At 34.4% G+C, this 144,179-nt stretch overlaps 5 protein-coding genes and 2 pseudogenes across 9 annotated transcripts; 2 read left to right on the forward strand and 5 right to left on the reverse strand.

Moving 5' to 3' along the window:
- The first annotated feature begins 2,909 nt into the window (after nt 1-2,909).
- Nucleotides 2,910-3,500, forward strand: LOC146888200 (uncharacterized; annotated as a pseudogene).
- Nucleotides 3,501-27,086: 23,586 nt separating this feature from the next.
- On the forward strand, nt 27,087-31,548 carry LOC114173078 (uncharacterized). 2 transcript variants are annotated; one of them, XM_028057298.2, is made up of 7 exons: nt 27,087-27,376; nt 28,340-28,448; nt 29,863-29,993; nt 30,075-30,149; nt 30,444-30,590; nt 31,059-31,174; nt 31,328-31,548. In XM_028057298.2, the coding sequence occupies exons 1-6, from the start codon at nt 27,164-27,166 to the stop codon at nt 31,161-31,163; spliced, it is 780 nt and encodes a 259-aa protein (XP_027913099.1). In that variant the 5' UTR covers nt 27,087-27,163; the 3' UTR covers nt 31,164-31,174; nt 31,328-31,548. The 2 variants fall into 2 exon arrangements, with proteins under 2 accessions (XP_027913099.1, XP_027913098.1); XM_028057297.2 differs by lacking the exon at nt 31,328-31,548 and having other exon boundaries at nt 31,059-31,294.
- A 749-nt stretch (nt 31,549-32,297) lies between these two features.
- Nucleotides 32,298-33,887, reverse strand: LOC114169082 (isoliquiritigenin 2'-O-methyltransferase-like). The gene is made up of 4 exons (XM_028054106.2): nt 33,403-33,887; nt 33,009-33,325; nt 32,838-32,902; nt 32,298-32,735 (listed from the first exon to the last, which is right to left on the reverse strand). The coding sequence occupies exons 1-4, from the start codon at nt 33,831-33,833 to the stop codon at nt 32,436-32,438; spliced, it is 1,113 nt and encodes a 370-aa protein (XP_027909907.1). The 5' UTR covers nt 33,834-33,887; the 3' UTR covers nt 32,298-32,435.
- Nucleotides 33,888-39,100: 5,213 nt separating this feature from the next.
- On the reverse strand, nt 39,101-79,113 carry LOC114171836 (Zinc finger, C3HC4 type (RING finger) family protein). 4 transcript variants are annotated; one of them, XM_028056652.2, is made up of 13 exons: nt 78,557-79,113; nt 76,704-77,427; nt 68,775-74,758; nt 56,799-58,300; nt 55,367-55,630; nt 54,267-54,487; nt 46,432-46,703; nt 42,826-45,895; nt 42,615-42,744; nt 41,864-42,387; nt 40,859-41,767; nt 40,343-40,516; nt 39,101-39,476 (listed from the first exon to the last, which is right to left on the reverse strand). In XM_028056652.2, the coding sequence occupies exons 1-13, from the start codon at nt 78,892-78,894 to the stop codon at nt 39,279-39,281; spliced, it is 14,310 nt and encodes a 4,769-aa protein (XP_027912453.2). In that variant the 5' UTR covers nt 78,895-79,113; the 3' UTR covers nt 39,101-39,278. The 4 variants fall into 4 exon arrangements, with proteins under 4 accessions (XP_027912453.2, XP_027912452.2, XP_085525853.1 ...); XM_028056651.2 differs by having other exon boundaries at nt 40,343-40,522; nt 78,557-79,111; XM_085669727.1 differs by lacking the exon at nt 76,704-77,427 and having other exon boundaries at nt 40,343-40,522; nt 78,557-78,685.
- On the reverse strand, nt 46,731-51,953 carry LOC114171872 (ribonuclease TUDOR 1 pseudogene; annotated as a pseudogene).
- A 27,758-nt stretch (nt 79,114-106,871) lies between the features above and the next one.
- LOC114173621 (endoglucanase 13-like) lies at nt 106,872-110,180 on the reverse strand. The gene is made up of 6 exons (XM_028058110.2): nt 109,956-110,180; nt 108,577-108,990; nt 108,008-108,094; nt 107,709-107,861; nt 107,337-107,618; nt 106,872-107,263 (listed from the first exon to the last, which is right to left on the reverse strand). Exons 1-6 carry the CDS (start codon nt 110,178-110,180, stop codon nt 106,949-106,951), a joined length of 1,476 nt encoding a protein of 491 aa, XP_027913911.2. The 3' UTR covers nt 106,872-106,948.
- Nucleotides 110,181-131,084: 20,904 nt separating this feature from the next.
- Nucleotides 131,085-133,664, reverse strand: LOC114173225 (geraniol 8-hydroxylase-like). The gene is made up of 3 exons (XM_028057494.2): nt 133,064-133,664; nt 132,553-132,913; nt 131,085-131,766 (listed from the first exon to the last, which is right to left on the reverse strand). Exons 1-3 carry the CDS (start codon nt 133,597-133,599, stop codon nt 131,155-131,157), a joined length of 1,509 nt encoding a protein of 502 aa, XP_027913295.1. The 5' UTR covers nt 133,600-133,664; the 3' UTR covers nt 131,085-131,154.
- Nucleotides 133,665-144,179: the final 10,515 nt, after the last annotated feature.

Consider the following 144,179-nt stretch of genomic DNA (forward strand, 5'->3'; position numbering starts at 1 on the left):
CACCCCAAAGGAATCTCATCCTTTAATTTCATACCACATGGCCACAACCATGTTATTCGTTTTCTACATTGTCTAGTGACGACTTCAAGATGACTTGTTGCCATACCTATCGACCACAACCGATAGAGCACGTGTGGAAAACCATTGCTACAGATCATACACCGTAACACTAGGTGGAGTTCCCAAATATGAACATAGTTCGCAACGTCCCAATACTACCAAACTCGTCAGCTAACCATTGAGGAGAACAATCTATCTAGACCCATCCGTACTGACCACAACCACCACACTCACACCGACAACACTCGCCAACCCGAGCTCAACTCAAGAGTTCCTTGTGTTCATCCGCCATCCTGAGCTCAACTCGAGGGATGTCATTTCGAGCTCAACTCGAGAAATGCCACGTGCTTAACCCCTATCCCGAGATCAAGTCAAGGGATACGGTCTGAGCTCAACTCAAGGAACACCAGCAACACACCTTTGAAGCATCACTAAAATCCTGTAGATCACGCATCCAAACAACAACAACCTCAATACTGCTGCAGTAAAAATCGCCTGACGGGGGACACGTACCGCAGGCTCAGCCGCTTCCAGACCGCCTGGCGGGGGTCGCGTACCGCCAAGCGCCAAGCGCCTCAGAAAACTCAACGCTGCAAATGTCGCTTGGCGAGACTTCCCTCACCGTCAGGCGCGCGTAAACTAGGAGCCCACTGACCTTACAGACTTCGTCTAGCGGAACGCTCTCTGCCGCCAGGCGCCACGCGTACAGGTTGCTCTCTGAATTCAAGCTATCGCCTAACGGTTCGCATCCCCACCGCCAAGCGCCATATCAGAATCTACAAACCTACGAACTTTGGTTTATGTTCTGGCTTTCCTTTTCTCACACTCTCTCACATATTCATTCAACCAGTGTTATTGTCTTGTCTCGTTCACATCAAGAGTGTATACAATGCTCTAGCATTACTAGAATTCCCAATCCAATAGTTTCTAAATTCCAATTTGTTTAATAGTCATCAAGGTTAATACCTCACCTCAACTTCATCATGTGTCTTCCCTCAATTATACAACTCTCATTTGTCTTAGAACTAGACCACTTGCCAATATCAACCCAGTAACTCATGGTCAAGATTGCCTCAAATTATTAATCTCTTCTAAGGTTTAACAACTTCACTTGGATTAATCCTACCTATATTTATATGAGCTCTTACATACCATGTCATTAACACATTTGCCATGAATTCTCTATATTATCCAACTGGTCCCCTAATTTCCCCATTTACACTTCCCTGAACTATCACTCCAAATTCCCTACACCTGATGCATTATAAAATGCCTCACCTTTTAAAATAATGAAATTAAGTCTCCCTTTTCCAATGTACAAGTTATCACCAAAGCCTAATCTAAATATCATCTCCGACCTTAAGGTTTAAGCACATAACTTTCCAGGATCACAGAATCATCACCACAACCACATTCACGTCAAAATTGCTTCCTTTGTGATGGCGCCTGGCGGCAGGCCTCGAGCCGCCAGGCAGTGCTCTCAGTTTCTAGTTTTCCGAAATCGCTCCACCCTGCGAAACCTCCCAAACCCCTCTAGTTGGTCTTATGCCTGCCCAATTCTTCCAGTCCTCACGTGAATTCCTCTTCATTTGGACTAACGTACAACCCCCACTCAATTGTTACCAATTTTCACTAGAATTCACCACCAATTGGACTCACAACATTCAAACCCTAAACTTTTCAACCCTAAATCACATATGCACTGTTCCATCAAATCTAGTCCTCAATCACCCTAAACTCAATGAAATTTAATATCCAATCATCACCTAACAATTGAAACTAGCTCCCCATCCGATCAGAATCACTCCAAACACCACAGAACATCAAAATTGAGCCAAACAGGCTCGCGTCGCCTGGCGAAAATTCATCACCGCCAGGCAATTCATTAGAGAAATCCAGAAATAGGTTACAGGCTTGCGTCGCCTGGCGGTACAGGGCTTCACTGTCAGGCGATTCCTCTAGGGAACCCAGAAAACACACAAAATGGTAAGAGCCGCCTGACAGCTATTAATAGCCCGCCAAGCGGTTTCTGGGGAATTTCCAGAAAACCCCAAAATTCAAGTAGAAACACCAAGAATTCATGCATTTCATAATTTATATCATGCAATTCAAGCTTAACATAAAGTAGAATGTGTAAAACTCCCCTAACCTGGTTTCCTTTGCTTAAAACTTTGACACTTGGAAAATTCTCCCTTGATCACCAATGACCCTCCTTGGTTCTTCTAAATTTAGCCCCAAAGCTTCACTCAATCCTCACCACTCTCAAATTTTCGTGCTCTCTTCAGCAAGCACAATGGCAGCCCACCAAAACCTTCTCTCTTACCTCTAAATGGCCTTTTAATTGGGTCTTAATGTGAGAAAATAACATTAATCTATGTTAATTACCATTCATTAGTTGTCTCATGATGGTTTTCCAGCCCTTGGCTGCTAGGGTTTCATCTACCCTTTCATATTTAAGCCAAAACTAAGTTTAGCAAAAATAAAGTTTAATTTGGGTTCTCCAAGGCTTGAACCCATAACTATGCCAATGCCAAATCAATGTTAAACCATTCAACCAATTCATATTTCATGCTGACTAATATAATTCAATAATTATATTATCCCTCAACATGATCAACATATATTTAAAATAATAACAAATAAATAACACACAATTGGCATACATAGAACTTGAACCCAAGTCCTTTCACACAATCAAGTACTTTCAACCAATTAAGCTAGTACTTTTTCACGTCATACAAGTTAGAATTTATTGTCATAAAGGTTTCCACTACCCGCATTAATTAATTAATTAATTAATTAAATTTTCACGGGTCTTACACTAAACAAGGCAATAAATTTGTCATACAAAATATGTTAATCAGCTCAAGTCCCTGTGGATGGAATTGGATCATTATCGTGTGATAAAAGCAAAGTGTTTAGAGGATTCAGTTCTACCCAATGAGTATATTGAGCAAAACCATGTATATGATTTCCTAGTTGGCCTAAATCCTGAATATGATCAAGTTCAGATTCAAATTCTAGGCAAAGAAAGAGTTCCAAGTTTGAATGAAGTCATAGCCATTATCTGAAGTGAGGAAAGTAGAAGAAATCTGATTTTGGAAATTCCTAGTGTTGAGAGTACCACAATGAAGGTAGAATAGGGAGCAACAATGGCGGTTAACAAAAAGAAGAACAATTTTCCAGCTGAGAAAAAGAAACAAGAAGTGTGGTGTACTTATTGTAAGAAACCACGTCACACAAAGGAGAAGTGTTGGAAACTACATGGGAAACCACCAAACAAAGAATGGGGTAGCCAAAAATTTCATAACCAAAAGAAGAAAGGCCAAGGACAAGTAAACTCTGAGGTGCTTGGCACCAAGGACATATTTCAAAACATATAAATTCTCCTTGTCCAAGTAAACTCTGTAACCGGGCAGAATGAAGAGATGGGGCAACTAAATCATGAAGAGATAGAAAGAGTAAGATCCTTTATAAGTAAGATGGACAAGTCTACAGGTATGTGTACCTTGATACATTCTGGTAAGATTCCATATTCTCTTGTCTTTAATGTTTCCGATAGAAACTTTTCACACCCTTGAATATTAGATTTAGGAGCCACAGATCATATGACACCTCTACCTCTATATTTTTCCACCTACTCACCTTGTCCTAGCAATAAAAAGATTTCTACAGCTGATGGAATGCTTATAACTGCAGTTGGACAAGGAGAGATCCACATAAACCCATCCCTCACATTAAAAAAATGTCCTTCATGTTCCTAAATTATTCACTAACCTCATTTCTATTCAAAAACTTACAAAGGATCTCTCTTGTATTGCTATATTTGACACCAATATGTGTATTTTACAGGACAGGAACTCGAGGAATATGATTGGATGTGCTAAAGAATGGAATGGTCTCTATTACATCAAAAACCCCAATTTGTCTACCAAAAGTCACTCTCTTGTTATAGAATTTGCCTTGACCAATAAAGAAAAAATTCATCTTCACCATTGTCGGATGGGGCATCCTTCATTTCAAATTGTAAAAACCATCTTCCTTCTTTACTTAAAAACATAAATATAGGGAGTATGTGTTGTGAAGTTTGCGAGTTAGCCAAACATAGACGTCTCCCTTTTCCTATTAATAATAAACTGAGTGATCAACCTTTTTCTCTTGTTCATACTGATGTCTGGGGTCCTACAAATATTCTAACTTTTTCAGGTGCTAAATGGTTTTTAACTTTTATTGATGATTGTACTAGAGTTACTTGGATTTTTTTTATTAAAACACAAATCTGAAGTCAGTTCCATGTGTATAAATTTTGTCTCAATGATCAAAACTCAATTTGGTTTCAACATTAAGAAAATCAGATCTGATAATGCCAAGGACTATTTTAACATAACTCTAAATTGTTTTTGTCAAAAAGAAGGTATTATTCATGAGTCTTCGTGCGTTCACACACCTCAACAAAACGGGGTGACTGAGAGAAAAAAAGGACATCCTCTAAATCATACTAGAGCCTTTCTTTTTCAAAATCATGTCTCAAAATTTTTTTGGGGGGAAGCTATTCTCACTGCCACATACCTAATCAATCGTTTACCCTCAAAACTTCTAAACTTACAAAGTCCCATGAAGTCATGTCCTCATTCTATCCCCACATAGAGTCCTCAAACAAACTTCAACCTAGAATATTTAGGTGTATAGCATTTGTCCATGTTCACAATAATGAAAGGGGAAAACTTGATCCTAAAGCTGTCAAGTGTGTTTTTGTAGGTTACTCAAACACACAAAAGGGATATAGATGTTACCACCCTATATCTAGAAAATTTTATATGTCTAGAGACGTCACCTTTCATGAACAAGAAACTTATTTTAAGGAATCTCATCTTCTGGGGGAGAGTATAACAAAGGAAGATGAACCATTAAGGGAAGATGAGCTTCTAATATTCTCAAGACCTTAAATTAATCCTGGTGTGGTGAACGTAGACATACTTGAAAATAGTCCAACCTAACCTGAAATTGAAATACAACCAGAGACCAAAACTACTATCACCAAAACTCAACTTGAGATTGAACCTCAACAAATTGAAAGCCAATCTGAAATTGAGATTACTGATGGTAGAAAAATTGGAAAAAATCTGGTGTATTCAAGGAGAAAAACGAGGGTCATTCCAACTTTTAGTCATGTTCAAGAATCCAATCTCGTACCACTACATGAGATAACATTTACTAGTCTTGTAAATTTGTTTAATGAATGTGATGCTGGAATTTTAGAAACCTCAGAAATATAGAAACAATACCTTAGCCTACCCAATGAGCTTGACCTACCTATTGCGCTTAGAAAGGAAACCAGAACATGCACTAAAAAACTTGTTTGTCCTTTATCAAATTTTCTATCCTTCACACAGTTCTCTCCTATAATGTCCTAGCCGGAAATTACTTATTTAAAAATAAAATAAACTAAATATAATAAAAACAACCTCATTTATTCTCATCACCTTTCCCAAAGTGCGGGAAAATTTTGATATATTTAATACCGCGCAATAAACCAAATAAAACCATAATGTTCAAGTATTACAATCGTAAAATAGTTATGGAGTCAATACAATAGTCCATAAGCTTTCAAATAAATAAAATCCAGTGAAATTCCCATAGCGATTTTCCCTCACTTTGTCTCTAACCATCCATGATGAGGCTCTTCCGTCGCGGTGTTCGCTGGAAAAGCTCTCCCAATCGGTGTTCCACCGATTGAATCTCGCAAAGAGCGAGGGAAACACAGCAGAATGAAGATGATGCTCGGTTAGATCCGGTTTCTCACGGGTTTTGGGCAACCCGAGTAGATAACGACCTAACCTAGGGTTTATGGTGAGTTGATGAACGGCAGGAGTGATCTCTACCGAATATTCTCATTCATCAAAGCTAAGGCATTACAAACAAAGGCTTGCCCCTTTTATAGATGAGAGGCAACCGGAGCAACAACAAATCAGAAACGCCGTCTAACAGACCTAACGGCAAGGGAAACGGAAGTGAAAGAGAAAAGGATCTAACGGCAACGAGACCGTGTACAAGAATCATAATGGGAAATGGGTGAGGGGAAAGGAACATGTGATGCGGGCCAGGGACGTGTGATGCACACTTGTTTGGGTTGGCAGTTTTGGATGATGAAGATGCAACACAAGGAACCCGAGCAGCGTGAAAGAGAAAGAAACCTAGCGGCGTTGATGAGAGAAAGGGACGCGTGAAGAGGAACCCTAGAGATAATTGGGCTGCACGCATGAAATGATTCTCGGCCCAATGAAGACAAAAGGTTATTGCAATAGGTTGGTGCGGGAAGCACACGTGACAATTTGGCTGCGTTGGCTGAAAGATTATTTTCACGTGCAGGCCCAACTAGTGAAGAAAATGGTTCCCGCCAGCGTGGCTGTGTGCAGCATGACATTGGGCTAGGTTGCTGGTTGTAGACCCAAAACGAAACCCCAATCTTTCATGTGAATGAATGTGGGCTGCAGACCCAATACCAATTAGTACCTTGGAATTATAGGTTGCAATTTACAAAACAAGCCCAATTAGAATATCATTTATTTAATTAAAATAAAATAAAATTAAAAGAAATTAAAAGGAGTGGGCTTAGGCGTTGGCCCAATGCTATAAGCCTTATTGGGGTCACATCATCCCCTCCCCCTTGAAGAGGATTTGTCCTCAGATCTAGAGGGTTATTAAAGGCCCACAACAAACAAAATTATAGTACCACCCGGATCAAAGACAAATATGCAATAGTCATCAAATAAAAGTGAATTAAAATCATAATGACCATGCAATAAAATTGAGTGGAGACTATGTGAAAATGAGTTTATAAATTTTAAAAAAAGTTGGTATTAGGCCCACTTCACAAAAAGAATGTTTTACACTTTGACTAAGATGATTTTTGAAAAGAATTTTAAAGTCAAAGTGTGTTTTTACACAAGATGTTGAGGAGGGTGAAATAAGGAAATGAAATTGGGAACAAAATGTTTGAGTCGAAAACAAAACAAAAGATTTACTGACAAAGTGAATAAAAGTTAAAGATGTAAGAACTTCCTTTGACAATTGAAACTGAATGGAAGGAATTAGTGAAAAATTTAACACCAAATCCTTAACAATTAGTTCCCTTTTTGCATTTGAAATGATCTTTAACTCTACCACTTGTGATTGTATTTCAAGATTACTCTCTTGTTTTATTTTCTCTATTTCCTGTAATTCTTTTCTCTCATTCTCTTCTTTTGTTTTTCTTAGACTCTCCTCTTTAGCTTTTCTTCTTCCTCTTTTATTTTCTTCTCTTTTATCTCTTTTTCCTCTTGTTCTCTTTGAGCACAAAGCTTCTCAAATTCTTCTTTTTCTCTCTTTTTTTCAAACTCTCGAAGCTTTTGATGTTTAGCTTGCTCTCTCTTGTATTTTTCTCTCTTTCTTTGAGCACTCATGAGCAAGTCTAAATTGTGCTTAAAATCTTTTTCTAGTCTAGAAAACTTAGCAATGTTTTGGATGAATGCATCGCCAATGTCAATGAAGTCTTCTATCCTAGCTTGTTGTGCTTTAGTGATCCTAAATGAAGGAGGAATGAAATGTTACCACATGCATGTTTTTAATTCATAAAATGTAGTGATGCATGATGATCTCCCCTTTTTCACTCGATATTGTCTCTCTTGCCACCAATCAAATGCACGTCCTACAAATCTAGATGTAACATGCCTAAGAATGTCTATATAAGTATATTTACTAAACATTGGTTGCACCAATTTCTTAGTATCCCACATCCAATCTTTAAATGATATTGGTCTTATATCTTCCCCAAAGAATGGAATATCACTATGAATGGTATGATGCAACTCATGACTACGATGCCTATCTAAATGCACATTATTATGCCTATCTACATGCATACGGCTAGAAGAAGAAAAACTCATTTTGAAACAATTGTAGCAAAACAATTTTTCACAAAGTTGATGAATTTCTAAAGAGAAAGTAGTGGAAAAGAGTTCTAGAGATACTCCTAGGAAAGGGAGGTGAGTCACATAGACAAGCTTAGGAACCAAGCCTTTCCTAGCCAGAGATCTCTAAAATGCTTTCACAAAATTTCTCAATAAAAATACAAATGAAACAAATTGTATGAAAAAAAAACAAATTGACAAAGTGTGTGAAGAGAGTGAAAACTTAAAGACCAAATGAAGGTCAACTAAGTGTTAAACAGATGGCACCTAGATATCACGAGACCTAAAACAGAAATACAAGCATACAAAGCACGCAAAACAGAACCTGGACATTGAAACACAGAGCATAAAAGCTGAAAACATAAAGCCGTAAAACACAAACTAGACGAAAAAAATTCCTAAGTGAAAATTCAAGTGGCCTTTGGAACCCCTTGAACATCACACTACACGCTTAAAAACTATTACAAACTTGCTAAGGATGGGATTGCTCTAAAGCATTTTCCCACCTAAGCCAAATGAAAGGAAAACAACAAACTGAAAAAGAAATAATACATAAATGCCGTGATATGAAAACAGCAAAACACAAAATAAAAGAAAGCTATGCTAATCTATGTCTCTCTCTCGGCCAGCCTCCAAATAAGTCTCCCTCAAGTGTTTCTTCCACTTTGATGCTCTCACGTCCCAGCTGACGCCACAATTCTCTCGGTAATGTACTCTCACAATAGATTCACTTACCCTCCTCCCCCAAGAAGAGGCTTCACCTACAAAGGCCGCCAAAATAGTGAGTATGCAGGATCCAACACAGAATCAAGAGCAAATCAAGTTGCGTGAGAGGAAAAAATTCAGAAAAAACAATAAAAGCTCAAATGAAAGAATGAGACAACATCAATTGAAAGATTTAATAGACAAACTCAAGGATAGCCAATAAAGACAAGCAAGAAAACAAGCTAACCAATAAAGAAGGCACATAAAAGGAACCTAAGGAATGCATCTAGAACAAGATAAACAAAAGGAAAATCAAACAAAGACTCAAAACAAGTTGAATCAAGAGCATATGCAAGTTGAAAATTAAGAGGACAGTAGCAAATCTGTGACTGTAGTGCACTCTATTTTACTCAAATTAGTGGATCAAACATTCACTTTGCATACCATAAGTACTTTTCATGGATTTCTCAGTATATTTCTTTTTTTACTGGACTGCTTTCTTTTCTTTTTTTCTTTTTTTTTAACTCACAAAGAGCATCAACAACAGCTCACAACAGTTTCAATAGGCTACTTCCAATTCAGTACTCAAACGCATATGGCAGAATTCAAGTGATTCAACTCGAAAACAATGATAAAAAGCACATTAAACAATAATGACTTAACAAGAAACTCTCGGCCAGTGCAAACAATTAGCAATATGCAGCAGTCTTGAATTAACTAAACCAACAATATTGCAGCAAAGTAAGCTGACAGGCCAAAGATAGCAACAAATATTAATTTTGACAACGAAAAGCACAACTCAAAATGCTGCAGGTTCGGGTATAGCATATTGATTCATCAAACCAGACTTCAACATAGATCACAAAGTTTGTAGCATTTTAAGTCATTTAGCAATATCAAAATCTGGACATGTGTGAACAAAGAAACTAGCTGCAGGCAATCAAAGCAAGAGCACGAGAATTATGGAGGCAAGCAATGAATCAGGCCACAACAGAGGTACTTAATTGGACTAGACAAAACACTGAAACAGTTTGAATGTCAAAAATTTGAGAAAAATAGAGAGCTGCCAAACAAAAGCAAGTGAGCAAGCTACAGTGAACAATGTTGATTAAAGGAATACAAATTTAGCCAAAAACAACTGCAGTGAACAATGGCTGGAAATGATACATCAAAAACAGAATGTGCTGGATTCATTGTTGCACAACATGATATAACCAATGTAGTACACAACAGCAGTATGCAACTCAATAAGCTCCAACTAGCACAAAAATCTGCTAGTTATGAATAATAAACAGATGCAGGAATCAAAATTGGCCAACAGGAAAATAGCACCATGAATCAGGTTTCAATGCAGAAACAACAAAGGAAGGCACAACTATTTCAGTGAACTAGCAATAAAAGAACTGAACAAAATACAAATGCAGATACTAAACTCAACATATGACAAATGAAATAATGACTGAAACAAAGACAAAGCAGTGACAATACGCAAATTAGGCACACAACTATGGAATCATTAACATAGAAAACGAACTAACAAAACCTAAGACAAATACACGAGATTATAAAATTGAAAGCTAGGTAATCAAAACTGAAATTAAAACCTAAGACATGCATTTGAACGGCAGATTAGAGAGCTTATGACAGTGCATTAATCAGTATTGATCCAAGACAATCAGAACAAGGATTTTGAATCAATTTCAGCACGAAAAATATTAGCACAGATTAACAACAGAGACGCAAAACTCAATCAAGCCAGAACAAGACGAAATTGAACAAAAGAATTGAAGAAATAATAGTAGAGAGAAGATGAAGAACACTTATCTCAGCGCGGTCCAATCACGAGTGGTCTGAATACCACTTGATGAGGCTCTTCCGTCGCGGTGTTCGCCGAAAAAGCTCTCCCAATCGGCGTTCCACCGATTGAATCTTGCAGAGAGCGAGGGAAACGCAGTGGAATGAAGATGATGCTCGGTTAGATCTGGTTTCTCACTGGTTTGGGGCAACCCGAGTAGATAACGACCTAACCTAGGGTTTATGGTGAGTTAATGAACGGCGGGAGTGATCTCTACCGAATATTCTCATTCATCAAAGCTAAGGCATTACAAATAAAGGCTTGCCCCTTTTATAGATGAGAGGCAACCGGAGCAACAACAAATCAGAAACGCCGTCTAACAGACCTAACGGCAAGGGAAACAGAAGTGAAAGTGAAAAGGATTTAACGGCAACGAGACTGTGTACAAGAATCCTAATGGGAAATGGGTGAGGGGAAAGGAACATGTGATGCGGGCCAGGGACGTGTGATGCACACTTGTTTGGGTTGGCAGTTTTGGATGATGAAGGTGCAACACAAGGAACCCGAGCAGCGTGAAAGAGAAAGAAACCTAGCGGCATTGGTGAGAGAAAGGGACGCGTAAAGAGGAACCCTAGAGATAATTGGGCTGCACGCATGAAATGATTCTCGACCCAATGAAGACAAAAGGTTATTGCATTAAGTTGGTGCGGGAAGCACATGTGACAATTTAACTGCGTTGGCTGAAAGATTATTTTCACGTGCAGGCCCAACTAATGAAGAAAATGGTTCCCGCCAGCGTGGCTCTGTGCAGCATGACATTGGGCTAGGTTGCTGGTTGTAGACCCAAAACGAAACCCCAATCTTTCATGTGAATGAATGTGGGCCGCAGACCCAATACCAATTAGTACCTTGGAATTATAGGCTGCAATTTACAAAACAAGCCCAATTAGAACATCATTTATTTAATTAAAATAAAATAAAATTAAAAGAAATTAAAAGGAATGGGCCTAGGCGTTGGCTCAATGCTATAAGCCTTATTGGGGTCACATCAATCCACATGCTCACCTGCATCAATATCTGCTCCCATGTAAGAAGTTACATGATCATCGCAAATCACACACAGATAGGGTGAGCTCATTTAAATAAACCAACAAAATTTGACAATAAATACAACATCTCAAGATTATAACCCGTGTTAGCATTTCCCCTTTCTCCTTGGTTCCTCAACTTTCAACCTTTAATTTAGACGTCTATTATTTCCATACCCTTTGGGTGAGATCAATGATCGATCTTTGCTGCACGAGTGTCTACTCGCCCCTTCGACTACAAGCCACCACCTGATAGTCCACACGTGGGAATAACTTTGCCACGGCCTCTCACCGTGACACCAAGTGAAGTTCCCCAAAACGAACGTAAGTTTTGTAGATACACTTGTAACGGGGGCCCCAGCCAAAGCATCGCATCATGAACATAACCTAAAGTTGTGTAGAAATCCTCCTCGCGCACTAACTCTGCACCAAAACCGCTTGGCGCGCCTCTCGCGTCGCTAGGCAAAATCTGATTCCAGACCGCCTAGCGGGCATCTCACACTGCCAGGTGCCAAGCGCCTTACAGAAGTAATGTTGCACCATCACTGCCTGACAGACCCCAACCTTGCTGCCAGGCACCACACACCATCCAGGGCTTCTGCTGCACCTCTTTTGCCTGGCAGAACCAACACTACCGCTAGGCGCCTTGCGCGTACAAGGACCACTGCCACTGTTTTAGGTAGATATCGCCTGACAACTCGCCCTCGTCCCCAGGTGCCACACCAGTAGCGCAATTGCTACTGGTTTTTGGCATTTAGAACGGTCCCAATGGACCTCAATCACACAACACACAAAATTATAACACCAATATAGTTTTCCAGTCATAGTTCTATAACTAGATTACAATACACACATTTAGTCATGACGCCAAATCAATTATTCTCATGCCCACATACTCTCTTTCATTTACTACTTTAAACATGCCATATGCACTCAACAGACTCCAAGTCTTATAATTATACAGTCTAATACTTATATAACTCATGCCACCACAATTTAGACAATATTGCACATGTACTTTAATAATAAGACCACCACTACATGGACCATGTCTAGGAAAAATGCACCACCCATACCATATCATATAAATCAATCTCACTTTTATTACCCAATTAACATGCATTCTGAATTATAACTTATCACACGCAGCCAAACAGTTAAGAACAACCACTACTCTATATCACACTTCACAACTTTTACTTATTTTAACCTCCTTTAGTCCCTATTATGCCACATTCATCTACTTGCTCAATTTTAATCATACACTTATGAATTTACCAGTCAAACACCCAATAACGCACATCACCAATGAAACTCAAGGTATCCTGCTGCACTGAGGTGTCGCCTGGCGGCAGTCCAGGCTCCGTCAGGCGGTGCTTAACAATCTGGGTTCTGACATATCACTCCTGCACCCTTCGTGACCCCTCAAACACCCCCAACCATAGTTCTTACCTATACACGAATAATTTAACATGCACATAACATACAGGTTCATGCTTGGTTCATATAATCATCTTTTCTATAGAATCAACGCATCAATCATTGACAGAACTAGTGTTTATTCATCACCACCCCAACAAGAACCCTAATTCCCCATATTCATTTAGAAATCCATGCAATTCCCACCAAATAATAACTGCAATTCATAATGCATCATGTCAGTTATATACATACAATATAAATCTCATATAAGCATCCCAACACCACTATCAAACCAAACAAAAACCAAAAATTTGACAACGTCGCATACGTCGCCTGGCGGGTCACCCTCAACTGCCAGGCGGTTAACAAAGAAACCCAGTAAATTGGGTTGCAACCACATGCGTCGCCTAGCGGCAACTCATGCGCTGCTTCGCAGTTTCTGGTAAAATCCCAGAAACGTGAAAAAGTCCGAGAATAGCAAAGTTCATGCATTTCAATCATTCATATAATACATATCCATACGAGAAAGATTAAAACACCGAATAGGAACTCCCCTAACCTGGATTTTTCTCGTGCAATTGCTCTTCCAAAGCCCCTTTTTTTTATTCCAATTTGATTCCAAGCCCTTGTCTCCACCCAATCACACTCACCCACTCTCTTTAGGTTCAATTTTATGCTCAGAAACTCTCTCCTAAATAGTCCACACGAAATCCTCCTTCCCACACTCTCTTTCCACTCACTTGGCCAATTACTCAAATCCTTAATGATGGGTTATGGTTCAAAAACGCAATTAGCATTAAAATTGGCTTTAATTGACTTTCAAGGCGGAGTTGTTTTTATAGCCCACCTTGGTGGCCTCCTAGGTTTTCTAAGCCTCTTCACCTCCTTGCCAAAATAGGTTTTAACAAAAAGAAAGTTATTTTGTCCAAGTTAAGGCTTGAACCCACTACCTCACAATTGAAATTCAAATGCACAACCAACTCAACTAAATCACATTTCATGATAATATTTATACATCTAAAATTATCTACTTACTTATCACGCCCCAAACACATCATCAAAGAAAATAATAAAATTAAATAACACACAAATGGCATACATAGGACATGAACCCAAATCCTCTCACACAATTAAGTACTCTCAACCACTTGAGCTAGTACTTTTCCACGTCATGACAGTTAGCACTAATTGTCATAAAGGATTCCACCACCCGCATTTATTAAATAATTATTTATTTAATTATTTAAATTCATCGGGTCTTACATCTCCTACCCATAAAACTTTCCTTACAAATCTGAATAACATGTCCACACCACCTTTTGTATCTGAAGCATTATCTAATAGAAAAGGGAAACAAGCCATGAATGTTGAAATGGAAGCACTGAACAAAAAAAAGACCTAGAAGCTTGCTATCTTACCTAGAGGGAAAAAGGCAATAGGGTGCAAATGGGTATTTAGTGTGAAGTATAAAGCAGATGAAACAGTTGAAAGATACAAGGCAAGGTTAGTAGCTAAAGGATTTACACAAACATATGGAGTGGATTACCTTGAAACTTTTGCTCTGATTGAAAAAATGAATACGGTTAGAGTCATATTATCATTAGCAGTGAATAATGGTTGGGACTTACAACAATTTGATGTAAAGAATGCATTCCTACACGGAGATCTTGAAGAGGAAATGGCAATCTCTAGAACTGTATGCAAGCTAGAAAAGACCTTATATGGATTAAAGCAATCTCCTAGAGCATGGTTCGGTAGATTCTCTAATGTGATGACAAGTTTGGGTTATAAACAAAGCCAGGGAGACCATACTCTTTTTTTCAAACATTCAGTTTCAGGGGAAGTAACTATTTTGATAGTTTATGTAGATAATATTATTGTAACCGAAGATGACAAGAGAGAGCAGTAGAAGCTGAGTGAATGTCTTGCAATAGAATTTGAAATAAAGATACTAGGAAAACTCAAGTATTTTTTGGGAATTGAAGTAGTCTACTCTAAGAAAGGAATCTTCATTTCTCAACAAAAATATGTTACGGATTTGCTTAAGGAAACTAGCAGAACGACGTGTAAACTAGCAAGCACTCCAATTGATCCGAATATGAAATTAGGAAGTATGGAGGAGGATGTGGCTGTGGATAAAGGGATGTACCAGAGACTTGTAGGCAGGCTCATCTACTTATCCCATACCAATAGAGATGGCAAATAAACCCGCCCCCATTTTGACGGGGAATTCCTGCATTGACTAGGTATGGGTATGGGTATGGGAAATCTCCGAGTTTTTCAATTGGGTATGGGGATGTACATATCCCCGCCATAATACTCGTTCCCGTTTAAATTATTAAAATATTCACAATTAATTAAGTAACCATATATATATATATATATATATATATATATATATATATATATATATATATATATATATATCACACACACGTTCTATTTTTTATTTCATCTAATTATTTAGTTTGTCATGAAACTCATTCACATCTCCACTATATTTTTTATCTTATCATAACCTTTATGTATTATGTTAAAATGATGTATGTCAATTAAAATTTCTTTATGTCTCGCATTTGAATATTTCCATTATTTTTTAATATTTTTATTTATTTTTATTTTCCTTTCACATGAGAATGTTTAATACTCTTAATTTAAGTGTTTAATAGCACAAACCTTTCATTTAATAGGTGATATAAAACAAATTCTTTACTTATTATTATTAATTTTTGTTTCATTTGAAGAACTCTTTTATTTCACTAAAACAATTTTTGTTATTTCTCAACCATTGAGTATATATGTGATATTTGAAAATTTTTCATAAATCTCAAAGGTATTTTCATCTTATCATACCCTCAATTATACATTTGTTTTCCTTTGTGCGATTTCTTTCAATAGTCTCTCAAATTGTTTTTAAACATTTGTTTATTTTTTATTTTTTTATTTTTTTATATTTTCATCATGTAAAATATTATTTCGATATATTTTATTTAATTAATTTTTATTTTCTAACTCATTATCAATCATACAGTTATTTTTTCACTATAGTTGTATAAATAACTTTTATTTACTATAATATAAATATTCAATGTAATTGTCATGAATATTTTTTTATCACCATCCAACATACATTGGAGTTCAAAAGATACAAGATCTATGTTAAAATTTTATTATTATGTTTATTATTTGTTCTTTGCATCATTTTGATCAAGTGATGTATTATAACTTTTATTAGAGTATAAAAAAGAGATTCATTAGAATTTAAAAAATTGAACTAAACAAACATTTAAAATATATTTTAATTTGAATATTTGTTTTACTTTTATATTTTTTTTAAAAATATTTTTAAATTTTATCAACTAGGTTTCATTAATGTTTGTAAATTTAATAAATGTTTTGACTCTCATGAAATTTTATTTGGTATTATAATCTAAAATGTAAACAATTATAATTTATTGCAAAGTACTTTGATATCGAAGAAACAACTACCTTCCTAATATTGAATATTTGATAATATTATGTTTTCTTTACTGTAATTTTTTATTATTTTATAAAATTAATTAAAATTAATATTAAAGTAGTAAGAAAACGGGTACGGATATGGGTACGAGATTATACCCGTTACCCGGTGGGGATGGAGATGAGACAAAAGTTTGATACCCGTTAGATTTATGTATGGGGATGGGGATGAATTTTTTCTATGGGGATGAGTATGGGATAGCGAAGTAAGAAGTAGAATGTCGTGGCAAGATCAAGTGCCGAAGTAGAATTTAGAGCCATGGCTCAAGGAATATGTGAACTTCTATGGCTAAAGATTATACTAGATGATCTGAAGATAAGATGGGAGAAACCTATGAAATTATACTATGACAATAAATCTGCCATTAGTATAGCTCATAATCCAGTACAACATGATAGGACTAAACATGTTAAAGTGGATAAGCACTTTATTAAGGAAAATTTGGAAATTGGGTTGATTTGTTCTCCTTTTGTGTTTATACAAAATCAACTTGCAGATATTCTTACTAAAGGCCTACACAATATTACATTTGAAAGAATTGTATCCAAGTTGGGAATGGAAAATATTTATTCACCAGCTTGAGGGGGAGTGTCAAGGAGCAAGTTGTTACGGTAGCCAACATTAATTGTAGATTTTTTATTTATTGTGTCTTAATTAGTTGAGATTTTGTTTTAATGTTAGGAAAATTGTAATAAGAATAAAATCTCGTAGTTATAGGGATTTTTTCTTTATAAGAATATGGTCCGTTACATATGTATATGTTTAAATAGGTCAACTGACCTAATAATCATTAATAAGGAATAAAAAATTATTCCCTTCTGTTTTCAATAATTACCATAACATTTGAACTTCAAAAAATTACCACGACATCATTTGTGGTTGGTCATGCATGTTAACCTATAACCTGCATAATAGTGTGAAAAAACTATAACTCGTTTTCCAGATAATGAATCTATATTTATTTTGGTACTTACTTATTGGTAGAGCTGTCAAAACAAGATACTCGATCCGATCCATCACGGTTTGGCCACTTAGTGAGCCAATCCAACTCGGCTCACTTATTAACGAGCCAAAAAATTTTGAACTTGGCCCGACCCACCACAGGTTGGTGGGTTAAGCGGGTTGGCTCATTGGCTCATTTAATAAAAAAATATCATTTTCTCTTCCGTCCCAAAAAACTAAATTTTAATTGTGATTAAAATTTAAATTAATTTCCATATAATCCAAAGTAATGTTTATCCCCAAATACAAACTAAAATCACAAAAATATTATGTTTGCATTTGTCAACCCAATATGTTGGCTAAAAAAATAGCCCAACACAGCCCAACCCAACCCAAATATAAAAACATTGTGTGACCATTTCTCTGTGAATGGGTTAGTGAGCCCACTTGGCTCACCACGGGTTCAACCCAGGTAAGTCGGGTTAAAAATTAACCCGTACTAAAATTTGTAAAAAAATTTCAACCCAACCCAAATATAAAAAAATTGTGTGACCATTTATCTATAGGTGGGTTAGTGAGCCAACCAGGCTCACCACGGGTTCAACTAGGGATGTCAATGGGGCGGGTAGGGTACATGTAGTAACTCCCCCGTACCATGCCCGTTGGATAAATATTCGTCTCGTACCCATACTCATATCCGTCAGGTATCCGTTATGCGGGTACCTGTCTATTTTTTTCATATCCGCGGGTATCCACAGGTAGAGATGGCAAATAAACCCGTCCCCGTGGGTATTGTCCGAACCCGTCCCCGTTTTGACGGGGAATCCCCGCATTGACTGGGTATGGGTATGGGTATGGGGAATCTCCGATTTTTTCAATTGGGTATGAGGATGAATATATACCCGCCATAATACCCGTCCCCGCCATATCTCCATCCTCATTTAAATCATTAAAATATTCATAATTAATTAAGTAACCCTATATATATATTCTTTATATTTTTTTATTTCTTCTAAATATTTGGTTTGTCATGAAACTCATTCGCATCTCCAATATATTTTTTATCTTATCATAACTTTTATGTAATTATGTTAAAATGATGTATGTCAATTAAAAAAAATGTATGTCTAACATTTGAATATTTCTATTATTTTTTAATATTTTTATTTATTGTATATTTTCCTTTCACATGAGAATGTTTAATACTTTTAATTTAAGTGTTTAATAGCATAAACATTTCATTTACTAAGTAATATAAAAAAAAAATCTTTACTTATTATTATTAATTTTTGTTTCATTTGAAGAACTATTTTATTTCGATAAAACAATTTTTGTTATTTCTCAACCATTGAGTATATATGTTGATATTTGAAAAGTTTTCTTAGATCCCTAAGATATTTTTCGTCTTATCATACCCCTTAATTATACATTTGTTTTTCTTTGTGCAATTCCTTCTAATAGTCTTCAAATTGTTTATAAGACACACATTTGTTAATTTTTTAATATTTTTATTTTTGTTTATTTTCATCATGTAGAATACTATTTCGATAAATTTTATCTAATTATTTTTTATTTTCTAACTCATTACAATCATACTTTAATTTTTTCACTATAATTGTATAAATAATTTTTATTTACTACAATATAAAAATTTAATGTAATTGCCATGAATATTTTTTTATCACCATCCAACATATATTGGAGTTTAAAAGATACAAGATCTATGATAAACTTTTATTATGTTTATTATTTGTTCTTTACATCATTTTTGTGTCAACCATTGAGTATATATGTTGATATTTGAAAAGATTTATTAGATCTGTAGGATATTTATCATCTTATCATACCCTTAATAATATATTTGTTTTCCTTTGTGTGATTCCTTCCAATAGTCTCCAAATTATTTATAAGACACATATTGTTAATTTTTTAATATTTTTATTTTTTGTTTATTTTCATCATGTAGAATATATCTAATTATTTTTTATTTTCTAACTCATTACAATGATACTTTAATTTTTTCACTATAATCGTATAAATAATTTTTATTTACTATAATATAAAAATTTAATGTAATTGCCATGAATATTTTTTTACCACCATCCAACATATATTGTGGTCCAAAAGATACAAGATCTATGTTAAAATTTTATTATTATGTTTATTATTTGTTCTTTGCGTCATTTTGATCAAGTGATGTATTATAACTTTTATTAGTGTATAAAAAATAGATTTATTATAATTTAAAAAATTGAAGTAAACAAACATTTAAAATATATTTTAGGTTTAATTACTCGGATGGTACCCACTTTGGTAGGAGGGTGTCAATTTGGTACCCGCCGGAAAAAAAAGTGTCAATTGCATCCCCACTTTTGAAAAAGTGCATCAAGGTCCCTTTCAGAAAAAAATAATTAATGCCGTTAACGGCAGACACGTGTCACTCTCACGTTTTTTTAATTTTTTTTTAAATTTTTCTTTTAATTTTTTTAATTTTTTTTGCAAATTTTTTGTGTTGCCACGTGTCAAGTCCCTGTTTTGACATATGGCAATGTCAGTGTCACGTGACAGGATAATGCCACGTGTGACAACTGTCATTGTACTGATTTCAATTTAGTACCCATATATACCTGATTGTTTCAATTTAGTCCCCATTTTTTGTGCCTTTGGTTCAATTTTATCCCATTTTTTTTTAATAATTGAAGAAGATTTTTTAAGTCATTTTTTTTATAAGATTAAAAGTAATTAAGTATAAATATTTTTACAACATTAAGTACTCTGATATTTATATTAAAATTTAGTTGTACAAAAAATGTTATATTAATAGAACAATATAATCATCTACTTTTTTTTTTCAAAGTAAAACAATATTGTTTATATCAAATTCAAGACCAAATCTATTATTTGTATAAATGTTATTTTAATTAAACCTATATTTTAATTTAAATATTTTTTCCTTTTATATTTTTTTTAAAAATAGTTTTTTCCTTTTATATTTTTTCAAAAATATTTTTAAAATTTATCAACTAGGTTTCATTAATGTTTGCAAATTTAATAAATGTTTTGGTTCTCATTAAATTTTATTTGGTATTCTAATATAAAATGTAAACAATTATGATTTATTTCAAAGTATTTGATATCGAAGAAACAACCATACTCCTAATATTGAATATTTGATAATATTATGTTTCTATTATCATAATTTTTTATTATTTTATAAAAATTAATTAAAATTAATATTAAAGTAATAAAAAAATGGGTATGGGTATGGGTACGAGATTATACCCGTTACCCAGTGGGGATGGGGATGGGACAAAAGTTTGATACCCGTTGGGTTTGGGTATGGGGATGAGGATGAATTTTCTTTACGGGGATGGGTATGGGATAGTAAAACTCGTCCCCGCCCCGCCCCGTTGCCATCCCTATCCACAAGTACCCGCAGGTATTTACAAAATTATTTAAAAAATAAATATTTAATAATAAATTCAAATAAAATACATCACTGTCATAATTTTTAAATAAAGTTCAAACAAACTCGAGCCCATACAAGTTTAAATAATTATAAAAATAAATATAAAATGACATTCAACACAATGGAAATTCTTTAATTAGTGTTTTGATCAACACTTTCTCCGATTGATTTCTAAAAAAAATCAAATAATAAACCTCAACTGCCACGTGCCAAGTATTCTTATTTCGATTCCATCATTTGACAATAAGCATACCATAAACGTAACTGTCTTTGATGTATATACCTAATTTCAAAGAAGGGAAAGAGAAGAATGTCAAAGGGTGTACTTGGAAGAAGACAACGTACCGATACTTGAAGCTGAAAGAATGAAGACAAAAGAAGATAAAATGTGCAGCTTAGAAAATATTAGATCAAAATGTTTTTACTAATATATATATATATATATATATATATATATATATATATATATATATATATATAAGGGTATTTTTGTGAATTAAAGTTTAGCGGGTACAGGTATCCACGGGTACGGATACTATGATATCCATACCCGTCCCATTAACATATGGGTATAAAAAATACTCGTACTCGTGGGTAGCGGGTATCCATTTTTAATATCCGTTTCTTACCCATTGCGGGTTTTATCCGCGGATACCCACGGGTACGGATATTTTTGACATCCCTAGGTTCAACCCAGGTAAGCAGGGTTAAACATTAACCTGTACTGGAATTTGTAAAAAAAATTCAACTCAAACCGTCTCAAATTCATGGTAGGCCAAGTTGGCCCACGATTTCTGACCCACTTTAACAACTCTAGTTATTGGCACATATTTGTTTTTCTTAATAAAATAAATTAAACCATGTCAACGGTCTAACCCGATATATTTTTTATTACCATGCACATTTGAACTTCAGAAAATTACCACGTCATCATTTGTGGTTGTTCATGCATGTTAACTTATAACCTACACATAACTGTGCAAAAACTAGAAAAAATATTATTATTATTATTATTATTATTAACTATAATATAGAAAATCACTACCTAAATTATTAGTGAAATTATTAATATTGCTATTATTGTTAATATTATTATTACATATTGCTTTTATAAGTTATATATTATTATTATTATTAAATTTATTAATATTGTTAATAATAATAACATTATTAGTATTATTAATAATATTAATATATAATATATTAATATTATTATAAATATGGGGGAAAGTAGAGATGACAAATAAACTCGTCTCGTGGGTATTGTTCAAACCTGTTCCCGTTTTGACAGGGAATCTTCACATTGATTGGATATGGGTATAAGTATGAGAAATCACTGAGTTTTCAATTGGGTATGAGGATGGGTATTGGGATGTATATATCTGCCCCATTCCCGCCTTCGTACCCGCCAGAATACTTGTCCTCGCCATATCTTCGTCCCCATTTAAATTATGAAAATATTCATAATTAATTAAGTAACCTTATATATATATATATATATATATATATATATATATATATATATATATATATATATATATATATATATTACTACACACTTTCTATTTTTTATTTCTTTTAATTGTTTGGTTTGTCATTAAATTCATTCACATCTCCAATATATATATTTTTAAGACTTTTAATTTAACTGTTTAATAGCATAAACATTTCCTTTACTAAGTAACATAGCAAATTTATCTTCTTTACTCTATTATTATTAATTTTAGTTTCACTTGAAGAACCTTTTTGTTTCGTTAAAACAATTTTCATTATTTTTTCAACCATTGACTATTTTGATATTTTTGATCAAGTGATGCAATATATTTTTTTAGTGTATAAAAAAGAGATTCATTAGAATTTAAAAAATTGAAGTAAAGAGACATTTAAAATATATTTTAATTTGAATATTTGTTTTGCAAATTTAATAAATGTTTTGGTTTTCATCAAAATTATATTTTATATTCTAATTTGAAATATATGCAATTATAATTTTTTTCTAAATATTTTATATCGAAGAAGCAATTGTCCTCTTAATATTGAATATTTGATATATTATGTTGTCTTTACCGTAACTTTTTATTATTTTATAAAAATTAATTAATTAATATTGAAATAGTAAGAAAACGAGTATGTGTATGGATATGAGAATATACCCATTATCCGATGGGAATGAGAATGAGATAAAATTTTGATATCCGTTGATTTTGATACCCCATCCCCGCCCCGTTCGTTGTCATCACTAGAGAAAAGAAAAAATTAAAAAAATTATTATTTCATATTTTTTTTATTAATATGATAATACAATTCATTATTTTTTTATTATAACTATAATTATAATAATAATAATAATTATTATATATATTATTATTAATATAATTATAATTATTACTCTAAATATTATTTTTACTAATATTATTACTCATATTATTAACATTACTGATAATATATTATGTTTATAATAATAATAATTATTATATTATTATAGTGGTATTACTATTGTTAGTATTATAAGTATAGTATTTACATATATATTTTACTTTTATTTACTACAAGATTATATTTTAATTATTTGTATTTTAATTTGTTTTGTTGTTGATTTATCTTTACATTTGAGTAATTAGTTAAATTCAAAAAAGTAGTTACTAAAATTAGTAAAACAATAAACTTAAAAAGTAATTTTTTATTATTAATAATCATTTATTAATAATCATTTAAATTTAAAAAAATTATTATTATTATTAAAATTAATCTATGACTATCTATAAAAATATATAAAGGGGATTCCCCTTTTTGTGTCCACATTTCAAAATACCAATTTTACCCTTTAAATATAATAATTTACTAAATTTTTTAAAATTGACTGTTATTTTTATAAGCTTTTTATAAAATCGGTTATCTCTATATTATCACATACTGATATAATATTATGCATATTTAAAAAATACATACACACAGGCACCATCGCGCCTGTGTTTACGCTAGTATATATAAAGGGGATTCCCTCTTTTGTGTTGTGTCCACATTTCATAATTCCAACTTTACCCTTTATAAAGGGGATTCCCTCTTTTGTGTCCACATTTCATAATTCCAACTTTACCCTTTATTATTTAATTATTTATTAAATTTTTATAAAGGAGATCCCCTCTTTTGTGTCCACATTTCATAATTCCAACTTTACCCTTTACAATTTAATTATTTATTAAATTTTTAAAAATTAACGGTTACTTTTACAAGTTTTTATAAAACTATTTACTTATCTCCTTCTTTTTTCTCTTACTATTCATCAATAGTTATTTTTCTCATATTTTCTCCATACATTTCACTTTAATTTTTATAAATATACTTTTATTTTGTTTATTAACTTAATAACATTACAATATCATCAATTATCAATTATTAATATAATTCAAAAAATGCGTACACACAGGCGCGATAATATCTGTGCTTACGCTAGTATTAATATAACAATAATAAGTATTATTATTTTCCGCATTTTATTTTAAATAATATTAATATTATTATTAATAATATAATTTATTATTGTACAAATTATTAGAAGTATTAGTTGTAATATTATTATTATTATTATTAATAACATTATTATTATTTATTATTATTAGTAATAGTACTATTATCCTTATCATAAATAATTTTAGTGTTATTAATATTATTTCAATTTTGACACGGAATTATATTTTAATTACTGACATTTTTACTATTTGAATTATAGTAATTAGATACACATTTTAAATTTATATACTACGAGATTATATTTTAATTACTCGTATTTTTATTTTCTTTGTTGTTGATACATATGAATAATTAGCTGAAATAAGAAAAGTAATTACTGACTGGATTATATTTTAATTACTTGCATTTTTATTTTCTTTGTTGTTGTTTTATCTTTACATCTAAGTAATTAGTTGAAATAGAAAACGTAGCTACCGACTTTAATAAAATAATAAAACTAAAATGTAAATTTTTTATTATGAATAATCATTTAAATTTAAAAAATAATAATTAGTATTAGTATTAGTATTAATATAATCATATTTATTATTATTATTATTTTATTTAAAATAATATTAGTATTATTATTATTATTATTATTATTATATTAATATCAATCTTAGTGTTATTATTATTTGAATTGTAGTATTTAGATATACATTTTATCTTTATCTACCCTAAGATTATATTATAATTACTTGCATTTTTATTTGCTTTGTTGTTGATTTATCTTTACTTGAATTCAAGAAGTAGTTACTAAAATTAGTAAAATAATAAAATTAAATTTTTTATTATTATGAATAATCATTATAATTTAAAAAATAATAATTAAGAGAGGTAATTGTAAAAATAAAATAGGACACCATGTATCTCTTTTACATATGTGATTGTTGTATTAATCTTATTATTATTATTATTATTATTATTATTATTATTATTATATTATTACAATTAGACACATATTTTATTTTTATTTGTTATGTTCTAATTACTTGCACTTTTAATTTTTGTTGTTGTTGATTTATTATTACATTTGAGTAATCACATAAAAAAATATTTACTAAAATTATTAAAATAGTATAACTAAAAAAATAATTTTTTATTATGAATAATATTTAAATTAAAAAATAATAATAATTAAGCAGATAAAATTATAAAAACAAAATAAGACACCAAAAATATATATCTATTCATATATGCAGTTATTCTATTATTATTATTATTATTATATTTAGACACACATTTTTTTTTATTTACTCTGAAATCCTATTTCAATTAATTGGATTTGTTTATTTTATTGTTGATGTATCTCTATATATAAAATGTGTTACTCACTACTATAAATTTATGAAGTACCTTTAAATTTGTTTCTTTTTTAAACATAAATCTCTTAGAAAAAATTGTTGTAATTTACTTATTATAAGATTTTTTCTTGTTGATTTAAATTTCTAGAAAATTTCATATTTGTTACAAATGTTTTTACGAATTTAGATCAGTAAAAACGTGTTAAATATATCTTAAAATTTGACATGAAACTACTAAATTTTCTACTAATTTTCATTTTATTTTTTAGCAAGATTTTCATGTGAATATTACTGAAAAATTATTTATTATTTAATTTTATTTCACAACAAATTTGTATTCTTTTACATAATTTTCTATAAATTTATATTTGTTAAAAATTTACAATAATTATAATATCAACAATATTTTAATACACTACTGACAAAATAAATATTTTAAACATGTAAAGGATTTTTAAAATATTTATAATTTTAAATATTTATTTAATCGAAACTAATAATCTTTATTTTTATTTTATTTAAATATTTCTATTACAATGGCCATAAATTAAAAATATTATTAATCATATTATTACTAAATTTATAAAAATATAATATCATATTTTTATGAGTTAATTTATATCATATTTAAATACATAAAAAATGGTAAGTATACGTTATTACTAAAAAAATTGTATATTTCTTACTAATTTTTCTTTTTGAAAATTGTTACTTAGAAAATAATTACAAATTTTTCTATAAATAATAAATATAATATCAAATATATTATTTTTCTAAGAAAAACAGAAAAAAAAACGTGATATGAATTTCAGACTAGTTTACAATAAAAGAAAACACGAATTTAATAATCAATAGTTACAATAATATTTTTAATATTTATATTTATTATAATAATCATTATATATTCATTTATTTTTTATTTAATATAATTTTATATTTTTTAAAACAAATTTAATATGACTTTTAATGTCATATTAATATTAACAATTCCATTTTATTCATGGGATGGACACAATAAAACATATTAAATCTTTAAGAATTAATCTTATAATTATTAGAAAAGGTGTATTTATTTTATAGATTAAAAACTAATTACAATTATATTTTTTTAATATTTTTGAAATTATAATATATATATATATATATATATATATATATATTATTAGATCATTATTTATTAAAACCATTTAACATTAAACTTCGAAATGATATTTTGACCATAACAACGGTTGAATAGCTAACTATAGTTCTTAGAAAATAAAATAAAAAATAATATAAAATGATAATACCAAGAGCAGGCTGTGAACAAAACAAACAAAACGGTTTCATTCTGCTTTAAAAATCAAAAGTCACCTGCTAACTCGTTCTCTTATTGTCCTTCTTCTTCTTTCTATTGAGAATGGAAGACCAAGGTGGTGGTGGTGGCACGAAACAAATGAATAATGCGTATGTGGACACGTCGAAAGCGGAGAAAGCGGTGTGGCTGATGAAATGTCCTCCCCTCGTCTCTCGCTGCCTCCGCGCCCCTCCCTCCGACCCCTCTCGCCCCGTTGCCAAGGTCGTTGTCTCTATCGACCCTCTAAACTCCAACGATGACGATTCTCCTACTAAGGTTCTTCTCCTTTCCTCTATATACAAATAATGAATGTGTGGATGTCATGCCGTAATCCACATTGTGTGAGTGCAAATGGTTAGACCTAAAAATCAAGGACTCTGTTCTGGTAGGATCAATAGGGTATTATATTCCTTTTCAGTTGTTTTGATTAACAAAAGTGCGTCGAGGTAGAAAATAATGCATTACTTTTTGTAATCTACCGCCATTGTTTTCGTTGTAAATGATTTTTGAAATAAAATTTATGGATAGGTTTCTAGTATTTGGTTTTAAATTGCCGTTGTCGTTTCATCTATTTTTGAAATCACATACAAATGTTGCTGATGCAACCACATTTCGGTTGCATTACTGCCTCAGACACTAATACAACATTCATGTGCAACCAAAATCATAGTAGCAAGCGGATTTTGAGAACCTTGCTTTTCAATCAGAATTGAAGTTTTATTTAATCTTGGTAGTTTCTGTAATAAATATATGTATTAAAAATCAATTGGAGTTACTAAGGTGAAGCAATAAATGTGATAGAAGAATAGTGCGTTCAAAAGTTTAATCTATGAGAAATTTGGCAAATACAGCCACACTTTCAGTCGCATTGCGGTTTCGGACACTGAAAAATCTTGTCATTGCAGCCAAAGTCTTTGTTACAGATTGATTTATTAAACTTTGGTTTCTATTAGAATTGAAGTTTAATTTAACTTTGCTAATTTGCATAATAAATATATGTATTAAAAATCAACAAAATTACTAAGGTTAAAAGCTTTTTCTGCTTGGAGAATAACACCAAAAGCTTACACGAAACTTCTTCCAAGTTTTTTCCTATATCTTTTTGTTTAGGAAAATGATATGTATATTATACATTTATTTTGTATCATATGAAAATAGGTACTTTTACTATAGCCATTAGTAACACTTTTCCCTGTTATTTTTGTCCTTTTAAATTGATTGTTTAGTTAAAATACTCAGTTCACAATGGAGTTGGCTGGAGCTGAAGTTGGACATATACCTAAATGTTATGTTATGGATATGTTTAAAGACTTCATTCCCATGTCTGTGTTTTCAGACACACCGCAAGGTAAATAATTTTCATCTTTCGGTGACCATTTACATTGAAAGTTACTTTGGTGGATAGTTAAGCTCACTATTATTTATATCTCGGTTTGACGTGAAGTAGCTATGATTGTTTTCACTTATGAGATGTATATTACTTTAATATTATCACCTGGTAATTTTATGTCCTTGTCCATACTCCTATGTCTTTAAATGATCACCTGTATCATGGTGCTTATTATTGCTTATAATTGAAATGAGGGTGTTCCTTCATAAAAGAAAAAAATGAGGTCGTTCATTATTTTAAACACCTTAGGTTGAAACAAGTGGACCTCATGTGTATAAGCTATGAAATCATACGTTTTGAAATAATCAGAGGAGTTTATGATGCATGTGCATTCTTTTCTAAATTAGTTAGAAATTTGACCTTCCAAAAAAGCTAATCTGTTATAGCAAATCTTTTATTTGGACAATTACACTTCATTAGAGTAAATGTTCTTACGGAATTGAAATAATACCTTGCAAAGACTTCAAAGTACTCTATGTGTCCTATGCCAAGGTGTACTCGTCCTCTTTCAAATACTCATTCTTCCTTAATCGGATGAGGTTGTGCCTGCAGAAGACCCTCCAACACTCAAGTCAACAAGATGCTCTAGCAAGCGGTCAAAGCTAAGATTTAGTGATTAATGAAAAACATACCTAATTACCTAAAGCCACGTGGTATTTGTAATAATTTTTAGGAACTTTACCTGGCACATTATGTGGAATCTTATCTAGCCATGGACCTGGAACAGGAACCCACTTATCTATATGGGCATGTTCTTAGATGCCCACCTATTCCGATGGGGGCTGGTAAGTACCTGGCCTAAAGGTTTTACTAAGGCTAGGGACTAACCGACCTTGATCAGTACAGTAATCGTTGTAAGGCATATATGTAGAAACATGTTATCTTAATGTTTGTGATTTGTGTTTCTCAGGTGTTGTTTTTAACAACTAACAATCATTTAAAATATTTAGTTGCCGGATATTATTGGAATGAAATTCCCTATAAAGAGTATTAGGTTTATACTATTATCTATGTTTTTGGTTGTAAAAATTCCAAGAATGTTTTTCTTCAATTGTCTCTTATTACGAGGTTGAGAGGTCTCCTTGCTAATGCTTAACAAGTGGTTATTCTAGAGTGTTTCTTTGTTGGATATGCTAGAGAGACTGACAAGTTTATTTAGTTAATATGTTGGCCTTCTATATCTTAGTCTACAACTACAACATTACATGATATTTTATTCTCTGCTCTTCTACTTTGTTTCTTTTTCTTTTCCCTAAAGTTTTTTTTCTCTAGACAGGATTTGGTTGGATATCTAAAGCATCATTAATATCCTCTATCAAAGTTAACTTAGCAAAATGTAAATCCAACTGTTGAAATTTCTGTTGTTTTGTAGGAAAGATCTCCGTGGAGGGAAAAATACTAAATAGGTTTGACATGAAGCCCCATAATCAAAACCTTGAACTCTATGGGAAACTCTGCCGGGAAAGGACAAACAAGTATATGGTCAAAAGTAGACAAATTCAGGTTTTCTACTGGCTCTAGTTCTCCTTATCATGAGTTAGGCAAACAGTTACATTATCTTTGACTTCTGCATTCTATTTTCAGGTTATTGACAATGATAGTGGGGCACACATGAGGCCAATGCCAGGGATGATCAGTTTTTCAACTTCTGGCCCCCCTGTAATGGCTTATTATCCTTCTTGTTACCAATCGTAGTCCTTAATGAATTCATGTTAAGAGAATCCCCTTATTTTGGCAAAATGTTAGCTCTTCATCAGTTTATAACTTCCTGATCAAATCACATCTAGCCTTCCCCCTGACCCTTCTCCCCTCTTTTTCAGTTGATTATGAGATAAATGAGATATAGGGTGTTGAAGAGGTGGTATTGAGGACTATTTCTACAGGCTTGTTATGCAGTTCAATATTTTTAATTAATTTATACTTCAGTTGTAACAGATGTTTGTGTTGGATTAGGAAAAGAAGAAAACTCCTGCTAAAGCAACCGATACAAAGAGAACAAGAAGAGATCGTGGGGAGATGGAAGAGATTGTGTTTAAGCTATTTGAACGACAATCTAATTGGAGTTTACGAAACCTCATACAAGAAACCGACCAACCTGAAGTATGTGCTTTGAGTAGTTTTACTCTTAAAATTTAGATTTCTTGAATACTTGCACTTTAACAAACTTAAATCTCAAATATCTATGCAAAATGAACTACAACCACAAAAGTTTGTTGCTTATAATGAATATGCATATGTAGTGAATGCTCGTACCTGTCCGATATAATAATTTATGCAATTGAACTAATCTATTCAAGATAGGTTGATAAGTTAATCCAAGTTGTATACCTCATTTTCAGAGAATTTTTGAGAGATTAAGATTTCATGTCTGTATCATTTATGTTATTTTTATGAGAAATGATGAAGATAATGATGTATGTTGTACTTTTACTGCTTAGTAGGTAAGTCTCTACAAGCCCACACACCATTATGAAACAATATACTTTCAAATTGACATTTATTTGTTTGTGGTTATTAATTTAGTAGAGCCTGTTTTAACTAATGTGCTGGATCTTCACATTTTTACAGCAATTTTTGAAAGATATACTAAAAGACCTTTGTGTCTACAACAACAAAGGAACTAATCAAGGCACGTATGAACTAAAGCCTGAATACAGAAAATCTGGAGATTAAGTGACCTTCAAGTAGGTTTTATTTGTGCTCATCCATTTGTTAACCTCATTCAAATGATATGTAGCTTACTCATTTCAGTTTTATCATTATGTTCAAGTTGCAAATAAAGTAGCATGCATCTTGTTACAGCCTTTTCTGATTCTTCTACACGTTTTATTTTGTAGATTTCGGTACATCACAATTGATTTGTGTTCCTTGGTTCGAAAGCAGAACTAGATTAATTTTTGAACAATTTACAGTTATTGCAAAATTAACAAAAATTACAATGTGAAATTGCTCCGAAACTAGCAAATGGTACGAGAGGTTGAATTGTGTTGTGTTGAATTTCCTAAACTCTTTCTGAAACATAAATAAGTTTATTCAACTTTGGATGCTTGTAAGTCAACGGATGGATTTCTACTACTTCAAAGGTTGTTGATGTTTACAATCAATAAATTTACGCAACTTTGGATACATGCAAGTCATTGAATGCATTTCTACTGTTGCAAAGGTGGTAGATGTTTAGTCATTATATTCCCTTGTAGCGCTCATTTTTTGTGCAGTTCGTTGTTTTCTTCTATTCTGCTTAAAGTTAAGTTCGATGTTTTCTTCTGTTCTGCTTAAAGTTAAGTGACTCTAACTCGATTGACTCTCATGTCCTCTTTTTTGGTAAGAAAGTGTTCTTTCCACTAATCTTGCTACAAAAATGATTTGCTCATTTTACTGGTCGGCCGCCGACTTAGACGTTACATTGATTAACAGACCATAGCGGTTGTTATCCTATTACAGCCAATGGGGAGTTGACTGACCAACTTGTCATAGAGTACAATAATCATATAAGATAAATCATGTGTCTTAATTTCTCAATTCTAAACTTTTTTTTCCTTTACTTTATCATGTATTTTAATTTCTTATTTCTTAAAGATAAATAATGATTATCTTTTAATTCAAATTATAATGGAAAAAGCACAACTTATTTAAAAATGAGTAAAATAGTCACACAATATATTGAAGTAAAATTTATAGGACTGCTTAAAATTAGTAAATTTTCAGAGTTAAAAGAAAGGTAAGTATTGTTTAGTCACATGTATCTTTTTGTGCTATATTTTCTTTATCAACAACATGTATAACATATAGATGTAGTTCTGATCAATATTTAACACTCAAATATTACATGTCACTTTATTAAAATGCTGCAATAACTTTTCCAGAACATTCTTATTTAAGATTGCTTGCATATACTAATTTCTGCTCCAAAACTCTATTCTGCATAAAAAGAATTACCGAAAAACTCTACTTATAGAACTCCATCACTCCCACAGTAGCTGATATGTCACTACATGCAACATGAAACTTGGAAAAACCAGAACTCTTGCACAAGCTCTCAAATTCAGTCTCAGTTCTTTCCCTCCCTCCATGTGCTAAAAGCATGTGATTGTCCACAATAGTACTATGTTTAGATGCATCACTTGAATTGGGAACCTCTGGAATTATATAATCCAAAACAATCACTTTCCCATGTGGTGGCAAAGCTTTGTGACAGTTTCTTAAAAATTTTATACAATCTTCATCTGCCCAGTTGTGACATATAGACTGAAATAACAAAAACCAAAGAAAAAAAATGTAATTAGAAATTTTATACTGTGTATTGAACTTTTTAAAAGTAGAAAATTAAACTCTATGTAATGCACCAACCTTTACCAAAATGGCATCCCCATTTGGAACACTTTCAAACATATCTCCTCCCACATGCTCCACACCTTCATGCAAAATGAGTGTTAATTTGCTGATTGAAAATTTTCACAAAGTTTTAAAATATTTGTAACCTCCTTATATATAGAGAAAGAGAAATTAGTATAAATGTACCTGGATGAGGAGGTGCATCTTGAATCATCTGAGGCAAATCAAAGTTAATCCCTTTAATCGAAGGGTATGCAGAGAGAATGAGTTTCAGGGTCTCTCCTACTCCACCTCCTACATCAACCAGTGTTGACAACCCTTCAAATCCTTTATATACTTTGAGTACTCTTTTCACTTCTATTGGACCAGCATGAGCCATTGCTTTGTAAAACATTTGATTCAACTCTGCATCCTTCTCCATATATTGATATGACAGCATTCCAAACACACTTTCAAAATGGTTACTGCAATTAGGGTCCAGAAATGCACCTTTTGCATCCTTCCTATTAAGAGCGCAAACAACTTTGAAACAGGTGAAATTAAACAGAGAAAATCGAGGTAAAATTAAAGTATTGATTACCAAAGGTCGTGAAATCCACGATGAAGTAAGGTTGAAAGTGGAGCCAAAGAGATTCCTTGATCATCATAAGCAAAGTATTGTCCAACTGGTGTGAGAGCATAAACTCTTTCTCTCTTACCATCTTCATCGGTGCGAATGGAGCAACGTAAAAGAGAGTAACTGACCAAGAGTGGCAACATTCTTTCAAGCCTATTAGCCAATTGTGGGTGCTGATTTGGAAGCAAAGAAGCAATCTCAGAAGCAGAAAAACTTGAGTCATCAGAACAACTTTTTGCCTTTGCTATCACATCAAACAAATTCATGTCTATAGCAGCGTTTAGAATTGCAGGGAGGACTCTGCTGAAACACAGCAACACAGCAGAACGGTATGCATCATCATCCACCTTCTCTACTTCCATAGGAATTTCACTCTCTTTCGAGTTAGAACCCATTCTCACTAGTGTTTAGTTGTTTTGTACTTTGTTTTATTTTGTCATGTTTATATAGACATAATATGATCCTTCATCTTCAATGTTGGAATATAAGTTTTCAATTTAGGTTGATGCAACTCTTTGATTAAAATATGTTAATATAATATAAAACTTAAAACTTTAATTATAAAAAAATATTTTAAAAAAATTAACAGTGAATTTTATTATTGTATTGAAATAAAAATTCAAAAAAATTAAAAGGCTTGTGCCATATAAATGCCTTATAATAATTATTGTGTTGCTATATTTAATATAATTGATGAGTTGGTGGGATAAGAAGGCTCGTGCAGGAGGCTGCTATCTAAGTATCACTTTTCTTTTGGTAGGTGTTGACTTCATTGGTCCATCCTTGGTACTTTAAATATTAAGTAAGTTGGTGATGTTGTAATTACAACATATATATATTTTTTAATGATGTTATAAAAAGAGTAAATTATGTAGATTTAAATCTGTTTTAATTAGACCAATGTATTAATAATGGCTTGAAAAATTAAGATAATCATAAGTTAATGCATTAAAAAAATGAGGAAACATATCTCTCCTGGTAATATAAAGAACTTTTCGTTTTTGATTTTTTAACTTATAACCCTTATGAACATACAAATACTAAAAAAATCTTTTAAAAGAAGAAAATAAAGCATTATATATTTTATTTTGACACGGCAAATGTATTCTTCTAATTTCTTACTATAGTCTCGTCTATTTAAAAGAAAATGCTTTTAATTATTTAACCAATTAATATTCTAAAAGCGTTAATTAACAAGATCTTAATCTGTATTTGTTTTTTTTTTTTATAATTTGGTGGTATTTAGAATTGTAACCTTGAACAATCTTTCTTCCTACATAAGAACTTTGTATTAATTTTTAATCTTATATTTTGGAAAACAATGTTTGTTTACTCTTTTTAACAATAAATAGAAGTATATATCTTTACAAAGTTTAAATAAATATTTTTAATTGAAAATCAAACAAAATGTAATTTTAAATATATATATATATATATATATATATATATATATATATATATATATATATATATATATATATTCAAGTAAGTTTGACCATCTGTATATAGAAAAACATTTATTTACATGAGTCAACAAAATGAGCTCTCCTTATCTTTGAAAAGTCATATTTGTCAAAATAAAGTCATATGTATACAACAATGTAAAATTCTCGGAATACTTTTAATTTTCCTTTATGCTATATTTTACTAAATAATATTCTTAGGATTTTAATTTGTAATTATTTATAGTCCATAATTTTTTAGAATTTTTGTTTATACAATTTTTATTTTTTAAAAAATTGTAATTATCTATAACCTTGTTAGGTTATTAATTATTTTTTTGTTATTTTGGACATAACAATATTTGTAAAAATTAATAATTCAAACTATTTCAATGAGCCACATAGGTGAAGTTTGAGATATATTTTAAATCGCCTTTGACGTTTAGGTCTAACGGTTTGTTTAATATAAAATAGAAAACAAAATATGTATTTATAAAATTTAAATTATACAAATAAATTAATTTTAAATATAATGATGGAAAATGTAAATTAAAAAAAAAAGCATATATACTTTGGAGAGATTGTGTTTATGATATGGATTGTGATGATGCACCGGATATACTAGTAAAAGGACTTGTTCATCATGAAGGATTTTCAGTTGTCCATTAGGTATGTCTATTTTTGTGCACTATGTTGATCACGGTGGTAGGAGTTTATGAAAGGAGATGAGAAGAAACAAAATTTATTTAATTGTCATGTTGATTATGTATTAAGAAGTGATAATTCTATAAACAAATAATGGATTTTGTTTTTTAGGATCATAAAAGTTAACGAGTCTTTCATGGTCACAAGTTAAATAAATTTGGTATCTCAATGTTGAGATAAATTTGATATCTCAATGTTGAGATCTTAGACCTATATATGTTGTCCATTTGTATGATCTAATCTCAATAGTCCCTTTATAAGCTTTGATGCTCATATATTCTAAGTTTGAACTATTTGTATAAACATGTGTTTATAATTTAAACATTTTAATGTGTGTTTTCTGCTAATTGAAGGATCTTTAAGGCATACAATGGTTTCATCAAACTCAAAGTTACAACCTAATGTACATCAATTTTTGTTTTGTTTAAAGGGAAAAATATGTTTTTAGTCCCTGTAATTTTAATTGATTTTGAAAATGGTTCCTGCTCGAAACATGATCACCATTTGATCCATACGCTTTTAAAACGTTTGTTTACGTCTCTATTTGTGAACGACATTAAAAATCATCTTGCATGGCAAACGACATTCCACATCAATGGTAGATCTGTTAACACCTGTACTGACACATCATTGACACGTGTCTTATTAATTGAAAATTTGTATTATAGTTTTTTATTTTTTACTTCGAATAAGTAAAACGCATGTTTAGAGCTACGATAATTTTGACTTTGGAAGGTAAAATTTGTTGGCCACCAGAAGTTTCAACAGAAATCGACGACCACCACTCTACGACGTAGAACTCAACTCAAATCGCGACGAAGAGATTGTTTGTGGTTGCAGATCATGATGCACTGCAATTGTGTGCGTATGCCGAAAGAAAGAAGAGGTTTAGATTTATGTAGAACATGTGGTTAGTACAATGCAACCTCTAACATCCCGACCGGATATTACTAATTTAAATAATTAAAATAGGGATATAAGTATAAAATCTCATTTATGATAATTCTTTTTCTCTAAACGTGGGAAAATTTAAAACTTTATTTCCACACACCAATTATAAAATCCATACGACGTTCAATTATTACAAAGATTAATTGTTCATAATATTCATTACAAAATAGTTCATGAAGAAAACTAGTAAAAACTCTCATAGTTGGTCCCCACTCCAACTCTAGGCATCCACACGCTCACCTACATCAACATCTGCTCCCATGTAACAAGTTACATGATCATCGCCAAACACACACAGATAGGGATGAGCTCAAATACAAGAAGGACAATTACAACATGACATAATTAAAGCATTTCATAACCATAACCCGTGTTAGCCAATCCTCAATCCTCCACTTCCAAACATTCTGTTGGACGCATCTTGATTCTACGCCTTTCGATGAGTACACTGATCGATCTTTGCTGCACGAGTGTCTACTCGTCCTTCCAACTACAGGCCACCACCTAATAGTCCACACGTGGGAATAAATTGCCATTGTCACCATCCACGACACCAAGTGGAGTTCCCCAAAACGAACCGCAGTTCGTAGTTGTCCCTAAACTACCAAACTCAATTAGTTACACTGAAGAGGGCAATCTTTCGGAACCTCGCCGTATGAGCCACGATCTCGCACACTCCACTGGACTTCCAAAATCACCAGGCTACAACCTCGAGTGGCCACGTGTTACCCTAATACAAGTTACACTCGTAACTGGGCCCCTAGCAAAGCATCGACTCATGACCTCCATTCAAAGCGGTGTAGAGCCCTCCATGTAGTCTAACTATGCACCCGGAACCGCCGGACGCCACTCACCCCGTCGCTAGGCGAACTTGCGCTCCAAGCTGCCTGGTGGAACACTTGGCGTCGTCGGGCACCAACCCACTGAATTTTGGTCTAGGCCCAATTCTACAACCCACCGCTTGGAGGGATCGCTTCCGTCGCCAAGCACCAACTCTCAGGTTTTACTCTAGAGTTCACTTTGTGGCTTATCTCTTGGGGGTTTACACCGTTCCGCTAGACGTCACACCAGTAACTGGTAATTTACTAGTATTTGACACTCTAAAATAGGTTCCAATGAACCTATTTACACAAGAAACTCAGTTCACGCAAAACATGCATCCATGACAAGTAAACACACTTTCATATCATTAAATTGAACTCAACTACACAATATTATATGGTCATACATCAAACACAACCATATCATTGCTTTCATACATCCCAGGAAATCACAATAAATCCACATAAAACTATCAAAACAAAGTGTTATACCCAACACACAATCCTGAACAACCAAACAATATCCAAACATGGAAGAACACATAACCATTATCCCAAAATATCGCACGGGCAATAAAATAGTAATAATGATAATAAAAAAAAAACAACAATAACAATAATGATAAGAATAAGAATAAAACAAAATACAAATAATAAAATAATAATAAAATGAAATGAAACAATAATAATCAAATAATAATACTAATACAATAAAATAATAATAATAATAAAATAATAATAATAAAATAATAATAATAAAATAAAATAAAGCAATAATAATAAATAATAATGATAATAAAATCATAAATAAAATAAGATAATGATAATAATAAAAATAATAGTAAAATAAAATAAAATAGTAATAATAATAATAAAGATAATTATAAAATAAAATAAAATGAAAATAATAATAATAAAAATAAGAATATGAGTATGGATACGAGATTATACCCATTACTCGATAGGAATGAGACAAAAGTTTGATACCCGTTAATTTTAGGTATGAAAGGCCCCATTGCCATCCCTATTATATACAAGTGAACAATGAAACTTTATTTTGGCTCTTGAAACGGAGTTGTAGTTGAAAATTTACATTTCAAAATATACAATTCGAAAAACTCATTTTACATTCTGGTTTATATAATTCAAAATATAACATTTTTTTGGTTTCGATTGTATAATCCAGAAAATCTACTAATTGTGCAATCTGGAACAAAATTTGAAAAACAAAAAACAACTTACGAAGGTATACAAGATATTTCAAAGACTATGGAAATGCAACAAACAAACATGAGTGCAAGAAGCAATAACTTGATGTATGATGTGGGATAGACCCTAAAACCAGATTCCCCTGTAAATCCTCCTACTCTCCTCCTTCCATTTATACTAAGCTATGAAATCTAAGACTCTCCAAGAAAAATATTTTATAAAAAAAACGCTAGAATAGATTTTAAATTAGCCTAGAATTAACAATTTGTAATAGTTAAAAATCAATACTGAATTATGTATTTCAATTTTTTTCCCCAAAGCTGTCAAAATGTTAATATAAAAAGTATTTATTACATTCCGCGTAAAATATTCCGGGAAATTTTAGTATTTTTGAAGGTCATTTTTGTCATTTTACTGTGATGTGGTGTAGGAAGGCATAACGAAAATAAAGGGAAAAAGCCTTGATACTTTTTCACTAACCTTTTCAGGATTTAGTGGTAAAAAAATGTAAGAATATTGAAAGGTACAGGGTAATGGACAAAACCTTTTTACATTGAGGCCAATATACAGGAAAAAATTTAACAGTACCCATTTTTGGGGCTCAATCACAAAATATGATATTCAAGTCAGAGTCCAATGCAGCCAATTAATCTTTGCAAACATTAATAATTGGCGAATGGAAATCTGACGGTGTCCAAAAGCATTGGAGAAATTATGGACGATAAATTCTGATAGCTTTTGTAACCTGAAGCCGGCAAAAAGGACATCTCGACACTGCAGAAGAACATCTACGACACAATACGTGACCACAAGGAACTATCGTTATATCAACCTCAGAACTGAGACAAACCCGACATATCCATGCTGATTTTGCTGTATCAGCTTCTTTTGTTGCCTTTTCAACCTTTTCCTGTACAATGTATAATGTTATTTCAAACTTATCATAAAAGGTTAACTCTACGAGACATATGCATTATAAAGCATCAAGGTACCTACTTAATTCAATCATTACTGTGTCCTACGCTATAAAAGTAAAACTAATAAACTATCCCCCAAAGCTTATACAACTGTAATGCAGCATAGATACAATTCTCATTGCTTCAACTGATAATTACAAATGGATACGCTTTGTGCCTTGTAATATCTGACTGCACCAACACATGTAAGAAAATTGATGGTAGATGTTAGGAAGTGGACTTTAAGCTTAACTCAACTCCACAAAACCGGCTTGTAAGATAAGATTTGCACCCCACTTATATATTATGAAATTGTCTTATTTCTAGTCGATGTGAGATTTCCAACACATCCCATCACGCTAAGATATATTCATCTCGTGCGTGAGACTAGAAATGGGTGGTTCAATAACGGCCCAAAATAGCGGATGGAACAGAATGTCCAAGAAATCTCGCTAGGATAGACTTTTTTTTTTGTTTAAATAATGACTCTGATACCAAACCGGTTTTGTGGAGTTGAGTTAGACTTAAAACTCCATTTCTAACAGTAGATAAGTTTAAAGAGACGTTTGGTAAGTAAGTGGATATCCAAAAATTTCCAACAAGAAACCTATGTTTAAGATATCAAAATTTTCAAGTGTGATGCGTCAAACTAACAACGGGTTTGCATATGACATACTCAAATAAACCATTAAAAGGTTTTCAAATGATTGTGAAATTAGAATGCCAACATGGCAAATTACCATTCAGAAACAAAAAATATTAATAATGGTATAACACACGACGATATGAAATCATTGTACTAAAAGTTAAAATCACCAACCTGCTCTAACACAAGAGCTGCTTGAGACTCTCTTATATTTTCTTGCAAATTTAATGTTCTTTGAAGTAGGGTCTGCTTCTCCACATCCATTTTGATCCCAGCAGCAGACAGTATTTCGTTGACTGCCTGCACTAGTTCCGCAGATGAAACCTTGCCAGACTGCTCTCTCACAGGCTGCACCTATTCACAAGAAGATACTTCTCATTCATTTAAGAAAATTGACATGCAATCAATACAAAATGAACCAGCAGAATGCTTAATTTTAAATGGTAACAAGATATGCAACAGTTAGAGGTAGATAGCATTGAGCATAAGCCACAAACTAAACAAGAAAAGTTTCTTAATTACAAGCTTTTGGTTTCAGCCCAACGTTAACAGCTCCAAAAATATCTCTCATTTGCTGACACATTATTCATGCGTTAATGGAAAGCACAGGATGATGGTGCAATGCCTGTAATAAATGAAAATATATGATACATGATACTAGTAATTAGTGACAAGTTCCAAGGGATAAACCTGAGAGTTGCTTTCTCCCCTTCCTGAGCTCTCTGGGAAATCAACATTGGGCATGTTACTACTCAATAAAGGGCTATCATGCACCAGTGTTTCTTTTAGAGGACTACTAGCTGATACACTTTTAAATGAAAATACTTGTGATGAAAGGAAAAATTGTGTATCTCCCTGCGCAACTTCAATTTTAATTCTGTACAGAGCTTGACCTGCAGATGGTCTAACATCTTCCCAAACCCTACCATACTTCAGCTTTTCACCTTGTTGAGACCGCCAAGCTACTACTTCACCAGAATAAAAGGGCCTCAGTGGATGGAACTGCACAAGACGTGCATCCTGTGGCAATATTTCCTTGCCAACCATATTGCTACTCCCATTTATGGGTTCGACTTCTTTCTTATCAGAGCAGAGTTTTAAAACATTAACAATAGCAATCTCAGATCCTTCAGGACAACCAAATAAGGGCCCAACAGGCAATATGATTGGAGAGCCTAATACCTGACTGACTATAATGGCAATGAGATCAAAAAGGGAAATATAAGTTGGTGGTTCAGCAACTAGAATACAGGATCTTGATTGGTTCAAAAAATAAAGTGTTTGATGTGCAGAATCATTCTTCCACCCAGGGATGCTAAAGTCTTTGCCTGCACGTGTAACATCTACTAAATTGGGCAATAGCAGAAATTTTGTTTTAAGACACTTCACAAATTGCATCTTTTCCGCAGTAGAGTTCAATAAGCATTCTATTGTATCCAATGAAAAACTATTGAATGCAGGAATGTAACTGCCCATGCTTTTAACAATGGTCCAGACAGCAGTTTGAAGAGACTTGCTCGATAACTTCTGTTTGAGGGTCACCAGTAAAACAGACCCCAGAGAACCCAAAGTCTGTAGTGCGTGATTCTCATCTAGTTCCTGTAAACCAAACAGAAACATTCCAGTAAGTAAAAGCATATTGCAGACAAAAGTTAGATAACAATAAATAGGAAAATGCTCCTGAAATCTTGCTACCTCTACGACAATATCAGACAATTTTTTGATGCCGAGCATGATACAGACTCTCTCAGGAAGATCTACATGAACAAATCTAACTCTGGAAGTATCAATACATTTTACATATCGAGAACCATAAGAATCTACATAGACACAGGATCCTGAATGAACAAGTCTGCAGCCGTCATCTGGAACTATGGCTTCTGATTTCCAGTTTGAACCATCCAATGTGTTCCCCTCGACAATTTGATCACAAATGAAATTCAAAATTTCCATCACTGCACGGAGCTCATTGGGGTTTAGTCGCTGATATCCACAAGCTTTCTGAAGATGTAATAGAAGACCCTTTGCAACAGAGAGTGTTAACATGTCCTGGAGTCCCAAATCTTTAAGAATCTTTACAAATGGGAGATATACAGTAGGAAGCTCAAAAGCAAATGGAGACAAATTTATCATCAAACGAGCAAAAAGAGCATCAGCAGTCACGAGGCGCGTTCCATTTGCAACAGGAAGAAAAGCCACTTTGCGTAGCTCTGCCACATCTGGAATAGCACAAGTAATTAGAAATTCCATGTAAAAACCTAAGCAAACCTGCTTAATCAACTTAACAGAGAATCATTGGAGGTTCACAGAAATATGATAAGTCAATTGGTCATATATTAAGTGCATTGAGTAAGGAGAATCAGAGACAAATACAAAAAATATATCAGCCACACCATTTCTACTCAACCCTTAGCCCAAACAGAACAACATGAGAATAGAGAAGCACCTGAGGAAGAAAGTGAACCCCAAATTTTGTCTAAATATTTCAAAATCTCGCAGGTACATTCCTCAATGTTCATTCCTGAAGCAATGGGCCAATGAGCAAGAGTGTCTTCCCCTCCATTTCTCCCAATTACCTAGGGAAAAAGAAAGCTAGCATAAAATACGTGTAGGTAAGCAATGTAATATAAAACATAAACCAAAAGTATCATTTTTACTTGCAAGTGCTTCAAAACTGTACAAAAAGCAGGAGGACTCCGTAGATGCAGAGGCCCCCACGAGTACTCCGGAGGAACAGTATGTTGTTTGGAAAGAATGGGAGCACAACTCCAGGCCAGAGGCCAATCTTTAGACAAAATAGCTTCATTATACGAAGCAAGCACCCTCTTGCAACCAACACTAGGAAACCCCAGTTCAGCAGGTACGCATGCAATCTTGCTAAGAAGATCACAGAAGTTGTTGCTAAAGAAAAGAGCAAAGTTGGAGAAAACAAATTCAACTACAGAACCTCCTAATGCCCACACCTCTGGTGAAACTTCAGAATGACTGTTGATTATGTCTGTCTCGAAATCATCCAAATCACCTGATTTCATGCACTCAATTCCAAGAAACTCAACCCTTTTGGCACATTCAATTATTACCTCTACCTCTGTAGCAGTCCGAAGCCCAAGTTTCCTTAGTATTCGAAGCCACCCATCTGTGCTGAACCTTTCTCCAGGAAATTTTCTTCTCTCACCAAAGAATACAGATATTAAGATAGCATCACCAGGATCAAATAAATCCAGTGGCTTCAACAGATCTGTTGAAAACTCATCAGAATTTCTAACAAATTTAGTTTCTTTCAAAGCTTCAACCACCAGCTGATCTGATTGAAGATCATGCCAATTTTTAAAAATATGTATTAATATTTCCTCCTGCTCATTCTGAGATTTTCTTTCAAAGCCGGGTAAGCCAAAGCGTACTAAGATCTGTTGATCATGCAACTCTAGCACTCCAAGGGCACGAAGAAACGAACTTTCATTTGAATCAGTGGCACATGAAAGACAACGCTCATCATATGGTTTTAAAAATGAATTTGAAGGGATCATGCATTGATCTTGACCTTGCAACTTAGTATAAGAACCAACAACTGTTTTATATATTGGGAGAGAACGCAAAGCTTCAATTTGTTCCCGGGTATAGTGAAAGTCATTAGAGAAGAATTCATCAGAAAAGAGTGAAAAAAGTGCATCGCAATTTGAAGTTGAGAGATTAGTTGGTTCAGTGAAATACCCAGCTTGCTTAGCTCCCACAAGTTTGGATGCAATGACATGGCCCAGAGATTGACCAGACATAGAAAAACAATTGCTTGAAGCAGCACAATCTATAAATGCCTCATCAAATATGGGTATGTTACACTGGTTTAACATTGGCAACAACCAGGGATAATTGGTTTTGAATCTTTTAAAAGCTGAAATATAGGACTCTGCTAAGTCAGTTTCAGAAGTATCATCCCTTGTCACCCGAACACCACTCACATAACTTTCGGTAGATTCTCTTTCTGAAATCCCACTTGTCGAATTTGAGTGCTCCAAAGATTCTCTTTCTGAAATCCCACTTGTCGAATTTGAGTGCTCCAAAAGAGGAGGAATGAATACCAGATGCCGCTCACTAACACGGCACAAGACTGGCGTACCAAGAAATGCAGGAATTAGGGGCCAATCAGAGAAAAGGGATAATTCTTCCGTTGAGCCCCTAAAACTTTTCCAGAAGGTTCTAATCCATTCAGGTGAGGGACCCCCTTGACTTCCAGAACTAGGAAGTTTCTCCCAAGAAAGCCATGGAGCCATATTTGATCCCATTACATGGTTCACCCAATCTTCATGGAAAATTTGTTTCATATGATTGGCCAGTAAATTAAGGGAGAAGTTTCGCAGCTTTAATAGTGACTGGAGGGTAACATTAGAAAATATGCCACCTAAGAGAGGCCTGTCTATTAGTTTAGGATGAATAAATTTTTCTCCCAAGGGAAGCATCAATGACTGTTGCTCTTTATTCCCAATCCAAAGTTCATTAAAGCCCAACTTTTTTAAATTGCTAGTTCCAGTTGGAAATGGTAAGCCTTTGAGTTCTGAAGCAATTAATATGAACTTCTGGTCCCTACTTTGACCAATGGAAGTCATAGCATTACTGTAAGCCCCGGGTGCTCCTGATCTACCAATGTCTTCAACAACACCCCGACCAAAATCAAATAAAGCCTTCCCTAAACTTGTCATCATTTCCAATGCATCTCCGGAACTGGCTTCTCCCCGAGTAGTGGAGCCTTGAATATTATGCTGAGAAGAAGTGATTCTGTGGATATCAGTTTCTCGGGAAAAAGCATTGGAAGTATCAGGATCATTATCTTTGGCTGAGGTGGGTGACTCTGTTTTCTGAAAATCAGACAGGCAATATTCAAGAACATCTATATACATGTCAACTGATCTCAGAGTAAATGGTTTTGAAGAAACCTTTAGAAGATCCCTAACCATTTTAGGTCTAATTTCTCGCACTGAAAAACCCACAGCTTGGATTTCAGTCACCAATTCCCACGGTACTGAAAATACAGGATAATGCTCCTTTACAAAGCTGCAAACTGTAGCTGGAAGCAAATTACCAACCAATCCATTACCCGGCTGTGAAAGAAACATGCCTTCTTCAGCCTTGACCAAATTTCCTGAGTACAGCTGCCATACCGGAAGGTCAACAATACGAGAATAAAATGGTTGTATTACCCGATCTTTAAGGCATTCCCAGTCTGCTTTAAGAACAACTCTTGGTGGACTTGGAGGGTTGTCATCGTGATTAGCGTGTTGATCAATCAGAACTTGCCTCTCACAAGATCGTGGCCAGAAGGAGTAGATTTGATCTCCATAAGCCTTCAAAGAGAGACTGATTGCAGAATAGGTACTCGAATCAAATAATGAGCTTGGAATATCTCTTCTTAGCTTCTGAATCTGCAAAACCATTTCAACATAGGAATCACATACACAAGACATCACCTCTCTGTTCCAAGATTCAATTAATTGATTTCCGGCATCAAAGTGTCCCTCGGTGGAAGCCCCTCTGTCTTGGTATTTAAAGAGATAACGACCCCTATTGTGACACACAAGGAAACAACCTATTATAGTGACAGGCAAGTTTACACAACCAGACAAAGGAAGAGGGGCCATAATTGAGCTCCTTGAGCAATCATTGGCATGATGGCCATTGCTGGATATAAGTGCTGCTATTCCAGCAACAGGAGTCAAGTTGTATGCAAGATACCTCCTGAGCAAAAAAAAAAAAGGAATTTTGATAGATATTACTGAACAAAATAGAACTTTCATGAGATAAACAACATATGGAACATAAAACTTCAATCATCATTACTCTTGATTGCGTTTCAATATAAATTAAGACTTGTTTACTTTCCTTCCAACTCTAATTGAAAAAGAGGAATAAAGAATGAAAAAGCTGTAGTATGAACCCTCCCTGAAGATCAAGACAAATAAGCAATGAGCAAAGCCAAAGAAATAAACAACCATGGAAAATAGCTTCCACATTCATAAACTTCTTGGTTTTCTTATTAATGGTTATTTTGTATTTTAGACAGAGAAAGTGCTACATGCATCCTCAAACTGAGCCATTGATAAGTAAAAAGGTTTTCAAGTTAATAGAAGGAAAATGGCAACTAAGTTATTGTAAAGCATTGACACAGATTATACAGAAGTTATTGTAAGACATCAACAAGAGTTTTTGACATCCATGCAGTTTGAGCATAAACACCACATGATATCCATAATAATATTCAAATAAAACCATACCGATCAAGAGCCATATTTCTGGTTTGCCCAGAACCCAAGCTGAGTGCAACAAGCCATCTATCAATGACTTTAGTTCCTTCTGAATATAAATTCACATCAATTACATGCATCTTTATCATCGCATTGGAGCTGCTAAATATTCTTGATAATTGAAACTTTCTCCATTTCTTTTCAGAAAATGGATTCCTCAAAATAGAAGATGATGGGTCAATGCTTATAGAAAAATTCCGCCTTGGATTAGATTCTCCTTCTTCCCACGTTGAAATGTATACCTAGAAGAAATGCAATTTCACCTGGCTCAATAGAATCATGAAAATGTTCCAGACAAGAGTCCTCTCATATGGTAGCAATTACAAACAAGACATATTAAGTATACAGGTGTTTTGTATGAACAATTTTCTATTAATAGTAGATTATAGTGAGTTAAATAATAGAGATAAGCTATCCACATATATAAATCACATATATAAATAGACACATGCACATGCACTATTTCTTCCCTAAGAAAGTCGTCCTTGATCAGATCTGTTAAACAGTTAATTAGCCATGTAATTAGTATTTGTTAGAATATGTATTGAATATAGGTAGTTGTTAGGTAGGTATTTAATGTAGGTGGTTAGCATTACATACCTAGAATCGTTACTACTTTAGCCATGGATCCAAAGTTACTTCTCAAGGAGTCAATCAAATCTCTCTTTCTCCATCTTTGAACCTAAAGCATGTTCTTTTTGTCCCTAATTGTCCTTTTAACCTAATTTCCTTAAGTCAATTAACTAAATCTTTATATTGCTCTATAACCTTTGATGCAAATTCTTTTGTTATTCAAGAGTGTAGTACATGTTAATTGATTAGTGAAGGACATGAATTTAGGGGACTCTACTATCTAGGCACTAAACCGACAATGTCATGTTTAGCATCTCCTAAGCTTCTACATGATCATTTGGGTCATCCACATTTATCAAAGTTAAAAACGATGATTCCCGAATTTTGCAAACTCCCAAGTCTTAGAATGTGAGTTATGTCAATTAGGAAAACATATTGGGTCTTCTTTTCCAAAAAACTGAATCAAGGTGCAACTCTCTTCTCTATAATTCATTTTGATATTTGGGGTCCAAGTTCAGTCTCATCCTTTGGTGCAACCCCATTATTTTGTAACTTTTATTGATGAATATTCTCATTGTTCTTAGGTTTACTTAATGAGAGATCTATATGAACTTTTGAATATCTTCATGTCATTCCTTAATGAAACCAAGAACCAATTTGGCCAAGTGATCAAGATCTTAAGAAGTGATAATGCCAAAGAATACTTTTCTTCTAGTTTTTCCACTCTTTTAAACTAACCTAGCATTTTACATTAGTCCACATGTCCTTATATACCTTAACAAAATGATATTACATAGCAAAAGAATAGACACAGTTGAAACTGTTGGTACCTTGTTGCTTGGTGCCAATATTCCTATCTATCACTTCGGTGATGACATTCTTTCTGCATGTTATCTTATTAATAGAATGTCCTCTTCGGATTTGGAAAATAGTTCAATACTCCCTCTTGTTTCCAAATTAACCTCAACTTGACATTCTTCCTTAAGTTGTGTGTTGGAAGTCCCACATCGATTAGAGATAAGGCCAATTCACTATATAAGTGGGTGCAATCCTCACCCTACAAGCCAGTTTTGTAGGGTTGAGTTAGGCTTAAAACCCATGTCTAACATGGTATCAGAGCCAGGTTAGAGCTTATCCTAGCGAATTTTCTTGGACATTCTGTTCCACCCGATATCGGGCCGCTAACGGACCACCCACTAATTTGTTGTCCCACGCATGAGATGAATATACCTCGACGTAGAGGGTGTGTTGGAAGTCCCACATCGACTAAAGATAAGGCCAATTCACAATATATAAGTGGATGCAATCCTCACCTTACAAGCCGGTTTTGTGGGGTTGAGTTAGGCTTAAAACCCATTTTTGACATGGTTTGAGAGGTCTAAAGAAAACAATTGTCCCATTAACCTAAAGGCAAAATTCAAAACAAAATTAACCTAAAGGCAAAATTCCAAAACAAAATTAACCTGTTAGATATTGTTTGATATTATTAAGATATTGTTAGATATTGATAACCACAATATCAAACAATATCTTCTATTTAATCTTTTTATTTTTAGTTACTCTTTTTACTTGTACCTCTCTTTATTATAAATAGATTACCCTATGTGTGGTTTATACACAAGGGAGATTAATCTCAATCCCTATTTTCTTTATTCTCAACATAACCTAAAGGCAAAATTAAAAACAAAATTAACCTAAAGGCAAAATTCAAAACAAAACTTACAACGAAATCCACAGGACATTTTGTTTTTTGTTTTTTTTCTCTCTAACTTAAAAAATAAATAAATAAAAATTGTCCAAACCTATAACTTTAATCATGTTCTGTGAATATGTCTACATTACATAATTTAGCTCCTCCTCTTACTGCTACACTCATCTCCGACCACCACCCTTTCTAGGAGGAGCAACAGTGTTCTCGTCGTCTGACTGAATGTCTTTATACTGCCACATCCCGCGTCTTCTGCTCTTTGCTTCTTCCTGGAAATTCTCCAAATTATCAATGCCTGATTGTCGTTCTTTTCTGTCCCACCTGTTTCTTTTTTCAGTTCTAGCATGCCCTTCCTGTAGCATGGCAGCATTAACATTGATCTCAGCATCCACAGCAACAAGAATTACGACAAGAATTGTCCCAGTTCCCTGCCCTTTAACTTTTCCTCCCGAAGTGTCTTTCTCCTCAACTTTGGCCCTGAACTCTTTTCCACTGTTTAAAGTCAGTTCACTCAAATATTCAGCTGCTTCTTGCCCAAAATCCTCTTCCAAGTTTGGAATCTTGATATAAGCAAGGCTGCGCAGTTGAGCAAGACCAGGTGCAACAGACACAAATGGATCAACAGGCCGTAGCTGACTGCTGCTTCTTGATTTCCATAATCAATATAAAATACTTCAAACATGTCAGTGGGTGATTCAACTGGTCCTCGAGGGCTGTTCACAACCATTGCCCAGTACCAAGACTTGTCAGCATGAAAATAACAAAAGACTTTGTCGCCCCTCTTAGGATTGAAAGCTCCAATCACAGGAGCATCCTTCAAATTCAAAGCAGCTAGCTGTTGTTGAATGGATGCAATTTTTTGATCTCCACCTATCTGGACATAGAATGTGCCACCACCCATGACTTCTATAACAATTACCTTAAGCACTTCTTGCTGTTTGTTTCTATAACTGAATCATTGGATACTTCTTGCCTCTTTGCATATTGTTCAGCTTGCTGCAGAAGATAAAATCAAGAATTCTATCAGTGCCAAAGGATGTTTGGAGTTTTGCAAGACCAACTTCAAGCAAAGTAGCTGCCACATTGATTCTTGACTCCCACAAGGATCCCAAGAATGTTCCAGTTCTATCGACTATTTCAACCTCTATGTCAACATCTCTTTGCATTATTTTTCTCCTCATCAAAGCAATTGCTTCATCAGAATATGGTTCATCACGACCTGGACACCTGACTCCAGAAAAAGAGAAAGCAATGCTGCAAGTTTCTTTAGGAATCAATACATTAAAACGATGACCATTGAGCATGTATTCCACAACAACAGGAACTCTTCCACTTCTTTTAAGGAAAGGACAAAAGTCTTTGGCTTTCTTAACAACATTTTTGTGTACCGTGGTCAAGTCTGTTATATGCATCACTGAGAGATCCTTGGCATAGTGGATGCCTTTCCTTCCTGCAGTAGCACGCGATTCAGCAGCAAGAAGTGCATCATAATAGTTAGATCTCTCTTCAAAGTCACGATGTCTAATGACAATTCCAAAACCACGACCAACAACCAATTCTGCAACATTCACAACATTTTGCTGACACAACATCTTCATTGTCAACCTTTGCAGTGAACAATAAAAAGATTGATCGAAAATCCATTACTCTGGAATCAGCACTGGCTGATGGAACTACAGATCCATCTGTGGGAGAAACCTTCCTAGAATATTCCATTTGAACATTGACATGACGACCAATGAGGCGTGTTCTCAAGAATTCCTTTGCTTCATGGGCATAGGGAGCTGGTTTTTCATCGCGTCGAGGATTGCTCATTTTTGGACACCTGATACTTGAAAGGTTAACTCATCTCTCCGCTAGAGGACTACCATATGGAATGGAATAATCAGCAACAACAATACAATCTCCACTCACAACCTCAACCACCTTGCTTGAAAAATTCTGATTATGAATTGCCTTTGAATTGGAAGGTGGTGGTACGTAGTTTGTCCACATCCTTAACCTTTTTTTCTTAGCCTTAAGCTCTCTACAGTTTTCAGCTTTCGTTTCGCCTCTTCTTCCATCATGTTGGCACTCCATACAACATATTTTGCATAACCGTTTTCTAGAAGTTCCAATGCCAGGTACTTCGCGGATTCACCATCAGGATAATACACTGATCCAATTAAATTGCTGAACTTATCAACGCCTTCCAATACAATCCAAACATCTCAATTCAATACACGCATCTCAGTGAAAAATTTAGCTTCATGTGCAAAAGGATCAACAACAGTTTCTGTAGCTGTGGTTGAAACAGCGAGTCTTTGTGCAAATGTAAGCACAACACGAGGTTCCCCAGAAACATCACCATTGGTGTCATCAAATGCCAATTCTGATTTAACAACACTTTCAGGTGCAGCTCTCCTTCCCATTTGTGGGGACTGAATTCCAGCAACAAAAACTTGGACAAACTGAAATTGTGGAAGCAAATAGATTCAGAGAGTACTGCCATCACGGATCTGCTCAACAATTGCCTCCATAGGCAATCCCTTGTTTGCTGCTAACAAACCCATTGCATCCAAGTTACTAGGGTCACGAATGGCTGAACGTGGTAGATTTCTGATTGATGCCTCAGCAGCACCAGGAAGCTTACTCCACCAGCCAAGGCCTTCTTGTTTAGCTTGTTCTTCCGGGCATAACAATTCTGCCAAGTATGGACTTGCTTCACCTTTCTGCTGCCCCTGTTCCCTTATCTAAACCCATCCTTGGGAAACAGCCAACACAATTCTATATGTCTCAAGGTTTGGATAAACTGAGCCTGAGCCATCAAATGTGTCCTTTTAGGTTATTCTCGTCTTCAAAAAGGACATCAATGTTATTCGCCTGAAACTAAAAGATAGTACATGTCTGCAATTGTCACCTTTGTTGAAGAAGCTCCTTCCTTCTCTTTTTCCATGCAAGATCCTAACTATATCCAACCTGTCTTGCCTATGCCTTTAGTTGAGCCTTTTGTGTATCCTACACCTACCACAGTTCCAATTTCTCCGAATAATTGAGATTTATCTCATCATCCCAATTCAATTCGACCATCTTCTCCAAACCTTATCACATCCCAAGAACCGACTCCAGTGACGGGTCCAATGCCACATGGTGAGATCTCTTCATCAAGTCCTTCACCATCATCATTCCATTCATCTCTTGATAATGAAGATTCTAGTTGGCCTATTGCCATTCGAAAAGGTACTCAATCTACATGCAATCCTATTATCCTTTGTCCTCTTCCTATTATTCTTTTATCACCTTTTTATCTTCCATTATCATTCCCAAAAAAAGTTAGAGACACTTAATCATCTTGGATGGCGACAAGCCATGATTAATGAAATGCAGGCTTTTAAATTTAAATGTAGTGGTAAAAGGGAGTTAGTTCCTCTTCCACCTAGAAAGAAGACAATTGGCTTTCGACGGGTCTATTCTATAAAAGTTAGACCTAATGGTGAAGTTGACCACCTAAAAGCTATACTCAAATCTATGGGCTTGACTACGGTGATGCTTTATCTCTAATGGCCAAAATGATATCAAAATTTACCTTGCCATGGTAGCCATTCTTCATTGGCCTTTCATCAATTACATATTAAGAATGCTTCTCTACATGGTAATTTTCAGGAAGAAGTTTACATGCTCTTGGGTTTATTGCTCAGGAGGAGTCTAGTTTTGTTTGTAAACTTTGTCACCCTCTCTATGATATCAAGCAATCTCAACACACTTGGTTTGGAAAATTCAGGCACATTGTTCAAACTTTTGGGTTGAAATGTAGTGAGGAGGATCATTTTGTTTTCTATTGTCACACCTCCCTAGGAGAATATGTGTACTTAATGGTGTATGTTGACGATATAGTTCACTAGATTATCTCACTTAAAGGAACCCCTATGTAATCATTTTCACATAAAGAATCTTGTCTCAAATGTTTTTTTGGGCATAGAAGTAGCTCAATCAAAAGGAGTTGTAATTTGTCAAAGGAAATATGCTTTTGATATCCTGAAAGAGATGGGCATGATTGATTGTAACCCAATGGATTGTCCAATGGATCCTGTTAGATATTGTTTGATATTATTAAAATATTATTAATCACAATATCAAACAATATCTTCTATTTACTCTATTTATTTTCAGTTACTCTTTTCAATTGTACCTCTATTTATTATAAATAGATTACTCTATGTGTGGTTTATACATAAGGAAGATTAATCTCAAACCCTATTTTCTTTATTCTCAACAGAACCTTACCGCTGTCAAAAAGAAAACTAAACAAAATAATAGAGAAAACATACAACTGTACAAAATACATCTTATTACTCTAATATGTACATACAATTTGTATGTTCCTGCTTGAGGAGGAGTGTTAGATTATGTATTAGATATAGGTAGTTGTTAGATAGGCATTTAATGTAGGTGGTTAGCAGCTATACTTATGAGTTGTTAGCAATAAATACCTAGAGCTGTTAGCATTAATTACCCAAATAACAAAATTCAGCTAAGAGATAATAAATCTCTCAAGCTCTTTTACTCATATTTTTGGTCTTAAGTGTATTTGATTAGAGAATTCAGATAATTATAGAGAAAATTGAACAGTAAATGTTGCAGTAGAAGAAATGTACAGGGAGGGCAACCTTTTATATTTGAACTGTATGACTCATTGGTGACTAAAAAGCTAACAAATTAACTGATAGCTAACTAACTCTATCAGAAAATCTAAAGAATTAACAACAAAATGCAAATATAATCTAAAAGCACTTATACATAAAGTACCCATCTCTAAAATATGGTATGGATAAGATAGACTATGGAGCACAATAAACGTGAGACTTCCAACTCACACTTAACCAACAACTTTCACCTTTAACTGGGAGTCCCTCCCAACTCACACTTAACCAACAATTTTCACCTTAAACTGGGAGTCCCTCTTTCACACATTGTAACCACGCCCTACTGGAAGCCTTTTCTCCTACATTTTCCCCACAGACAGTGCCAATTTTTGGAGTTCTTCGAAGGAACCATCAATCAGATCTTTACCAAAGAGTCATGAGCCAACCTCATAAGGCACCAAGATACCATTCTATACCCAAAACCTTAAGACATGGGTATGTGGGTCTTTCTCCCTGTATATTTTCTCATCTTCCTCTTTTTCACCCAACGTAAGACTCCCAAATCACATTTGAACACTCAAGTGAGTCCCTTCCTCACATTGTAAGTTTCATAAAGAACCAAACCCATTCCCAACCAACGAGCATTAGATTTTAACCACATCAAATCCCCAGAATTTCTTGCTTGAATTTGTCACGACCTAGTCTAGCATGCATGGCTCACTCACATCCCATAAACCTCAACTCAACCAAATACCTCCAAACCCACATTTCCCCACATTCCATGTAAACATTCAATTCCCCAAGTTCTATTCTGAAACCCAAAGAAAACCTAATTTCAACCTGTTAAATCCCATTTATTCTGCCTTGTTACATGAATAACTGAACAGTAGTAGTAAATTTACCTGTAAAACCGACTTCAGAAACAGGAGTGCTCTAGATCCATGCTTCATAAATATGTCAATAATATTCCGTATTCTATTTGATCCAAGGTCAGGTCCATCCTTCAAGCAATCAGAAGATAAAGGCATCCGAATAATGGTAGAATCAGCTAATGACCACAAGTCCGTCTGCTCAATGAGCATTGGACTAAATTGATCACAAAATCGTTGAGTCAGATCATTACCTGAAACCTCAAGAGTAAACAACTTTATGTTCTACTAATGAATAGGAATTTGGCTATTAGATTTCAAAATAAAAAAATTAAATAAGAGAATACTTAGGAACTTTTATTTTACATAAAAAATACTCCACATAAGGGAAAAGTACAAAAGTAACACTTCGAAAATGCATATTTAAATAAACTTAAATCAAGCGTACTGATACCAAAAGGCTTGTCAGTCTTGAATAATAGCCAATAAGGGTACCTCTCATAAGTAACCATTAACTAACCGCCATGAAATGGGTCAAAGAATAATACTCAAAAAACTAAAGTTTTAGAAATTGCTTTAAAATTTAGGAAGAATTAACCTTTCTACGACTAACCATGACAATAACCAGTTACTCACTAACCACTGTTTGAACATTATTAACCAAGTCGGTGATTATTCAATTCCAAAAGAAAAAAATAATTTAACAAAGATTTTTTTTTCATCTTCTGTATTTTTGCAAGACAAATAAAGTATAAACTTTGAGGGCTTCAATGAACTTGACAGATGGGTAAAGAGAACAAAAAACTTTTCAATGAACTATTGCCATTAGTCTTGCACTTTCTTTGTTCTGACTGTTATTGGGAAAATAATGTACTACTTATACAACTTTTAACATTTTGGCATAAAAGCACATGATACAAGTTATGTGCTCTACAATTCTCCAGTCAAACAGTCCCTACCATCTGACATAGTAAAGTATGTCTGTAAGAGATCAAACTAGAGTACTCAAAGTACACTTCCATAAATTTTATCAGTAGTAGGAAAGTGAAAGATAGTAAATGGGTCTGGAATGGAAAAAGTTAGAAACTATTTAATTATTTTGCATTAACTCAGAAGATGAGCGCACAGTATACCTATCAAAGAAAACATCTTTGCTGATGGGGCATTCGTCAAAGGTGTACCAAGTACCAAACCACGAGGATCAAACATATAAAAGAAGCCACCAGACATGACTGAGAGAAGGTCACAGATGGAATAGCAGCTAACCAATCCCAAACCATAGTTAATTGTGCTGCCACGCAATCTCCATGGAGGACGGAGCTGGAGATTACTAAATTCCTCTCGACTCAAGCAAGCACCTTCGAAGATTACTATAAGCGCAGGCCCTTGGAATTCACCTATATAAAGAAATCATACCATGTTAACTGCAATTTAGAAAAGTAATCCAAAACAGCTAAACACAGTATGGTCATTTAACACTCAACAGAAAGCATTAACTTTGAAATGCCCTTAGCTGCAGACTAACTATGGGTATTCCATAAGTTAAGTTAGCCAACATTGGCAACAAATGATACTTGGAAACATTGTAAGAAAATAAGTTCCTGTGCACACATCTCCCACAATTCTGGAGTCTAGGGATAGTCAGGATAAGCAGCCTCAAACAATCTAACCCACTGAGCAGGGAAGTTGTTTCTAGGACTAAAGCTTGTTGCCACAATGTCACAAGGCAGCAATCTAACTGCTCGAGGAGAAGGGAAAATTCACCTAGAGCTCTAGCAGAACATCCAAACATGATACATCAATCGAGAAATATCCTCCTATTCAATGGACCAAGTCTTTGGTAGTCCTTTATAAAAAAGTTATGGTTCAAGTAGGTTGACTCACTAGGCAAGGGAGGCTGCAAGGGCAGTAGCCAATTATCTGTCCACTGTAGAAAACCAAAATTATTGACTACCCTGTGAAGCCAGACTGATACGGTGCCCTCTTGTGAGTCAGTGCATCATTCATCATTCCTCCTCACATGACCTCCTCGACTACAACAACACGGTAGCCATTACCCACAACCTTGGATGCCCCACTCAGTTTGAAGAAAATAACACTCTTTACCTTGCACCTAGAAGAACGTGATATACTCTAGTAGAATACAGAACAAGAGGAAAATGGATAGAATCCCCAAAATAATAAAAACTCTACAATTATTCTTTCTATCCTCATTTACAGAAAGAGGGGAGGTGCACCAATTAAATTATCAAACAATCAGAAATACAATTTAGTCCTCAAAGGCACCATCAACATCCAATCACAGCACAACACTAAGATGACACATCACAAAATCTTACATTTATTAATATTATATTATTGGGGAAATCCTTAAAACCAGAGATCAAATAAGCATTCTGAAAAAAGGTTTATAAGAAATAACACAAGCTTCTCAAATGCTTAGATTAACAAAAAAAATTACACGAAGCATCAACCTCTTTAATAACAGTCGTTTTGTTGAAATAAATGCCTATACTTCACCCAAACAAAAATATCCAAATTTTTTAAAACATATCTAAAAATTACCTAAATTGTGCTGCAGCAGGGATTGGCGAGGATGTTCCCTCTTATCATAAATCAGGTGTAATCTCTTGGCTTGGCAGCAATCTGCCAACTCAAGAAGGTCAAACAACAAAAACTCATTGTTTCCATACACAGCCAAAAGTTCATTTACTTTATTGTAGTCCATGCAGGGCAGATCTTTAGTCAAATCATCACTGACTAAAGAAAGGCATCGAACTGACTGTACACCAAGCTTGTCAGCCAAATCATTGCCTATAACTGGATGCACAAAATGTCTCCCAATAAGAGAGCTGTTTTCCAGCCAAGGTGCATCATTATATACAAGATCTCCTGCTTGCATCAGAACTCCAAAATCATTAGGAATCAACAAGGGACTATCAAAAGTCTCAAAAAGTGGCTTCTCCAAGCAACATTCTACTACGGCTTCAAGGACGCAATGGACAAAATTTAACTGATCTGTGGACAGCGGAACCCCATGCACATCATTCTGCAACCTTTGTAATACTTGAAGATAGTCTGAAATACCAAAACTCAATCTAACTCCCAGCTTTATCAACAAATCTTTATACTCTGATAGTTCAGATGGAACAACATACAAATAAGGTGTAAATTTTACAGGTGAATCAAATGCCAGTGCATTTGGTGATACAAAATCATCACCAATCCAAACCCATGAAGCACCATCCAACCCTGCTTTTAGGTTATTGATATCCTCAGTATTAATAAATTCCTGCAATTTTGAGTAAAGGCAAGGTATTTCCTTTTGCAACTGAGCTTCAAAACTAGGCTCCAGCAGTGAATTTATCTTAAGCCGCTGATAGGACTTAGATAGCTCAACTAACTGCCTTGTTAAAACATCAACATTTGGGCAATCCATCCACCCAAGTTCAGTTTGTAGATATGTAGTGTCACATTCACCGTCTAAAATAAACATTGAAGAAGATACCATCCACATCTGTGATTTAGGCCTCACCGTAGTGGGGGGTGCAACAACTTGGTTATTGGACTTTAACCATGGAAGCCCCATAACAGCTGGATCAGAAATTACTGGACACCAAGAGATTAGCTTCAATTCAGACCAAAATTCTTCTTCTACCATATCAAATGTTGAGCTGCTACAAAATAAATCAATATCAGTTAGGTAGGTCTCTTCTTTAGGGAAACCATCATATACAAAAGCATCATCCGTCATGCTGCTACTTTCCAGAGCCACACCACCTTGTTGATCATCATTCTTACTTCCAACTTTATTTGAGAGATTATGGGCTAATGTATCTAAAAGATGCAGCAACTCTCCACCATGCTTGGAGGCATCAATGTCCCCAGAATCATGCAAGAGACCGACTGATCTAGCACAATCAAGCAAGCCAGTAAATCCTAGAGTTGTCCTAAGTCCAAGGCAAACTAAAGTATCCAAAATTTTGGGATCTAAGAATTTGTCAGAAGGAAAGAAAGCATTCCCATGAAGCATCTTTTTAAGGTGAGCAACCCGAGGATCATAAAGCCTGCAATAACATTCTAGTCAGCAATCCAAATGTCAGTTTTTATATAAGTAAATACTTAATCAAGAAGCTCATCCATTCAAAGATCAAACATCAGTACAAGAAAGCTGCAGCTGAAAATTCAATGTTTAGTTACATAAATTACTTGGCACAATCTACAAATGCTTTGATGTCTAATTACAATTATATCAAGTGTTGGAAGTCCCACATCGACTAGAGAAAACAATTTCATAGTATATAAGTGGGTGCAAACCTCACCTTACAAATCGGTTTTGTGGGGTACTTTAAGCCTAACTCAGCCCATAAAACCGGCTTGTAAGGTGAAGTTTGCAACCCATATATATATACTATGAAATTGTCTTATCTCTAGTCGATGTGGAACTTCCAACACACCCTTCTCATGCCAAGGAATATACATCTTGTGCATAGGACTAGAAATGGGTGGTCCGATAGCGAGTGGAACAATATGCCCAAAAAATCTCACTAGGATAGACTTTTTATACAATGACTCTGATACCATGTTAAGAACTGGACTTTAAGCCCAACTCAACCTCACCAGCCAACTTTGTGGGGTTGAGTTAAGCTTAAAGTTCATTTCTTAACATCAAGTAATTATCCATAAATTGTTTTAGTGCGTCAAAATTCAACATTAGTACAAAAATATATGATTGCAAATCAAAGCATCACTAATTTCCATTGAAATTTAGGTTGCAGGTTAATGTCATTCCTTGAATTATTACTATTAGAGGGATATATTTAATATAGACCATTGAAATTCACAACACATCTTCATATTTATTTCAGCATGTTGAGACAACAGTATAAAAAATAATTGTTTTTTAAAGAGTTTAGGGTTTAAAAAAAGCATGTTGAGACGACAGTATAAAAAATAAAAAAATAATTGTTTTTTAAAGAGCTTCTAGGCTGAGTAGATCTTTGACAGTGAGAAAGTCGAATAGCCATAACAAAAGTCCGCAAGGAAAAACAAGCTAGTGGATTTTAAAACATTGATCACCATATAAACGCATACCAAATATATCAGCAAGATGAGACAGCAGAAAATAATGCCAACATGGCAAATGTAACTCAACCATAACACAATCTTATAATAGAACAGTAAACAAATTATGCAGATATGCATGATGTTTTCAACCATTTGTTTCAATGTCCACCCATAATAGATGCAGATATGCATGATGTTTTCAACCATTTGTTTCAGTATCCACCCATAATAGTGCAATAAAAAGCTAATGGCTTTAAATAATCAAATCTATCAACCCATTATTAAAAAACAAAGTTGAGGGACATTGTAAAAAAAATCTATTCTTTTTGCTTAAATTCCTAATTCAGGAATCCAGAACATGTTACATTGCAAACTTGCAATTAATGTTTCTTAGATAACCAGAACAGAGAGAGAAGATGAGAAATGAACAAAACTATTTTATTGATGCTAAAACTGATTCAAGTCATGTACACAGAGTATTTATAAGAGATTGATTCCATTAATAACCACGAAACCTTATAACTGTCATAGAGAAAACTAAACAGAATAATAGAGAAAACATACAATTGTACAAAATACATTTCATTACTCTAATAGCCTCCCTCAAACTTAAGTAGAAGATTTTTCAACAGAAAAATGCTTCCCATCAAGTTTGCTACCAAAAACAGCAAAACGTTTAGAAGATAGGGACTTAATTAAAACATCAGCCCACTGATCAAGAGCTGGAACATGAGACATAGCCAATTGTTGAGACATAATGTTCTCTCAAACAAAAAAGACATCAATCTCTATATGTTTAGTGCGATTGTTAAAAACATGATTGTGTGCTCAACCATTGCACTCTGATTATCATAAAATAATTGAGGTGTTTCAAAAGAAACATTTAGTTTTGAATGTAGATCGTTTGTCATCAACTTCAGATACCCAATCAGCATTACAGAATGCTGTCAATGGAACTAGACTAGTCAGTACAGCAGGTTGAAAGTGAAGGCCATAAAACAGAGTGGCTTACAAATATTGCAGAATACACTTGACTACAACCCGATGAAAATCTAAAGCGTTAGCCATAAACCGACAAACTTTGTTTACAACAAAGGCAATTTCAGGTCTAGTAAGAGTAGCATCTTGGAAAGCTCGAACAACATACCTATATAGAGTTGGATAAGAGAAAATATCGGCACCCTGTTTAGACAGTTTACAATTTCATACCATATCAGCACCCTGTTGGTTTTATGAAGTAAATCATGAATATACTTAGTTTGAGTCATGAGATTACAACCATCTGACAAATGTATAACCTGAAGACCAAGAAAATAGTCTAACTGACCAAGTTGTTTAAGAGAAAGGTTTGCATTGAGTTGAGCAGTGATAGTGTGAATCAGACTGAGACAGATGATAGATAACATCAGATCCATGATGATAAATGAACAGAGAAGTGTCATAAGAGCTAGAGACAAAACCTAGTTGTTGAAGAGAAGTTTGTAGTCGTGTGAACCATTGCCTTGGGGCTTGCTTTAGGCTATAAAGAGCCTTATTCAACTTGCAAACTAACAACTTATCAAAAGCTGCAACCCTGGTGGTTATTGCATGTAAACAGTTTCATGTAAGAGCTCATTGGAAAGGCATTATTTACATCAAGATGGAACAATTTCCGCCTATGAGAAACTGCAAATGTGAGAATAATACGTATAGTAACTGGTTTAATGACCGAAGAGAAGGCTTCTATTGACAAAAGGAAGAAGATGGACATCTTCCTTCAGTAAGGAGTTTTGATGATGATGACTTATGAAGAAGTATGGAAGACTTAATGATGATACATGGAAAACTGTTGAAGACTTAAAAGAATGCTTCGATTCAAGAGAGGCATTGAAGACTTAGGGATTTAGTTGTTTAGGTCTTGTAATCTATGTATGTTATTAAAAATAGTTAAATTAGTATGTCAAGAGTCAAAAAGGCAAAACTCAAGCAGTAGAACACCAAGAGAATTTTATTTATTTGCAAAACCTGGAATAATCGATTATTCTTAGTGATAATTTATTATCTCAGTTAAAACTAATTTTTGAGAAAAGCCTATGTGATAATCGATTATCATGCTGATAATCAACTATCACCTACTGATAATAGATTATCCTGGCTGATAATAGATTTGATAATAGATTATTACAGCGAGAAAAATGTTTTTAGAAAAGTTTCTGTGATAATCGATTAACATTATGACTTACTTTTCGTATTCTTAACCAAATTTCTAAATAGACTTCTATAAATGGAGGTGAGAGTTCATTTTACAAACATACAAAAGTTAGAGAAGTCTGAGTACTTGAGAACTCTCTATGGGAAGGCTTTGAAAAACTTAGTGTAGGTAGAGCGATAACTTTCATCAAGTGGGATCTTGAGTGATTGAGTGTTGCTGCTGCTGTTGCTAGGAGAAGCCGATCATCCCTTGTGTGATTCAAAGGAGGTGTTCATTCCTTGTGTGATTCAAGGAAGGTGTTTTCATCCCTTGTGGATTTCAAAGGAGGTGTCTTCATCTCTTATGTGATTCAAGAGAGGTGTTTTGTAAAACCTAATCTTTCTTATCATTGATTATAAGTTTGGTTTATTTTAGTGATTGTGCTAATCTCGCTTTTAAGAGATTAACAACAAGACGTAGGGTCTTTTGATCTGAACCACTATAAATACTTTGTGCAATTTTCTCTTCCCTAGTCTCTTTATTTTATTGTGTTTATTAAAATAAAAGAAAGATTTTAATTGAACTTTGATATTAAAAGGGAAATATTTTAAAAGTACAATTTTTATTAAGAACCCAATTCACCCTCACTTTTGGTTTTTGTCCAAACGCTAATTATTCCGCTGCACGTTTTCAACATCTTCATGGAAGTCAAACCCATGAACATGATGAAACCCTTTAACTACAAGACGAGATTTATGTTTGTTGATAAAGCCATCAACATTTTCTTTTACTCTAAACACCCATTTACAACAAATCATATTTTGCCAGTAGGAAGAGGTACTAGCTCCCAGGCTTTCTGGTTAATTACGGCGTCATACTCACGATGCATGGCAACTTTCCAATTCTTATCACTAAGAGCTTGTTTGAAATTCTTAGGCTCAAAATGAGCAAGTAACAGAAAAGGATGAACTATGTGTTGATTAAAAACAGTTTTCGACCTAGTTTGCATAAGATGAATGTTCCTACAAAGTGAAGGAACAAAATATGGACCAGTATGTGTAACAGGAGATGAAGAACCAAAGTAGGTTCAGCCTCTAAAGCAAGAGATAAAGTACTAGAACTGGAACTGGATGAGCTATCAGTAGAAACCTGAACAGGGGGATCCACGACTTGTGAAGCAGAACATGCAGAAGAATCTGGTGGTAACAAGTTAGGCTGTAACAGAAAATACTAATTAAAATCTTTAATGGAATTAGGAGACTTGGGAAACAACTCAGAATAATGGGATCACGCTCATCAAACAAAACATCTTTAAAGATAAAGATGTGCCTATTGGAAGCCAAACACTTGTATCCCTTGTGAAGATGAGAATAACCAAGAAAAAGACACTTTTCAGACCTAAAGTCAAGCTTATGACGCTTATATGGTCATAACTAAGGAAAGCAAGAACATCCAAATGTCTTAAGAAAACTATAATCTAAATTTTTATGAAACAGAACAGAAAATTGAAAAGCAAACTAAAGAGATACAATGGGTAATCTATTGATAAGATAGACTGCAGTAGCAAAGAAGAGATGCTGGATGTAACAAGGTAAGACCTAACTCAACAATATGCCTATGTTTATGTTCAATAAAACCATTTTTATGATGAGTATGAGGACATATGATCTATGAACAATACCATGATGAGCTGGAAAAGGACGAAACTCACCACCCCAGATTGAACTTGTTTAATTTTACAGTTGAACTGCAATTCAACCATTGTTTTAAAGGTCTGAAAAAAACTGACAGCGTTTGATTTTGTCTTTATAAGAAAAATTCATGTATATATCTAGAGAAAGCATCAACAAAAGTCACATAATATTTATAGCCAGCACGAGATGTGATATGAGCAAGACCCCATAAATAAGTAAAAATGAGTTCAAAAGGAGAATATACAGAATTAGAATCATGAGAAGGTAACCTATGAGATTTACCAGCACAGTAAGATTTGAGAAAATAGAATCAACTTTATTAGGCAAAGAAAAATTACAATGTTTGAATACAAGATTCATAATATGGTTGCTAGGATGACCTAATCTGGTGTACCACAAATGAACACTAGTGCTGTCTATTTACATGATTTAAAGCAGCAGGAATAGAAAGTGAAGTAGCAGAAAGCACAGATGGTGATTACTGTGGTTGAATTAGAGAAAAGAAGAACATTATGAAATGGGTAGAGTCCATCAGGTCTGACACCTCCATGAAGAAGAACCTTATTCGTTTCGTGGGATTTGACAAGGCACTTATCAGAACAGAACTCAAAGAAAACAGAATTATCCTTTACAAATTGACTAACACTCAACAAATTTCTGGTGATGGAGGAAACATGCAACAAATGATTTAGCCTAAACAGAACTTTAGAATCAAAAGAAGAGACAAACAGAGAAGATCCAGCACCAGAAATACTCAAACATGCACCATTACCTATGAAAAATTGGTCTAGTCCATCAAAGTGTTGCATTTGTTTAATGTTTAGAGGTTCACCAGTAACATGGAAACTAATCTGGTATCCATGAAGTATTTTCTTTACCATGAGAATCATCAGTGAACATCAAAGATTCATGAGGCTGATATGAAGAATTAGACATTGGCTGTATGACCAAACTTCAGGAAGATTTGGCAATGAGAATTGGCATACTTGCCACCACGACGTCGTGCAGAATTGCTCCCTCCACGAGAAGAGCCACAAAAACCACCTCTCTAATTGGTACCACAAGAGTAAGAGCCTTGAGTGTAATTAAGAGAAGGCGTGACTAAGGACTATGTGTCTTGAACATATTTATTTAACCTGGTTTCATGATCACATAGCAATGCTTCAATTTCTGCTATAGAAAGGGTACGTTATTTGCTCTCAATGACAAATACCACGGGTGAAAAGTTTCAAGGGAGACCTTTCAAAATGGCTTCAACATGCTCTTCATGACGAAAAGGAAGACCTACGCTAGCAAGCTCATCCACGTAGATTAATTTTCAGTAAGAATTCTTCCATGGAATTTGAATCAAGTCTAACAGCTTTCTTAGATATACATAACTGTCTAGCACGAGACTTGGTTTGAAGGTTAAAATACACACAAATCTTCTCCAAAACTTCATAAGAATGAGTGCAACCGAGAACTCGAGACAACACAAACTTAGAAAGTGTAGACTACAACCAGACAAGAAGAGTTTGATTCTAAACCACAAAGGCTTCATAGTTAGGTTTAACCAGGCCATCTAAACGATCAGACTCCTTAGGAAACATGCAGGAACCACATCATTAACCACAGATCTTTGAAACTTGTGTGACCTAATGACTGGTTCAACATACCAATGCTAGTATAAGTAATTGGAATAATATAATTTTTCTGCAATCGACGTAGGAAACGAAGGTGAAGCCATGAGAAGAGAGCATTGATGAAAGAAGAAAAATCCAAGGTGCTCTTTCGAGAAAGACAAACACTTTGTGCAAACACAATCAACAAACAACCAACGTGAACCCATAAACGGGGCGACAAACACATACGATTAGAATAGATAAACGAAGGCGATGATCAAAGACGAATAGATCTGACGAACATGCGATGAAAATGGAGGATCAAAACACGCAAACAAGACAGTCAAAAAAAGGGGTTCAGAAACGACAAACGAAACCTAGAAACTAAATCGATAGAAAGGAACACAGAAAGTGGACGAACGTGATCAACAAACTGCAATGAGCCAACACAAACAGTAAATCGTGATCGGCGATTGTGAACACGAGACAAATCACAATCAATAAACGAACTTCGAAGAGAGGTGCTCACTAAAGAGATGCGAAAGCAGAAGAAAATCATCGGGTGACGAGGACCGATGAAAAAATTGCTCTGGATACCATCTTAAATAACCAAAATAGGGAGAAAATGAGAGATGAACAAAACTATTTTATTGATGCTAAAACTTATTCAAATCATGCAGTCTGAGAGTATTTGTAAGAGATTGGTTTCGTTAGTAACCACAGAACCTTACATCTGTCATAGAAAAAACTAAAAAGAATAATATAGAAAACACTACTGTACAAAATACATTTCATTACTCTAATAATGTTGTTCTTCATTGTACAAACTATCACTTTGTATAGTTTCTAGATGTATTACTTGTAAGTTTTCTTTGTACATCAGTAGGTTTATGTGTAAGCTAATTTGTACAACTGTCAGTTCTTATACCGCTGTTAATTGGTAATGCCTATAAATACATCTTGCACTTATACCTTTAGATGTGAAAATACATAATAAAAATTCAGTTCATGTTCAGTTTCCTTTCTCTCTTTTCACTCAGGAAAATTCACCTAAGATGGTATGCAGAGCATTTTTGCGACGATCCAGCTTCTCCACTCAAGCTTCTTCACTGATAACTTTATAATTCAGATCGTTTTTGCTTATGTTTAGTCAATTTAGTCCTTTCAATTGGTGAATTGTATAGGTTCCTAATTACGAGATTCTCTCTTAGTCTCTTCAATATTTTCGATGGTTAATTGTTCTTTGTTCCTAATTTTCTTCATTCAGTTGTGTTTTGCAATGGTGAATTGAGTATGGTCATTAAACACGCCTTAATCACTATGTTCAAGAGACACAAACTTTAGTCTCACCATCACTGGATTTTGCTCAAGCTCCTTACACCCGTGATAGCATTCAACATGGAGGCTTTTGTATTGGAGTACCCTCTCGTGGTGGTAGTTCTCACAGAGGACACGGTGACAAATTTACCAATTTTCAATGCCAAATATGTCTCAAATTTGGACATACAACCAATGTTTGTCATTTCAGATCTGATGCATCCTATCAGCTTCATCAATCACTATGTTTTTCATTGATCCTGCTACACAACAGTCCATTCCTTATTCGGTTGATTCATATAAAACATCAAATATTTGGGTGTAATACCAAGCCTAACAGCAATGCTCAACCAAGTGCCATGATGATGAAGTAGTCTCCTTCTCAAGGTAATGCCAACAGTTCTTGGATGCCAAATTCTGGTTCAAGCTTCCATGTCACTGGTGAACCAAAAAACATTAAACAACTTCTAAGTTTGATGGTCGATATCAAATTTTCATTAGAAATTATGCAGGTTTGAATATTTATGGTGCTGGTTCCTCCACTTTTGTGTCCCCTTATCATTCATGAGTCAATTTGCAAAAGATAATTCAGTTTTATTTGAGTTTCATTCTGACAAATGTCTTGTGAAATTTAAGGGGATGAATAAAGTTCTTCGTGGAGTTGTTGGTCTTGATGGACTTTATTCATTTAACAATGTTCAGCTTCACGGTCAGCCTTCTCAGCCACAGTTCTCTTATAAGTCCACTGGCCATTCTCCTCAACCTTCTTTTTTTAGTAAACAAGGTTTCCAACAATGTCAATAAGGCCAATCTTATGTACATAGGTGGCACAATCAACTTGGTCATCCAAATAGCCATGTAATGCAAATTGTACTTAAACATTGTAAAATTCCAGTGTCTAATAAAGTGGATTGTCATTTTTGTTCATCCTCTTGAGCTACAAAATCACAAAAACTGGTTTCTTATATCTTCAATTTTGTATATTCTTCCTTAAAACTTATTTTTACTAATCTTTGGGGACTTACGCATCTTACGTCTCATGCAGAAAACAAATATTATGTTTCTTTTGTTGATGCTTACTCTAGATACCTCTGAATTAGTATCTCCTACTGCACCTTTACTTAATACTCATCCTATGCAAACTCAACCTAAATCGAGTATTTTTCAAAACAGAGTTCATCCATCCTTGTTGTAATCTCATTCTGAACCTACCAGTGTCAAACAAGCTCTTGAAGATGAAATTGATTGGTTGCATTGCAGCAAGAATATGATGCTCTAATGAAACAACAGACTTGGGATTTGATACCCTTAGTCTCTAATAGAATAGAGGCAGTGTTGGTTGTAAATTGGTTTTCCAAGGCATGGAAAATGCAGATGGCTCCATAAATAAGTATAAAGCTCATCTTGCAGCAAAAGGTTTTCATCAAGTCCATGGTTTTTTATTTTCATGAAACCTTTTCTCCAATACTAGAACCTGTTACAATTAGAATTATTCTTATTATTGCTCTCTTTCATGGGTGAAATTTGCTTCAACTTGATGTCAAAAATGGATTTTTGAATGGTTATTTTTGTAAAACAATTTTTGTGCAACAACCACATGGTTTAGAGTTTAGGGTTTTTGAGTGGTTCAATCGTTTACAAACCACTCTTCATCCGTTTTGTTAATAGCACGAATGATATCTCTCTTCATCTACAAATGGAATCAAATGTTGTCTACTTTTTGGTTTATGTTGATGATACAGTCAACTGGACTACTTTCTTGGCCTTGAGATCAAATATTTATCTAATTAGTCTATTCTCATGACTCAGACAAACTATATAAGATACTTGTTTCATAACACATGCTTGAATCTCATTCAATTTAACCCCTAATTTGATATCCTAGTGGTCTCGCAAGCCACAAGTTATTATTCTTTACAATACTCAAGCAAAATATAAAAGTTTAGCACAAACTTCTGATGAGAAATCGTGGATTACTACATTGCTTATTGAGCTACAAGTTCCAATCGTGGATTACTACATTGCTTATTGAGCTACAAGTTCCTTTTACTACTCCAACTCTTTTTTGTGACAATCAAGGTGTTGTGTCTATCGCTCATAATCCAGATTTTCATAATCAAACTAAGCACATGGAGATTGAAGTTTTCTTTGTCAGAGAGGTTATGGCCAAGCAACTATGTATTTATCATATTCCAGCTCTTGATCAATAGGCAGATGTTCTAACCAAGCCTTCGTCTTCAACTCATTTTGTGTTTCTTAGGAGCAAACTCAATGTGAAGAATTTTCCTTCTTCAAAAGCTTCTCCTTGAGTTTGAGGGGGATGTTAGTAGAAGCAAGTCAGTTTGTATAGTTTGTAGATGTAGTAATAGTAAGTTTTCTTTATACATCTATGGGTTTATTTGTAAGCTACTTTGTACAGCTGTCAGTTCTTATATAGCTGTTAGTAAACAATGCCTATAAATACATCTTGTACTCATACCTTCCTTATGTGAAAATACGTGATAAAAACTCAGTTCATGTTCAGTTTTCTTTCTCTCTTTTCACTCACAGTTCAGTTAATCTAAGAAAAACTAATCCTGGTACTGACCATTTAGAAGAAAAATCACAGAAAATGTATGCATCTTAAAATACAATAAAGGAAGATAACTTATTGAGAGTTATTGAAATTTTATTTTAAAAAATAGGATATTACCTTGATGGTTGTTGCCAAGATCCATTGGCTGCCTGAACAAATTGTGCACACGAGAATGAAGACTTGAGAGAGAGATCCTCTTCAATCAAATTTTGCACGTCATGCAGAATGGCCAAAACAACTTCTTGTCTTGAAAGGAACTCTGACATGTGATTGAAAATGTAATCTTTGTAGAATTCCACTTTAGTTGGTTCTTTCATCCCTAAATACCTTTTCATAATGACTCGCTCTGTTTCTGATTCAGTTCTTAAGAAATTATCATTTAAGAGATCTTCACAAACACCAGTAGGACCAAGCCATTTAATAGGACTACTCAAACTAACTAGCTTTCTGCTTTTGTAAGACTCAAATATTGGAAGGTGCTTGATGATTTCAATATGCGTGTCATCAATCTGCTCTTCAGAGAACCATTTTGTTTGGAGAATAAAACTTCTTAGTTCATGAAGCTCCCCTTCAGATACATCTGTAAAGATCCCCTCAATCTTCTGTGGTTCCAAAGCAATAGCCAGAAACACATTTAGTACACCTCTTGCTGTTGCTGACTGCACAAAGCATTCCAATTTAGGGTGATCCAATAGCAGATCATGTCTCAAGAATAAACATCCAACCTTCACTAACAAAGAAGACATCTTCTCACTCCATCCATCATTTCTTATCACATTCAACTTTTGTGCTAACTGCATCAGGCAGTCATCCCCAACTGGCAATATAGGCCACTTAGAAAACATGATAAGATCATCACAATATGATTTCAGATAGTTCCATAGTAGTTGCAACCACTCTACACTTGGTTGGCCATGAATACCAGGAGTCCAACTTACTTGCCGAGCATGTTGCCACTCTACAGGAAGTAATTTCACAAGAAGTTTCTCAAGCAATTGGCATGACAGGAAAGAAATGTTTGTTCCATCTGTTTCGGCAATGTAACAAAGTTTTCTATGAACTTCTTCAGGAATAGCACAATCTACAAGTTGATGAGGAATAGAATCTTTCAGAAGGCCGTATTCATCACCACGTGCAATGTAAACTCTTTCTCCAACTCCCTTCATATCAATTGATGTAAAGGAACCATCTGCAACTGGTAACAAAGGCAAGCCACATAGGGCATCAAACTGCAAGGATTTTTGCAAGTCATGTAAGCAATATTCAAGAGTCAGAATCATTGCATCCCTATCTTTGAATTCGCGCTTCCTTCTGATTAAAAGGGTCCTTAACAGCTTAGGAGTCATAAAATGCAATGACGGACAGATTTCCATAAACCTTTCAGAAAGCGACTGTGGAAGAGTAATGACAGGTAGAGCAGCCCCAGACAACGCTTTTACAAGCTCAGCTGCCTTGGGGAAAGTAAAATCAGGAAATATAGCATGTTTGGTTGAAATCCACTGTCCTCCTCTAGCTTCAGTATATAATACACGGAGATTAAACTGAGCAACAAATTGATAGAGTTTCCGTACTGCAGATGCCCAAGGTTCTAACCCTAAGGTTGTTGGCCATAACGAGAAGAACAAATTGCAAGGGCCGATCTCTGATGCTATCTTCTCAAGCAAACGACCATATGCAGGGGCAACAACATTTTCAAGGAGGAAAATATTCCACTCTGAGCGCTTTCTTCCACCTCCAGCCATATCAGAACCAAACCAGATATCCCTGCGATTTGATGATAATTCAAAGTATGCATTCACATGAGCAGGAAGACCAGTACTGATTGGTAAAGGTAAAAAGCAAAATGCACGACCTTCAAAATTTTCCAGTTGATGATTAGGCAAACTAACACTTTGAAACAGATCAGGAGAAACCGTGCAATCATTCTCCCCCTTTGAACTTTCAACTAGGTCAATGTCAACCTTGACAGAATTCAAATATGCAGCAACACATGCCCATGGAACAAAATTGTAACAGCTACTATTGGCTGTTTCAGATCTTTTCTTTTGAGCATTCCCATCACCTAAACATTCTGTGGTTATCCAATAGTGTGAACTACGACTAGATGTGTTTTGTTCAGTAATTATGATCTTCTGGCATTTATAAGGCAAATCTCTGCCAATGGATAGGCTTAGTTTCTTCAGTAACTGAGCTCTATTCATTCCAACACGTCTACTTTCCTTGAAGAAATTGAACACATCCTGGGCTTCAGCAGATCCAATTTCAGGCTCACCTATACAGGTTCTGCATACACGGTGCAGGAGGTGCATTTCATTCACTGTTCCTTCCTTTACAAAAATAGAGATAGATTTCACATTGCGCAGAAAAAGTAATGTTTCAGAAACAACTTCAGAAAAAGAAGTAAAAAGAGATCTGACATCTTCAGGTGTATAAATTTCCTTTTTGATTTGACTCCGGGAGGCAACACCTGCACTTCTAAGAGGGAACCGAAATAATGTACCAGGAAAAGGATGTTGCAAATCACAGCCAAAATGTAGCATTGGGGAAAACTGGTCAGGAAATTGCTCCAAAATCTGTCGTCCCACAAACTTAATTCGTAAACCAGGATGCGAAGGTGAAATCCCAGGCAAATTACTGGCATGAGGATCAAACATTACAATATTTTCTCCAGAAACAAACATAGGGATGTCAGTAAAGTGATAGACACAATTAAATCCTAGTCCAAATCTTCCAATTGCAAAAGCCTTCTCAAGTTTACTTTCTTGACCAATACGCGATATTGCATAAAGATCTTGGGGACTAAACACTGAGTCATTGAAACAGTAGAGAGCAGGACCTTGCCAATCCGCCATTTCAGGAGAAAGAATAGAAGAAGTCCCATAGTGAGAATTATCCAAAAGAAATATTACTTCAGAAGCTCCTGCATCTTCTGCATTCTGTACCAGCTCAAATAGGGTCCCTGGTCCATCAGCATACATTTCAAGTATATGCTTGAGCCTTGTAGTCAAAGCCTCATGCTGTCCAAAAGCCTCGGCAGCTCCAGACAGGCCAAAATTCATTGAATCTGAACTCTCGGCCAGCAACATCCGGCGCAGAGAGCAAACTCCAAGCTTTTCTGCTACATCATTAGAAATGTTTCCATGCACAAATTTTTGAACTGTTTTCTTCACATTCCAATCTACAGTTGGAGCACTGCCAAATGAGCCATTGGAATCATCTGAGCCAAGCAACCAGGGGGCATCATTATAAACCAAGTCACCAGCAAGAAATAGTCTACCTGACACATCTGGCAGATAGAGCTGGACTTTTTGTTCATGATGGTAAACTTCAGCTAAATGATGCACTATTAATGTGACAGCCCTTATCTCCTGTGTGTCAAGAGGAGATGATCCTTTTCTAACTGCCATCCTATGAAGAATATTAGCATAATCAGCAGGTTGCAAGAATTCACGAATACCAAGTTCAAGAAACAATTTTTTGAAAACTGCCAAATCAACTGGGATAACACGAATATATGGAGCCAAATGAAGAGGACCATCTAGAACAACTTCTTCAGAAGTTGCGAATCCATCACCCACCCAAATCCATCGACATCCTTCAAGAACAGCTTTTACAATCTCAATCTCATCTGAAGACATCATTCCAGTCAGTATTGAATATATTCTCGGCATTGACAGAGCTAATTCCTGCCTCAGAACTTGATCAGACACAATCTCATTGTTTTTCCCAAGCTCCAATAATTGTGCAGCAATTACACCTCCTCCAGGTGGGGACATCCATCCCAGACCATACAATAAAGCTGTGGAAGAGCATTCGATGTCCAATATTCGCATGCTAGCTGAGACAAGCCACAAATCACTTAGTGGCCTTACAAGTTTTGGAGGAGCAACCATTGATGAAACAACTGGCCATGGTAATGATTGAAAAGGAGTAGTGACTAGAACTGGGCACCAGGAAATCAGTCTTAGCTCATTCCAAAATTTTTCAAGATCAGATTTTGTGTTGCTAGACCTAAAAGCAGTTGTTGCTCGTGACAATATTCGGTTAACTGCTCCTTTATTATCAACAACTTGATCAGGAAGCCACTTCAGTGCATTAACTTCAAGGTAAGAGAAAAGCACTTTCCCTCTTAAGTATGCCTTTTGTTGATCCTCATGCATCAAACGCTCGATGCATCGAGCACATTCTATAACAGTATCTGGAGACACAGAAGTTCTAAGTCCCAAGCCTCGTAGAATATTTAATATTTCAGATTCTCGAAAAGCACCAGCAGGGAAATTATCTGAGTCTTCTAGTAATGCATATAGTTCTTCATTATAAGGATCATACAAAACTGAAGGACACTTAAGAGCACCCGTGAGTGTCGGTATGAATTTCAAATTTTTCAATGAGTCCTTGATATATGCATCTTCAAGGGACAAAAGTGCCAAATTTTGTAGAACTGATAACATTATGCTATCCCGAACATCAGCTTGCAACTCACTAACTCTATTAAAAACATGTTGCATGTAAAATTGTGCTTTACCCATTCTCTCAACTCCATAACATCTTGACAAAATATCCTCTTCAACTTTTGAGGATTTGACCATGAACTCAATGCCCACAAAAATAATCTCTGGCACATCCAGTGGTGGTAAGTACTTTCGAGGATTGTCTAAGGCAGAAAATTGGAAATCTTCAGCAGACTCTCTTCCGTAGACTCTAAATATAGGTAATCTCTTGCAAAATCTTATGCTAAATTCATCCATAGAGTGTCCAACATACCATTTAGGATCAAGAAGAAATCTCCGGAGTTCATTTCTCTCTTCAGTTGCTAGACTATCTAGTGAAGCATGCATAGCTTCAGGACTTGAAACTGCATTAAATATTGATTCCAGAACACCTGTTGCACTGTCATCACATACATAACTAGATATATCTGGATGCTCAATTACATAATTTGGATTCAATATATGACATCCAACTTTTACAAGGACACCCTGTACCATATCAGAGATATTGCTTCCATTGATCATTTTCAACTGCCTAGAAGGTCTTAACAAATGCCCTGATGTGGAAGGCAAAATCGGCCAATCACTAAATAGTGGTAATATTTCAGTGTGCTTTCCTAGATATTGCCAGAATAGCAGAAACCATGATGATGTTGGCTTTTGACAAGAGTCAGGGTTCCAAAACACTTTACTTTTATATTTCCAGTCACTTGGCATAAATGCAGGAAATAGCTGGGCAAAATGGTGAATACTAAAAAGAATGACATTGGTTTTTGAGGACATCGCAATAGCAGAGAGTCTCCTTAATATATTAGGAGGAATGTTCGGATCAATTACTCTATCAGAAACCAGTTGCATAAGCTTGTATTCTAATTCATCACAAATGAAATAAGAAACTTCTTTTGATGCTTCTGAAAATGATGCAAAATTGCCATTAGCTAAAGGAAGTAAAGGCATATCATATGCCTCTTTTCCAACATCATCATCAACCAAGTCCTCTAGGCAATATTCGAGCAATAGAAGCTTGTATTGTCTGCTCAAATAATTAAGTCTACCATTTTCTCTAAGAAATTGACGTACTGTACCAGGTGTAACCACCTTGCTTGAGCTATACTGTAAAAGCAAATCAAACAATGAATTAGGTAAATGCACAACTGGCATTCCCAGCTTCATCAAAGCCAAACCAAGGTCCTCACTTTTGGAGAATTTTTCATCATGAAGAAAGGCTTCACTTGGTGATACCCAACTTCCTCCATTGACATCTGAATACATAACTGTAGCATTACAAATATTTTTGTATATTTGTTCAACCAATATATTCCATGGCTCTTCAAAAGTGCCAGTAGGCCACAAAGAATAGTAAAGGTCTGTTGGGCCTAGCAATTCTTTAATACCAAGTAGCATATGCATAAAAGCAGGAGCAACAAGATCTTCCAGAAGAAGCCTATTCCAGTTAGAACGAACTTTTCCACTTCTATCCATGTCATCCCCATACCAGATGCCACGACGATTTGATGAGACCTCAAAGAATCCATTGACTTGTACACTAAGGCCGGTTCTAACAGGTAGTGGAAGAAAACAAAAAGCTTGACCAGTCCTAAGAATATTGTTCTGTAAAAAACACATACAATAATAAGAGGAATGGACCATGTATATAAACAAAGAACTCCAAAAAAGCAAATGAAAACTATAGTGTACACTGCATTTGTCCTTCAATGAAAAGGGTGAAAAGTTGTGTGTCATCTGTCCTATAATAAGTTAGATGCAAGAGAAGGGTAACTAGGGAGAGCTCTTCCCTGTGTCACTGTCATCTTGAAAACATGACAGCCAATCACTTTTTCACTTCTCTGATTTGAGTGTATGAAAGCATTAGTATATTATTCAATTAAAAATGGCTCAATCAATTTAATGAATTTACTTTTGTTCCATTCTATTTTCCTTCTTATCTTTCAATTAATTTTTTTATGTATGATTAAGACATAAAAAGGTCTTTAACCAAAATGTCATTTTATTGTGTCTTCTATCCTATATTAAACGGTTTCAAATCTGTACCAACAAGATTGTGATACAGAATAAAAGGAAGAAACATTTTTTTCTCTTCCCCGGGTAGTTCAAACCACAAAACCAATCTCTCCTTTCAGAGAATGTTTAGTTATCTCTCATTCTCAGTTGCACTTTCAAAATACCTCTTGATAAATCTTAATATGTATATGATTTAAAATAGTTGACCCAGCCATGTTGATATCAGAAAAACAAAAAAAAAATCCATCCACTTCATTTCTGTCAGCAGCAAGAAGGTTAGTAGAGAAAAGTTGTGTAGAGAGCTCCAAAGCTTGTTGAGAAGCACAGGAATGAAGTGTCTCATGTAACTGGTCAACAGCTAACAGAAAATCTTGAAAAGGATCTCTATTTTGTACCAAAAGAAAATCACAACACTATCAGTAGAACAGTAGGTAGCATTGTACATGAAGTCAGACAAGATAGTTTCAAAGGTTGGAATGCACCATCACTCCGACATATATAACTAGAAGGCATGGTTATAGTCTACACTGCCTGTCTTAGATAACCAGAACAGAAGAGAGAAGAAGAGAACTGAACAGAATGATTTTATTGAGAATGAAAAACTTATTTGTATCATATACACTTAGAGTATTTATAGGTAAGTGGTTCTGTAACCACACCTTTAGAGCTGTCAACAGATCTAAACATATTACAATATAAAACGTACAGTTGTACAAAATATAGTATTTATTCTAATACTCTAATAGCCAGTAAGAGATTCAAGTTCTACGATCAATAAACTCCTACTTTCTAAATGAAATTGTGCATGTGGTATCTTGTCATAGGTAATTTTATCACTTTAAAGCAAGTTCCAATGGACGCATCATACATCATGGAAAACATAACATATTATAACAAATTCACAATAATGGCAATTTGTTTTAAGCAATAATCTAAAAATAAATCTAGAACCACAAAACCAATTAAGAATTTAAACAAGAAACATACCACGGAAGATGCCGTATCCTACAAGAACAATGGGAAAGAAAGGAAAGAAAGGACCAAAAAACACAGAAAGCTGTAACACATCAGTATAGAGCTATAATCCACTTGATATCCTATTAAAGATGCATGAGTGATCTAAATACCAAACCAGAACACAAACAAGCAACAGCCTCATTGCATTTTTCTCTGAAACAACCACCCCATTGATCTCCCAAAACATCTGACCAGAGGAGTAAAATCTATTCAAACTCTTTGAACAAACCCAATAACCTTTTATACTTCAAAACAGAGTTACATGCTTTACTTTCAATCATCAATTGCAGTCAAAATTAATTGCAGGGCTGGATGAACCAAAATGTTGGTAAATGGGCCACCCCTTTCAACTGTGTTCACATCCAGACTAAGATGACAGTTAATAATGGTGGAGAACCAAAAGCAAATCCAAATTTATAGTAACAACAGGAAGTCAATGTGTGTATGCAGAGGAGAGAGAGAGAGAGGGAAAGAGGAGGCTGGGGCAACAGCAAAAGGATAAGATATTGAAAATTACATTCGGTAAATTTTCAGAAATGCATGCCGCAATTGATGCCCATGGCAGCAAGTGAATGTCATAATCTTTTGATGCAGTAGTAGCAAAAGAGCCAATCCTACTAGATGCTGCGGCCATGCTTTGCACCACATAAAATCTCTCGGTTTGCCTCTTAGCTTCATCACCACTTATTCTCTCACTTACAAAGTCCAACAGAAATGCATCCATTTCAGCTGTAGTATTTAAACGCTTAGACAATCTGACCAGTGCCTGTCGATGCCAAACTGTATCATCAGATACTGAACTGACAGAACATGAATGAATTTTCTTAGGTTCAGGTTCTCCGACATCCCACAAATACATTTCAATGCACAGCACACTCTTAAGAAAGAGAAGTGCCAAAACTCCTTCTTCAAAGAGCTGAACAAACATGGAGGAAATGTCTTCTGGTGAATATGCTTGCCTTGAGAGCTTACTTCTGGCTGCCTGGTCTGCATTTCTCAAAGGAAAACGGAACAGTGTTCCAGAAAAAGGACTTTGCATGTCACAACCAAAAGTACAATATGGGGAAAACTGGTCCCTGTAAAACGAGAGCGCAGATGAACCAGTGAAATCAATCCGCTTCCCGGGATTTGCTGCAGAAACTCTTGGAAGATAAGCACCCTGGGGATCAAACAACACAACATATTTGCCACTCACAAAAGAGGGAAGATCTGTCAAATGGTACACTGAGTTGAAGCCAACCCTAAAATGTATATGCAGAAAAAAATGACAAGAATTAGAGAAATGCAAAGAACCCAAACATCAGGTTAATATGACTTTTTTTCCAAAAAAAAAAAATGATAGACGGAGAAAGGGAAATTGGCAACGTTGGTTACTGAACAAAATGACAATTTTGAAAGAGTAATGGTATGAAAAAACTCCTATATACAAGCACCTCATTACCACCTATCCCTTCTCTCTATCTCTATCTTCCTATCATGCCTACATTTCTCTCTTTTTTCTCTCTTTCTCTCTACATGTGGATTACCATTTAAGTGTCCTTGGACAACTTTCCTTTTCTTTTTAAAAATGAGTGCAACCATATATATACGTACACTAAATGACAAACACTAAAACACTAAAATTGAACAACATCACCCATTCAGTTAATGAATAAAAGTCATTATGGAATTCCCAAACGTCAATCTCATTATCAGAGCCTTTACATTGCAGTGCAGAAAGTCCAGCTTTCAGTTCCGACAGTTCACTCGCACATGAAAAGGAAATGATCAACAAAAACGAGCCATCGCACTACATTTTTACATTCTCACAAAACACATAAAATACTAAAAGCGTTCATACTCTATATAACTCTTCATCAATCATCAACGACCACACATCACTTCTCTCACCATAATTCCCGGTTACAACTGCAACAAAATATTTACAACCGTAACAAACGTACTATATTTTTGAAGCTGTCACAAAGCACGCAGAAGCTAGAAAAAACAATAAAAATCCATAACCATACAACTCCTTCGTCAATCGTCTACAACCAAACACATATCACTTCTCTCACCATATGTTCCAGTTACAACTGCAACAACAAAAACTTCACACCAAAACCAGTGCACTACATTCTTTAACTTCTCACAAACACGCATAAAATACCAAAATCATTTTTATAAAAAATAGAACATAAGAACACAACTCCGTTGTCAACAACCACACATCACTTCTCTCGCTATATTCCAGCGACACCTACAATTACTTCACACCTAAATCCTTGGATTGAACCAAACATCAACACAAAACAAATACACAACATCAATCAACATAATCACAGTTCAACTGAACAAGTTGAATCAGACAGCGGCGAAAAAAGAAAGTACCCGAAGCGACCGGTCTTGGAGGCCTGTCCGTGCTTGGCGCTTCCGCCGATCTTGGAGATGCTGACGAAATCATCCTCGGTGAAAACGGCATCATTGTAGGCCAGCAGAGCGGGTCCCTGCCACTGCGCGAGAGAGTTCGTGAGCAGCGAATCGCCACGGTGGGTGCGGCGATCGAGGCAGAGCGAGACGGTGGTGGCGCCGGCGTCGTCTGCATTCTGTATGAGCTCCTTGAGGACCGTGGTTCCCTCCGGATAGTTCAGCAGAACCTCGCGGATGCGGCGCGTGAGATCAACCGTCTGCCCGAAATCTTCTAAAAAGATTGATTCCGGAGACGCCATTGTTCTACGGCGCTCGATTGCGCATACGAAGACTATGGTATTGCGATGCGATAGGTTTTTAGTTTGATTCGGTTTCAACGTCAAGTAAAAAGAATAACCGAAAGAGAAAGAGAAAGATAAAGAGAAAAAAAGAAAAAAGAGAGAGGGTCTTTCTTTTATTCTAGTGGTTTTGTTGTTAGAAGAATTTCGCGGTTGTTTTCGGGTTGTTGGGTTCTCTCTTTCAAGAGACTTGAGAGGGTAGCTTTATTTTATTGAGGGTGATGTTTGCTTACGTGTCATTACGTTTTCAACTTTTTGAACTGGTCTTCATTTCTAGATAACGATGATGGAGGTACTGGAAAATTCATGCCGGAGTACTCAGAGCGAAACATCCTTATATCACAACACTCGTGACAGATTTTATTTATTTATTTTTTTTTAAAATACCTTTTTTGTCTCAATTTTTGTCAAGTTTTTTCAAATAAGTCCGTTCAAATAGGTCTCATTTTCGTTAACTTTGTTCAATTGGGTCCTTTTTTGCTAACACCGTTTAAATCATTAACGGCCATGAACAATGACTGTCACGTGTCACTTCGTGGTTTTTTTTAATTTTTTTATTTTTATTTTTATTTTTTTTATTTTTTTTTTATTTTTTTTTCAAATTTTGTTAATTTTTTTTAAATGTACACGTGTCAACCTAGGAGTGTGTCACGTGTCACTTCGTGGTTTTTTTGAATTTTTTTTAAAACTTTTAAATTTTTTTTTTTATTTTTTTTAAATGTCCACGTGTCAACCCAGTAGCGTACCACGTGTCAACGTCAATGTTCTAAATTCAATTTGATCCCTATATTTGTTATTTTTGTTCAATTAGGTCCTAATTTTTGTTAACATTAACCAATTTGGTCCCTCTCCAAATTAAAACCAAATTTAATTTTTATATTAAAATTCATATTTTTTATTAAATATCTTTATATAATATATTAAAATTCACATCATTATAACTTTGATATAAAAATTAAATTTGGTCACATCTTCTATAGGGAGCAAATTGGTTAATCTTAACAAAAATTAGGACCTAATTGAACAAAAATAACAAATATAAGGACCAAATTGAATATAGAATATTGACTTTGACACGTGGACATTTAAAAAATAACTCAAAAAAATTCAAAAGAAAATTCAAAAAAAATTCAAAAAAATAAAATAAAAAATTCAAAAAAACCACAAAGTGACACGTGGTACACTTCTGGGTTGACACGTATACATTTAAAAAAAATTTAAAAAAATTTAAAAAAAAATTAAAAATAAAAATAAAAAAAATTCAAAAAAATCACGAAATGACACGTGGCAGTCACTGTTCATGGCCATTAATGATTTAAACGGTGTTAGCAAAAAAGGACCCAATTGAACATAATTGACGAAAATTAGGACCTATTTGAGCACAAAACCAAAATTAGGATTTATTTGAAAAATCTTGACGAAAATTGGGACAAAAAGGTATTTTAACTTTTTTTTTTTAACCATTACAAATTTGTTGACATGGCCTTTATTTAATTATTGTTTTATTCACTCCTTATTTTGAGTTAGAATATGCATTTTTGTTCGGAGAGAAAGTCTTTCTTCTCCTTTTTCTTCGTTTAGGATTGATAAACTTCATTGAAAATATCGTCATTTTTCTCATTTCTTTCTCTATGTTAAATATAATTATGAATACTTTCTTTAGGTTAAATAGTAAGGTATTAAAAAGGTCGAGAGATATTTACTGTTTGGTTTTAATAAATCTAATCCCATATATCTAGTTAAAAAGGGTATTCATACATTAAGATATGGATGATTTTTGTTGTATAATATTGAAGCAATGAAGTCGTTGATTTTTGTTGATCTTATATTAAAGTTTTAGAATTTTTAATTGTTGAAGGAGTTGATGTTAGCAAGTAGTGAGAATATATCATCTCCCAATCAGATTTGTGGAAGAGAATAATTGTATTGGCTTCCTTTTGTTAGGAATTCAAGTGAGTCTAAGTTCCACATTGGCTAAAAATGAGAAAGTGAAGCACTATATAAGAATAAAGACCCATAAACCCATTGCCTTAAGGTTTTGGGTTGAAAGTGGTGTCAATGTCTTATGTGGTTGGCTCAGGTCTCATTGGTGTGTTATATCTCTCCAATGAAACCCCTTAGACGAGTGCAGTATGGTCCTAGTATCAAAAGTCTTCCTGGCAAAGATTCCAGGTAAGCATGTCTCGTTGTTAGGAATCCAAGTGTGAGTCTAAGTCCCACATTGGCTAGAAATGAGAAACTGGAGCACTATATAAGAATAAACATAAATCCATTGCCTTGGCTAGAAATGAAATCCCGAGCTGCCAGCAGCGATTTGGCACGTTCAGCGGGTTGGGGTGCGTAGTGGGGAATCAAAGATTAAAGTATGGGTGTTGGGGAATGATTGTTAGTATAAAATGTGGGTACTTGTGTGATGTAAGAGTTATCAAATGGGTTGGGTTGATGCATGAGCTATATTAGGTGGACTTGAGAAAATTGAACGAGTATTCTAGCAGGACAGCTTCGGTACGATTGTATGCGTGTTCAGATTGCTGGTATGAAATTGGGCTCAGGTCTCATTGGTGTGTTGTATCTCCCCATAACACCTTTTGTAATTATTATCACGAGTTCTGACTAGAGATTATAACAGAAAAGACTACTTTAATATTAGTAATTGTTAAATGATTTGGTAATCCACATTGAGTGAAATTGTAGAAGGGATTTATGTTAATGAGTAGAGATGATGTTATTTTAGTGTGGAGCATACCCTCTCCCAATCAAATTTAAGATAATAGTTATGTTAGCTTTCTTTTACAAGCACAAGTTATATAAAATACTTTTTTATAAAAATAATGGTCCACATTGAGTGAAACTTACATTAATTGCATTTGTACCAAGTAGCTTTAGTCCTAATGTCTAGGCAATTAGGATAGAATTAAGCAAGTATATTATTTTGAATAAGTCAAACATTGAATTAGTTTTTGTATTTTTGAGATGGAAAAGTGTAGTTAATTTTGTAATAGAAATTGGTAACTTATATTGATGTTTGGTTGATATTTTGTCTTTGTATCCATTCAATATCTTGTGAACAATTCATGTTGTTTTAAGACATATTAATACTTATGCTTCCTCTTATAATCATATGTGTGAAAATAGACAAAACATACAATAAGAAATTAGTAAATTGTATATTTAAGACTTAAGATTTTCACAAATCAGCGTTTCATAAGTTTTAACTTGAACCACAATTCCTCATGACTAAAAACTAAGAATTAGAAGACATTTTATTTCTTCCGAGGCATTCAAGTATTGAAACTATATTCATTTTTACCTTCAAAGATATTTTGAGCAAACCCATATTTTGATAAAGTTTTATTAAACAACAAAATATAGAATATAATCATACACTTAGTTTGTAAAACAAAAAGATTATATTTATAAAAAATTATGAAAAACACAATTGTTCAATTTGATAAACAATATAACACTCTATAGTCTTGTTTCTATTTGATAAGCAATATTTTATTGCATAGAGACTAAAGCCAATGTTGTACTTCACGAAAACACTCTTTATGCTTATTGTTGTTGCATGCAATGTTTGTTTCCTCCTCTACCAAGATGACCTACAAAAGCATATGTTGACATCAAATATCTCTTAGAATATGAGTTAAAGTTGTTATGCTTCAACAATTCCCTGGTGCACACCTTGTCTACGAAAAAAACTATTTGGCATGTATGGTTTTTGTGTTTCATATGATTTTAAGTAAAGGCACTTTGATCAAGGAGAGATAAACACTACCAACTATTGGGATGTTACTTCAAGAAGAGAAAAATATTTAATACATGCATGAAGCACACTTAAGGCATCATCTACATTTATTAGACTAAAATAAGACTTTCCAATGAGATAAAGTTACTCAATGGCTAGAAAAAAAATGTATGCAGTACCTTTGTTCTTTAAGTCTAATGTAAAGGCATCCTTCAAGACAAAAAAAAACAATAAGATGGAGAGTTACGATTTGCAAAATGCTATTGAAATTTTTTCAAGCTTAGAAAGTGATTAAATCTTGAATATGTCCTAAGACGATACCTTCTTTAGTGAGCAAACCCTTACGATCTTTTAGATTACATTTTACACAAATTATGATTTGTTCATGATAAATCCATACCAAATGTATATGATGTTTCCAACCAACAATTCAAATTCATAGGTATAGAACAACATGATAATGTGAATATGCCTTATGTTAACTTAATTAATTTATTTTTTCTATTATTTTAGATAATGTCAAATAAATCCAAGTGAAAGATTATAAGTTTTAACCTAATAAATTATAATGGAATAAATCAAGTAATTATAAATATAACTTTTTAATTTTTGTTAGTGAGAAGAATTGAACCATAGTAGGGGATCAAACCCACGACCTATACCTTATAAATATAATTATTATTTAATGAGTATATACTGTTATGAATTAATGGTCGTTAAAATTTGCTACAATTACTCATATGATTAATTAATCCTTTTGTCTTTATGATTTGTATCCTTTATGAGTTAAATTTTGTACCTATAAATAACACTATTCCTATTAGTAATAAGACACACAAAAATTGTTCTTCATTCTCCTTTCTTCGTTTTCTTCTTTTTTATTATTAGTTTATTAGCTTTATTTTATAACACGTTATTAGCACCATACTCCAACCAAGGGCTAGTAGGAGTTTTTTTTCTCTAGGGACAATGTTCTGCATGTCTTAATCTAGGTTGTTTCTAATTCGTTCTTCATTTACAATTTTATCTTATAATTTTTCTTTTGTACTAAGAATTGTTTGGCTTTATCAATTTACATCTTTGTCTTATTGCTTTATCAATTTTCATCTTTGTCTTATTATTATTTTTATTATGTTGATGATGATGATGATTATTATTATTATGATTATTACTATTTTTATGTGTTATTTTTAAACATGTCAAACCTAGCAAATTTTGAATTTGTGATATTACAAGAAAAAATTACTTATTTGGATATTAAATGTTGAAATACATTTAGATGTGATAGGTCTTGGTGATGTCATTAAAGAAAGAAATAAAGCATCTAAGTAACTAATTTGCTCCCGCAACAACAATATTGTGAAAAGGAATTTCACAAATATTATGAACTTATTTCATGCCTTCGTGTGGCTAAACAAAAACAAAACGATGAGTTTTTGACGAAAAAACATGGGATCCACCCAATTAGTTTTGCTTCATTCCCAGAAGTGAGTGCAACAATATTTCATTTATATTTTCATGGTCGTGACACTAGTGCAGGAAGGGGCTTTGGCAGCGGTTATTTTTCATATTCTGCACCGGTTCCCAGACCGAAGCATATTGGGGCGAGGCCAAAGGAGGATCGCTTTTGGCCTCGGTTGTGAACCGAAGCCATAGAGCACTTTTCTGCCTTGGTTCGAGGGCACCTGAGGCCATAGAGCACCAGCTTTCTGCTTTAGTTCAAGCCCAACCGAAGCCATATGTGCAACTTATTTTTAATTTTTTTTTTAAAAATTCGCTCACCTTTTGGCCTCGGTTTTGGTTTGACCGAGGCCATATGTTGGCTTTTTGCCTCGGTTCTGGTAAGAACCGCTGGTAAGAACCGAGGCCTAATATGGTGTTTTTTTTAATGCAGATTCTGTTTTGGTGTTATTCCCACATTTAAACCTGTAAATTTTATTCAGCACCCAGCACAGACCAGAACAAAATATTTTATAACACATCCATAATTCAAATTCATTTAAAAGACAATTACAAATCATTTACAATCTAGATACATGTCCTAATCAATACTATTGTACATTTCAATTATATATTTGGTACATGCTATCCTACCAAACTTTATGGACTTTCCGGAATTGCGGAAGGACTCTTGAATGTCTACAAAATAATAGATTAAGTTAAGTTAGTATATAAAAGGGAAATATTGCAAAGTATTCGTTTTAATTCAAATATATATTACCGTTTCCCAATTTGTTGTAATACGAGCACGCACAATGTTAGCTGCAATATAGAAAATGTCATCAACAATATTTATCATATTATCAACAAAATCAAAGTATAACGTTAATAACATTAATATTAGTTACCAATAAATCTGGTCATATCATTTCCCGATCAACTTCAGTGACATGATTAAAAGATGGCGTAAGGATTGATATTCTCTCTCGTGCCAACATTCCTAAATAACTTTTGAAGACGTCCCTAGAACAACCATTAGGCTCACCAGTGTCGACATTAATATCAACATGTGTTTTCTGACCTTTAGCTCTTCTAATTAAGAGCTCTCTCAACCTAGTGGCTCCTCTGGTGGGTCTCTTAGTAGGTGCTTCATCCTTTGATGAAGTATAATGTTCAGCCATGTATCTGTGAAATGAAAACATAAAAAAACCATTAATAAGCAACATATAAAATAATATATAAAACATTATTTAACAAAACACCTAAATTTTAACAAGAATATGAAATTCATACATAAAGTTATTGATTGGTCATATGTATATTCCTTCATCGTGATCTTCTGGAATTGCATGTACATCATCAACTAGATGGATTTCATCAACATTTATCGTTCTTCTAAATGGGTGGGTGACAACAATATTAAGATCCCTCATATTCTCTTCATTAGGATCAATCTGTTTTTTTCCATGAAGAGCGACAAACTAATGTTCAGACGCAGGATCTTTAACATAGAAAACTTGAGATGCTTGTTGTGCCATGATAAATGGCTTGTCTCGATAACCCACCTTTCGAAAATCCACTAGAGTCATTCCTGATTCATCTATTTTGACACCACTCTTATTGTCAATCCACTTACATTTGAATAGTGGAATAGTAAACATGGTATAATCAACCTCCCATATCTCTTGTATGACACCATAGTATGTCATTGATCCTACTACGAGATTTTGATCTTTAGATGTAGAAAATCGTAGCGACTCAGCTTCAAAACTGACTCCACTATTTTGTATTGTGCTTTTATCATCTAGAGACTTTGTATAGAATGTACAATTGTTGATTTCATAACCTGTACAATAAATGACATCAAATTTCAACCCATTTGCTAAACACATCAAAGTCTCAGAGCATTGCGAATCTTTCAAAACCTCATATTTAAACCAAGGCATGAATGTTCTATTATGCTCCATCAAATGCCATTTCTCTAATTGTCTTGGATTGTTCTCTTTCACAATGACTTTGTGTGCAGATAAGTAAGGCATTACCTCATTTGTGTTGTTCAATATGTATAGGTGTGCTTGCATCAACTCTTCACGATCTTTGGTAACCACACTCACACATCGGATGCTGTTACTTATAGAACACCTGTTCAACCATGATCTGTGAGGAACTCCTATCGGTTTTGCTTTTTCCATGTAATCTGAACAAAACTCGACAATTTCTTCAGCAATATATCTTTCGATCATTGAAGCTTCTGGACGATATTGATTTTTCACATACCCTTTCAAAATCTTCATGTAACGTTCAATGGGATACATCCATCTTAAGTATACTAGTCTACAAAACTTGATTTCTCTCACCAGATGAACAAGTAAATGTACCATGATGTCAAAAAATGATGGAGAGAGAAACATCTCTAGCTGACACAAGATGATAACAATTTCAGCTTGAAGTTCATCTAACTTTAAAGGATCAATGACTTTGCTACAAATTGAAGAGAAGAATGCACACAAACACGTTATAGTTTGTCTAACATTTTTGGGTAAAATTCCACGAATATCTACAGGTAACAATTGTTGCATTAAGATGTGGCAATCGTGAGACTTTAGGCCAACAAGCTTCAAGTCTTGCATGGACACTAAACTCTGAATATTTGAAGAGTATCCTTGAGGTACCTTGACACTCTTTAAACATAAGCAAAAACTTATCTTCTCTTGTCTGGACATAGTGTAACATGCAGGGGGCAAATAAGTACGCCTACCAACCTCCCTTGGTGCCAAGTCTTCTCAAATCTTCATTTCAACCAAATCCAAACGAGAATTTACTCCATCTTTTGTCTTTCCCTGAATGTTAAGTAGTGTACCAATCAAGCTATCACACACATTCTTCTCTACATGCATGACATCTATGCAATGCCTAACTTCTAACTTCGACCAATATGGAAGGTCAAAGAATATTGATTTTTTCTTCCAAGGGCTCGATGCATATGACTTTTTGGATGTTTTACCAAATACATGATGTACTTTATTAACTTTTTCATGAATTTGAATGCCAGTTAATGGAGTTGGTGCTTTGTCATTCTCTTAATGTCCATTGAATGCTTTCTTTAACCTTCGATAAGGATGATTAGCTTCTAAAAACCTTCGATGGCGCAGATACACGGTCTTCCTTCCATTTTTCAACTGATGAGATGTTGTGTTTTCTTCACATATAGGATGTGTTTTATGACCCTTGACACTATACCCTGACAAATTACCATAAGCTGGAAAGTCATTAATGGTGCAAAATAACATTGCATGCATCATGAAAGTTTCAGAAGCAACAACATCAAATACTTCAACACCATCAACCCATAACAACTTCAAGTCTTCAACTAGAGGATTGAGATATACATCTATGTCATTTCCAGGCTGCTTTGGACCAGATATCATCATAGACAACATCATGTATTTTCTCTTCATGCAGATTCCAGGAGATAAGTTGTAAATGAATAATATAATGGGCCAATAACTGTGGTTTGTACTTAAATTACCAAATGGATTCATTCCATCGGTAGCTAAGCCAAAACGAATATTTCTACATTCTTCACCGAACTTGGGAAATTCCTGATCAATATTTTTCCATTGCATTGAATCAGCTGGATGACGAAGGATTCCGTCACATCTTCTCTCAATTACATGCCATCTAAGGTTTTTAGCGTCTTTAGGATTTGCAAACAAACGCTTAAGTCTGGGCACAATTGGAAGGTACCAGACTACTTTCAAAGCAGATCCTTCTTCTCTATTTGACCATTATCTTCACTGTTTCTTTTTTGTTTGTACCGTGATGACCCACACTTTGGACATTTTTTTCAAATCTTCAAATTCTTTTCTGTATAATATGCAATCATTAGGACATGCGTGTATCCTTTTATACTCCATACCCATCGGACAAAGAATTTTCTTGGCATCATAGTTTCGAGTGGGTAGAGTATTTCCTTCGAGAAGCATTTCATTCAAGAGCACGAGCAATTCTGTGAAGCTTTTATCTGTCCAACCATTGGTCGCTTTCAAATTCATAAGTCTTAAAACCGCTGATCATCGCGTGAACTTAGTTGAACCAACATACAACGGAGTTTCCGCATCAGCACACATCGTCTCATACACATGCGCTTGTGCAAAAGCTTCTACGCCAACATCCCGTATCATGTCCTTCATATTGTCTTCTTCTACTCGCTCTTCCCGTCGCTCTTTCATGGAGGAATCAGCAAGATATTCAGTTCGAGAAATAGTTGGAATGTGTATTAATTCGCCGCGCCATGTCCATATTGTATAACTTCTAAGGAAACCATCACAAATAAGATGTTCCCTAACTTGAGTTGCATTCAATTTTCTTCCATTCAAACAGTTGATACAAGGACATCTGAACTTCACCTCATCATCACTTCTCCCCTCATAACGTTGCGCAAATTTTATAAATTCTTCTACTCCATTCTCATACTCAGCGCTGATACGTGGTAAATTAATCCAATCTCGATCCATACTGAAATTGTGTGAACAATTTCAGTAATCTTTGAATCGATGTTCACGTCGTAATCAAGGTGTGACCCTATCCCATTTAAGAAGATTCACTTTCTTTATTTTATTGGTACATAATACTCTTAAAATACATATCTTAAATTTCATGAAATTTTGTCAGCATTTCGCATTGACCTTCAGGATACACGAAATGAAAGTGATTATAAACCATAATCAAATATGCACCCGAAGATCAATACAAAACCTAATTGACAAATATTCATGAATTTTAAGATATGTATTTTAATATATATATATATATATATATATATATATATATATATATATATATATATATATATATATATATATATATATATATATATATATATATATATATATATATATATATATATATATGCACTAATAAATTATTAGAAAGTGATTAATCTTCTTAAACTGTCCAATCAGACAATTCAAGATTCAATATATTTAAATTATTAGTATTGTATCCCTTTATATCTAATTTAAAAAAAATGTAGTTTTTTCAAAATGAAAACTCGGGGACAATACATAATTTTCGTATTGCTCAAACGGGAAACTAAGGCTAACTCACAAATCAAACAAATATTTAAGCAAATAATAAATCACATATATATAACATATTACTAATACATAACAGACAACAAAATAATAGAATTAGGAACCTGGGAGTGTGAAAATTGAATGACAATGGAAGATGATGCACACCCACGATACTGAGGTCTTCAAGAGCTATAAGAGACAATAAAATAAATAAGAGACCGTAAAAATAGCAAAAGAACAATGCAAAAATCAACCAAAAACCTCATCAAAATGCAAAACAATTACCTAAATCATGAAAAATATCCAAAACGAAAAAAAAAACGCGTTTTGAATTTACCCCGGGGAGAATTGGCGGTGCGACGGTGGCTGGAAATGGTGAAGGAGGCGCAAGATACTCGCCGGAGCAGTGCAACGTTTGTCGCCAAGTGGTGGTTGTGGTGGACTGTGGCAAAGTGGGGCGACGGAGGGCGCAACAGAGGCGTGACGGTGGCGGAATCTGGTTGCTTTTCGCCTGTTGTTCGGTGGCGGAGCAAGACCAGCGACGCTAGCTTCGTGGACAGAGGCGCAATCAACGATGGAGGGCAACGGAGGGCGCAATCATGACGGAGGGCGACGGTGGCAGAGAGCGAAGCTTTGCGTTCGCGAGAGAGAAGATGAACAGTGATGGGTTCACGAGATTTGGGAACCTAAATAAACGATATGGCCTCGGTTCTGTAAACACCCGAGGCATAAAGTGTTATAGGCCTCAGTCCTTTGCCACCTGAGGCCAAATCATCTATTGTTAGTGGCAATTTTGTAATACTAGGGGCCACTGACGGGTTATAGGATTCGGTTGATGGATAACCGAAGCAAAAAACGAGTTATATGCTTCGGTTAGAATAGGACCCGAGGCAAAAAGGTTAGAAAATTTTCAAAAATGCCACCGCCTCCTTATAGGCTTCGGTCCCGCAGTAACCAAGGCCTATAAGGCGAGTTAAAAACCCCAATCTGCACTAGTGTGATAGTGATCATAAACATGGTCATAAAGGAAATTTCAAATAGACATTTTATCATTAGAAGTGGAACAATAATATGAAAAAAAAGGGAAGAGAAAAGGGTGAAAATAATGACAAATAAAAGATGACAATATAACTTATCATTGCGGTGATAAAGGTCATTTAAGTTGTACTTGTCGTACACCAAAGCATCTTAAAAAATATTGAAAAGAACATAGAAACACTCTTTGCTTATGAAGATAGAGATTTTGACTATGGCCATTTGAATGCCACTCATATGACTGTATGTTGAGCATTAAGTTAATGATGTATTAAAATATACATGTGTAAGAATGTGAAATAGGGGTTTTCATATGGATTTGTGGTTTTTATTTTGATATATATATATATATATATATATATATATATATATATATATATATATATATATATATATATAAAGGTTCAAATATTTTTTCGAACATGATGTTTTATACTTAACTTTTTATTTGATATCATATGATAATATATGATTTGTAGAGTTGATTAATTTTGGGTGGTACCTGCAATGAGTTGAGGTTATTAAGTCCATCAAAATATAATTATATGTATGATCATTTGGTATGCAATAAGTTGCATTGACTAATAAATATATTGTGTTTGGTTGATAGTGTAACATCTCATACAATTCTCAACAGTAATAATTTTTTTTTCTCTTGTTTGGTTATACGAGAAGTCAATATTAACATTATTTCTAGTACTACAAATATATTTGAAGGCTTCAAAAGAGCTACCCAAGAAGTTTAATAGAGACTTATTAAGTTTCAAGGATATTTGTTTAAATGGTAATCATATTGAGACAAACAATGAAAGAGATATAAAATATATTTATATCACTAGAATTGAGTTGAATAAAAAAAATAAGTATTGGAGAAATGAGTTGCACAAAAAATGTGTATTGGAAAAATTATCAACCTTCTTTTCTGACATATTACATATATATTAGTGCAATTGAAACACGTGTTATTGTAAGTGAGAAGCTTACAAATAAAAATGAACTCCTTGTTTGACATAATCACTTAGGTCATCTTGAATCTATTATAATGCAAAAAATAATTGAAAAACTCATGTGGACACTCACTTAAGAATCAAAAACTTCTTCAATCTAATGTTTTCTCGTGTATTGCATGTTCAAAAAGGAAAGTTGATAATAAGACCATCACCAGAAAAAATAGAAATGAGTCAATCTCATATTTAGAACAAATACAAGGTGATATTTATGGTCTAATGCACCCATCATGTGAATCATTTGGATATTTCATGGTTTTAATTGATGCATCGACTAAATGGTCACATATTTGTCTCTTATCAACTCGTAATCATGCATTTGCAAAGTTAATAACACACTTAAGAGCTCACTTCCTAGATTATCCAATTAAGAAAATTTGTATTGATAATGTTGGTGAACTTACATCTCATGTTTTTCACGAGTATTGCATATCAATTGGAATTGAAGTTTAATATCTAGTAACACATGTTCATCCTCAAAATGGACTTGTAGAATCATTAATAAAATGTCTAAAAGTTTTTGCAAGATCATTACTTATGATAGTTAATATTCCACTATTACTTGGCTATATGCAATTTTGCATGTTGCAGTATTGATTCGCATCAAGCCAACAAGTTATCACAAATACTCTATTATGTAGTTGATTTCTAGTCAATAACCTAATATTTCTCTTTTAAGAATTTTTGGGTTTGGTGTATATGTTCTAATTTCCCCACCAAAAAGGGACTATGATGAGTCCTCTGAGATGATTGAGAATATATGTTGGATATGATTCTTCCTCAATAATAAAATATCTTGAACTACCAACATGAGACTTATTTATAGTTCAATTTTTCAACTGTCATTTTGATGAATAATTTTTTACAACATTAGAGGGAGAAAGAAAACAATTGGAAAAAGATATTGGTTGGAATGAATTATCATTATCTTGTTTTGATCTTCGTACAAAAGAATGTAAATAGAAGTTCAAAGGATAATTCATTTACGAAACTAATCAATCAATTACCAGATGTTTGTACAAACAAAAAAGGGTAATTAAATCATATATACCAACTGTTAATGCTCCAAATAGATTTGATATTAATTCATAACATGCCTGAAGCATGGTAGGCCTATTGGTTCCAAAGACATGCTTAAAGTGTGGTAGACCTATTGGTTCCAAAGATAAAAACTCTCGAATGAGAAAATAAGTTAAAATGCTAGATGACCTAACCGAAAAGGTGGAAATCCCATTTGACATACTTAATGATTCAGATCTAGAAGAACCACAAGTACCTAAAATTGTTAAAAATGATGAGATCTCAATAAATTATGTCATGAATCATATAATATGAAACCAAAAATGAAGTCAACATTGACGAAACTTTTTGCATATAATATACTGATGAATGTTATGAGTGACAATGAGAATCAATAATCCATGATCTTTGAATATTTTTGACAAAGAAATGATTGGCCAAAATGAAAATATGTAAAGAAACATAATTGTTTGCTAAACAAAAGGTTTTTGGACTTATAGCTCGCACACCTGAGGGTGTGAAACCCATTGAGTACATATGGATTTTATGCAAAAACAAAATAAGAATGATGAATATTAGATACAAAGCATGGTTGGTTGCTCAAGTTTTTTCTCAAAAACCTAATATTGATTTATGAAGAGACATATTCAATAATATTGGATGTAATAACATTTCGATATTTGATAATCCTAGTTGCACAAGAAGGTTTGCATTTATATATAATAGATGATGTTATAACTTATCTGTACTATTCTCTAGAGAATGATATTTATATGAAAATCCCTGAAATATTTAATTTGCTCAACAAGACTAATTTTAAAGAGGATTATTCAATAAAATTGAAAATTCCTTTTATTGATTAAAGCAATGAAGACGTATGTGGTATAATCATCTTAGTGAATTCTTGTTAAAAGAAAGGTATAAAATGACCAAATTTGTCCTTGTATTTATATAAAAATATTAGAAAATGAATTTTCCACAATTGTTGATTATGTAGATGACACAAACATCGTTGGAACTCCTAATGAGCTTACAAAGGCAATTGATTTCTTAAAGAAAGAATTTGAGATGAAGGATCTTGGAAGGACAGTTTTGTTGAAAATTAGAAATTGAGTATTTAAATAAATATGTTTTTGTTTATCAAGAGGCTTAAGGTGCTTAAAAGATTCTAAATGAACAAATAACATCTATTATGCACTCCAATGGTTGTGAGATTGTTAGATGTTGATAAAGGCTCTTTTAGACTTCAAGAAAATAATGAAGAACTTCTTGGTCTAGAAGTACCATATCTTAGTATTATAGGAGCACTAATGTATCTTGCTAATTATACTCAGTTTGATATTGCATTTGTTATAAATTTGTTAACCAAGATATAGTTTTTCACCTATAAGAAGACATACGATTAGAATAAAACATATACTTTGTTACCTTAAGGGTACTGCAAATATGGACATACTTTATCCAAATGATTTAAAATCATATCTAATGGGTTACGCAAATCCATGTTATTTATCTAATCATTGTAAGACCCATGAAAATTAATTAATTAAATAATTAATTAATTAATAAATGCGGGAGAAAGGGACTTTTATGACATTAAATGGTAATTGGTATGATGTGGAAAAGTACTAGCTCAAATGGTTGAGAGTACTTTATTATGTGAAAAGACTTGGGTTCAAGTCCTATGTATGGCAATTTTGTGTTGTTTGTATTTATTATTATTTTTGATATATATATGTGGGACTAGTGAGTGATATTATAATCATAGGATTATAATAGTTATCATTAAATCTAAATTGGCATAATGGTTGTGCCTTGGTCTTATGAGTGGAGGGTTACGAGTTCAAACCTTGAATTGGGAGAGAGGTTGAAGCAAAGCATTTGGTGAACCAAGGAACCCCTATTTTCTTCCCATTTTCAATCAAGAAATTCAGGTTAGGGGAGTTGTTCCGTGTGTGTGTAAATTCCATGATTTGGGAGAATTGGTTGGTTTGATGCTGTGCATAAAGCCTTTTTAGTGTCTTATATAAATATGAGAGTTTTGGTACTGTATTGGTTAATTATGGCCAAACCTTTAGTTTGGTGATTCAAATGGGATTATACCATGTTCATATGATGTGCTTGTGAATATAACTTGTTTGGTACTGTTGGTGCTGTGAGTGGGCATTGTTTTGGCTATTTTCGCGTGTGATTGGAGGAGAACCTCTGCAATTTTCGCCTAAGCGAGTCCACCTCGTCTAAGCGAGAGTTGCAGAGTCTCGTTTTTGGTTCTGGTTTGCGTTTCTCGCCTAGGCGACCAGGGACAGGGTTGAGCGACTTAGTCTCTCGCTCAGGCGAGAGACCTCGCCCAAGCGAGGTCGCGAGGAAACCTGGACGTTTTGAGCGCGACTTCTAGCCCAAGCGAGAGGTTTTGGGGTGTTGAGCGATAGGTATGCTTGCTTAGGCGAGAATGGCTCGCCTAAGAGAGGTCGCGATGAGACTTGGTGTTTTTTTTCTTTTTGAATCCTCGTCCAAGCAAGGAGCTTTGTGTGTTGAGCGACTTAAGGTCTTGCTCAAGCCTCGCCTAAGCGAGATGAAGTGGTACAACCACTGTTTCACGCTCGCTCAGGCGAGGTGGGTTGGCTTAAGCAAGGCTGATGGACTAGCCTGGGCGTAGACCTTTGGCTTAGGCGAGAATGTGGTGAATCCATGCTTGTGTGTGCACTGTTTGAGCTGTTTTGCTTGGTGTTTCCTAAGTTATGGTAAGTATATACATGATTTGTGGTGTTTGAGTTTGAAGGACTAAGTCCATAGGATTTTGGGATGTGCTTGGAATGAGTCGCGAACGAGGAGTTCGTGATGGGTAGACCGCATGCGAAACGTGAACTGTTTAGTTCACCGGAGGTACTCTTGTTGGGATGAATGAGCGAGGGAGTTCATTTCATGCTCAACTTGAGAATGCTATGAGTGAGGGAGTTCATAGTAGGAAAGGCGGGTATGCGGGTCCAGGTCCGAGCGAGGAGTTCAGATGAACGGGCCTGAGAGTCCGTGAAGTAGGACTACGAGCGGGATAGGCTTGTAGGTTGGACCACGAGCGAGGAGGGTCATGGAAGCACATGAAATCCTAGAGTTAGATACATGCATGAACTCATATTGGTTACGAGTGTGGGAAAGTGGGTGTTTTTGTAAGTAAATGAATATTTATGAATGGGCTGGGGAATTATTTCATATTTATTTATGTTTATGTGCATAGCTCACCCTATCTGTTAGTGTGAGGCGATGATCGGGTAATTTATTATCCGGGAGCAGATGATGTTTCAGGTGAGCCAGGAGACGCTTAGTGACGGAGAGGGGCTTAGAGTACGAGGGGATTTTATTTACTATTTTTGTTTAAATTCCATGTAATTTTGATTACAGTTTTTATGGCTTTGGATATTAATTTTAAAATGTAAAGGTGAAGTTTAGAATGTTTTGACTTTTATGGTTTACTATTATTATTAAAGTGTTGAAATTTCCTGTGTTTTTGGGAAATGGTTTCTTTAATAAATGATGTAATTATTTTCCCCTGGTTATTTTATTTTATTTAAGTAATATCCTACCAGGATGTTACAATCCTCACAGTGTCATAGTGGTTTATCACAAACAAGATATTTGTTCACATGTGGTAGCATAAGGATTCATGACGTTTTGTGAGACAAACCATAGCAGTAACATCGTCAAATCATGTAAAAGTTTCGCATTACAAGAGGTAAGTTGTGAAATTGTCTAGTTAAGGTCTATAATTCAACATGTGCGACAAACTTGTGGTCTATCCTCGAGAAAAATGGAATCAACAACCATATATAAAGATAATAATGCATTGTTCAATTGAAAGGATGATATAGAGATCCAAAAGATTCATTCATGTGAAAATTTGACACATTTTTTTACAAAGTCTTCACCAAGGAGAACTTTTTGAGCAACTGATTTATAGGATTGGACTTCGCCATCTTAATGATGCGAGTTTACATGCGAGGGAGAAATAGAAAATGTGATGAACAATATTGTATTAAAGAATATAGAATATTGTACTCTTTTTCCTTCACTGGGTTTTTCCTAGTAACATTTTAACGAGGCACATTCTCTTATCAATGGACACTCAAGGGGGGTGTGTTATGAATTAATGATCGTTCATTGATTTAATACAATTACTCATATGATTAATTACTTTTTATGAGGTTTAAATAGTTACATCAATTATTTGATTTGTATCCTTTATGGATTACATTTTGTACCAATAAATAAGACTTTTTCCTATCAATAATAAGACACATAGAAAAGTTACTCTTCATTCTCTCTTCTTCCTTTTATTCTTCTCTATTATTAGCTTATTAGCTTTATTTTATAATATATATATATATATATGTATATAATGGTTTTTTAAAGAAGTTAATCCTCTATTAATATCTCAAAAAACTTCTTTCAATCCCACTCATAATGAATGAAGAGAAGATAAAAGTTAGAATTGAGCAAAACAACTCTTATATTATTTTATTGAAGAAGATAGACAAGTCTGACTCAAGGATGAAGCTTGTAAAATACTCGCTTTAGGTCTAAAAAAGTTTCAAAAAAATATTTTTTAGTGTTAATATACCTTTATTAAATTAAATATAAAATTATGTTTAAGAAAACACAGGTCTAAAAAAACTATTTTTAATACTAATACACATCTATTAAATTAATTATAACTTTATATTTGAGTACAAATTTTAATTAAATTATTATGAGTTGTTTGTTAATTCATATTGGTATTAAAAAAATAAATTTAATGAGTTAAAACCTTTTTTTAATAAATTATAATTTTGTTAAGAAAAAGAGAATTATTAGTTATCTTTATTCTCTTATAATCAATCTTGATTATCCATGTGACTTCTCATCCACTTTCATTTCTTGCCTCTCCTTACTTTCTTATAATATAGAGTTATTTGTAGGGTTTTGACACATATCAATCCTTAAATCTCATGCTGCTTATGTGCACTAATCTTTTTATTCTAATATTTTTTTGTTAGTATGTTTTTCTTTCTATTTTGTTAAATTTGTATTAGTATTTGAAATGCGTTTTTTTTTTTCGCCAGTTTTGTTTTTTTGATAAATTTTTGATTTATGAGTTTTAAGAGTTTTTCTACATGTGATGAGGAATTGAATTTTTTTTTATGGAATTGTAGAACTACTAACTAAGTTAAGGTTTAGCCTTTTGGTGGTGTTAGGAAATAACGCACATTTCCTATAATCAGATTTATGGAAACAATATAAATGCGGAATAATCACACATAATATTGATAATAGAGTTCAGCCAATTATGCCTATGTCTATGGGTTGTTGTAAATCTTTTATTTGAAAGAGAAAATTACAAAACACTCAACTCACAACTCAATCAACCTAGAAAAATAAAAATATGTTTCTTTTCTCTCTCTTATCTCTCTTTTCTTGTTATTGGAATTCATAATAAACTTTTTGTGCCAATGTATTTATACTTAACACAAATGTATACAATCCTCACATTTTTGTTTTTCCTATATTTATGTTATCCTTCCAATTTAGTGGTTTTAATTTCTGTCTCTCAAAATACGTTTTTACACCTAAACTAAGTTGACCAATTCTAACAATCTTCCACTTGGACTAATTTCAATTTGTCTTCACACCTTGATCAATGCAACAACCTTCTCTTGAATGTTATTCTTGCAGGCCAATTGAAGTTGAGCACAACTTCAATTTGTCAATGGTTACAACCTTTGTCAACATATCTGCAAAATTCACGTTTGCTTATCTCGTGTTATTTTCATTCCAAGGATCTTCTTCGCTGGACCCAATTCCTTCATGTCAAATTCTTTTAAAAATTGTGTTTTCAAGTGTTTATTTTTATCCATATATGAACTTGCTACTGACATATCATCAACATAAAGTAACAAAATGATATAACTAGATTCACATCTCTTAAAGAAAAAACAATGGTCAACATTTCACTTCTGGAAACCTTCCTTGTGCATGAAGCTTTCAAACTTCTATACCATTGTCTTGGAGTTTGTTTGAAACCATACAAGTTCTTCTTTAATCTGCACACCATATTATTTTTTCCCTTCTTCAGAGAAACTTTCAAGTTGATACATGTCAATTTCTTCATCTAAGTCTCCATGAAGAAATGCAATCTTTACGTCTAATTGCTTGAGGTAGAGCCCTTCACAAGCAACAATACTTAAGACTGACTAAATAGTATTGAGTTTCACAATTGGAGCAAAGATTTTAGTGTAGTCAATTACTTCCTTTTGTTGAAATCCTTTGATAGCTAATCGGGCCTTATATCTCTTGGAGCCATCATGCTCCTCCTTTACTCGATATACCCATTTGTTATGAAGTGCCTTTTTCCCATAGGCAACTTTACTAGTTCCATGTCTGATTGGATGTTAAAGATTTCATCTCATTATTCATAGCAAGCTCCCACTTACTAGCATCTAAAGTCTGTCATGCTTCCTCATAGTTTTCAGGCTCCTCTTCATCGGTTAATAATATATAATTTAGGTATTTCCTATTAGGCTCATGAGGCCGAGTAGATATTCTCAAAGCAAGAATTTAAGTAGAAGAATCTGATGTGTCAGGTTATTAGTCATTATTATTTTTAATTGATTCCTTTGGCTGAGGAGTATCAGTTATAGGAGTTTCTGGGACATCATGCACCTCTATATATGTGTTGTCCTTATCCTTGTATATTACTTTTTCATTGAAGATCACATCTCTACTACGAATAATCGTTCTATTTTCATTATCCCATAAATGGTAGCCAAACTCATCTTCACCATAATCGATGAAAGTTCACCTATTCGATTTAGGATCAAGTTTATTCCTTCCTTCGTCACTAATGTGCACATATGCTACACAACAAAAAACCCTAAGATGTGAGAGTTTTACATCTTTTCCACTCCATACTTCTTCTACTATTTTGTGCTCCAATGGTACCGATGGACCTTAGTTGATTAAGTAACTTGCTTTGTTGACTGCTTCTTCCTAGAACTGCTTTGGTAAGCCTAATTGAAAACATAAGCTTCTGGCTCTTTTAGTCAATGTTCGATTCATACACTCAATTACACCATTATGTTAAGGCATACCCGACACATTCCTCTCGATCCTGATCCCATGCTCATAGCAAAACTTCTTAAATATATTGTCTTCATATTCACCACCATTGTTCGTTCTAAGCTTTTTGATCTTCAATCCTGTTTCATTTTCTACCATGGCTTTTCAAATCTTGAAAGCATCAAATACTTCTGACTTGTGTTTTAGAAAGTAAACGCATACCTTTCTAGAGTTGTCATATATAAAAGTCACAAAGTATTGTTTCCCACCAATGGATAGGACATTCGTCAGTCCCCAAACATCAGAGTGGGTAAGTTCAAGCCTTTCTTTCTTTGGGGTTCTTTTACTTGTCTGAAAGTTAACTCATTTCTGCTTTCCAAATATACAATCTTCAAACATATCAATTTCTAGTGACTAAAGACCTAGTAGTTTATCTTTTGAGTGCATGATCTTCATTCCTTTCTCGCTCATATGGCCTAACCTTTGGTGCCATAGATTGGATTTTTCCTTTGTTACAACTACAATTAAATGACATGCTTTAGTAGTCTTGTATAGAGTAACACTTTTTTTACCACGAGCAATAGTCATTGCACCTTTAGAAATCTTCCAGTGATCTCTGTAACATCCCTAGGGAATATTACTTAAAAATAAATAATAAAAGAAATAATTACATTAATAGTCATCTCGATAAAAATCCCAACACGGGAAAAATTAATTCCATGAACGCACGCGCCAAACTTATAACATAATCAGTCAAGTATTACAAGTTCCCATTATTCGTGTTTATAATAAAAACATAAAGTAATACATATAAGAGAAAATCCTAGCTCTAATCCCATGCTAGCCCTCACTTCGCCATCTGAACATCCTCAGCACCACCTGTATCAACATCTGCTCCCGTGTAACAAATTACACGATCATCGCCACACACAAACAGAAAAGGTAAGCTGAGAAAATAAAATAACAAACATATAAAACACAAGATAGATCATATACCCATCTTATTCATTATATATAATTCTTGGCCAAGACCTTAACCCCAAGACTTATCAATCTTCAGATCATACAATTTGTTAGCCTTGGACTCGGGAACATGATGCTCACACGAACCTGCCCGCTCGTGGTCCTGCCCTACGAACCTCCCCGCTCGTAGTCCTGCTCTACGGACCTGCCCGCCCGTAGTCCAACACATGTGATCCAACAGCCCCCGTACCTCCCCGCACGTGGCATCTCTCAACGTGAGCACGGAACATACGAACCTACCTCGCTCGTATTCCCACATGAGAGTAACTGGATATGAACCTCCCCGCTCATATCCTCACATGTCAACACCATCCATGAACCTACCCGCTCATGGCACATCATCTCCCGATCCAAGCAAAGCATCATTGTCAGTTAAAGCAACACACACAACTCGTGGCCTGGTGCACGGCCGCCTGGCGCACCAGCCAACACCGCCTGGCGAAACAGGCCCAGACCGCCTGGCGGTACCTGCCCACCGCCAGGCGCCAGCGCTCTTCCAGCGCCACTGTTTCTCCAATGCCGCCTGGCGGAGCACTCCCTTGCCGCCAGGCGCCACGCGGTGCATGAGTCTTTCCCAGTGATTCCTATCACCTGGTGGTATCAACAGACCGCCAAGCGTCATACCAGTAACTTCCTGCTACTGATTTGGCACCCAAAATGGTAATTTCGCAATTTCAGCATGTCCTAGAGCGTACAACACAATTGTCTTATCAGAATTTATAAATTCTCCAATCCTACACCTTCCCATGTATAGCCCATGTACCTAACTAAAGGCATTTAGACACTCTATTTCACTCCTCTATCACAGTTAATCATCACTTACAACAACAAGGCATGCCATTCACTATCAAATACTGCAGTTTAGGAACATTATCAAATCACCTCTCGTTATACTCATTTCACGCTGCACTACCAAGCATCTTATTCCACACAATCTCACCTAATCACATAACTTATGTTTAACTCACAAGTTCCCAAACACTTAAAACTTATAACCAATAATCAAAGATATTTAACCACATTTATGCAGAATACTAAGCTTTCCAATCCTAATCCACTAACTCATGCTATCCAATACTCTTCCTTTACCCAACACAACTATCAAGAACTCATCACGTAATCACCCCATCAACCACTTCCCATTACCATACACACTTACCTAAGCGTATTATTTCTTATTGTGCCCTTCTTTAAGTTCCAATATCACTCTTAACCTCTTCCTTCACAACTCCCCGAAAACAAACATTAACTATGCCACTGATCCCGATGTCGCCTGGCGGCAAGCTAGTCACCGCCGGGCGGTGTAACAGAACCCAGAGAAACTCCAGGTTGCTGTACTCATGATATGCCAAGTTATCCAGAATTCAAGCCATACTTCACAGACAATATTACCCAATAAACCTCACCTAATTTACTGTCCCAATTTCTCTTGGCGTAATCTCCTCAATTTTGTCCACCTTATAAACCCTAATAACTCAACTTGGATTCCACCCATACCAATAATCCAACCCTATCCATGTTAAATTATAAAGGAGTATTCTCAAACTTTACCAGACCCCAATTCCAACCAACTCATACTATCAACACATACAATCACAATCAGAAATCCCAACGCTCCTGTGCAAAACGCAAACCTAACAGAAAACGCAACACTGTCGCACCGCCTGGCGGACATTCATCCCTGCCAGGCGGTTTAAGCCATCAGGAACCAAATCCACACATAAACTGATGAACCGCCTGGCGGCACATGCATGCCCGCCAGGCGGTTTCTGGGCAGAACCCAGAAAACGCACAAACAGTACACACCAGGCAGAGAATTCATGCACTTATGATCACACAAGACATAATAAGGTGAATACGAATAATAGCACGCGAAGCAACTCCCCTTACCTCTTATCCTCGCTCCAAACCCGAATTGGTGAGTGTGCTTTGAAGCAAAACCTTCTCCTCTCTTGATTTGCACCCGTCACACCGTTCTTCCTCTCCAACTCCTCTCTGCAATACACCCACACCAGCTGCTCTCCACCCAACGCTCACACTCCTGTCTCAATACCCCTCCTCTTGCTAATTCTCTTCCTTTTCTTTACTCACTACCTTTCTAATTACCCCTTTTTACCACTAAACAAAAATTTAAATAAAATAAAGCTCAATGGTTAATTAAGTCCCCTCACATGATGCGTCCAGCTCTCTAAATTACCTATTCATTGGCTTTAAACCCTTTCATATTCATGTTAACAAAATTTGGCCAAAAAAGAAAAATAGGTTAGTTCTCAACAAGGTTTGAACCCACACTCATGCACATACCCCAACCAAGGCCAAACCATTCAACCAACACATGTTCCATGATGACTCCTACAATTCTAAGGATTTATCATCATCCCCACGCATTCAATATATAAACACACAAAAACGCATAATTTAAATAACACCCAAGTGGCACACATAGGACTCGAACTCAAGTCCTCACACACAATTAAAGTACTCTCAACCACTTGAGCCAGTACTTTTCCACATCATAGTTCTTCACATTTATTACTTTAAATGTTCTCATTACCCATCCTATTTAAATAAATAATTAAATAACTATTTAATTTTCCCGGGTCTTACAATCTCCATGGAATATTGTTGTATACCCTTCATCGGCCAACTACCCTACTGAGATTAAGTTGTTTGCCAAGTCAGGAATATGTCTAACATTCTTCAATTCCCATATCGACCAATTTAACTTAATCTTAATTGTACCTTTACCAACAATTTCACAAGATTGTTCATTACCAAGGTAAACTTTACCAAGAATGTCAAGGACATAATTCTCGAAGAATTCTCTTTGTGAAATGGCATGAAAGGATGCTCTAGAGTCTAACACCCAAGACTCTTCCTTGTTCTGTAAAGAAAAAATTAATGCATCATCTCCTCTTGAGGTAGTAGTTAGATTTGCCTCTGCCTTCATATCTTGATTCTTCGGTGAATTCTTGCACTAATTTTTGTAATGCCCAATCTTTCCATAAGTCCATCACTCAATAGTCTTTGACTTATGGAAGTTACGAGGGTTTTTAGACTTATACCTCCTTTCCTTGGATTTACATGTATATATCCTTTAGTTAAACTTCTCCCTCTTAATTTTGTATGCAAAACTGAAGTGGTTGACAATTCACTGACTCTCTTCATCGGATCTCTTCACAGAGAACCAAATCACGGACATCATCAAATATCAACTTATTACTTCTTGATGAGCTACTCATAGTTGTGACAGTAGCATTCTAACTTTCTGGTACGGAAGACAAAAGTATCAATGCTCGTATTTCCTCGTCAAATTCTATTACAACAAAACTCAATTCGATTGTGACTATATGGAGTTCTTTAAGATGTTGAGTTGTCGATGCACCTTCTGTCATCCATAAATTGAACAATCGTCTTATGAAATGAACTTTGTTTGAGGCTGAAGGCTTTTCATACATTCTTGAAAGAGCCGCCATAAAACCTGATATGGTTGTTTCTTTTACAATGTTGAATGCAACATTATGAGATAACGTCAAGCGAATAACTCCAAGCTTGCCTATCAAGAAGAGCCCAACCTTTATTTTTCATGTCCTCTAGTTTATTTCCCGAGAGAGGTTGATACATCTTTTTCTGATACAAATAATCTTCAATTTGCATCTTCCAAAAGCTAAAGTTCATACCATCGAACTTTCCAATTTTCACCTTTCCTTCATCTGCAACCATTGCTCCCACTCAAATTTGATTCCCTCTATATATTTTATAACAATAAATAATAGTAACAACCAAGCTCTGATATCAATTGTTAGGAAATAACGCACAAAACACTCAACTCACAACTTAATCAACCTAGAAAAATAAAAATATTTTTCTTTTCTCTCTCTTATCTCTCTTTTATTGTTAATGGAATTCACAATAAACTTTTTGTGCCAATGTATTTATACTTAACACAAATGTATACCTCACACTTTTGTTTTTCCTATATTTATGCTATCCTTCCAATTTAGTAATTTTAATTTCTCTCTCTCAAAATACGCTTCTACACCTAAACTAAGTTGACCAATTCTAACAGGTGGATGATATAGAGATAAAATCTCTAATGAAACAAACTGTAAGGCCCATTAAAATCTGATGTTTCTCTTATGCCCTAAGTTAAAGGGGCTGCCCTTGTAAGTGGGCCTAAGGGGCAGGCCCAGCAGATAAAGCCACTCCTAGTTGCCCTAACTCATACTTCCACTCTTTTCAGTGAACCTTGAGCTGCAGCCGTCAACCCCCCTCTGCTAGGGTTTCTGCTTCCGCTGTTACGTTGAGCCAGGAGATTTCGTTGCTCCATGTAAGTGTCCTTCGAGTTCATGCTAGTTCTCTTTTATCACTTTTTCGTAATCTGCAGTTAAGAGCCTTGGTTAACTCCATTTTTGGTTCTGTTCCACTCTCATCTCAGCCCTGTAGTTTGTTCCTAGAGTTGTTGTATTCCTCACGCTTGGCTGTCAAAGTCCTCTTATTCCTTTTCCAGGTAAGGGAAGCTAGAACTCTCCAAAATGTCTAAGACGTTTGTGGTTATTGGTGTTGGTCTTGCGTTTGACTGTATTTTGAGCACTGTTATAGATGCATAAAATGATTGGATTACTGTTTGGTATGCTATGTTGTCCGCTGTAGGAGAAAATAGTGGCGAGAACTGTTAAACTCGCTTAAGCGGGCATGTCTCGCCTAGGCGAGGTTAACAGGGGCTCGCCTAAGATTTTTGCCACGAAGGGTCGCCCAAGCGACCCACTGTAATTTTGAGCGAGTGAGCATTTCGCCCAAGCGAGAGGGATCTCGCCTAAGCGAGACCCTTTAGCCTGAGCGAGGGGCTGGGCGAGACAATGCGTGGTTTGGGTGTTTGGTTGCTCTGGGGTAATTGGTAATTGCTTGGGTATGATTGTTATGATGAAAAATATATAATGAACTGCTATGTATGAGTGATATGATTCATGGATGGTGAATGATGGGTATGGTATGAATTTGGCATGCAAACTAAATGAGATGGTTGGTGTTAAAGTGGCATGGTATTGGCATGAACTAAAATCTCATATCTATGGTTTGAGAGAAATGGATGGGTATGGAACCACTGAGAAAGAAATGAAAAAGGTGAATTATCAAGAGATGGTATGTGATATATATGTATGCGTAATAAACCTTGATTGTGTGGTCTGGTATGCTTGGTCCGTGTCAGTGCGTAATTCCTTGGAAATCCCTAGGTGGGATTTTAGGATCGCGCTTCAGTGGTCGGGACGTAATTCCATGGCCCTTGTTAGTGGGTGTCCATGGTGGTGCCCCATCTGTATAACTAGGTAAAGATTCAAGGTAAGGTTGCATCCTGACACTCTAAGGAGTCAGTGAGTCTCACCTAGAGCGGACTGACTCCTGTGGTGAGAGTAGCAGGAGGCCTGAAATTCTCTAAGGGCTAACCTTGTGGTGAGGGATTTGATTTATTGTAACAATGTAACACATAGCTCGTGGGTGAGCAGATCGGGGGTGAGCAGAGGTATCTATCACAAGTGCAAGCATTCACTGAATCCAACCAGGTTATACGTATCCGGATGAGTCGAGTCGAGTCTTAGTGTATTGGTTGAAGAGTCTTAATATGCTTGGATGATGTATGTATATTGGATGATGAAAAGTATATTGGATTGTATGATTAAAAACATTGTTGGCTCTAGCTTACCCTTTTCTTGTTGGTTGTTTATATGTCGTGTTCTTATCTTTGCAATGATCATCAAATTATTGATGGGAGCAGATGCGAGGGATAATCGTGGTCACCAGGGAAGAGACGACTCTGCTGCTTAGTTTTCTTGGGATATCTTTGGGGCTACGGCCTATGTATTTGTCGGTCTTTGCATTTTCTTGTGTTTCCAGTAGACTGTTTGTCTTGTTCATTTATAATTTGGTGGTACCGTGGTGTGTCTTGGTGGTAAGGCATTACGTTTGAACTCTAGGACTGCGCTGCTATATTATAACTGTGTGACGTTTTCTTTTTATTTTTGTAATGCGGTTTTTTTCTATATATGTAAAAGTATATGCAAATTCAAAGAACTAAAACCTGATATAAAAATCTAGTTTATTTAGTTAATTTTTCGTGTAACAATAGATTTTTATGTAAACCTGTTGTTAGGTAAATTATAGTTTATCTCAATAACGTTTAATTGTTGAATATTTTAAGTTTGGTGCCACAATGTATATTATTATTTGAAGTGTTATAATAATAGGTTATTTGAGAAAATTTATGGGAGATATTCTATAACAATATGAGACATGAATTTAGTTTTAACATCATTTCAATTAAAAACTTTAATACAAATAAATTTATAAATCCTTTTTATATAATACTTAATTTTTCATTTTTAATTAATATAGAACATAGACTTAGACGCTTAAATTATCAATTATCGTACGCAAATTGAAACGAAAACAATTAAATTGCATATCAAAATTCTTGCATAAACGAAGAGTTTTGAAAGAGGGGCACGTATTCAAAATGCTTCCTTCATTGTCATAATTACATATACTGTTTTAGCATTATAAGTAAGGTGAAAGTCTACAAATTAAGCTAGATGAGCAAGAACACCCACTAAAGGTGCCATAGTAACAGTTGCTGGCTCAGCTAGTTGGTAATCCTCCCTACTGTCTTCATAGTTATCATTTCCATCTGGACTCACAACTGCACCAACCAACACATTAGGGTTTGGTTCATTCTTATGGAACCATTCCTGGAACCCATCTTTGCATGATACTGGGCTAGGATCTTTTTTGATTGATATAATTGATGCTCCTCTGTGATGAACCTTTTGTGGAAAATTTGACCCGTATCCAATCATGTAACTCATGCCTTTAGGGTTAGAACCCAAAATGTAGTCAACCTATAAGGAAAACAAAAACATTGCTCACATATCAACCATTTTAATTAACTTAATCTAAGAAGGGATGAAGTACCTGGGATCGAACGATAGAAGTAAGATCATCAGGAGTAACAGCACCACCACTGCAGTGGAGGGGTGAACCATTTGAAGATAAATACTTGGAATAAACGGACATCACAAATGTTGCAGTAGCAACGTATTGATTATTGTTCCATGGTAAGAACCAGAAGAGACCCCCTGCTGTTTTCTGCACATTTTGGTTTGATTTCTGAGCACAGGAGCATATGTATTCCTCTGCCTGTGACTTGTATTGCGCCCATATCCCTGATGCCTCCACTTTACCATCCAAAACAAACTGCATCACATCCAAAACAAATTACTTTATTCCATGTGAAAGTTAGATTCGACTTAATTGTCTTCACCATTTGTGAGAATTGAATGATACCTTTGCTGCAAGAATATGTGCACCCACGTACTTATCATCCCAACTAAACTCTGATCTCACACCACCAATGTCACTCACTCCTCCCATGTAATCAAGGTACTTCTTCATGTTGGTCGCACGATAAAGCCATGCAGCTCCCCACACCAATTCATCCTGTTAATTAAAACAATTAAATAAATTCCACATTTTACGTAATACAATATAGTATTTTATTACTTAAATATCAAAATTATAACTAAAGTAATTGATATGCATAATTTCATTTGATTTTTATTTCCCATAAGTATTAATTAGCGTACCTCGAAGCCGCTACTGGAATATATTTCCCTTGCTGGTGTGATACTGTCTGAATACTTACCTCGATGAGTGTTCGCAAACTCAAACAACTGCAAACAAAATCAAGAACCATAAATTATCACCAAAAGAAAAATTAGAAAATCAGTTATACTATGGTAATATGCAAATGTATATTTTGTAATAGTATTTTGACTTTTTCTCACGAGATAAAATTTTTGTTAATTTGTATCTTAAAAATTAACGACCCCACCCACCATAATAAATGATATGGTTTTAAATATGTTTTTATCTTTGATTTTATATGAAAATTACGATCGGTTCCTTTTCAAAATTTGGATTTAATTTAGTTTTTTAACTTTAGACATATATTAATTTAATTTGTTTCACTTGTTAAGTTTATTTGACTAAATTTACCACTTTCTAAAGTTGAAGATTAAATTGAACAAAATTTTTAAAAATAAACTAATTTTAAATTTAGAAAAAAAAATATACGCATATTTAATCCTATATCATATATTTGGGTTTATGTAACCATGTAAACGGTTTATCTAGGGCTAATGTATATACTTACCTGCGTAGCATGAAGTAACATGGTGGAGGAGTATTTTTTATCCACGGATTCAAATGCTATGGAGGCAGCTGCTAAGGCCGCTGCCGATTCGGCGGCAAGATCCGAACCAGGATTTTGATCATTGAGCTTGTAAGAAGTTCGAAGAGTTGTCATATCTTCCGGTCGCATCCAACATTGATGATCAGAATCTACATCTCCGATCTCGCCGTAGAATACATCAGGACTGGTGTGTGCTTTAATCAAATAATCTGTGCCCCATTTGATGGCGCTAAGCGCGTTTTGGAGTTCCTTCTGCTTGGAAAGTTCGTCTTTGAACTCTATTGTGCTCCATGAAAGCATGGTTATGGTGAATGCTAGTGGAAACCCTAGTTTCAGGTTATCTCCAGCATCATAGTATCCACCCACAAGATCAATCTGCCAGAAAAAAATAGTTAATAGTTTGAGTAAAAAATATTTCTTGTCCAACAATTTGTTCAACTTAAGAGAAAATAATTGAGATTATAATAATAAAAATAAAGATATCACATGTCTAAATTAATTCAGTTCTTATTATGGACACTATTTTTCTTCTTTTTTTCCAAAAATAAGATATACACATTGAATTAATCTGTCATCATACTAAAAGAACATATAGTTGTCTATCAATGTGTTCAATCTTATCACTCATGGGATAAAAATTTGTATTAGTTGATGAACCATCAAATAAAAATGATTATTGTTGGCATCTACATAGTCTTGTTATTAAATAAAATAGTTATGAGATATTAAGTTATGAAAAATTTCTTCTCTGCAAGAAAAGTTTGGACTGTTTCGTGTGCGTTAGAGTCAATGGATTAAATTTAGAAACAGACTGAATAATGATTAAAGTTTTAAAAGCAAAAAAAACTGACATATACAAATGGTAAGAAATAATGATAATAAAAATCATAATGTTTGGATTCCATAAAATTATTTAAATATTTTAAAGTTTATTGTAACTTACGAAACCGTCATGTTGAATGCGATTTTACGCAGTGGTTTTATTCTTATTTCTAATTAAGTATACGTTAACATTATATATCTAGGGCAAAATCATTTTAAAATATTCAAAACAATTAGTATATCAATTGACAAATACAAATATTTTTGTGTAATTATCACAAACTAATTTAACGAACAATATTAATAAAACCATTTTTTTTCAACAACATATCGTTACTTCATCTAATACTCTACTCCAAATCCGTACATAAAATTTCAAACTCAAAACACATAGAATGAAAAAAAAAAGTAATTAAAAACAACTTGGCTCTTTTAAAATTAAAAATGATTAATCTTAATAAAAAAAAATTGGAAATTAAAATGAAATAGAACTGAAAAGGTAAAATAAGATAAATTACTCCAGCGTCTTGGCCATCTTTAAGTGCTGAATCTGCTCTCCAGGCCACCCTCTGATTGGGTGGCAACTTCCCTGAACGTTGGCCCTCAAAATACAGCAAACTATTTGTCAGGGCTTGTTTGTAGTCATGATGATCACAGGCTACATCATGAATTTGGAAACAACACAAAAGGAGAACACTCAAAATCAACACCCTGCTTTCACTCATCACCATTGATGATTTCATATGGCAACAAGGAAACAACTATTTGGTCTATGCTTTCAAATGTTCAACATGCCTACCCTATTTATAGCACAATCACTCTGCAAAATAATCTTATAATTATCTCATAAATAAATATTTCAAACTTATTACTATTTCTGACAAATTCACTGCCGATTCTATCATCCAAAATACTTTTAACCCACAAATATAATATTTTTGCTCTGTAACTCTTAAAAAAAATATTAATTTCTATTTTCATAAATTAAAATATTTTTATGTAAAAATAAAAGTAAAAACTTTAATATAAGTTCTGTAAGCTGAATAAACCAATTTTAATTTTCCTTTCAAAAACAAAACTTGTCCAAATAAGCCTAGATTCACCTTCTTTTAAAAATGTTTAAAATTTATAGTTTTATAAATATTATTCTTATGACTAATTTTCCGCAATTAAACATAAGCAAATATTTTATGAGGTTATATTTTTAAGAAAATATTTATACTTTTGGACGTTACCCCACTCAAATCAATTTTAATTAACGATATAATCATAATTTCCATGATTACTTTATTATATATTACATAAATTGTAAGAACTGAATGGTGCTTTGATTTTCTATAGCTGACTATTTTATTTTCAAGTCATTAATAATAAGAAAATCATTTTCGTTATGTATATTACATAAATTGTAAAAACTGCCGTTTGACGTTTTATGTTCCCAATCAGATCATTATGATAAAGGTTAATGATTAAATAATTATTTTCATTATGAGTTTATAAATCATAAAATTTAATTAGACCTTTGATATTTTACATTTGACTTTTACTATGTTTCAACTCAAATTAACCATAATAATTAATTATAAATAATATTTTCATTTTATTATTATTATATTCTTTTTATTCTAGTGTATGTTACACTTCAATAATTATTACAAAAACTGTTTTTCAATATCAGTTCTCATACATTTATAATGTTAGAAAATAATTTATATAATACTAAAAAAGAAGTATTAACTTTGACTTTTATTTTCAAATTTTTTAATCCTCTTTTCTCAAAATTGTTAATTTTATGATTTTGTTTTTTAAACTTAACCAAGATATTTAAGAAAATTATGGCCACAATGTCATATTATAAATTCTGTCAGAGTAGCTATAGTTATAACTGCATTAATTATATTTATTTATAACTAGTTAAAACACATGTTACCTGTATTTACATTTTTTATTAATAAAAGATATTAAAATTATTATTATTATTGTAAATAGTTTTATTTATTGTATAGTAGTTTTATAATTAAAAAAGTTGTTAAGTTTAAAAAAACGGTCAAATATTAAATTAAAAAAAAATAGTTACTTAGAGGGTAAAATTAATAAAATAATTATTTCAATTTAAAAATATTTTATATAAATTAAAATTGAAAAATAAATATGGACACTCAAAAACAAAATCTCTTTGCATATTAATTTTAAAAAAGTTTATGTAAATAATAAAGTTGAAAAACAAATATAAATATTAGAATCTTTATATCTATATATGGATAAACTTTAAAGATTCAAACATTATTTTCATTTATGACTTTATAAATCATAAAAACTAATTACAACTTTTGATATTTTACATTTGACTTTTTTTATGTTTCAACTCAAATTAAGTATAATAGTTAATTATAAATATTATTATTGTTATACATTTTCTTCTATGTTACACTTCAATAATTATTAAAAAAACTGTTTTTCAACATCAGTTGTCATATATATATATATATATATATATATATATATATATATATATATATATATATATAATGTGAGAATAGTTTATAAATAACTAAAAAAATATTAACTTTGACTTTATATTTTCAAAATTTTTAATCCTCTTTTCTTACAATTGTTAATTTATGTTTTTTTAAACTTAACCAAGATTTTTAAGAGAATTTTGACCACAATTTTCTTATCATATTATATTTTTTGTTGGGAGTTATGGTTATAACTGCATACATTTATTTATAACTAATTAAAACATATGTGTTACCTATATTTACATTTTTTTATTAATAAAAGACAATAAATTTATTATTATCATAAAATTAAATGTAAATAACTTTTACAATTTTATCGTAAATAATTGTATTTATTTTATAGGTAGTTTTATAATTAAAAAAGTTGTCAAGTTTAAAAAAAAGTCAAAAAAAAATTAAAAGAAAATAATTACTTAAAATATAAAACTAATAAAATAATTATTTTAATTTGAAATTTTTTATGTAAAATAATATTGAAAAATAAATATGAACATCCAAAAACAGAATCCTTTTCAAATATTAAGTTTAAAAAACGGACAAATAAAAAACATTAAATTAAAAATAATTACTTAAAGAGAAAAATTAGTAAAATAATTATCTTAGTTCAAGAAACTTTTATGCAAAGATTAAAATTGAAAAACAAATGTGAATTGTACCATCAGGTCGAATATTATTAATTTAAATAATAAAATTAAGAAATATGATGAAAATCTCATTTATTATACTTCACTTACCAAAAATGTGGAAAATTTTAAAACATTTATTACATTGGAAGTTGTCCAAAAATCCATAATTTATGAAACTCCAATACAATTTCCAAATTCACAAATCAGTAAAACACTATTTACAAAGTTCATAAAAACAATAATTATACAACTCTAGTAAAAGTTTTTCCCAACTAACCCTCTATGTAATTCTATTCCTCTCTAGCACTACCTGCAACATAATCTGCTCCCGTGTAACACATTACACGATCATTGCCAAACACAAGCAGATAGGGTGAGCTCATAAACAGTTAACATATAAGTTAATAAAATCAAGATACACCCACCTAATTTATTCTAGTTAATTCTTGGCCAAGACCTTATTCTCCCAAGGTTTTTCAACCTTCAATTAACACAATTAATTGACCATGGATTCAGAATATATGATGCTCCCACGAACATGCCCGCTCGTGGTCCTGCCTCTACGAAACTCCCCGCTCGTAGTCCTGCCTCTACGAACCTCTCCTCTCGTAGTCCTACCTCTACGAATCTCTCCACTCGTAGTCCAAATCTACGGACCTCCCCGCCCGTAGTCCAACACACGTGATCCATCAACTACGAACCTCCTCTCTCGTAGCATCTCTCAAGTGTGAGCACGAAACATACGAACCTCCCCGCTCGTATCCCCACACGAGAGTATCAGGATATGAACCTCCCCGCTCATATCATCACGTGTTCACCACCATCCATGACACTACCCACTCATGGCACAATATCTCTTGATCCAAGTCTCACATCACAACATGATAACGAAAATAAGAAAAGCACACTACGCTACACAAGGTACATACTCAAGCTGGTCTTAGGGATTCCAATACTTCCACGAACCTGCCCGCTTGTGGTCCAACTCTACGGACCTCCTCGCCTGTAGTCCAACTCTACGAACCTGCCCTATCGTAGTACAACATGCGTGAACACCTACTATGAACTTCCCAGCTCATAGCATCCTCAAGTGTGAGTACGGAACATACGAACGTCCTCACCTATATCCATCACACATCTCACATCTTCGTTACGAACCTCCCCACTCGTAAGTAATTCAACATATCCCTAACCAAGCCTTCAAGATCGTCCATGCAAATTCATCTACAACGGATCCCCACCCCTGCACTATCGCCTGACGCTGCCTAAGTGCCTAATCCCCTGCCTCCAAGCGCCACTCGTCCAATGACCCCACTATTTGTGGCTTATCGCATGGCAGAAGCATATCTGTTGCCAGACGCCATACCAGTAATTCATATTCTACTAGTTTAGGCACAACAACATGAGTTCTGGCACATCCAAGCATTGAATTCATACATCTAGCACACCAATTTCATTTGATTACAATTCCCATACCACCTTATTCCTCATAACATTTTCCTAAGTACCAATCAACATAAACACTCAAGCATTTCATCATGAAAGTAAGCATCACTTTAATGTTACTAAAAAGGTACATCATAATATGAATCTTTATATCAGCAGTCCAATATATTTGCGATAACACAAATATCACAGCACATATACTACCACTTCCAATCTGAGGCATCACATCCTATTTCTGGATTTATTAAAATCCCATAATTCCCATCTCAAGCACAAGTTCCTTTTATTAGTTGATTAGCATTATTATTGTGTCCTTCCTACCTATTAAATACCTTCACACACATTCTCTAACATCTCTCAAGCATACAAGTGATAAGGTGATATTAACAGAACCTTTTTTTTCTCTTTTCTTTCACAACTTAATTTAAGTCAACTTTCATTAAATTCCTAACTCTTACCCATGCAACGACACACACCAAATTGAACACTTAGGCATCATGCAATCAAACCAATTTTCATACTAAAAACCATTTCCCCAATGACCCCAGTGACCCCAATGTCAGTTTGCCCCAGAAGCAGCCCAAACAGCTATTGGTTATCGCAATCGGAATCGCAACGGGACAATGAACCAAAATAGAAAACAGGTTTAAAAAGAGATTTGGAGTCACCACCATAGTTATTTCTTGAAAACTATGGAAAACCATGAAAATAAGACGAGTATGCGGAAAAACCAAATTTTTTGGTTTAGGAGTCGGTTACGCGTACGGGAATGTGTTAGCACCCTACAGAGCTCGCCCAAAGGCGGTACCCTTAATTAAACATGCAAAGTTGATGTGGTTTTTCAAAACATTAATTTTCCCTAAATAAAAAGAGACAAATAATACTAAAAGAAAAAAAAGTTTGATTTTTGGGCTGACAAGGATTGACCTTGGTCCTACGTATTCTCATTAAAAATGAGAAATCAGGGTTACATAGTTCTTTAAGAAAAATGATTTGGAAAACTATTTGGAAAAAAGAAAGATTTAAATTATTTGGAGGTGAACCTGACAAGGACTGGCCTTGCTCCTACGTATCTCACAATGGAGAATCAAGGATCACGTAGTTCTTAAAAAGATATCTTTGTTTAAAAACGTTGATGTTTTTATATTTTGAAATTTTATATTTTTTTTTTGGTATTTTTGAATTACTTGAAATCATGTGTCACACGACGTGAATAGTCAAACATACACTAAAAGAGAAAGAAAACTATTTTGGTATTTTTGAAAATGAGTGACTCACGGTGCGGGCGACTACCAGACACAATAAAACAAAAAAGAACATTTTTTCATTTTTTAGATTTTTCTATTTTTTTTTGTAATTTTTATAATGTAAAACATTTTTGTTTTCTCCTTTTTTTTGGAAAAAAAAAATTTAATAACAAAAAAAAAAGGATAAAAGTAAAAAAAAAAAAACAATAGTAGGGTGCATGAGTAATGTGTAAGGTGCATGAAGTAAACATAAAACACATGCCCAAAACAAGATAAGCATAAACAGGAGTGCAAGGTTATCAATTATAGTGGTGCGCGAAGTAAAACATGAAACAATTGTGGCAGGGGTGCGAGGTTAGTAAACATCAGAGGGTACTCATAATAAAATTAAAACACGGGTGTGAGATAAAAAAAGAGTGCGTAGAGACAAAAAAGGGGGTGTGCAGGGATTAAAGTCAGGGTGCGCAAAGTAAAACATGAAACAAGTGTGGCATGGGTGCGAGGTTAGTAAACATCAGAGGGTATTCACAGTAAAATTAAAACAGGGGTGTGAGATAAAAAAAAAGGGTGCGCAGAGACAAAAAAAGGGGTATGCAGGGATTAAAGACGGGGTGCGCAAAGTAAAGATGGGTCTGGCTGCCAGCCTAAACCCAACCTATTATTATTTTTTAAGAGATCAGAAATCCTAAAGGGTTCATTTCTGTTTCTTTTTCTTCCGCAGTTGCTGCCGTACCACCATGCTACTACGCCACACCACCATGCTACCACGCCACCATGCAACAAGCCGATCGGTGACACCAATCATTGTTGACGACGAGAGCCCAGAGACGTGCGAACCCCACTTTCCTCTCAAGTGCGACTCGAACCACCCCCGCGCAAGCACATAGGGCCACTGCCATTGCCTCCTTTATGCTTTTTGCTTTCCTCTCTCTTCCACATCATCCATGTGCTCCAATCACCATGTGCCACCTAGCCATGCTTTTCTTTCTCTTAATTACCTACAAAACAAGACAAACAAGGGTTAGCATGTTGGTTTAAGTTAATCTAATCTTGGTCAAAGGTCAACTTTAGGTCAAAGTCAACAAGTCAACCAAAATAAGTCAACTAGAAACTAACTTAGGGAATTCAAACTAGAATGATACAAAACAAAGATAAAGGTGATGGAATAGAAGACTCGCCTCTAGATATGCTTCTAGTGATCCTTCTTGAGGGAGCTTCTAAGAAGATGGTCACGCCTTCATCATCCTCCCCTTCTTGGAGAGAATTCGACCACGAATTCTTAAACCCTACATCAAAAGGAGAAAGGTCACAAACATTGAATGAGTTACTTATGTTGTAGCTTGGGGGTAAGTCTAACTCATAAGCATTGTTGTTAATCCTCTTAATGACTTGAAAGGGGTCATCCCCTCTAGGGAGAAGTTTAGACTTCCTTTGAGTAGGGAATCTCTCCTTTGTCAAGTGAAGCCATACCCAATCTCCCTCTTAGAAGATGACTTCCTTTCTTCCCTTATTACCATTCTCTTGTTGTTTCTTAACTCTTCTCTCAGTGGTTTCCTTGACTTACGAATGCAAGTCTTGGATGTACTTGGCTTTGGCCTCACCATCTTGGCAAGTCCATGCCTCATAAGTGGGTAGGGGAAGGAGGTCTAAAGGAGTTAGGGGATTGAATCGATACACAACCTCAAAAGGGGAATGAGAAGTAGTGGAATGCATAATCCCATTGTAGGCAAACTCTATGTGGGGAAGAAGTTCCTTCCACTCTCTAATGTTTTGCACTATCATACACCTCAACATTTGCCCTAGGGTTCTATTAACCACCTTGGTTTGGCCATCACTTTGGGGGTGGCAAGTGGTGGAGAAAATAAGCTTGGTGCCAAGTTTACCCCATAAAGTTCTCAAAAAATGGCTGAGGAACTTGGAGTCCCTATCACTCACAATGGACCTAGGTAGGCCATGTAGTCTCACCACTTCCTTGAAGAAAAGATTTACAATATAAGTTGCATCATCAATCTTATGGCAAGGAATGAAATGGGCTATCTTAGAGAACCTATCTACAACCACAAAAATGGAATCCCTACCTTTTTTGGTCCTTGGGAGGCCTAAGACAAAATCCATATAAATGTCAACCTAAGGCTTGGAAGGGATGGGCAAAGGGGTATAAAGACCATGGGGTTGGACTCTAGACTTGGCTTTCATGCATGCTATGTAACTCTTGCAATGCTTATCTACATGTTTCCTCATGTGAGGCCAATAAAAGTGTTCCTTTAAGACTTCCAAAGTCTTGTTTGGCCCAAAATGCCCCATTAAACCTCCCTCATGTACCTCTCTAATGAGTGATGCTTTTAAAGAACCTTGTGGAATGCAAAGTCTCTTACCCTCGAAAAGATATTGATTGAGAAGGTAAAAGTCTTTGTAAACTCCTTGGTGGCATTCACTAAGAATGGCGGAGAAATCAACATCCTTGGGATACAATTCCTTAATATGATCAAAACTAAGAAATTTAGTTTCAAGAATGGAAAGGAGGGAATGCCTTCTTGAAAGTGCATCCGCCATAATATTAGCCTTTCCTTGCTTATGTTTAATCACATATGGGAATTACTCTAAGAACTCTACCCACCTAGCATGTCTTTTGTTTAACTTGCCTTGGCTTTTCAAAAATTTGAGTGACTCATGGTCACTATGTATCACAAACTCCTTTGAAAGAAGATAGTGTTGCCAAGTTTGCAAAGTCCTCACAAGAGCATAAAGCTCTTTGTCATAGGTGGAGTAGTTAATGTGACTCCCCTTGAGTTTCTCACTAAAATAGGCTATGGGGTGTCCTTCTTGGAGAAGCACGACCCCAATACCTACATTGGATGCATCACACTCAATTTCAAAAGTTTTGGAGAAGTTAGGGAGGGCTAAGAGTGATGCATTGATCAATTTTTCTTTCAAAATTTCAAAAGCCTTTTCTTGATCTTCGCCCCACTTATAGACCGCACCTTTCTTAACCAATTCATTGAGAGGGGTGACCATGGTGCTAAAGTTTGGCACAAATCTCCTATAAAAACTAGCCAACCCATGGAAGGACCTAAGCTCACTCACATTCTTTGGGGAAGGCCAATCCTTGATGGCCATCACCTTTTCTTGGTCCACATGGACCCCATGTTGATTTATTTTGAACCCTAAGAAGATCAAATGATCCATCCCAAACACACATTTCTCCATGTTAGCATACAAGGATGCCTTCCTTAAGGTCTCTAACACACTCCTTAAATGATGCAAGTGGTCATCTTGAGACATACTATAAATGAGAATGTCATCAAAGTATACCACAACAAACTTTCCTAAGAACTCTATAAGAACATGGTGCATGAGTCTCATGAATGTACTAGGTGCATTGGTCAAGCCAAAAGGCATGACTAACCACTCATATAATCCAAACTTAGTCTTAAAAAAGGTTTTCCATTTATCACCTTCTTTGATTCTAATTTGATTGTACCCACTCTTCAAGTCTATTTTGGAAAATATGGTTGCACCATGTAACTCATCAATTAAATCATCTAACCTAGGAATGGGATGCCTATACTTGATGGTTATGTTGTTGATAGCCCTACAATCTATGCACATTCTCCATGTTCCATCCTTTTTGGGGACAAAAATCACGGGCATTGCACAAGGACTCATGCTATGTTGCTCCCACCCTTTTTCTAACAACTCATTCACTTGTTTTTGGATTTTCTTAGCCTCCTCGGGACTAGTCCTATAGTATGGCCTATTAGGCAAAGATGAGCCTTTCTATACCTCTTAGGGGTGGGAGACCCTTTAGAGGTTCTTGAAAAATATCTTTGAACTCATCTAAGACTAATAACAAGTCTAGGGGACATCTAGATTGAGGATTTTAGAAAGAGGGGAAGATTCACTAGGATAAGCTAAGAAGATAGGTTTTTGGGCAAGCATTACCTTTTTCACCCCTTTGAGGGAGATCATGCTCTTCTTGGACTCATTGCCATGCCCTTGCGCCTTCTTTTGCGCCTTCTCTTCTTTCTTTTCTTTAACATTTGAATTTGGTCCTCATTGACTTCTCTTGGTGAAAGAGGTAGTAATGTAATCTTTTTGCCTTGGAAGCTAAAGGAAAACTTGTTGGCATGGCCATCATGAAAAGCTTTTCTATCAAATTGCCATGACCTTTCTAGTAAAATGTGAGTTGCTTCCATAGGCACTAAGTCACATAACACCTCATCTTTGTAGTTCCCATTGGAGAAGTTAATAAGGACTTGTTTGTCCACTTTGATCTCACCTTCCTCACTAAGCCAAGAAAGCTTATAGGGCTTGGCATGAGGGATGGTTTTCAAGCCAAACTTGTCCATAACCCTTGTGCTAGCCACATTGACACAACTTCCACTATCAATTATGATGGAGCAAGTTTTGTTGTTGATTTGGCACCTTGAGTGAAAAATATTTTCTCTTTGGTTTTTAAATTCTTTAGGCATTTGGCCTAGCATGCGCCTAACCACCAACAAACCTCCTTCATTGGGTTTTATTTCATCTTCACTTGAAGATTGGGAAGAAATATGGGAGGAAGAACTTTTTGGGGAGGGAGGAGAAGAATGTTCACTTTCAACCTCTCCTTTAGGGTTCAAGATCATGTTCCTTTTTGTTGGGCAATTTGAAGCAATGTGACCATATCCCAAATACTTAAAACATTTTATGGAACTAGTTCTTGAACCTTGGGAAGAGTTTTCATGGGAGTTTCTAGACGAATTGGTCCTAGGTGGGTGGTCTTTGGAAGAAGGTTTCTCATCTTTTCTTTCTTTTCCTTTCCAAGTCCTACAGTAGTAGTCATTGTAAGGAGTACTCTTCTTGGCCTCTTGTTTCTTTTTCAATTAAATTTCAACTTTTAAGGCCAAGTGTAAAATTTTTTCAAGAGTAGAGTACTCATATAACTCAACTACATCTTGAACTTCTCTTCTAAGACCACTCACAAATCTAGCTACCTTTTCTTCTTCACTTTCAAATTGGAGTCCTACTTTGAGAAGCATGGACTCCATCATTTTAAAATACTCATTCACACACATGGACCCTTGTTGAAGCCTTTGGAGCTTCAAAAAAGTCTCCCTCCTATAGTAGGAAGGAACAAATCTAGCGCGCATAAAAGTTTTAATGTCCATCCAAAAGGCCGCAAGTGGCTCTTGGTTAATATTGTCCATACACAATTGATGCCACCATGTCATGGCATAATCCTCAAATTCTAAAACTACTAAGTCTACTTGCTCTTGATCACTAACTAAATGAATATTAAATATTTGGTCCACTTTTTGCTCCCATTCAATGTAGAGGTTTGGATCATTCTCCCCCTTGAACTTTGGAATTTTGATTGGTGGAGGTTGTCTTTGTGGGAGTTGATTGCGCCTTCCCCCACTATCATGGTTGTGCCTTCTTCTTCTTCCACCATGGCAGTCCTCGGAAGAAGATCTCCTCCTTCTCCTCTCATCTTCTCTAAGCTCAAGTCTTTGGATGTGCTCTTGTAGGAATATCTCACTTTGTCTCTTATCTGCCCTCAATTGATCAAAAGTTTCCCTTCTACTCACTTCCATCTCACGTAGGATGTTGGCAAGGGTGATTTGTTCACTTTCTTGGGCCATAAGAGTCACCATGGGAGGGGAATAAGGTGAAGTCGATTCTTCCTCCTCTTCTACCTCCAGGATTGGATCCATATTCATGTTCCTACACCAAAACTCACCAAAAACAGAGACAAGAGAGATGTTAGACAATTAAAAAAGCCAAACCCGAGACCAAGTGTGGTCTTCACAAGCACCCAAGTGTTTTGATCACACTCCCAAAGCACACAAGCAAGGCTAGCACTCAAAATCCTTCCAAACAAGTGAAATGACCTTAAAAATAATGAAAACCTTTCAAAAGCAAAACAAGTGGCTCAGCCACAACACTCTAGGAAAACAAGGAAATGAAAAAAAAAACTAAGACAAAACAAAGATTACCTCAAGACAAGCAAGCAAAGCTCAAAACAAGAAAGTTTAACTTCTAAGGAAATTTGTTTTAAAGACAAAACTTGAACAAGACTAAAGCAATGAAAAACACTTTTAAAGACTCTATGGAAATCATTTGAACAAGCCAAGATTATACCTCAAATTATGCATACACCAAGAAAGATCATAACCAAGTTAAAGCATGAAACTAATTTGCCAATATCACCCAAAATCCAAGTATAAAATTTGGTAGCATAACACCTAGTAAAAATGGCCAAATGGATTCACCAAGCAACACATTAGCTCTCGACCAAACTGTTTTTTGTCATGAAAATAAATTTTCTTTTCAAAACCAGGTACTTAAGATGATGAGAAAGATGTTTTAGGGTGTCTTGAACACTTAGTTCCTTAAAAATTAGGTCAAAATCAATTTCAAGGAGCATACAACAACACAAGGAATATATCTCATGCAATAGCTCAAATACTTAGAAACAAGAACAAGAAAACTCAAAGAAGCATATGACAAGAGACTCAAAAGTAGCTAGGAACATTTTAAAAAGACTTTCAACATAAGAAAAAAAATTTGACCTGGTAACAATTTAGTAAGCTCCCGGCCAAAGGAAAAATAAGCACCAAAATTTCATGTTTTCACTTCACCAAGCAACATATATCAAGAGATAGAGTTTTTGGATACTTTAACCTCAAGTGAAGTGGAAAAATTATGTGCACACCACAAGGACGAGAGGTCTCCAAGCCAAACAAGCCACCAAAACAAAGGTTAGCACAAGAAAAACACCATATTCAAGATAATCTAGGCTCTAGATACCAAATGATGAAGGATTATCTTGTTTTCTTTTAGAGTTATGAATATGGTGAAGTTGTGTAAGAAAGCTTTTTGAAAATTTCCACTGGACATTAAGATAGCATGCTATCTAGATGTGAAGGTTCATTTCTCAAGCTCATGAAAGGAAGAAGAGAGTTGGATTCAAGCTTAAAAACACACACGAAAATAACAACACTTAAAAAGCAAAATGAAAGAAGAAACAATAAAAATGGAAAGCATAGAAGATGAACAATGGATGAAGAACGCCACTCATAGGGGGGATCTAAGCCAACCAAACCCTAAAGATGAGTGATGGTGCCGCCACTTACAAGCAAGATAAGGCAAAGGTGAGTTCACTTCTAGGAAGGAGAGCTCACGAAAATGGTGGTTGAATACACAAAGTTTATAACAAAATGATCAACCCTTTTACAAGACAAGGAGCACCCTTTAAACAAGAGTTCACAAGGGTCCTTTAGCAAATACAAAACATGAAAAGGATTAACTAGCAAACCCTAAAAACTTAATACTAGAGTGATTCTCGGCCAAGTGAAGGGAGGTGATTGGTGGATGCATTCCCATGAGGATTCTAAGCCAAAAGAGGAAGGAGACCAAGTAGTCTTCAAAGGAATAAACCAAAAAGGCAAAAGGAGACAAAGTATATGTCTACTTTTGCTTTTACTTTATGCTTTTTGCTTTCCTCTCTCTTCCACATTATCCATGTGCTCTAATCACCATATGCCACCTAGCCATGCTCTTCTTTCTCTTAATTACCTACAAAACAAGACAAACAAGGGTTAGCATGTTGGTTTAAGTTAATCTAATCTTGGTCAAAAGTCAACTTTGGGTCAAAGTCAACAAGTCAACCAAAATAAGTCAACTAGAAACCAACTTAGGGAATTCAAACTAAAATGATACAAAACAAAGATAAAGGTGATGGAATAGAAGACTCCCCTCTAGACATGCTTCTAGTGATCCTTCTTGAGGGAGCTTCTAAGGAGGTGGTCACGCCTTCGTCACATTAACTCGAGATAACCTTCTATCTACAGCTCATAAATCTTCAAACAAGTAGAAAAAGAAGTCTTCATTCTAAGTAAAAATAGAAAGAAGACACAAATTTAGAGTGAACACCAAATCCTGCATCACAAATGAAATAAAAAATTTCTGGATTAGACAAAAAAATCACTTATTGTTTGCGCAGCATACACACAAACAATACTTAATTTTGTAACAACAATAACACAATATTAGAAAAACATAAAGTTGTGGTTGTTCGCAAACCAACAATAATCGGCCTCTGCTTCCAACATCACCTAACAAAAATAAAAAAGTAGGCTTAAGCAATGGTAGGAAAAATGACATTGTGTGGTATGGCAGAGCATAACATAGACTTGAAGCGGTGGCTGTTGGTTTTATTTAAGAATGGTGCGGTGGAAAAGTGGTAGTGCAAGGAATTTGAAGCGACAGTAGAGTGGTGTGATAAAGTGAAACTATGAGTGGGACTTCAGAAGAATAGGGAAGGTTATAACATCCTTAAACATATTTTGTGTTCTAAAAATGATCTAGAACCCATGCCACACACTACCATCAACACAAACGAAACTAACCTGATTTGAAGAAAACAGGGATACAAAAATTTGTGGCTTTAAACTATGGTTTTTCCTCTTTGTGAAGGAACATGACATTCTCCGACTTCAGATCCCTGCGCATCACTCCCATGGTGTGTGGTGTGGCAATCGTGCACCACCAAGGCGATCTGGCACTAGAGGTGGACACCAACTCTGAAATTTCTTTATACAACAGCTAGGGACTGAAGAGCTTTGGAGAAGGAGAAAGAAAAAAGGAGAAATAAGTTTAGAACATGAATTAGTATTAGACAAAGAGGGAAAATAAATTTTGCAAGGGGAAATAAATGTTTGGGCAGAGTTTCTCAAAGACATCAATGTTTATTTTTTGATAATATCATAAGCGTCATATACACACAATCTTCAATTCTTAATAAAAGAATCAATCATTTGTGCAGGCTTGGCACACACAAAATTATTTTAAATTTTTTTAATGATTACAGTTAACTTGCTTTGATAATGTGGCCGATCATTAATATTATTTAATACATAATATTATATTACCACTTTTGGTTACATATCCCAAACCACACGTTAACTAATTATTATAGTGTTTTTTTTATCTTCTAAATCCTTAGCGTCGATATAGTGTCCATTTAAGTGATTTAAAATTTTTATTTACTTTTTATTATGTTGAGTTGATTTAACCAATGCTTACTAGCGTTCCATTTTTTAATCGAGACTTGTTTATGGAAGCTAATTGATGTAATTCTTGTAGTGTAGAATATAAGATAACTTCCTAGTCACTCAGAATAATTTAAAATAAAGAGAAATTCGTCGAAAGAATTAATAGTTTGATTAAAATTATTGATTTATTTAATTTAATTATTTTATTTAATTATATGACGTACGGAATACATGAGTGATTAATTAGAATCATATTTTATTTATTTTATTATATTATTTAATTATGGCATGTCGATTGTATGTGTTTATAAAGTTTTGAAGTACATATTATTGTAAAATAGCTTGTAGCTCAATGGTTGGTGGTATGCGATTGAGTGTAAGGGATTGTGCGTTTGATCCCTGGTTGGTTTCATTGTTTTTGAAAAGTTGATTTTTTTCTCTCTCCTCCGTGATTTATGTAAAATCACGTTTCTTTCTTCATCTTTCTTTCTCTTTTTTGTTTTGATTCTTTTATACATCTTATTTCTCCCTTTTGTTTTCTATTTTTCTTTTTATCCTTCTTGCGATACCATAGGTCTTAGAAAAAGAAAATAAAAATGGCCATATATCCACTTAATGAGGTAACCATTACACACTTTAGGTTTTCAAAAAAAAAAGATCATAAAAGGGGGAGAAACCGGGATGTTAGGGGGCTAACAAGAGAGAGGGACCTTGAAGATAGTGGAAAGCAAGATTTCAAGTTGCAGTGACAAATTTTGGATGCGAGAACCATAGGTTTTGAAGGACCCTAGAAGAACTACCTAGGTAGGGGAAACTTGATCTTGATTTTGATTTTGTGTATGTTTTAAGCTATACATGTTAGCACAAAGCTATTATGAAGAACGGAGGATAATGCACATGTCTATGTAAAAACGTTTTACTAATCAATATAAAAGGAGCCAAGTTTATAGGCTTAGCTCTACAAATGATAAACGAAAAATCAACAACTACCCAAACCAATATCGTGAAAAACAGAATCCCCTAAACGTGCGTAGTTGAAAAAATTTATTTAAAATAAAAACTGCAAAGCATAACTGTTGGAAACACGATCAACATTCTCTTCCTTAGAGTGTATGTGTATGCTCCTTGCAACAATTTATCTTTGGTTTTTCGAGCAGGCCCATGCATTTCACAAATGATAGAAATTATCAACTTTAAGTTATTTTGTCATTATATCTACGATTTGTTCCTTAGTGTTGCAATACTCTAACTTTATAACACCATTGTTGCATAAATCTCTCAAGAAATGAAATTTCACGTCAATATAATTACTTCTTCCATGCAAGACTAGGTTTTTGGATAACTTGATGGTGGATTCATTGTCACAGAACAGTACAATAGCTTCTTCCAAATGTTCCAAAATTCTTTTAAGCCAAACACATTGGCAAGCACACAAAGTATCTGCTATGAACTCTTCTTCAGTTGTGGATAAACTAACTATTGGTTGTTTCTTTGATGCCCAGGAAATCACACCTCCTCCTAACATGAAAACATAACCAGACGTGTTTTTTCTATCTTCAAGATCCCCTGCATAATGTGACATCCCATTTAATAGAAAATTTCTGATAAATAAAACAGCACATAAATATAATATAATAAAGCAAAAGACGGAAAAGTATAATCATCACACTCACCCAAAATATACTAGAATCAACAAAAGTATCGTGGGCGTAAAACAACCAAAGAGAAACACCACTAAGACATAAAAAGTTGTGCAAAAGATTGTTCAACAGAGCATAAAAGACATAAAAAGTTGTGCAAAAGGTTGTTCAACGCATCATAAAAAACATAAATAGTTCGTCAAAAGATGCTCATAAGAGCAATATTCAACGTGCCTAATCTAAACGACAACATCTCTACAATCTTGATGATCACCAAGGACTCCCTCATCTGCTCACACCAAGATTGGTCATCATTGCAAAAAGAAAACACCAAAGAAAACAGAGCACAAAAAGGAGAAGCGTAAGCTAGTTGCAAAAAGAAAAAGAAATACACATATATACATATACAAACACACACACACACACGCACACACACACACACACACACACATATATATATATATATATATATATATATATATATATATATATATATATATATATATATATACATATACAAACACACACACACACGCACACACACACACACACACATATATATATATATATGTATATATATATATATATATATATATATATATATATATATATATATATATATATATATATATATATATATATATATATATATATATATATATATCAATTAACCCATCACAAATGATGACACTCTAGACTCAATTATCTAGATCTATACATTGATGTATATTCTTGGTGGGTTTTGCACTTGTGGTAGCCTCTACTACCTGTGGAGTCATTGTCAATGGGTTTTACCCTACCACACACAAGGTTAGTCCATTTAACCGTCATTAGAACCCTGAGGTTGTTCTTAAAGACATGACCTCCTGCCCCTCTCACCACACGACTCATTCCACTCTACATGATTCTTGAATGAGCATTAGAGTATCATGATAACCTCTAGTACTGACTCCTTACATCAATGAACATACTACTAATTAAATCAAATAGGATTTCCCCTATGGAATCTCCTATATTCTCACACAAGCATTTGAAAGCACATATTAGAAACCATACAACATATGTCCCTCTTGGAAAATAACTAATTCTTATCATTTTTTATCCAATCCAACTTAATAACACATTATGCAAACAATTTGGGATTTTAGAAATAAAACTGCAGCTTGTGTAAAGTTCCACAATTTTTGCATTTACATTCAAATTAAAGATGATTGAATTAAGAACTCGATGCAAAAATAATCAATCCAATTGGGTACGTATAGAAAAAGTTATGCACTAAACAAATGACATAGGTCAAAGCTGCCAACAACCTAATCTAAGGAATCTTTAAAAAAAAAACTGCTCTCACTATAGACCACCAAACAGAGATAACAACGGTCAAACAAAGCATCATATGTCTAGGGCCTGCTGTAAAAATTTCAACTCAATTTGATGGTTAACGAAGCAAGAATTCAAAATTTCACAAGATAAGTCAGAGCTAGAAAGCTAAACTCGCCCAACAAGATATTGGGCTCGTTTAGCTAGATATTGGGCTTGCCCAACAAGTCTGTATAACGCAGAAACGTAAATTATGCAATTTGACAACGTCAAATGAACCTAAAACCCATTTTAAGCCCCATGTAAGTCAGAAACATTTCCAATTTCACATTACAGTCTCAATTTCTGTCAAATTTATCTTAAATCACATGCAAGGGTTAAAATAAGAAAATCATTTCGAAAACTTATAAATCCTAGCTTCCCTTACCTCGAAACTAAAAGCAAAACTGCTAGGGAGAGAGAGCCCTAACAGAAAGAGCACCGTAGCTCCAAAAACAAACTAGAGGGCTGAAAAATATGAACACATGAACGAAAATGAGGTTCTATGGAAGAACCCATGACAAAACCAACACATTCAAACTTGGAAAAGATGGAAAAATGAGGGTTTGACATTCAACTTACTTGGAGGTACTATCTGTTTGGTTAAAACAATGAAGTACGTCCTAGAGGTCCCAAATTCAGCTTCTGTTGCAAGGAGAAAGAGCAAGGCTGTTAAGAGTAGAGAAAAGGATTGAAAGGAAAGAGTAGAGTGGGAAAGCTAGAAAATTTTCTAGAAAGTGAAAGAACAAGAGGGTTGGCCTTGGGCCTTCTAACTTGAACTAGGTCCAAAACAAGAAATAAAAGTGGGCCTCACACATAATCACTATCAGTATAAGAAACCAATTCTTCATTTTCTCTAGCTTTGTAAAAGATTCCCAAATTTTGAGTTCCTTGTAGATATCTCTAAATACATTTTACAGTAAAAAAATGATATCTTTAGGGTGTTCCATAAAGCGGCTTATCAAAGTTGACTAAATATGAAATATATGGTCTTGTGGCATTCAAATACATGAGACTACTTACAAGTTGTTTGAATAAAGTGTTGTAAACTTATGCTCCTTCACCTGTTTTTAACAACTTAGTCCTTGGAACAATGGGATTTTTCACCAAATTACAGTCAAGCATATTAAATTTGTCCAATACATCTTGATATATATTTTTTTGCCCAATAAAAATTCCATCACATCTTAGCAAAACTTCGATGCCTAAAAAATATTGCATCTTGTCTAAGTCAGTCATGGCAATCTCATTAATCATCATAGTTTTGAACTCTTGAAATAATGATTTATAATTACCTATGCATATCTGATGATGTTTTTATAACAATCTTATAGTCAACAAGTGTACTATGTCATTGTTGTATAAAGTCGTCTCCACAGGGACTTGCAAAGGATTACCAATAATTCTATCACACTATTTTACTTTAACGATTTCAAGTTTTTAACAAGGAAGTTTATGAATCAAGAATTAAATTAGAGGACAAGGTTGATTGCTCTTGTTTTCCCTTTTTTGTCAGATTACAATTACCTCTTTTTATCTTGAACTATGCCAAACATTTACTCTGAAAGCACTCTCTTTGGTAGATCTAAAAGCATCTCTGCTATCTAGAACCTAGGGAGATTAAGTCCAAGGTGATCTCTCACTCTTAGCTACCTAAACCCCTGCATTACTGCTCGAGCCTTTTCCCCCAACCCAACATCCCCTCTGGATACTTAGTTCAACACCAATATAGGTCTAGCAAACTTGTTGGACCTCAATTCAAATTAGTTTCTCAACTCAATTTAAACCAGTTAGATAATCACAGTTTAATTAAATAACTTGCAACAAAGTGATTTCAAACAATAAGAAATGATATAGCAGATAAACATATCTTAAAAGAAGGAAAAACAATTACAAACAACCTTGTCTCTTTGCGTTTTAGCTACTCATGATGATTGTAGATCTCCTTTATTACAACTTCCCATTTCTTTCTCCCTGCCCTAATAGATATATCGAATTTTTAGAGAGAAATAGTACACGATAGACCTTATATAAGATTGCCTGCCTTAGAGCAATGAGTGGTCATTGTTTTATAGACTGGTATGGGCAATGCTTAGTCAACCTTTCTAGGCTCGGCCACACGAGCTTTATGTTTTGGATTTCCTTTTATTTGAGTTAAGCCCAAGTTCATAATAGTGGCGAGATTCTTCTATCATTGAATTCATTGAGTTCTTTTCACTCTTAGTCCCCTTTTGAGTTTATGGCTTAGCAACATTTCTTCAAGTTAGTAGCAGGACTTCTGATTGTGTTTTGTATCTTCAACTATTATGGTTGAGCTGGATTGGAGTGGCTCAGCCACTCGATACCCTTTTCCTCCATTTTCTGCAAAAGAGTGACATGTAACTTACAATTCCCATTTATCATCCAAAAATTATGGGGTTATGATGTTTGAGCAAAAGCATGCATGTTTTCGTGAGAAAAGTGTTTTTATACCTAGGATAAGTGTCTAATTTGTTATGCAAAATGGATGTTATGCAAACATTTATCAATATCAAATCATCTACATAAACACACACAATTCAGATTTTACCTTCCTCTTTCTTCTTTACAAATAGAGTGTGTTCATGTGGGCACTTAAGGAATTTATTTGCTGCAAGGTAAGACTCTAGTTTGTTGTACCAAGCTCTAGGAGCTTGTTTAAGGCCATATAAAGTCTTTTTTAGTTTGTATAACTGATGTTCACGTCTCTTAAAAACATAGTTTGGTGGTTGTTCTATGTAGGCATCTTCATCGATTGTCTTATACAAAAAAACTGACTTAATATCAAGCTAATAAATAGGTCATCTCTTTGTGGCTGCTAGTGCAACAATAATTCAAATGGTTTCAATACGAGTTAGTGGAGCAAAAATCTCTCTAGTGGGTAATTTTTCATAATATAGATTTATCACGTGAAGTTGATACCCACCTCAACCATAATAATTACACAAATAGGAGATAACTTTGACTTTTCCATATGTATGCAACAATTTACCAAGTAAACTATTAGTTATGACGATGATAGTTTTCACTTTAGTTGTGTGAAGATAGAGAAGATTCCTTTGACATATAAGTAGATAGAATTATACATCAAGAGTCATGAAGGAGTGAGTTGATTTCTTTTAAAAGGTTTTGAACATGTTTTCTTTTACCTTTAAATTGATTTATAAATATATATTTAGTTTGATATACAAATGAAAAAAAAAATGCAAAATGCCAAAACTATTTTATTACAACCAGTGATATATCATAAGTGTTGCTCTATATGTTGACATCTTTATATAGCATTGAAAATAATGAATATAATTAAATTTTTTCAATATAATTATTATCACAAATAAAAAACAACTCCCTGAATATAAAAATCAAAATTGTAATAACATATGGAAAGAAAGTTATAATATAATTAATTTTTATTCTTAATTACCTGATATAATTATATAAAGCGAAAGTATTTTTAATTTTTCATCGTGACTATTATAGTATAGGTAAAAAATTGGTTAATTAATATAAAATAAAAATATAAACGTTATATATATATATAATAGTTTAATTACTTTTAATTAGTAGAATCTAGACCAAAATATAATTTGATCTATATTATACATAAAAATTAAAAAATAGAATAAAAACAATTTTTAAATCTTATTATATATATATATATATATTATAATTTAATATTATTTTTAATTGATATTAAATTCTTAATACATCTTTTACTTGAAAAAGCAAAAAAATAAAAAGTAAACATCTTGAATAATGTAGAAACAGATATTTGTACTAAGAGTTGGATGATAAATTATACAATGGCCCTTGAAGATAAATATCTAATGTTTTGGTATGATTGGAACAGCTAACACAGGTTGAGCCTTCTCCAAGGTTAGTCCAAAATTTTCATCCATGTTCATATCCTCTGCTTTAATCCCACCCTCAAGCTCCCAATCGAAGGAATTGATGAACAATCCCAACATCAAGAACACCAACCTTATGGCCAATGGCAAACCAGGGCATATTCTCCTCCCACCACCAAATGGGGTTAGCTCAAAACTCCTTCCTTTGAAGTCAATTTCTGATTCCAAAAACCTCTCAGGCCAAAACAAACTAGGTTTGTCCCACAAATTAGGGTCCCTCCCTATGGCCCACACATTAACCAACACTTGTGCACCCTTTGGAATGGTGTGTCCATGCATCTCAAATTCCACTTCAGCTTTTCTGGGTAGCAAAAGTGGAACTGCAGGGTGCAGCCTGAAAGTCTCTTTCACTATAGCCCGCAAATAAGGGAGTTTTGCTATGTCTGACTCTTCCACAAGGTTACCCTTTCCTATAACCCTCTCTAACTCTTCTTTTGCCTTTGACATAACATGTGGGTTGTGAAGTAACTCAGCCATTACCCATTCTACCGTAGATGTCACTGTATCAGTTCCTGCCACAAACAAATCCTGACAAAGTACACATTTTTGCTATCAGATATTTTGCACTTTTAATCCGGACAAAACCATAAAAGCCATATGTGTATATATATATATAGTACTAAAAAATTTGTCTCTTGGCTTATATGTCATTTTCACAAACAGCTTGGGTCCACCATCTTTTTCACCCTTTTTCTCTTAACATGTCATCAATTCCCTGTCCATCATTTTCAATCCAGTGTTCCTCTTGAAGGCAGGGCCAACCTTTCGTAATAAAGATCAGAAGAATCACTCACACATGTTTTTTATAATGATTTGATTTGACAAATTTCATTACAATAATTTATCAAAGAAAGTATAGAAAAAATAAACTATAACTAACGAATTTATAAAGATTTTCTCACATAATGCTTTTAACCTGTGGACAAAGTTAATTTTAATTAAGAAAAAAATGATTTTAATATTTTTCTTGTATGTAGCCAGAAACGCGTACTAACAAATTCATACTTTGTTCTTTTCTCCCAATAAGAAAAGTTCGGTACAAGAATATAGATGCACATGCTATGATTTTTCAATCAAATTTGAAGTTTTATTTTAATAATGAGTTTTATTAAATGCATCACTTATTACAAAAATAGAACATTGAATATGATTGGAGAATATTACCAAGAGTACCTCTTTCTGTATATAAAAGTTTTCTTCATAATATTTCTTAGGTTAAAAAGATATTAACATATTTCGCAGGTAAGAAAGTAACAAGGGAAAAAAAGAATTATTGAAAATATAAGAAAGTTGAAGTGCAAGAAAAGGAAATACCAATGACAATCGTTGAATCTTAACTATGTCCATCTTATGCTCAGCATCGTTGAGCATGGCATCCAACATGTCCCTTTTGGTGCAGTAACCAGCAGCATCGTTTCTCAGTTCCAACCTTTTGTGAATCAAGCTCTTGAATATGTTCAAAAGCTTCTCAAAGTAGCTTCCTGTGCGTCTTCTGATTCCATGAGGGTCAATCATCTTCAGCACTGGGAAACAATCAGCCAAATTTGGCCTTCCAACCTCTTTCATGATGTTGGTCACCAACTCCTTCATCTCCCCAGCTTTTTCCGCAGACTGAATCAAATCCTCTGAGTAGATTGTGTTTGACAGCTGATTTATTATCGTCTTGAAAGCCATTCTGAAAATATGGTTCAAAACGTAAACAGATTGAAAATAAACAAGACAGCTATGAAGACATTAACATGATTAAAACCTCACAGAAAGTAAAACTTAGACATTTGAAGAGGCTAAACTAATTGTGTTTTTTTTTTTTTATAAATATACAAACCTTCCAATGTTCACAGGTTCACCCTTCAAGCTGCTGTGGTGAATGTCACTGTAAAGCTCTCGAACCTTCTTGCTTCTGAGCTCCACAGTGGCGTCCAAGTTCTTGTTGGAGAACAAGAGGCCATTGCAGAGCTTCCTCAGCTCTCTCCACTGTTGTGAAACTGGGATGAAGGGCAAGCTGAAGTGGTCATGGTTGGCACCTTTCATTGCATCAGGGATCTTCCTGTTTGAGAGAAAGTGATCATGGATTTGGAGCACCCCTTTGGCTGCTTCTGCTGAGGACATCACGATGGTGGTTACTTGGCCCAGTTTGAGGCTCATTATTGAGCCATGAGTCTTGGCCAGGGTGGCCAGGGTTTGGTGGGGCTTGGCACCCAGTTGGAGGAGGTTTCCCACAACAGGAAGACCCTTAGGGCCTGGTGGAAGGTTTGGTTTGGTTTTGTTCGGACTGAGAAGTGATGTGAGGACTTTGAGAAAGGTGATGATGGCGAAGAGAAGGAGTGTGAAAGTGAAGATCAATGTTGAGTTTGTGTCCATCTCATGTGTTGTGTAAGAGAGAGAGAGGGTGAAACAGATCCAGTAGAGTAGGTTGTTGTATAATTCAGATCTCCTTCATTGTGTTCCGATATATATAACAATTGAGAGATGAGGTAAGCTTATGATATTTGTGTTTGGACCACATAGTAGATTCGATTAACTGAAAGGGAAAAAAAGTAAGAATAAAAATTGAATGGAAGTAAAAAAGAAAATAAATATAGATTAATGTGAATAGATTTTTATGTTGCCATTACTTTGGTTAACTTATTTTCTTTATGTGATCGGTATATGTAAAATAACTTTTAATTATCTGATACTATCAATATATTTAATAATGTGAAAAATATATTTTTGAAAGATAAATTGAAAATGAAATAAAATTACAATTAAAAATATTGTAAAAGATTGAAACTTGAAATAATATAATCAAATTATAATGTAAGTGTCAAATTTGACTACATAATTAAAATTAAATATGCAATGGTAGAAAGAAGACAAGACAATGTAAAATGGGGAAGTTAAATTACTATAATTGAAATAAAAGAAAAAAAAGACAACTAAATATTCTAAGGAGTTTTGAATACTAATAAAATCTTTGTTGTAGAACATAAATTTTTTGATGTACCGTTTCAAAATCTTGGATAATATTCATGTTTAATTTGTGTGTCAACATCATGATCACCGCTTGGTGTGTCTTGATGGAAGGATGACCGTCCAGGGAAGAGGAGGGGATCATGTTTGTATTTATGGCATTGAGGTTTCTGGAAAAGGGTTGACGTGGAAAATTAATTGGCATCATGTGTGAAGCCACTGCCCTGTTTTGATGAATGTAGAATAGTCCATGTGATTGATTAATAGATCATATAAAATAAGGATAATGATAGAATGTCCCTTTTTTTATCCCGAAGTTACCCGCCTACGTGGCAGTTATTATTTTAATAATTTTTAACCAAACAGGAGCAGAAACGCGTGAGAGAAGGTGGAGTGAATGGTGAGGTTGTGATACACGTGCAAGAGAGGAAAAAGGAAAAGTTAGAAAAACAGAACTTTCCTTTGCGGTTTAAACTAAAGGCGAGAATGCGGCGAGAGTGCGGATTGCTGCCATAGCTTCGTGCGGAGAATTGGAAGCCCTAATTTGAAGTGTTCTTCTTCTACAAATCAAAGGGTACTCTGGTATGTTTTACTATCCAATTACAAACCCCTATTTTTATGATATTCTTCCCCAAATGAAACCACTATTTTTGTGATGTTTTTCCGGAACGAAAAAGAAGGAGCAGCTTATGGGTGTAATTGAGCAGCAAGAACATGATATTCGTGAACTTGGTGGAGCGATTGCTAAATTGAAATCAACTTTGGCTGAGAGGGAAAATATAAGTAAAGATGAATTTGTTTCTCCTATGAATTTGAATGAAGTGGATGTTCCAAGTGAAGCTGCAGAAGACAGAAATGCAACGAACAGGGAATGTATATTCCCTGCGTATGAGGAATGATCCACGGTTACGGTTCAAAAGCCGTGTAATCCAAACTCCGTTCGCAGTTTATAGTCGGAAGAAGAAAAGGATACCAAAATAGTTGTTGGAGTATGAGCAATATGTATGTATTTTGTTTTGTTTGATGGAAATGAAATATCATTTTCATTTGTTTAATTATAAGAACATAGACATGTAATTGAAAACTACGAAACATTAAGTTGTGTACAATTCTATTTGTTGTGTTTCTGTTGTGTTATGGTGCAATCAATAAATAATGACTTTTCTAAAGTGTTTGTGGTGTTATGTAGTGCATTTATTTAGTAAGTAAATTGTGTAAGTCTGTGGTACAAAATTCATATCTCATAAAGACAGTTATTGAATTTTAAGAATTGCTGTGTTGTGAGATTATGGTGATGGAATTATTTGGATGACCATTCGATTGTGTCGAAACCCTATTTCAAGTAATAATACAGTGTAAAATCAGTTCCAGTATTGGCAGTACAAAAAGTTCAACATAAAAAGGCAGTTATGGAATCACAAAAGGACACTTGATTATCGAACCAGAAAAGTTGGTTTTTAATTCAATCTTGAATTCCAATTACTTATTTAAGTAGTTTGGTGATGATTCGTGGTGATGGAATTATTTGGATGGCCATTCGATTGTATCGAAACCCTATTTCACATAATAATACTATGTAAAATCAGTTGCAGTACTGCATGTATAAAAAGTTCAACGTAAAAAGGCAGATATGGAATCACAAAAGGACACTTGATTATGGAACCAGAAAAGTTGGTTTTTCATTCAATATGGAATTCCAATTACTTATTTAGGTAGTTTGGTGATGATTCATGGTGATGAAATTATTTAGATGGCCATTCGATTGTGTCAAAACCCTATTTCAAGTAATAATATAGTGTAAAATCAGTTCCAGTACTGGCAGTACAAAAATTTCAACATAAAAAGGCAGTTATAGAATCACAAAAGGACACTTGATTATCGAACCAGAAAAGTTGGTTTTTAATTCAATCTTGAATTCCAATTACTTATTTAAGTAGTTTGGTGATGATTCGTGGTGATGGAATTATTTGGATGGCCATTCGATTGTGTCGAAACCCTATTTCACGTAGTAATAAAGTGTAAAATCAGTTGCAGTACTGCATGTACAAAAAGTTCAACATAAAAAGGCAGATATGGAATCACTAAAAGACACTTAATTATGGAACCAGAAAAGTTTGTTTTTCATTCAATCTGGAATTCCAATTACTTATTTAGGTAGTTTGGTGATGATTCATGTGATGGGATTATTTGGATGGCCATTCGATTGTGTCGAAACCCTATTTCAATCTGTGAATGGCCTTTAATCAACCAACAACTACGCCAACAAGAGAGCGCCCAACCAATGAATCGAACGGTACCCACCACTTTCCGCGGAACCCGCCGCCTCCAACAACCCAAACCACTCTCCACAACTCCGTTATCCGCTTCCACTGCGACCCACAACACCAACCTTTATGGAACGATAGCCTTTTGGGGAAGAGAATGCCTTGCGATTCAAATGCCTCTGTGCTTGCTTGTGCGTCTCTGCTCCAAGAAGAAAGTTGAGAGGAAGAAACGAGGGAAAACGCGCAACCGAATGTGTTTTTTTAAAAACTTTATCCAATTCAAAGCGCGTGCACACCACGCTAACTTTCCTTTGCCGCTGCCTCCAATTGCCGTTTGGTTTAAAATTATTAAAATAATAACTGCCACGTAGGCGGGTAACTTCAGGGTCAAAAAAAGGGGGCATTCTATCGTTATCCATAAAATAATGAGTGGAAGTGAAGTATGTGATAAAAGAGAAGGCAAAAAGCAGTGCAGGACCACCCACCCAACCCAACCAGAACCAATCACGATCGTTATAATATGAGCCCTTGCGATCACCCATGTCCCTTCAAATTAACCATTTCTAAAACAACTCTCAGTGCAGTTTTACTAGGTAAGTGTAAGATGGTTTCATGTGCAGAGTCTGTTTATTAGTGCAGTTTTACAAGGGAAATGTAAAACGCTTTTATTTGATCACATCAGAGGTAGAGTAGGAGTTGCACACATGATTACGTTTGGGACAGGGTTCTCTGATGCAGTTTTGTATTGCCTTTGGTTACTTGGGTGTGTAGTTTTGTGTTGCCTTTTCGTTACTTGGGTGTGTTTATTTTTAAGATAGATTTTGAAGAGTGTGTTTAAGTAGATTTGAATGGATTTAAGGAGAAAAAAAATGAAAGTGAGGTTGTTTAGATGAATGAAAAAATATTGAGAAATGAAAATATTTGAGATCAAAGTTATAAAATTTAGTGAATGATAAGATGAATTTAATAAATTAAAATATAGTTTAATTTATAAAAATAGAAAATTATTATTATTTATTAATGTAGAATCATCTCGGATTTGGAGTGAATTTTGGGTTTTGAAGGAAATTGCATATGAACCCTTGAACGAAAATAGGAGAAAGAATTGGATGACGTCAAGCACCATAATGAGACATAGCTTAATAGGGTTCGCAAGTCACACTGAATTATTTGAAAAATATCCACTATTTTATTAATATTGAGAGGAAAAATTTCTCAACATCTAAGACAAACATCATAAGCTTTATTACACATTGCATTATTTCTACTAACACCAATATTTGGAATAAGCTCTACAACGTGAACCCCATTTGCACAAGGATTGACTTAGGATATTTAAGGTTAGAACTTTGTAAAAAACTTGGAAAATTATTGGAAAAAAAACGTAAACAGAAAGTGGTTGAAATTTCAGTTTGGAAGTAATTTAGAATTGTTGATATCTCGTGCTATGAAACTCCAATTGAGATGATTCCAAAACGTTGTGAATGTTCACGTTCTGAACTTTAGTTTAAGCTTAAGAATCACTAATTTTGGATGAGTAGAATGAGAGTTATGACCACGAGATAGTTTTGGGCAGAATTAGGTTTTCTTTCTAAAAATTGGGTGAAGAAGAAAGAAATAAGAGGTGAATATAAAAGTGGAAGGAAAGAATCACTCTTTCCAAATGAGGAAACACATAAAGGATGGGAAAGTCCTTTGATATAGCCAAGGGTTCTTGAATCACTCAAGAACTTAGGAGAATCGCTCTCACTAATAGGAAATATAATTTCTGAATAAAACTCAACTTGTTTTCATTCATAAAAATGGTTCAACTTATATAGCAAATTTAAGCATCATAATTAAAAAAGACCCATTAATTGCAACTATATTCCACTTAAGCTAATAATAATCCACTCAAGCTAATAATAATCTACTACTTAATGGTTGATTGTAACTACAACTATGACAACCCAAAAGTCACCCAAAAACATTCAGTTATGCATCTTCTTGGTCTCCTAAAGACTGATGACTAAGTTGCAATTGGGCCATTATTACAACTTGAAATAAAACTAAACTAGAGCTCATTGATTGATTAAACCAAAACATAATTTGGTCAGCCAATTTTACAAAGAATTGGGCTATTATTTAAACAAACTAATAACTTTAAAAAAAATTGCTGCAAAGTACTGCATTAGTCCTTCTCCATTTGGGCCATGATGTGATTCATATCATACCCCTTTCTTCGAGAAGATTCGTCAGGAATCTTAAGGCTTTATTTTTGTACTAGTTTTAATATAAGTTTATTATGTCCTTGTGAATGAGGAATGACTTTATTTTTCCACAACTTGAAACTAATTCTCTTCCTCCAAGATCAAACACAACTTGAATAAATTCATATTTGTTCATTTCCAATGGTTGCAAATTGTGGAGCACCTCTCTTGCCAACACTACCCCACCTTCAAATGTAACAACAAATAACTCCAAATGTGTTGTGTTTGAAGACTTTGTTTTTCATTAGCGAACTGGATGCATAATAAAGTACTATGAACAAGCTTCATTTTCAAACATGGAAGTTGGTGTATTTCATTCACATGCCTTTCATTTTATTCCAGTAAAATGACATCACAAACTGTAGAAGAAAAATCATTGACAAATAAATTTTTCATCCTCTTTTTCTCTACTTCCTTTTCTTTTTCTTAATTTTCCCTCCTTTCTTCACTCTTTATTGCTTCTTCTTCTATTCTTTCTTTTTCTATTTTCTCCTTCGGCCTATGCTGATCCTTACTAACTTGTCTTGGTGTCATAAACTTCAACTTAATTTTATGTCCATCTGCCTCAAATAAAGAGAATGTTCATCAAGATTGAGTGTTTTAAAACGAAATCATGACCATCCCAAAAGTATATGACAAAATTCCATGGGAGTGATATCACTTAATACTTCTTTCACACAATGCCTTGTACTGAATTTGATCCATGCTTGATTCGAATGAAAGCCTGTTGGTAACTAGAGTTTCTCCAACAATCGTTGGCTCACAACATTGTTGTTGCTTCCGTAATCATATGCAACTAAACATGGGTGGCCTTCGACTAAATACCTTGTATAGTAAACTTCCATTGTTATTCCAAACCCAAAGTCAGGCTTTGAATACCAAATGATGTGTATCCAATTTGCACAAGGGCTGACTTAGGATCTTTAAGGTTAGAACCTTATAAGAAACTTGGAAAATTATTGAAAAAAGGTAAACAGGAAAGTTGCTCAAATTTCAGTTTGGACAATTATTTAGAATCATTGATATCTCGTGCTATAAAACTCCAATTGAGATGATTCTAAAATGTCGTGAAAGTTCACGTTCTGAACTTTAGTTTAGGCTTAAGAATCACTAATTTTGGATTAGTAGAATAAGAGTTATGACCACTAGATAATTCTGGGCAAAATTAGGTTTTCTTTTTGAAAATTAGGTGAAGAAGAAAGAAATAAGAGGTGAATATAAAAGTGGAAGGAAGGAATCATTACTCTTTCCAAAGAAGACAACACACAAAGGATGAAAAAGTCCTTTGATACATCCAAGGGTTCTTGAATCACTCAAGAACTTAGGGGAATCACTCTAACTAATAGATACAAAAGATAATTTCTGAACAAAACTCAACTTATTTTCATTGATAAAATGGTTCAACTTATATACAACTTTTAACCACTAGAATTACAAAAGACACATAAATTGTAATTACATCTCACTTAAGCTATTAATGATCCCACTACTTAATGGTTGGTTGTAATTGAAATTGTGGCAACCCAAAAGTCACCCAAAAGCATTCAGCTATGCATCTTATTGGTCTCCCAAAGACTAATGACTAAGTTGCAATTGAGCCATAATAAAACTTGAAATAAAACTAAACTAGAGCCCATTAATTGATTAAACCAAAACATAATTTGGTCTGCCAATTTTACAAAGAATTGAGCCATTATTTAAACAAACTAATAACTTCAAAAAAAAGTGTCGCAAAGTGGTGCATTAGTCCTTCTCCATTTGGGCCATGATGTGATTCATATCACAACCTTACAAGAAGGGTGTTCAAGTCTTTTATGCCATAAATCGAAATCATTCCTAGATTTTACAACAGCAGCAATAAAACTCATTCCTTGAAGAAAGTAGACCCTTTCTCTTCGTTCACCTGTTCCAATCACCATCCTCGAGACAAAGTCCTTGATAACACAAAACTACTTCAGTAAAATGGTACACACAAATTTAATTCATCAATAAGTTATGATACTGAAATCAGATTGCATTTCAAGTTAGGTGTAACATCCCTGGCTACCCCTCCTCGGGCCCTAGAGGCTGTCAGGTTACTACAGCCCAATGCACCCTAACCCATCACCCTTCTCTGTCCATTCATACTGGGTGGGTTGTTGCCAGTGGGGATCGAACCCTCAACCTGACCTTTAACACCTCTGGTACGCCAACAGATGCTACCAGCTGTGCTAGCATCTGTTGGCGTACCAGAGGTGTTAAAGGTCAGGTTGAGGGTTCGATCCCCATTGGCAACAACCCACCCAGTATGAATGGACGGAGAAGGGTGATGGGTTGGGGTGCATTGGGCTGTAGTAACCTGATAGCCTCTGGGGCCCGAGGAGGGGTAGCCAGGGATATTACATTAGGCACATAGAGAACGTTGCTTAATTTTAATGTTTCACTAAGCACCACCTTCCTTCCTTAGCAACAAAAAATTGTTTTCCATCTAGAAGCCCTATTGGGCATTCCAAGACATTTCCCACACCAGTCAAGTATTCTAGCTCTTCTGTCATATGATAAGAAGCACTTGTATCGATAATCCATTGAGTAGAATTACGCTTACCAATTAGCTTTTCAGTAGTGCCTAATTTGACATTGTTTAAGAGATTCACCAAAGTTTGCCACTGTTTGTCGTTCAGCCCACCAGCAGCAGAGTTGTTAGCATAAGTTATTATGGTGTTAGGTTCTAGTCCAGGCATTGCGTTGCATTTGCTTTAGTCAACATACCATGTCCTTTAGAAAACATAGACTTTCCTTGTTGTCCAACTTTCCCACGACTACTACCTTGTCCAGTTTCTCGAGTCTGTTCTCCCCACCACTCAAGATAACCAACTAATTTAAAGTAGTTCTCAAAGTCATGTCCAGAGCAGTTATAGTTGTTGCATATTATGTTCCGGTCCTTGCTTTCAATCCTGCCATGATTTCTTTCTACACTCTGAACAATAAAGCTCACAATCTCATTGCGATCTTCCTTGCCCCGAGTAACATTTTTCACTTGTTCTTCTTAAACCAATATTGAATATATTTTATTCAAACTCTGCAAAGGATCTTGGGCAAGTATGTTGGATCTCATTGTCCCATAAGTAGTCTCATCAAGACCTATGAGAAATTGATGAATTTTTTCTTCTTCACACTTCTTTTCTAGTTTGGATTCGAGGTCACAAGTGCATCTGCCGCACATACATGTAGGTGTCTGTTGATGGTTGGCCAAATCCTCCCACAACTTCTTCAACTTGCCATAATATGCAATGATGGTCATTCCTTTCGGTTTGCATTCAATCAAATATGCTTTAATTTGTTGTATATATGGCCCATTAGATACCGAGAAGCGGTCCTTGACATCTGTCCACAGTCCTTCTCTACTTCCATGTGCTACATCGTTGAACACAATTTGGGTTCAATGGTGTTCATTATCCATGACACCAACAGAGAGTTATTAGTCCACCAGTCTTCAAGATTTGGGGATTTTTCTGCAAGTTTTTCGATTGTTCCATCTACAAACCCAAACTTCTTCCTTGCTCTCAACGCATTTCTCAAAGACTCAGCCCATTCATTCAGTTGAACATGCGTCAAAAGATTTCCTAGGTTGTCTGCGATAGTTATATCATAAGGTGAGATTGTCTTTTTCATCTTTGCTTCGTCCATTATTTTGGTAATATTAGAGAAAGCTCTGGTACCATAAAGAAGAATTGACAATATAATTCTAGGCTCTTTATTGTTGTTCCAACCAAAAAAAAAAAAAAAAAAAAAAAAATATATATATATATATATATATATATATATATATATATATATATATATATATATATATATATATATATATATATAAATTACATAACTAGGTACCTCGATATATGCTAAATATATTTAAACCATTCATAAATATAATACGTGCAAACCATCACAATTATAACAGGTAATATAATTGTGGTAACAAAAACAATTATAATAACATAAAATATTTATGAAAAATATTAAAAAATATTAAAAAATATTAATAATTATTAAGGGATATCTCGTTACATTGCAATATTGAAAAGAAAAGTAATTTCATTAAAACAGTCAAACATTACCTGCGTAGTATTGTAGGTAATAGTTGTGAAAATCATCTTCATCGCCATTAATTATATTCAATCTTTTCAATATTCTTACAGTAAAAGGTGACCAACCTAAGGTCATTGTTGCATCACTAATAAGTCTATAAATGTGTATCATAAGAATGACTTATAAAAGATACATTCCATTGTGTCTACATTTGTAGGATGAGGTCAATTAATTAAAATATTAGTCCAAATTATGAAAATGTTCTCATACTGTAACATTGCAAAATTGTTGGTATGGAGACTGTCAGGTTCTACAGAGGGGGGTTTCACTGGGGAGAACAACACCAATGAGATCTGAGCCCAACCACATAAGACATTGACACCACTCTCAACCCAAAACCTTAAGGCAATGGGTTTATGGGCCTTGATCCTTATATGGTGCTCTACTTTCTCAATTCTGGTCAATGTGGGACTTAGACTCACACTTGGATTCCTAACAATCTCCCCCTCAAGGGTGAGTCCCTTCAACCACATTAGTACACTCCCCCTCCAGCGGAAGCATTCCCAACCACACGAGTACCCCTTCTCGTACCGCCGTTCATCTTAACGGGACACGCTTACCTGGAATCCTTTGCCAGGAAGACTTTCGATACAGGGACCTTACTGCACTCGTCTGAACCGATTTTAACCATCGGCTCTGATACCACTTGTCAGGTTCTACAGAGGGGGGTTTCACTGGGGAGAACAACACCAATGAGATCTGAGCCCAACCACATAAGACATTGACACCACTCTCAACCCAAAACCTTAAGGCAATGGGTTTATGGGCCTTGATCCTTATATGGTGCTCTACTTTCTCAATTCTGGTCAATGTGGGACTTAGACTCACACTTGGATTCCTAACAGAGACTTAAAATATCCACATACATATAATGCAATATTCAACTAATCAAACTATTTGCATTTTTTACATTTCGACTTTGCATGTGACGTCTTACCTTGAAACTCAATATTATATGACGATGGTACTAGAAGTCCTCAAAGATATCTACGAAATATAATTTTCATCCCTGATATTTCAAATTAGTCAGAACTAACCAATCTACAAGTTTCATTTTTATTCTTATCTTGTTGATTTCACAATAAAGGTAATCAACATCTGCCACTTTCAAATTTAAATAAAATCCTCTAATGAGATCTCACGGACTTTAAATCCAAATTTCAAGTTGTTGTCTAAGCTATGTTAAAGTATAATGGCGTGTGAGTTTGTTTGTACTACAACGCATAAAACAAGGGTAAAATCGTAATGCACTCGCCACAGGATGGCTTTCATATTTTTTTTTCTTCTTACATTCAAGGGTATTTGAATTAAGGAGAAACAAGTAAAGTTATTTAGGGAAAATGATTTTTTT

The sequence above is a fragment of the Vigna unguiculata genome, chromosome 2, assembly GCF_037176805.1.
Source record: "Vigna unguiculata cultivar grain cowpea cultivar isolate G323 ecotype 2 chromosome 2, ASM3717680v1, whole genome shotgun sequence".
Taxonomy (NCBI): Eukaryota; Viridiplantae; Streptophyta; class Magnoliopsida; order Fabales; family Fabaceae; genus Vigna; species Vigna unguiculata.

Coding starts and splice junctions, on each gene's coding strand:
- LOC114171836 (XM_028056651.2), bottom strand. CDS start 78,894: ATGGCGTCTCCGGAATCAATCTTTTTAGAAGATTTCGGGCAGACGGTT. Junction 54,488..55,366: donor AAAGATGTTTTCTTTGATAG/GTATACTGTGCG, acceptor TTGAGGTTTCAG/GTAATGATCTGACTCAACGA. Junction 41,768..41,863: donor TGTCTGATATTGTCGTAGAG/GTAGCAAGATTT, acceptor TTTGGTTTACAG/GAACTAGATGAGAATCACGC.
- LOC114173225 (XM_028057494.2), bottom strand. CDS start 133,599: ATGGACACAAACTCAACATTGATCTTCACTTTCACACTCCTTCTCTTC. Junction 132,914..133,063: donor GAACCTGTGAACATTGGAAG/GTTTGTATATTT, acceptor CCATATTTTCAG/AATGGCTTTCAAGACGATAA. Junction 131,767..132,552: donor AGATTCAACGATTGTCATTG/GTATTTCCTTTT, acceptor GTACTTTGTCAG/GATTTGTTTGTGGCAGGAAC.
- LOC114173078 (XM_028057298.2), top strand. CDS start 27,164: ATGGAAGACCAAGGTGGTGGTGGTGGCACGAAACAAATGAATAATGCG. Junction 30,150..30,443: donor TTTCAACTTCTGGCCCCCCT/GTAATGGCTTAT, acceptor GTGTTGGATTAG/GAAAAGAAGAAAACTCCTGC. Junction 30,591..31,058: donor AAGAAACCGACCAACCTGAA/GTATGTGCTTTG, acceptor ACATTTTTACAG/CAATTTTTGAAAGATATACT.
- LOC114169082 (XM_028054106.2), bottom strand. CDS start 33,833: ATGGGTTCTAACTCGAAAGAGAGTGAAATTCCTATGGAAGTAGAGAAG. Junction 32,903..33,008: donor AGATGCACCTCCTCATCCAG/GTACATTTATAC, acceptor TTTTGCATGAAG/GTGTGGAGCATGTGGGAGGA. Junction 32,736..32,837: donor GGGATGCCATTTTGGTAAAG/GTTGGTGCATTA, acceptor TTGTTATTTCAG/TCTATATGTCACAACTGGGC.
- LOC114173621 (XM_028058110.2), bottom strand. CDS start 110,180: ATGAAATCATCAATGGTGATGAGTGAAAGCAGGGTGTTGATTTTGAGT. Junction 107,862..108,007: donor ATTCCAGTAGCGGCTTCGAG/GTACGCTAATTA, acceptor TTTAATTAACAG/GATGAATTGGTGTGGGGAGC. Junction 107,264..107,336: donor CTTCTATCGTTCGATCCCAG/GTACTTCATCCC, acceptor TTTTCCTTATAG/GTTGACTACATTTTGGGTTC.